The sequence below is a fragment of the Terrapene carolina genome, unplaced genomic scaffold (assembly GCF_002925995.2).
Source record: "Terrapene carolina triunguis isolate 2854851 unplaced genomic scaffold, T_m_triunguis-2.0 Scaffold31, whole genome shotgun sequence".
NCBI lineage: Eukaryota > Metazoa > Chordata > Testudines > Emydidae > Terrapene > Terrapene triunguis.
In genome coordinates, this window is record NW_020664382.1 from 10,249,644 (window position 1) to 10,366,567 (window position 116,924).

Below are 116,924 nucleotides of genomic sequence, written 5' to 3' on the forward strand. Positions count from 1 at the left end.
TAGTGTAGACATACCCTAAGAAAATTTGTACTGGTGGAGCTAAATAAACGTAAGATTAGAATAAACAGATTTAGTTACACACCAGTAGTGGGGCGTAAAGCAGTTTAGTTTAATTCAGTTATTAAAATAACAAGGATAGTATGTCTTTTACAAAAGCTGTGCAGAAAGAATTTGGTTACAGAATGAAGCTTAGCTCATTTATATAACCACTGACAAATTAATTTAGAGAAGCAAAGGACTAAGAAGTTAAGGCTTACAATCTGTAAAGGCTTCCTAACCCCTGAATCTAGACTGATTATTGTTATTATTTGAATGCATCTTCCTTTTTCTCTGCACAGCTTTTGTGTATTATGAAGAACATTTATCAAGGAAGGCCTCTACACAGTTAGCGATCACATGGTCACCAAAAGCTTCAGTGGTGAGATGACAGATACAGGCATAGCTATAATGGCATAGCCCCATAGCTAGATGCAGCTTACAGCGACAGAAGGGGCTTTTCTGTTGCTGTAGGAACCTGAGTGACAGTGGGCTAGGTCAATGGAAGCATTCTTCCACTGACCTAGCTGAATCGACACTGGATCAACATAACTAAATCGCTGAGGGGTGTGTCTTTTTCACACCACTGAGCACCATAACACCATGTCCACCTACATCTGAAGTGTAGACCACAGAACACCCTGCCAGATCATCAAATCCAAATGGTCTTCTAGTAAGCCATGCAATTTCAAGATTGATCTGGGTGGTACCGGATCTGCAAGCAAGCTATGTCCCTTTTGCTTTGATGCTGATGATTAAGGCTGAGGTTTCTCATGGAGATCACAGATTCCATGAGTTTCCGTGACTTCTGCAGCAGCCGGTGTGCCTGGCTCAGGGGCAGCTCAGGCAGCCCCTGCGCCAGGCGCACCGGCTGCTGCTGTGGCAGTCCCAGGTTACAACGCCCGTCCCCCACAGCAGAGTTTGGGTGTGGGAGGGGGTAGGGGGTTGGGGCACAGGAGGGGGTGAGGCAGGCTCTGAGCAGCGCTTACCTGGGAGCTCCCTAGAAGCAGTGACATCCCCCTTGTAAGCTGCTAGGCGGAGGTATGGCTAGGTAAGTCTGTGCGCTGCCTCCACCCAGAATGCTGGCTTTGCAGCTTCCATTGGCTGGGCCCCAACCCCCTGCCACCTCCCACACCCAAACTCTGCTGCTGCTGGGGGGGAAGTGTGAAGCCAAGTAGGGAGCCTGCTGGCCCCACCCGCACACACCAGCGGGGGTCCCGGGCACCCCCCCTCAATTTTATTCACTGGTATTTTTAGTAAAAGTCATGGACAGGTCATGGGCCGTGAATTTTTGTTTTCTGCCCGTGACTTTTACTAATACCCGGGACTAAAACTTAGTCTTGCTGATGATGCATCACCATAGTCGACACTCACAGTGCATACTCTGGGGTTTCAGCCTGGGGGAAAGGGTGTCACAAACAGCTGGGCTGCAAACACCCTGCTCTTCCTCCCACATCATCTCCCACATGGGAGAGGGGGACAAGGAGCCCTTCTCTGGAAACACTGAGCCAAGTAACTAAAGCCCTGGGCACAGTAGGCATGCCTACACTGTGTTGTAAACCTGGGTCTGTGGGACCTGGACTTGGGAGTTTCCAAACCCACACTTGAGCATCCACATTACATTGCAAACCTGGGTTTACATTTGCTGGCCCCACAGTCGTGCTATGGCAGCGGAAGTGCCCGTCGCAGAGCTTCTGGCTGGGAGCTACGATTTGACCCCTGTCCACACTGCAAAATGACAGAGCTTGGGGCCTGAGTCACCTCGGGTCTGCTGAGCTACCCCCGCCCCGCGCTGGGCCCTGAGTGCCTGCTGCCCCCACTCAGCCTGACGTGTGTGCGGCCACACGGGGCTCACCAGGGCGTGTAGCGGGACCCGGTTTTACACGCAGCACAGGCTGGCTGCGCAGGCACAGGGACGAAGCCCGGCTCGCGGCTGCAGAGCGAGGCGAGGCAGCGCAGTCCGGCCGTTGGGAGAAGGCGCAAGGCGGCTGCTGTGGGCGCGCGCAACTCGTCCCCTCCGCTGTCACAGGGACTCCACCTCCTCCTTCCGCGCGTCCACGAACCAGCCTCCGTCCGCCCTCCGATCGATGTTCTCTGGGAATCATTCGCTTCTCCCTGGGAGGAAGGAGGGAGCCCGCCGCAGCCTGGCGCGGCTGTTTCCTTCTGCGCCTGCGTGCCAGGGGAGGGGCTTGTGAGTTGCGCGCGCAAGCTCCCTCCATTCTCCCGTTTGCCGTGGTTCAGCTCGTGCATCACGGCGCGTGGCCGGCCTCACTGCTCCGAGCGGACATGGCGATGCACGTGCCCAAGGCCCCGGGCTTTGCCCAGATGCTGAAAGAAGGCGCCAAGGTGAGAGCGGGACCGGGCCTGGGGTTCCCGCGCGCCCCCGGGGCCGGGCCGGAGAAGCTTCCAGAAGCGCAGCCCGGGCTGGACCCTGCGGCTCCACGCGCTGAGGAGGGCGGGGCCTGTCGTGTCCGCGGTGCCCCTCCCCCTCGGACTAGTGGGGGGCGGGGGGCTCCGGCCGCGAGATGCGGGCTCGGGGGCAGCTTCTCCCCCGTCTCTGCTCCACGGCGGGTTCGCGCGTGGCCGCCCTGGAGGCTGCCGGCGGGGCCCGTAGCTGCAACCTGGGGAGGGGCTGGGCGGGGCCGAGCCGGCTGCAGGGCCCGGGCTGGAGCGAATCTCCCCTTTTCGCCTGCCGGTGTTACCCTGCCCTGGGCTCGCGGCCCCTGTTGCCTGAGCGGTGACTGAAAACAGCTGTGCCTTGGGGTGGATAAGCAGGTGAACAGGAGCTCCCAGGGCGATGCTGTGACCGAAAGAGCTACTGTAATCCTGGGATGCATCAATAGGGGAGACTTGAGTAGGAGCAGTGGGGTTATTGTAGCGCTGTATTTGGCTCTGGCGTGATCGCCACTGGAATCTGTGCCGGATTCTAGTGTCCATAAATCAAGAAGGATGTTGACAGATTGGAGAGGGTTGACAGAAGAGCCACGAGAAGGATTAAAGGGTTAGAAAAACATGCCTTATAGTGGTAGATTGAAAGAGCTCAGTCTTTTTAGTTTAACAAAGAGAAAGTGAAGGAGTGACTTTTTACAATCTAAAAGTACCTACATGGAGAACAAATATTTAATAATGGGCTCCTCAGGTTAGCAGTGAAAGATATAAAATGATCCAATGGCTGGAAATTGAAACTAGACAAATTCAGATTGAAAGATGTACGTTTTTAAGGGTTAGAGTAATTAACCAGCGGAACAATTTGCCAAGGTTTGTGGTGACTTTTTTCCGTCACTGGCCATTTTAAAATCAAGATTGGATGTTTTTGTAAAATATATGATCTAGGAACTATTGTGGGGAAATTATATGGCCTATAATATACAGGTCAGACTAGATCACAGGAGTCCTTTCTGGCCTTGGAGTCTATGAAAGTATTAACAGTAATGCCCCCAAAGCTTTAGGCAACTGACAGTGGGTAATTTTGAGCAGCTGTCGGGCCGTTCAACCACAACTCTGTTTTTATTGAGACTCTGATCCCTCACCCTGTGTAGGTTGCTTGGCTTTCGATATTGCAAGCTGTTTGGGCAAGGAATTGTTTTGATATATAGCAACACAGTGCTTAGCACAAATGAGCCCCAGCTGTGAAATGCAAATGCTAATAAATTAACTCACTCCTGTTACCAATGAATGCCCTTATATCAGTCTATTCCAGGGGTCGGCAACGTTCGGCATGCGGCTCGCCAGGGTAAGCACGCTAGCGGGCCGAGCCAGTTTATTTACCTGCTGACGCGGCAGGTTCGGCCGATCGTGGCCCCCACTGGCCGCGGTTCGCCGTCCCGGGCCTATGGGGGCGGCGGGAAGCCGCGGCCAGCACATCCCTCGGCCCGTGTCGCTTCCCGGCGCCCCCATTGGCCCGGGACGGCAAACCGCGGCGAGTAGGGGCCGCGATCGGCCGAACCTGCCACGTCAGCAGGTAAATAAACTGGCCCGGCCAGCTAGGGTGCTCACTCTGGCGAGCCGCGTGCCGAACGTTGCCGACCCCTGGTCTATTCTTACTATACTGTTTACAAACAAAATTCCAGAGAAGCAAAATGCTTAGTACAGTGCTACACTCAACATTGAATTAATAGACACCTCTACCTCGATATAATGCTGTCCTCGGGAGCCAAAATTTTTTACCGCGTTGTAGGTGAAACAGTGTTATATTGAACTTGCTTTGATCCACCAGAGTGCAGCGCCCCCCCCCCAGCACTTTTTTCCCGTGTTATATCCGAATTTGCGTTATATCGGGTCGCGTTATATCGAGGTAGAGGTGTATTTAACATGTATTTTGGTAGGAGTTGACAAACCTGCCTAGGAGAATAGAAACTTTGCTCAAATAAATGGACAGAGAGGGATTAGGTATGGGGTTGCCAACCTGTGGCTCCAGAGCCATATGCGGCTCTTCAGAAGTTAATATGCGGCTCCTTAGATAGGCACCAACTCCGGGGCTGGAGCTACAGGCGCCAACTTTCCAATGTGCTGGGGGGTGCTCACTGCTCAACCCGTGGCTCTGCCACAGGCCCTGCCCCCACTCCACCCCTTCCCAGCCCTCCCCTGAGCCTGCCTTGCCCTCGCTTTCACACACCTCCCCCCCCCCCCCCAGCCTCCTGCATGCCCCGAAACAGCTGATCAGGCGTGCTGGGAGACGGGGGGGTCTGCTGACATATTACTGTGGCGTGCTGGGAGACGGGGGGGTCTGCTGACATATTACTGTGGCTCTTTGGCAACGTACATTGGTAAATTCTGGCTCCTTCTCAGGCTGGCCACCCCTGGACTAGGTTATTGCTGACTCCTCCTCTGGAAGGGAGAAGAAAGCAACAGAGGTTTCTGAGTACTGCTGCTTAACAGGATGGAGAATGGGAGACGCAAGCAGCTCAGGGAACTTTATGCTTTTCTTTATTCACGAGAGTAGTTGGAGGTAGGGAATAGTTGCAGGAGCTGCTGAACTCTTGTAGAAAGGAGAGGGGAACAGGGGAAGCAAAATGGCACAGATGCTGGTTCTTCTTTAACAAGAAGAGACAGAGGAACAGAACAGCTGGAGCTGCTTCTACCTTTCCTGAAGTTGTGAGGGAGCTTGGTAAACAGAGCTTTCTCTGGGACTTTTAGAGGGCACCCAGATGAGCTTTGCAGAGGTGTGTGAGAGAGGAGACATGATTTATTAACTGATAGGAGCTCTAAATTTACAAATGGATGTATGTACACATCTACCCCGATATAACGAAACCCGATATAACATGAATTCAGATACAACGCGGTAAAGCAGTGCTCCAGGGGGGGCTGCGCATTCCGGCGGATTAAAGCAAGTTCAATATAACGTGGTTTCACCTATAACATGGTAAGATTTTTTGGCTCCCGAGGACAGTGTTATATTGGGGTAGAGGTGTATGTGGGAGGGAGTTTGAAATTATTTATCTTGTGGGGCATAGTTGACTTACTGATGTGGGAGTGGTGTAAATGGTATAACTTTGGGGGTGTGATCTTGATGGGAATGATGGTGCATACATTTTTCTCAGGCAAGTAGGTGTGGAGGACATTTGTCATGCCCTCCGTAAGCCAATATCCTCACCAGAAGTCCCTGATTTACTTGGACAGACTTATGAGGTTCAATCTGTTGAGTGTTGACCCAACTTTCCTCTTTCATATTCATAAATTTGCTTTAGTTGCTAAACTCTGCAGTTGACAGCCAGTGTATGTTAGCTTCTTTGTCACTGTTTTTGAAAGAGGAGGATTGAATTTTTGTTTAAACTTTTGTGTAGCCAGGATTTCACTCCAAAATAACTCAGTGGGAGATTTGCTATTGACTTTAGTGAAGCCAGCATTTCATCCTGGCTGTCAAATGACAAGTGACTGTAATTCTTCCAGAATTTTTTTGTTAGAACCTCTGATTCTAAGCAATAAACTTTTTTTTTTTTTTTTTTTTTTTGGACAGCATTTTTCAGGATTAGAAGAAGCTGTATTTAGGAACATACAGGCATGTAAGGAGCTTGCCCAAACAACCCGTACAGCTCTTGGACCAAATGGTAACCTTCTCTAATTTTATACCTTTTATTGTAATATTTATGTACAAAGAAGCTATATTTGTTTTTCTTGAAGGATGACCATTCCATTGTTTGTGGTAAAACTTCAGTTATAAATGTCTTTAGTCACATGATTTCAATAAAGGAGCATTTTCAGTCTGGTCAATTTTTAAAAAAAAGTTTTATATCCCATATCTGCCTCTGAGTCCTCAAGTCTGTTTTTGTAGAATTATCATCATTGTCCTAATTTAATTTTTTTTTTGCCCCATTTGCTGCTATGTGAAAGATCCACTGAAGTTGAAGAAACATTGACTGTATAGGGGATATGGTTAAACTGACTACACACTGCACTATCAAATGCACAAAATAAACTGAAAAACATATTGTGCTGGTACATTTTTGTTAGTAATCTTAAATTATGTAATAGGATTACAAAACACTAATTTTGTTTAAATTGTTAGTATCCCCTTAATGTAACTTCAAAACTTTATTTCAGAAGAGAGAGGTCTCACAGATTCCTCAATCCAAATTTACAAATGTTTATAGGGCTAAAAATTATGAAGGTCAAAATATCCCAAACCACTTCTTTACAGGGGAAACTGATTATGGTAAACTTCTTTGTTATAAATACTTTTATATGAAGAACAAAAATAGTCCGTTGATTGCGTGAGATGAGAGGAATTAACCAAATAACACCAATTCAAACTGTGAAGTATTTACAGTTGTGTAAAATAAGAATTGATGAGCTTTTTATCATTTAGGAATGAACAAAATGGTTATCAATCATCTTGAGAAGCTTTTCGTGACAAACGATGCTGCAACTATCTTAAGGGAGTTGGAGGTAAGTGCTTTTTCATGTTAAAAGATTTTTACTTACTTACTTACCAACTAGCTAAAGTTTATTTCAACAACTAAGACTTTTACTCAGTTTTATTAATAAGGGTAAGTTTGTAGGATCAGGGCCACAGTTTCTAAATGATCAAATTCATAATTGGATCCTGAGAGGAGTGTAGCGAATATACACACAACAGAAAAAAATAGAAGGGCTTTTCAGAGCTCTAGTAGTGACAGAAAGGCCCTGCTGCAAAGACACTTGAATTATTGAATATCATTATTGGTATTTGCCTCTCTTCCTCCTCAAAATAGGAGTAGAGTTTAGGAATGAAAGAGACATGGATTGTAATTGCTGACATCTTGTGTGGAAGACTCTTGTTTAAGAGAAATAAGTGCAACGTTAATTTCTTGTTGGTGCCAATTTTCACATGTCCCTCTACCTGCGTAGAATTCTCGCTTTTGGTTTTAGGGACGTTGGGGATGTGACATTATCCTGCAATGAGAAAGTTAATAGAATTGTGCAGAAGCTGAGGTGACATGTCATTTGCTGCAACAGTTAAATAGAAACTCAATTGCGTGATGCCTCTGTGTCAACCCATGAATAATGTTGTGTGTATGCTATTGAATAGTGATACTCAGACTGAGGTTCCTGAGCCACAAGTGGCTCTTCAGTTTGTCTTCTGCGGCTCTTTGCAGCACATGATATTAAACCACAGTGTTTTAATATCCTTAACCAATCAGGTTATTTTACTATGTTATTAACCAATTGTAGTTGATAAAATAATAATATTTGGTCAGTTATTTTGCTATGAGAATAATATATAAAAAATAGTAAATAAACAATGCATTCACACTACTATGGCTCTTTTGGGTGATGTTGATTGCTAATTTGGCTCCTGAACCACTGAGGTCTGAGTATCACTGCTATAGAACTTTCTTAATTTACTTTAAATAGGGGACTATTATAAATGATTGAATTCTAAAATTAGCAAGTGAACAAACACACAGCGAAAATGTTTAAGAAAATGTATTTACTGCTTTTTTAATTTGATATTTTTAAATCTATATTTACATGCACGGTTAGACTTGTTTTTCCAGTATTCTCAGTACTGTAAAATTTCAGTAGAGTGCTTAAATACAGGAGTCTTAATTGCTTATTATAATCAATCTTGCATGTCACCATGGCTTAGACACCGTAATTGTAGCTATAAATATATCCAAGAATAGATAAAGCACTTTTCTATTAAATTGTTTATTGGAAGGGGGAAGAGCTGCCATTTTTGTGCAGATTGCAAAGTATAGCTTAGAGCTGATCAACTGTGTATATATGCATACACAAAACTCAGTGTTGCTTGAAGTTTATCTTAAATTGAAAGTCTAAGGTAATCTACATGTGTGATTGTAAGGCCACACTGGTATCCCTTAAAAATAATGCAGCTGTCAATTAGAAATGGGGAAGAAAGGAAGTGCCTTTTTTCTATTGTCTTAACCCCACAGCAGTATTCCAGAGTCTTGCAATTTTCATATCTTATACTCTTGCTTATTGTGTAATTTGCTGTTTAACTTGCTTTTTCCCCATCTAGTTCTTAATCCTGATTAATTTTAGATCAGATTTTTAATCAAAAAGGAGCTTATATTTGATACATACAAAGAACTTTAGGGCTATATACTTTTAAAGTTGACTAACCGGGATATTAACAGTTAAATTAATATGTCTAACTCCTTTAACAGGTCCAACACCCTGCTGCAAAAATGATTGTAATGGCTTCCCATATGCAAGAGCAAGAAGTTGGAGATGGAACAAACTTTGTCCTTGTTTTTGCTGGAACCCTTCTTGAGCTAGCAGAGGAACTTCTGAGGATGGGACTTTCAGTTTCAGAGGCATGTAGTTAATTTAATATTCATGCTGCATGAAAACTGGTAGATGATAACTAATATGGGTTAATCAGTGACCTTGGGTTGTGTTTTACTTAATCACATCTGTAATATTCTTGAATACTTGCTATGTATTACTTGATGATCTCCATCCCTTTTGAGCTGCTCCCTTTAGTCAACTTTCAAATGACAGTATATACATAATGTATGCATTGATACTTTGTGACTCTTTCAGAAGGAAACATAGTGAACATGAATGTACAGTTAGGTGGAGGAGGTTAGAATGTCAGTGAACTTTGTCATTTGCATTACAGGTGATAGAAGGTTATGAAAAAGCTTGCAAGAAAGCCCTAGAAATTCTTCCTGACTTAGTATGCTGTTCTGCAAAGAATCTGCATGATGTTGAAGAAGTGGCATCTTTGCTGCACACCTCAGTAATGAGTAAACAATATGGCAATGAAATCTTCCTGGCAAAGCTTATTGCTCAGGCATGTGGTAAGTAAACAAGTTTGCATCTTGTATGTATCTAAACTGAATACAGGCTTGTTTTTAATCTTTGTTATGTTATTCAAGTGCTCACGTCATAGGTGAAAGGCATTGCCAGCTATTCATGTATTAGGCTAAATGAGCTGAATATATTAGGTCTCATGCCTTTGGGGGCAAGGGAGAGAGGGAGGTGGTATTTCTTTTCCTCTTACCCACTGAATTCTCTTCATGCTCATTGTGGCCCAGCTGTGGTTAGTCCAAATGGCTTTCTAGTAAGCCATACATTTTCAAGATGAAAATCTATTTTCATCTTTGCAGTTGCACTCATGCTCTTAAATGCACGACTTAATCTAAGTGTGATGTTGGTGAGTTTTGTTATATAGAGCTCTCCATCTTGTAGAGCTCAAGAATACAACTCTCATCATTAGAGCAAATTTTTCCTCAAAATACTCTGGGCCAAATTCAGCCTCAGTGTAAGTGGGCACAGGCTAAACTTGGCCTGCTGGCTTCATTGATTTGTGTTCTCTTGCTGGCCAGATACTGCCATTTCATAGTGAAGAGTTCCGCTTTCTCAGCATTGCAGTACCTATACTTATCTGTAACTGATCATCGAGGAGGGTAACTGTTTCCTGCTAACGTAAAATTTGGCAGTTCATTTCTTGATCTCTTTATTTGTTTAAAGGCTTTTGAAACCAAATATCTTAATACAGTATTTTCTATATAAATGATGCATATGATTTTCTAGTGTCACATTTGTACTTTGCACTTAAATTATATAATACATGTTTCTTTTCTCAAACAGTATCTATTCTTCCTAATTCTGGTCATTTCAATGTTGACAGCATCAGAGTATGCAAAATTTTGGTAAGCTCTGAACTTTTTTCACTAAAGCATGACTAATTCTTACTCCTGGGGGAATTCTGCGCCAAAAAATTAAAAATTCTGCACACAATATTTAAAAATTCTTCAAAATTCTGCATATTTTATTTGTCAGAATAACACAATATAACCACGCCAGTTTCAATTATTTTGGTAATTTTATTTCACAATACTTGTCAGCAAGTATGTCTGGAACAGACAACAAAAAAAATTCAGGAAATATTTTTCGACAAATAGATTCCTTTCTAGGCATATTAAATATGGAACTTTGAGTAGTAATTCATTTAAACTACAATTCAGAAACATATTTGCCACACACTTAGAAGCAGTGTGAAAGCTTGGGGGAGTCAGTGGCAACGGAGGAGCTGAGCGGGAGGGAAGTAATTGCTGGGAAGGAGCCCTGGGAGTGAACCTGGAAGGTTGTTAGGTGTGGGCGGGACAGTTTTTTTTGTGGGGGGTGGGAGGGATTGTTAGGGAGTTGGGGAGCATCCCCCATTCAGACACAGACTGACTCCCTTTCAGTCAGGCACATCTTCTCTGCACGCCCACTCCCCATTCAGCCAGGCATATCCCCATGTGGCCCTGTACCCTCACTCCCATTCAGCCCTTGGCTTAATGTTGTTACCCCACTAACTCCTGTACCTTCACTAGCCCTTCTGAACCCCAGTTTGTGACTCCCCAGCAGCTCCATGTGCCCCACTCTGTTTGTCCCCCCATATCTCGTGCCTCCTAACCTGGTCCCGCGGCCATGGCACTTTGAGGAAGGCAGCCTCTGCCTCCTCTGTCTCCGCAGCAGGCTGCCCTCTCTTCTGGCACCATATCAGCCCCTGGTTGGCAAAAGGTGTAATTGCAGTGTCACCCCTCTCATGGCTTCCCTTTGCCTCCCTGTCAGAATCAATTATTTTGTGGCGGGGGAGGGGGAGAAATATCTGCAGGGGATATTAATTCTGCGCTTTGCGCAGAATTCCCCCAGGAATAAATTCTGGTATTCCTGTTATTGTATTAGATAACTCTGTAATGAAAATAGCTAACTTTTGGATCATAAAATGTTACATTTCTGTTGTCCTTCACCCAGCCTAGACTTTAAGATTGTCTTTATTTTTGATAGATTGAGGCACGGCTTCAATAATGTAGATATATTGTTATAGCACATTCAATTAAATTATTTTTACCAAACTCTGGCATTCCTAGTTTCAAGATATTTTCTGTGCAATACTTGTCTTAGAGCGGAATTGCCTGTAGACTTCAGGGGCAGAACTCCAAGTGTTTGGTCCTTAAACAAATCAGTTTCATGAGCTAAAAGCTCAACCAATATGTTTTTCAGTAATTGTACCTTCAATTAAAATGCAACCCAGATGTTCAGGCTGGGGTGGGGGAGGATGCAGAATGTTACGGGCCTGATCCTGTTGTTCTTACTCTGTCAGTGGGATATTAGACCTCAGTAAGGATGACAGGATGGGCTAAACTTGTGCTTCCCATCAACTTCTTTCTTGCTAATCCTTCTTCCTGACTGGGAGCAGAAAAAGGATCACTATAAATTTCTAATTGTTACTGCCATGGAATAAATCTTCAACTGTGTATTTCTAGAGAAGAATATTCAGTATTCCCAAATCAGCATAGTGTTTTCTCCTCATCCTGGAATAGAAACATGTCTAAGCATGTTCAAACATGAGACTTCCTTTTTTAAAAGAGCAAGTGTAGCTTTATTGTGGTGGATTGGTGTACTGAAATGTGATCTTTATCTGTCCCCTTTATTCTCTTTAGGGCTCTGGTATCTCTGCTTCTTCAGTCCTGCATGGTATGGTTTTTAAAAAAGAAACTGAAGGAGATGTTACTTCTGTCAAAGATGCCAAAATAGCTGTGTATTCCTGTCCTTTTGATGGCATGATAACTGAAACTAAGGTATGTAGGTGCCCAAAAGAGGTCCCATAGCAATTTATGTACATATGCAGTACTTGGTCTGTATTATTCTCAGATTAATATTAACTTTAAATATCCTTGACAATTGACTTTTTTTAATAGGGGACTTGAGCTTCTATGTTTAAAATGAAGTTCAGGGTTTTCTATCATAGCTGTCTAAACCATATTTTTCTCTAACTTTAATATGAAGTGTTCCTTTGAGCAGATGCATTTTCAAACTTTTCCTGAGACCACTGACAGATAATATATAACACAAAATGTTAGCATACAAATATAATTTGAGTCAAAATAGAGTTTAAGATATTCTTAAGATATTCTTGTGTGCCCAACACACAGTAGTTTTGCTCTACTAGGTTGTTTAATATGACATTTAAGTGCAAATTAATTAATTGACTTAATTGCAGATACCTATATTACATCATGGTGGTCGACAAAATTACCTGAAAAGTTATAGACTCTGGTAGGGGTGAATAGAGCTGCATTGCAGTGACTCAATTCTTTTCCTTTGAAAAGTCCTAGATGATAGTGTTGGGCAAAAATATAGCTCCCCTGACAACTCATGTCAGGTGTGTGAAGTGGTGTTATTCATTACACCCTTCTGTCCAATGTAAGGCTGTCAAAAGAAGTAAATGGTTTAGGCTGCACTGGCATGAGCATGTGGATGACGGCAATCTATCTTTTTGTTCAAAATGGGACATTTACTATTTCTTTGCCTCTGTAAAGCCTTCCTTAGATTTTAAAGATAACAGTGGTAGCTGGAAAAAATCTTTCCACCTGTGTCTGGATAGGATGGTTGTGACTTTCCTCTTGCCAGAGCGATACAAGCCTACTTGACATCTAAAGTAAATTAGTATGATATGTTCTGGCGCTACCCTGGAAGACCATTTAGAAGCTTCTGCTGATATAAAATGTGGCTGCTCACTTGGTGCTAGCCATGTGGAGGATATTACACCTCATTCTCCATAAATCACACTGAACTCTAGAAGTAAACTGGTAGCCAGGATGGTTTGTGTGTATGTAAAATTCTATATGGTTAGTATTCTGTTTTAGGAAGCACTGTCTTGACACTTGAGCAGCTACAGGGACAGATATGAACAGTTCCTGTATCTGAACTCTGGACTAGAAACTAAGGCATTCCTGAGATAGGATCTTCAACTGTGAAATTTCTCTCCTGGTGGTCCAGAACTGAACCTTGCTGACCTGCAATTTAGTATCTGACATGTTTCACTCATGCTTTTACTTGAGGAATAGTGATAAAGTAGCATGAGTTTAAGTGGTGAACAGGAAAGGGGCAAGTTCATTTTGGTTTGTCAAAATGTCATGTAAAACCTCTAGGCACAATACACATGTGTTTTGTAAATTGAAAAATGTTTCCTTTTGATAGGGCACTGTACTGATAAAAACTGCTGACGAACTTAGGAATTTCAGCAAGGGAGAAGAAAATCTAATGGATCTGCAAGTCAAGGCAATTGCTGATGCTGGTGCAAATGTTGTAGTAACCGGTGGCAAAGTGGCAGACATGGCACTTCATTATGCCAATAAATACAATCTTATGTTAGTCAGGTAAGGATTAAAATGGTACAAACAATTTAAATGTCAATACCTATACATACCATACTTGCTGTTGTCTCCCCAAAGTCCTCAGAATACAAAGGTATATGTAATGTAAACGTTCTTACCTAATGTGGATGATTATTTTTCCTCCAGTAGAGGGTGAAATTGAGTGTCTATTAAGTTAGTTACAGTTAGGGTGTGTCTGTTACCGAACGTAGCTTGGAGCTTCCTGACAATGGATTGCACCTTGCAAAATATGGAGTTTTGGTGTAATGGTTGCATTGTCTGTATATTGTAGTTATTCATTATTTGAAAATAATTTTCCAGTCAACAAAATCAAATATTCTAAAAAGACATATTAGTGATTTTAGTAAAGTGGTTAAATGGGCATAGAGGTAGGGCTATCACAATGGTGGTTCCTCCAAGTCAGAGTATGCAGTGGTGTGCGGAAGTATAAACAATATAGGTAGTGCATAAATGGAAGAACTCTGCCCTAGGACCTTTGATAAGCATTTTCCATGGGCACTAAAATTCACTTTATAAAAATGAGTGGACAGTTTTGAGTATAGGTATAATTATTAAATGTAGGACAGCCCCATGAAAAAGACATAACAGCTAGTGTTATATTTTCATATTTTGATCCTCTCAGAAAAGTCTTGTGCATGTAAAAGCTATTCTTATGTTTACAAAACAGGATCAGTGACACTTCAAAAGAGTTGTAACATGTTCAGAGAAACAGCATTTTGATCCCATGAGATTATTTGTGATGAAACATGGTCTAATACAGCAGACCAGATGTTGGCCTAGTACCCTTGAGCGTTAAACTTATTAAACTTCATTTTCCCCATTAGTAAAATGGAGATAATAGCTATTCCTCTCACAAAGATGTTGAGGATTAATAGTTAAACTTTCAAAATGCTAGACAGATATTAAGTAAAAAAAATTTGATTCCAAGTGAACAGTGCTTAAAAATAAAGCATTACTACTTCAATTTCTGTAATATTAGCATGGAATTCCTGTAACCATAGAGTAGCAACTGCAGAAATGCACTAGAGGAGTTGATGCCATGGTAGTGTTGTAGTGGATACCAATAAACTAATTCTGATAATATTACATAGAACTGCCAAATTATGGAGGAAACCTTTATTTTTCCTTGCAAACTAAAGTAAACTTCAAATTGTTCTTGGAAACATGGTAGTAAAAGGAACTCTTTTTTATTTATTTATTTAAGGTTGAACTCAAAATGGGATCTCAGGAGGCTGTGTAAAACTCTTGGCGCTACCGCTCTTCCCAAATTGGTATGCCGTTTGCAAATGAGTATCATCAGTGGAGATATTTATTTTGTATGAACAGAATCTTTTTCTGACTTGTGCTTCTTTTTTCCAGATTCCACCTACACTAGAAGAAATGGGTCATTGCAACAGTGTTTATTTGTCAGAGGTTGGGGATACACAAGTAGTTGTGTTTAAGCATGGTATGTTTCTATTCGTAGGAGATCATGGTTCTATGTCATGACTAGAACTTTATTTATAAATGTTCTACATCTTAATATGTTTTCTAGAGAATTAAGTCTGTCTTTCCTTAACAGAAAAGGAAGATGGTGCCATTTCTACCATAGTAATCCGTGGATCTACAGATAATCTAATGGATGACATAGAGAGAGCTATAGATGATGGTGTTAATACTTTCAAAGTATTCACTAGGGTGAGTAAAATGAATATACTTCTCTATTAAAACAGAGCTGTAGACCAAGATATTTGTGCCAAGACTTTACGGCATGCTTTGCTCCCTTCTGTTGCTTGGAATGCGGAAACTACTTGCATCTCCTCAGCACGGGGGAAATCTCCAGTGGGCAAAGAGCGGGTGTGTAACTGATTCCTATGCCACTCGTGCAGCCCTGGAGTTAGGAGATGGGTTGTAGCCAGAGTGCACTGTGCTTAGTCCATCTTGAGTGACAAGATGATCTGTTTGAGACCAATACAAGCTGGCAGAGCTAAATCTGGATCTTGGTATCTATCATTGGTGATAAGGGTGTTAAATATGCTTAGATACTGTACAAAAATATTTAGTTCATAAATTAGGACAGCTTAGTCTGTTACAAAAGTTTTGTCTTTAAACTGTGCAATTAAGATACTGATTTTAAAATAAGATGGGGAGTCCTCAATGTGAATACAGGCTGAAAAACTATGTAGAAAACATGAAGCTTTTTGAAAGCTTAACATCTGATAGTTTCCACTTTGCCACCGTTTGAATCCAAGTCTGAGTCCCTTGCAGTTCTTATTCTGCCTCTTCCATAATGACTCCCCAGAATAGATGATCGGCTGAGGAGCAGTATTAATATACAGTGCCTTTCCTATTTTTCCCAACAAGTCATGTTGTCTGTTGAGATAAAAACAAATTTACTCTTACCACTTCCATTTCATTGTTTTATTATAGTAATGAACTTTTTCCAAAGACATTTAGAAATAATAGATGCTAGATTTTTACCTTTAGCCATACTAATAAAATGCCTCACTTTTTGAAGTTGGTGCCATTTCTGCACTTGTGTAATATTCTACCAAGAAAAATATCTGTTTATGAAGGCAGAAATTAGTTCTAGAAACTAAAAATCTATTCAGGTTACTTTAAAACAAAACTACCTCAAACCACTTTGCATTTATAATTATGTATCTTGTGGGGTTTTGTTCACAGGATAAACGTCTTGTTCCTGGTGGTGGTGCAACAGAGATTGAGTTGGCCAAGCAGATCGCATCTTACGGAGAGGTAAATAATGCATTTTCCTCTCACTTCATCCATTTCTTTTCCTTTACAATATTAAACAGTTTTCAAACTTTGCTTTAGACATGTCCTGGGCTTGACCAGTATGCTATCAAGAAATTTGCTGAGGCATTTGAAGCCATTCCTCGAGCACTAGCAGAAAATTCGGGAGTAAAGGCCAATGAGGTTCTCTCCAAACTTTATGCAGTGCACCAAGAAGGCAACAAAAATGTTGGATTTGATATTGAGGTAAATGGTGTCATACGTTATGCCTGCCAAAATACTTGGTTCTGTGCAAAAGAATACTCCACATAAAATACCTAAGGATATAAATTATGTTCTAGATTTTAGGTGTTCAGCTTTAAAGTAATTGGAGCAGTATATTAATCAGTGAGCTAGACAAACAGCTTAGAGAATGGATGTTTTGTTCTTCAGCAGACAAATTAGTTACATTACTACATACACAATGGTTGTATGTGAGACGTGAGGATATGTTCTTGAACAATTGCTCAGATAATTCCACTTATGATTCAGTTCGCATTTCTAAAAGTTGCTCAAATGAATGTTTTATTTGGAGGAAAGGGGATAAAATCAGGAAAGTGTCATTTTGTTACCACTTGGTGGGTGTGGCTGTTGTTGTTTAGGATTACAAAGGTAGAACAGTTTGAAATAAGGTAGGAAAATCTGGTGCTATGAAACTTTGAACAATGTTCATATTTTTTTCTGACAGGCTGAAACTGCAGCTGTGAAGGATATGTTGGAAACTGGTGTGTTAGACACATATCTTGGAAAACACTGGGGTATTAAACTGGCTACAAATGCTGCAGTGACTGTGCTCAGAGTAGATCAGGTGAGTTGAAGAAATGACTTTGGGAGATAGTGATTTCAAACTTCCGAGTTAACTTGAGACATCTTTGTACATGTCAGGAATACATGCTATAAAAATTAAACTGATAACCTTAAATCAGTTTATTTTTGTGAAACCAAGATATATTATTGCTGACCATATTGCTAGATTCAGATCTTGGAAAGGTGAGGCAAGGTGCCATGTCACATCCAATACATGTTGGATTTACATCCTGACCCATAGTTGGTAGCTCTTAATTTCACAGGTATGAGCACGTAACTGTCTCAAAGAAAATGTGTAGTATGTATTTCAAAAAAGAAAACCTTCCACATCTATATTTTAAATGCATCTTGTACAATAAAATGGAAGGAATGCGTTGAAGGCTTTTCTGGATAGTTTAATGACTTGGTATTTTATGGAACTTTAGCAGAAATGTGTGTGATGCATGTAAAATTTCTGTAGATTATTATGGCAAAACCAGCAGGCAGTCCAAAAGCCCCTAAACAACAAGGACACTGGGATAAGGATGAATGGAAAGATTAACCTGAAAAATAGCGAGCTGTAAAATCGGTGGCACTTGTTATATTGAGTTGAGACACACATCTGTTGCATGAATGTATCCACACTCAGCACAGAGCTAATATGTATTGTTGGCTTTCAAGGGCACATGTGCGAGCAGTTTCACCTTTTTAACAACCTATTTGAAATACGATTTGTGGCAGATTGCTGTGCTGTAGTGAATTCATCTTATTTACTGAAACTAAATTGTGCAGTGCTACTTGAGAGAGGTGTAGCTGGCATTTTTGGAAGTCTACCTATGCCAGGAAATCCTGATGTCAGGGATTTAAAATAGATTTTCAGTTTATTCAGATTTTGGGCATTACAGATTATCTTTAAACTCTTCCTGTAATATATTGCATGTGTTCAGTAACCCAGTCACTCTGACAAACTAGCTAGATATTAAACAGATCTTTCTTAGATGTGAAAGTGTACAGCTTGAATCCCCCTCTCCCTTTTAAAAAAGGTAACCGAGGGAATACTGAAATTGTATTGGGGAAAACAGCACCTTATGATGTGCCAACTTGCTACATATTTGCAGAAATATGGGACACACCCAATGGCAAAAGCTTGTCTGTTCAAATGTACAAAAGTAACAGATCTGCATAAGTTTAGTGAATGCTGCTCAAACTGTATGTCAAGCTATAGAAAGGAAAAATCCAAAGTGAGTGTTACTTAATCTAATTTTTTTTCCCCAAGATCATCATGGCAAAACCAGCTGGTGGGCCCAAACCTCCATCAGGAAAGAAAGATTGGGATGATGACCAAAGCGAATGAACACCTTCACTGTACTTTGAGTGAACTAGGATTGTATGCATCTTGTAATACTCCTGTTGGGACCTGACATGTTTTCTCCCTCACCTTAAGTTATGAAACTGTAATCCAGTAAAGAGTGCAGTACTGCTACTATTTCAATAAATGAACTTGCAATATAAAAAGACTGAATTTGTTAACTTGTCCTATTAGACTTGTAGCCTTAAAATTAACTTTCACACATGTTGCTTTTGAGTGTTAATTATCTATAGTGATTAAAGGAACAAGTTGTTTTGAATCTCTCTACAGCTTCTGTTTCCCTTTATATGAAAACAAATAAACCCTAAACACCATTAACAATGAATCTTTAATCACAATTTAGGGAAATTATAGTTAAACATGTACCACTTTACCCATGTCATAGAATCATAAGTGTAGAACTAGAAGGGACCTCCCTAGGTTTTCTAGTCCTGTCGCCTGCACTCAGGGCAGGACTAAGAAATAACTAGACCATTCCTGATGGGTGTTTGTCACACCTATTAAAAACCTCCAACGATGGAGATTCCATCACCTCCCTAGATAATTTGTTCTGGTGCTTAACTCCCCTGACAGGAAGTTTTTCTTAATGTCCAATTTAAATGTCTCTTGCTGCAATTTAAGCCCATTGCCCTAGCCTGAGAACAATTTTTCACCCTCTTCCCTGTGACAACCTTCTATGTCCCCCTCAGTCTTCTTGTTTCCAGACTAAACAACCCCATTTTTTTCAGTCTTTCCTCATAGGTCATGTTTTCTAGACCTTTAATCATTTTTGTTGCTCTTCTCTGCACTTTTTCCAATTTGTCCACATCTTTCCTGAAATGTAGCACCCAGAATTGGACTCCAGCTGAGGCCTTATCTGCATAGAGTGGAAGAATTACTTGTCTCTCACAATACTCCTGATATATCTCATAATGATTGCTTTTTTAGCAACAGTGTTACAGTTGACTCATATTTAGCTTGTGATCCGCTATAGCCCTCAGCTATCCTTTTCTGCAGTATTTCTTCATAGGCAGTCATTTCCCATTTTGTATGTGTATCATTGATTGTTCCTTCCTAAATGGAATACTTTGCATTTTCATTCGGTTTACTTCATTTGGTTTGTCCAGATCATTTTGAATTGTAATTCTGTCCTCCAAAGCACTTGCATCCTCTCCCAGGTTGGTATCATCTGCAAACTTTGTGTATGCTCTGCTATTATCTAAATTTATGAAGGTATTGAACAGAACTGGACCTAGAACTGATCCCTGCAGGACCCTACTCAATATCCCTTCCAGCTTAATTGTGAGCCACTGATGATTACTCTGAGAATGGTTTTCCAACAGTTATGCACCCACCTTATAGTAGCTCCAACTAGATTATATTTCCCTAGTTTATGAGGTCATTGGGACAGTATCAAAAAGCCTTACTAAAATCAAGATATACCACATCTACTGCTCTCATCCTCCCCCGCCCCCACAAACCACAAGGCTTGTAACCCTGTCAAAGAAAGCTATTAGGTTGGTGTGACATTTGTTCTTGACAAATCCATGTTAACTGTTACTTAACGAATTGTCTTCTAGGTGTTTACAGACTGACTGGTTATTTGCTCCATTATCTTTCCAGATACTGAAGTTAAGCTGACTGGTCTGTAAAATGGAAACATTGGTAGTCTCAGGTCTTGTGAAAGTCTCCTTTAACTACAATCTTAAGAGCCACATCTTCACTTGAGGCCACCTATTTTTTCTCTGAAAACCTTTACACTCCTTAGTATGTAAGAATGATCTTTTGCAACATGACTTTGCCATAATACAAAATACTATATAGAAATTTGCTATTCAGCACGGAATTGACTCCATGATGCACTGTATTTGCAAGTTTTCCCAAGGTTGGCTGTCTTTGCTTATAAAAATTAGGAGGCTGAACAGGTGAAGCAGAACACAAGGGAAGTGTTCTACCTATAACCCCTTTTCCCCAACATCTTTAGACCAGTTCGGGGGGGGGGGGATACACTTTTGCAAAATGTGTTCTACATCTTTTCTGTCAAAAAATACCACAGAACTGTACCTCCCAGGCCCTACTGGTCAGGCAGGGGGGTGCAGCTGGGTGAGGGGGAGCGAGCTTGCTCACATAGTCCTGCAGGATCCCTCCTGCCAGCAGGAAAGGCAAAGTGGCTCCCTGGGACTTGGAAGCCTGCTGCTTCCACTTCCTCCGGGCTGTGTCTCCCTGCGCTGCAGGAACACACTGCCAGGTATCTGGTTAAAACTGGTGACTGGACACTAAAAATTATTTAAAGGAGTCAAATAAATGGTTCAGACCTGAAGTTATGTTATGGAAAAAGACAAAATAGCTTTTTATTTAAAAGCAATGGAACTATTGGAAAAGTATAAGTTAATATTTCATCTGCCAGTATTTCTAGGAAGCATGAGATTTCTGCAGTAGACAGTTTCAAGTCTAATTGAACATGATTTACAAGTCATTTTTCTCTGATTTAACATTTCTTTATTTTAAGATGTTTAAAAACCATAAAGTATTGTGTGAGGAACACATCCCAGGTTAATTATAGCAGTCGTTCGTAGAACAGGAGATAAGCTTGTGAGTTCAGCACTTTAGATACAGCTACAGGTTGCACATGGGTATCACTGATGTGAAACCACTGTCCCGCTGATTCAGTTTCTAAAGCTGTTAACAAAAATTTAAAAAAATCTTAAAAGTAATGCTGAAGCAGAAATGTCACAAGTTACTACCAGTTTAGAGAAATTCCATTTAAGATTGGACTGTTGTGAAAATACTGGTGACACTTACCTTGGGGAATTTCTCCACCGAGGACAAGATCAGAAAGATGGTTTTTCAGAGTTCTCATCTTGGCATAGGCAGTGTAGTGTCCAGACCTCATTGTGCCACTATGTTCAACCACCCCATATAGAGAGTACAATACTCTTTTATTCCCTTCAGCAACGTTCTGTGAAGTGACAATTTTGTTATAGTGCCAGTGTAGTACAGATATTGAGATTCAACCTAGCTGAAATGTCAGCCTTTCAGACCAGTGTGTTTTGATTCCATTGTTCTGTACTGAGTCAGTTCTGATTCCGCTTGTCAGCGTAGAAGCAATGTGTTAATGACTGACTTAACATAAGAGCTTAACTATACGTTAAATGACGATGTCAGTGAAGTTTTGGGATATGGTATGGGGAGATTGATTAATGGCTGACTGTTTTGAGAACATGCCCAACAGTTTTCAAAAACAAACACACACCTCTTGCTGTAAGGGTTGACCGGTCCAACTATTTGAAAAAGAATTAAAGGATTTTTTTACTTGCCTTGCATTTAATTGCACAGAAAGGAGCCAAGTCTATCACTTCTGGAAACTTTATGTGTTTGTTAACTTTACGTAGATTAAATCCTGCCTAGAAATAAAGATAGAAATGAAGAAACACAAACAGGACTTTAAATCTTGACATATATAAACAGGTGATAGAAGTCTGTTCTGAAAAGGTTACAAGTTTAGTTATTTTAAAAAATTCCAACAAGACTTCAAAGATTCATTTAGAGCACAACCAACCTTTGGATGGAAAATAAAGTTGGGAGGTAGGGAAGAGACAAGACAGACTATTACTTCCAACAGTCATGCTTTTCGGTTCTTTATGGCCATGTTTCAAATTTCCTCCTGTCTATGGTTTCTCTACACATTTCTCTGGAGCATAGGGCTACATGGCTGTTTAATTTACAGATTTAGCATGTATTGGCATTAATGACAATAGCAGTACAGTTATAAGAAGAGTATACTTTTAAAAGTTCTAGTTGGAGGACACCTCTGATCCATTGCTAAAGACAGTGCAGAAAGGTTGTCTATACTAATTCTCCAGCCTGGTTTTAAAAGTCTGAAGTGATGAGCCTTCTATCACTTCCATTCAAATGCTATTCTACAGCTCAATAGGTACTAATGTTGAACATCAAGAAAAGCTTCCCCAGCTTCCTTCCTTTAATTTAATCACAAATATACCCCACTGGATCATTTTACACAATTCTGCTCACTCCCTGGAGTTTCAGATACTTAGACAGTTATATCCCTACTCGATTGTTTTGCCATGGTGCATTATATAATTATTAATTTTAAACTTTTAAGTCAATCCTTTCTGATATTCATTTCCCCCTTCTCATTTCTCTCTAGTTTATCGCTGTTATTGAAGAGCCCCAAACTGAAAGCCATAATTTGGTACAGAGGGAATATAACCTCTGTAGTTAATATGATGCTCTGTATATTCACACCCTTTCAAAATACATGATCACATTGCAAGCTTGCATCTAATTTACTGCCCACCACCAGCATTTAGATGTCTTTTAGCTGTACTGCCTTCTATTTATGTATTTCTTAGAGTGGATCTCTGTTGCGGATCATCCTTCTCCATATTTAGTAAGTTTGTTTTTCAACATGAGTCAATTTATTTTTTGTCTATATTTCTTAATTCTACATTTCTGGTAGTTAAATTGTTTTAATAAATGTCTCTTTGCTAGAAGAACTCAAGAATTCTAAGAACTATTACAGAAAGCAAGAGTAACAGGAATAAATGCATCAGGAATATTTCTCACATTACCTATATATTACTTCTAAAGTTGTAGAAAGAATAGTAGTTAATGGAACAAGTTTATACGGAAGTCAAGATCCATTAACTTCCATGGGTTATTACTAAATAAAATTTTAAAATACGAGAGTTAACCAGTTAATAATACCTGTTGAAATCTCTTTAAGTGAAGTGTTAAAATTGGAGGAGCAAGAGAAATTAACATTTGCTTTTTGGCATTAGTGTAAACATGCTTCTTCTCACCTAAAGGAAAGAGAGAGCACCATTGGTTAGATAGTCAAGAATAATGCAATAATAACATGTAAAATCACGTACTAGGACTGGAAACAATTTATTTCATCCATCATTATAATATGTTTAAGAGTGATGATTTCCCTTCAAAATTATAAATGTTTACAAGCTGCCATCTTCATGATGGTCCTAGTTCAAGAGATTAACTAGTGTATATCACATCACCACATTATCTGCTTGAATAGGGTGAGTTCTAACACTCATTTCTAGGACTTCTATAGAATTACATGCTGAATGGTGCTTTTATTAGTCTGCTGGGCAAATTTCTGCATGTTCTCCATCTATGGCTCATGTGCTATAGTAATTTTAAAAGTTTAACATTTAAAGAGTTTAAAAAATAGCTTCATGTTCCATCCTACTATAGAGCCAGAGGGTGAGCCCCCTTGCTCTATACTGATGGTAACTTACAAGTAGTTCCATTGAAGACAATGGGGCTACTCATGAGTAAGTGCTCACTAATAGGAGTAAGGGGTTCAGTCTGGCCCTTAAATACTGAGTATCAATAGATCCAAGAGAAACTACTCATGCAAACCTGTTTAAAAACAAGCACAAAGAGAATGAAGATAGCAGATATGGACAGATTTAGAGTTGGTTTTCTAGTTTGTAAGTAAAACTTAATTGGCATACTTTTTCCACTAGTCTTTGGTCCATAATGTCTTTGTGTACACACATCACAGAGCAATTTATTAATCTCACTGAGTTTCTCATTACGAGTGAACTGATATAAACAATGAAGGATTGAACCTTCTTCTATGTTTAGGTCTTCCCTGTTTGCAAGAGTACGAAATGCTGTTTCTGGGTCCTCATTCACCACCTCATATGTCTTTAACTCAGCCATATGAAGGTCATCCAAAATATCCATATCAGAGTCAGTAGCAACATCTAAGTGTAATTTTTCTAAGTTAGTAGCAAGTTCCTCCTCTTCCCCATGATAATCTTCTTTAACAGATAGATTGTCAAGTCCACTAATACACTCAGTAGTAGAAACTAAACCTTTCATAGCAACATCCATATTGGTTTCATTATCTTCATATTCTTGTTCTGGATTTTTTATACTTTCCTGGGCACTATGTACATCTGTACTATTCTCTTGATCATTTACATCTTTCTGATTTAAGCAAAGTTCTTCACACTGACTGGAAGATTCCTCCTCTTTTTTCAGGTCAGTGACTTCAGAGTTTATTTCTCCCTTTGTTTCTTTATCTTCCTTCACATTTTCTTCAGATTGTTCCATAGAACTGGTTATCTGAAGCACCTTTCCTTGAATTTTTTGCTGCCGACGCTGGTTCTACAAATAAAAATATGCAGTGTACTGTACAATACTGTATAAAAGCAGAGAAAAAGTTGCTGTATTTTTATCTGCTATGCACCATTTATTTTGGAAATACCTTATTACTTCAAGCAACAGGAGTTGCCATTTAAAAAGGGAATGATCTAATTTAGCAATCATAACAATTAGAGAGCATCAGTTCAAAATGATTATGGCCAGTGTCACTCTCACTCAATGTCTCAGATGCAGTCCTCCCACACTTCCAATTAGAATACCCATCCTGCAATCCAAATCTGAATTTCTTTTATGTCCCCAAAATGTTTTTTCTTGCCTATATTCCTCCAGAACCATCTAAGTGCTTCTCTTGCAGTCACTGACAAGAGAAAAGCCTTCTGGTGTATGTTAATGCTGTTTTAGTCAGGCAGCACATGACTAACTAGTTCAGCAGTTCTGGGCATATTAACTGGTGCTGCATTAGGAAAGCAGGCAATAGAAAATAAATACAACTTCACAACAGGTAAAATAAGATATTTGTTCCTGTAAGCTTTGCACTTGAATGGGGAGAAATTATTAGTTGTCCCCTTGCAAATTATCATCCTACACATAAAGTGGACTAAACAAAAAGTCTAGCATTTTATCTTATGCCCAGGGTGAAAGTGCTTAATATTTATTTTTGCATCATAACCAACCTTGGCTTGCTTTTTGGCCTGTTTCTTTGCTTTCTTCTGCAGGTGCTTACTTGCACCAGGATTATCACCCCTTTCCTTCATATAACTGTCATTGTCTTCATCCTCTTCATCATCTTCATCCTCCTTTTCTTTCATCTTTTTAACATTTTTCTCATTTGAACTTTTCTTAACACTCTAAAAATCAAAACAGATTTGATCAAACAAACATGGTGCCACCATCATAGTTTCAAGGACAAAGACTTCAGATTAAAGATTTAATTTAATATCAGTTATGTTATTTTGAAAAAAAAAAAACAACAAAAACAATATCGCTCCCCCCCCCCCCCCGCCCCTAAAAATTGCAGAGAGACTGGCATATTACTAAGAATTTTAAAATTAAGCTGCTGATTTTTTCGGTATTGTAACAAAACATTCTCTCTCACACACACACACACACACACTCTAAGAGCCTGATTCCGCTGCTCTTACTCTTACTGAGTAGTACCTTACTCCACAAGCAATCCCACTGAAATCTATGCTTGCAGAGTACACTACTACTCATTGCGAGTCAGGATGGCAGAACCAAGCCAAACACATTTAAAGATGGAACTTAACATTCAGGTTTACTGATATGAATCTCACTGAATCCACAAAAGATACTAAATATTTTAGATAGTTTAGAATAACTTCAATAAATAGGTAGTAAGTGTTTGCAGGATCAGGCGCTCTATTTGCTTCTATTAATATGAAAAAAAAAAAGGCCAGTCAATGCAGGAGCATTTTATCCAAACATCCTTTGGATGAAATATGTATTTTTAAAGTTTCTTCCCTTAGTGTTTTTTGGTTGTTTTTTTTTGTTAAGTGTAGTACTACTTTCATATGTTTTGAAGATGAAAGGAGATATAATGTGTGTGCTGATGGCAAAAATGAAACAGACAGATATAAATCTAAAACAGAAACTATTTTTAGATTGATCAGTTAAATAAGTGCTCTAACCATATGTTTCTTCACCTTGATAGTATATGATAAGGCTCTGAGTATCAGTATTAGATAGGAAGCCTCCATTACTGTCCCCAGTGCAGTAAATAGACAGGAACTTAATATTTGAAGAGCCATCTAATTTGCCTCAGGAAAGTATGGCTATTGACACATTAATATCATGAGATCTATTTAAATTTTAGACTCATGACACTGAAGAATGCCTAAATGCTTACCTGAGATAACGTTCTTTACAAGTCAGCCAGCCTTTCAGCGTGGCAGATTTTTTCTAACCAAGGTACTAACTAATGATAGAAAGATTAGCAGACATGGCAGTAAAATCACCAATGCCCTGCCTACAGTAGCATTCCCAAGCATCAGATAATTTTCAAAGAGGGCTTGTGTAGCCACAACCTGTAGAACTTACTTTAAGGAAATGCATTGTTATTCTCTATCATTTTATTGTGCGACTTTATTAGGTAAGATTATTGAAGATAAGCACCTTTTGAAATTACGTACTTTTTAAAAATTTCCTCTCTAAGATCCAGCTAACAGAACTGCACACCAAAACGAATATAAAAAAAATACCTCTGATTCTTACCTGATCATCTAACACAGGCAGTGACAAATCAAGGAAAGACTCATGGACCAAGGACACCTTAAGCAAACAGATTTTACTTAATATAATTAGAGAAACTTTGTTTTTATTAGTTAGAAGTCTAAACACAAATTAGAAGCTAGCACTCCGCTATGGATGTAATGGGGGCAGGGGAGAATGGCTCACCATTTCTTGAAGTCTAGTCATTTATTTACACGCCTACCTATGGACTTAAGCTCTTAACTTTAGGCACTTAAAAAAAAAAAAAAAAAGGTCCTGGCTTAGAGTTTTTTGAATGTAGCATCTTTGCCATTTGTTTCCCTTCTCTTTTGCCTGTTTCTGGGATAGCACCCAATGCATGCTCTTACTTGCACATACAAATTATGATTGTTTATATTTATATACCTCTACGTCGATATAATGCTGTCCTCGGGAGCCAAAAAATCGTACTGCGTTATAGGTGAAATCGCGTTATATCGAACTTGCTTTGATCCTCCAGAGTGCGCAGCCCCCCCCGGAGCACTGCTTTACCGCATTATATCCAAATGTGTGTTATATTGGGGTAGAGGTGTATTTACAAAACAGGAACCCATGAACCAGAACCAACATCCCTACTAAATCTCATAACTCAAGATCCCTGCAGTTTTTCGGAATTAAGAGAAGCTTCCACGCAATCCTCTCCAAGCATTCAGTTCTCATCCCCCCATCAAGTCCTGGGAGAACAGATGAGATTTGCAGTACAGGTGAACAGATATTTCTGTCAAATTTTACCTTTTGAGAAACTTGCAGCTCCTGCTGCCTAGTTTCCTTCATTTAATAAATTCTTATCTAATACATCTTATTTCTACGTATATTACTACTTGTTTCTTCTGTGCACAAGTCTTATACACAGTATTTTAGACTATACCAAGCAGACCGTCTACATACCGTTCTGCACTCCTCACACATGATTGTACTAGATAATTCTCCACCAAAGATTCTGTCCACAAAAGTTGGTAGTGCCTTTTTCTTTTCATACACTGAAAATCAGAGAATTCATTCAAATATATGTCAAACAATAACTTCACCTGTACATTAGTGACTGCTTTGATTGGATGTTAAGCTGTGTGTAAACAGGGAGGTTGCAGTGTAAAGTCCATGGTCTGCATTTGTTGTGCCCTTCCCGCAGCCCCCATTGGCCTGGAGTGGCGAACCGTGGCCAGTGGGAGCCGCGATCGGCCGAACCTGCGGACGCGGCAGTTAAACAAACTGGCCCGGCCTGCCAGGGGCTTTCCCTGAACAAGCGGCGGACCGGCTTCGAGAACCACTGCTCTAGACAATATGTTAATTTAGAAAATGTGTTCTAAATCCTGCAACTAAATTACATTTGAAAATATTAAAAAATGCATGAGTAATGCATTGTCCAGGTTTCAATTATCAAAAATAATTTTAAACTGTTATTTTACCTTTAATTTTCTTTTTTAGCTCTTCATTTTTTTGGTCAGAGTCATTCAATGCTTTAAATATTCCAACACTTACTCGCTGAAAGTTAGAGTAAATAAATATTCCATCATAAGACTTAACAAAACATTGTTTCCTAAATGTGTGTTCAGTTAAGCATTTCAGTTGGATAGAACTCCATCTTCACCAATTAAAAAGAATTAAGCTTAATAAACTATAACCCCCATACTAGGAAAGTAACAAGACTGTCTGCACTCTGCAGAAACATGAAATATTCCCCACATTTGGGCTTTTTTAAAGCCATTTCCAGGTGTTTCGGTTAATATATTTAATAGGAAGTCCAAGGAATAAACAGTCTCCCAACTAAGCCCTGATGCAAACAAACCATAAATCCTCCACAAGGATCCCTCACCCTACTAAAACAAAATATTTGTTTAATAAAACTCTTGTAGACAACCACCCACCTTCCAAACTAATTGCTTTTCAAGGTGCTTCTACAGCAATATGAGGCCAGCAACTTATTAATATTTACAGGACTTCAGACACCTATTTCAAGTTCTTGTTATGTTAATATTAGCCCATTGCTTTCAACATGGGCAGAACTGGGCCCACTGTTTAGTACTCTTGATTCTATTAGTACATCATCAACAAAAGATAGAAAATAACCCAAGATTCACCAGAATGCACCCCTCCAGGACCACAGTTTTATCTAGAGAATAATATTCATTGACTTGTTTTCCCTGCTAAGTATTCACAGCTATGGCCAGGTCCAAGTACAAGCAGCTGGACTCCCTTCCTCTATCATAGCAGACTGCAGATAGTACCCTAAATAGTCTCCTTTTATGGATGATTGTTTGGGAAGAGAGAGGATAAAGAAATCCTCTAACTAGCCCTCCTCAAAAATCCTAACATTGATCACACAATCATGCAAATGACAATGTGGACAAGTCAGTTCAGTATTAGCTGGAATGTGGTCTAAAAATTCTTTGCAGACCTAACAAAAAGGGCTAAAACTTAAAACAGTTAGCTCTGTTTACAATACACCTAACAATAATAAAATACATTAAGAATAAGGTTTACTCTGTCTAAGTATACTGATTTTAGTGCTTTGTTGAACACCCACACTGTTTAAGGACTTACTTGGATCTCTTCTGCCCTCATCCCATCCAGTAAATAACGAAGCAATTCCTGGCTGTCTTGCTGCTGGTAACCTTTAAACCGTATTGCTCTGTTTAAATTGAATGAGACTGATATAATATATATATATAAAATTAAAATGTGAATTATTTTCAGCTTGTCCACAGAAGACAGAAACAAATCTCAAGTGCTGATGAAACAGATACCTGTATATATACGGGAACTTCTGAAAAATAGGAAGCTGACAGGGTAGAAAGTCTCATTTTATAGGCTTCTTTCATTTCACTTTAACTCATTTCTATTTTAGACTACACCAATGTCTTTGAAAAGTTTATAGATACCATCTGAACTTCTGCTGGCACATGCATGATGAGAGATAAATGAAAACGTTTTTTGTTAATAGTAAAAACTGCTCTACTACTATATAATCCAATGTTAACATTAATTCTTTCAGTCATTATTAAAATGCATTATGTGTAGATACTCACTTTTTACAAACCTGAGCAAAGAGTTCTTTAGGAGTGACCGTTCCCTTTTTTGTCTCTTGCATCTCTGAAAGGAACTGGCACATAGCTAATGTAAGGGGCCCAGGCTGCTCAAGTTTTATCACCAGAGGTTCCTTTTTAAACAACAAAAACAAAAATCAAGTTTTGTTTTGCATTCTTATTTCAGTCAGACTTATGGATTCATTTGAAATTAGTTCAATATTAGAAAAACGGAACGCTTGTTTTAACTTCCTGAAATATGATCCATTATAAAACAACATTTAGTAAAAGCCTAATTCTCTGATTTTCTAAATGAAACGATAGGAAATAAGTTTACATAAGGCAGAAATGGTTGGAGAACATTTCCTCATTACACAGTATCCTTAGACTCAGCACACTAAGGATAATTTATTGTTTAATTTCAACTCTGAATGTTCTGGGTTTCTCATATTTATTTATTTATTTAAATGGCACCATTTTTGTGTTTGTTCCTGTTTTACAATGCACAAAATAACCCAAACATACCCTCATGTTAATGAAATGTACACTATCCAAGTTAAGTGTCCGGGGATTTCCTTAGTTTTCATTTTCATTTTTACAATTTGTAAGCTCCCGAGTCCCCAGGCTGAAGGAATAGCAGGATCACATCAAAGGGGAACGGTTCTCCTTCCTTTCCTTTAAAAATTTTAAAATTTGATTGAAAGTGGCGTCTGACCAGACTTCACCGATACCAAAGTTACAAGAATAATGTTTTTAATGTAATGGGAATTTCATTGTAATGGGAATACGTCTATGAATTTATTCAGCATATTAAATCTGCCACTTAACTGTACATCTTGGGTGAATTCCTGACTCCACTAAAGTCAATGGTAAAACTCCCATTGACTTTAACGGAGACAGGACTTACATTTTTCCCTAAAATTTCTCCAAAAAACAACAACTGACTAGTTTTTTAATGCACCTAAAAAATTACTTTATAAACTGCAGCATACATACTGTTGAAAATTCTGGTGGCTCAATGTTAACTGTTGTTCCAGGCATTTTAACCTCCTTCAACAGCTCTCTCAGAACTGGTGTCTGTGATAAATTCTGTAAGAGATCAAAAAATCAAATTAAAGTCTGGTAATTAGGAAAAGTCAACTACTGATGCAATTAATGCAGTGCGTAATGTAGTGGTTACAACATTATTTTTCAACACCTAGAAGTTGAGTGCAAACTACCACATTGGATACAACTGTAGGAAGTTTGAGAAAGTGGGGTTACTTTGAGAACTCTAAAGGTATTATAAGAATATTAATTAATAACTTCTTGTTTAAAACATTTAACATTTGAAAGAATTAGCACCAACCATTTTCAGTTATTTCCTTAATCTCTGTACCCTGAGTTACAGTCTACAGTTCATATTATTATAGGCAAAACAGATGAGTCATTATAAAAGTGTAATAAATATAACACAGCAAACAGTTTGTACCCATCACTCACAAGTATGCCTTTCCACTCCCAACGTGCTTCTGCATATCTCCTCCAAGATTTATCATCAAGCATTTTAACTTCATATGGCCAAAACTCCCTGCCCAGCTCTCCACGTCCTTCCAGCACCATCATTCTGTTTGTCACTCAGGTGTGTAAACTGGGGGGTATATTTGACTCCTGCCTCTCTCGCCTCACACATCCAGACAGTATCCAAATCCTGCCACTTCATAACAGTTCCAAATGTGGGCTAGTGAGCAAGGTAGTATAGCCTAGTGGCTAGAGCACTGGACTGGGACACAAGAGACCTGGGTTCTATTCCTCGCTGTCACTAGCCTGCTGAATGACCTTGGGTAAGTCACTTTACATCTGTGGCTCAGTTATAAAATGGGGATAATAATGCTTACTTCCCTTTTGAAAGGCACTTTGAGATATGCTAATGAAAACCATGGTATCAGAGTACCTATGGATTAAGTTATTGTTACACTGCTAGAACCGTAGTTCATGCCCTCATCTTTCATTACTACTGCTAGCTTTCTGACCTCACTGATACAAATTACACCCCTCCCCCGCCCGCCTCTCCCCCCCCCCGCCCCCCGCAGTTCATTCAAGAAGTTGTTCTGGCTGCATCCCCACCTTTCCGCGTCCCTGTTTTGGCTTCCTATTCACCATTATCAAATTCAAGCTTCTCATATTCACCATGAGGACCATTCACAATTCTGTGCCTGTTCCCCTTTAGTTATCTGCTATTATTGTGTTGTTCCTCTCTCCCAAACACTACACACTACCAGCCTTGAATGCCAATTTGTCTGCTTCTCCCACAAATGACCACTTGCTTCCAAGTGGAACAGGAATATCACCTTTCCCTCAAGACCCACTTCTGCTGGGCTGCCTACAAGTGATACCTAGGTACTATAGATTTAAGAAAAAGTAGTCTTATAATTTGAAAATCACGTTGCTCAATAGCTAACCTAAGTAACTATGTGATCTTACTTTCATTAACCATCATCCTCTGTTCTCCTCCCCGATTCCTCTACAACTGACTTGTTCTGTTTGGTCTCCAATTAGACTGCAAATTCTTTAGGCAAGGGATCATGTCTGCATGCTTGTACAGCACCTACCACATTAGGTCCTGATCTATTTTAGGTCCTTTTGGGGCTACTACAACATTAAAAATCTGAATCTGAAGTGGTTGCAACAATATTTAGTGTACCTGCATAACAGCATTAAAGAAACATGTATTCCCCAAGTTACTAAGTCCTTTCACAGTCACTGCTTCACTGGTATTTGAAGAATTGTCTTCTTTGATCACGCCCTCCTTTTTTTCCTTCTCCTGCTCATTTTGGTTTTCTTTTTCTACTTTTTTATTTTCAAATTCTTTGTTTTCTTGATCTTTTGAAACTGAAATACAAAAAAGAAAAATGTTAGGTACCTGGGGTGAGTTGGAAACAGATTATAATATTTTGTAGGAGACCTAGAAAAATGCTCCACCTTTGAAGACAGCAGTACAAAATTACAAGGGTTAAATTTTAAACCCATGCCATTCAAGAATCACATTTCAAATATAACATTTCAATGTTAGGTTTTGAGGTCACTTCTTGCACATCATAATTTAACAAGACGCAACTGTGCTGTTTAATATAATCATCAGTTGAATACTGTCATTTAACAGACATACACCTTGAAATTTAATGTGTGTTCTTGGAAATTCCAGATCTGTGGAGTCAAAAGTCATTCTACCATTGCATTTTCTATAGCACCCACCACTATAGCATCTAAGATCATGCTGCACATGAAATGGCAGCTATGTCTACACAGAAGTAGGTGGAACAGAACTGTCCTGTATGTAAGTGTTCTCATGCCAATGCTTTTATAACCTAGAAAGATGGTGTTAGAGAGCGAGCGAGCTTTTATTTAAGTGACATCTGTATCTTGAGGATCTTTTCCTGAAATTCACGTGCATCACTGAAAGATGCTCCTAGGTAGTTTCAATAGGGAGTTCCTAGGGAAGTTGAGTACAAATCCCATCAAAAACACCTGCTAAATAGCTGCCACAGTCTTCCTTTGACAGGGCTCTGACTAGCAAGACATTCAGATACGATATGACTGCATCATCTTCTTCAGCGTAACAGCAACCCTCACAATGACTCAGGTTCATGTTGAGTGCAGTGGTCCCAGATTCCCTCCATGTTTCTCACTTTTGTACACCAAGTTAGAGCTCGTGAGCCAATTCCTGATTCCATTAAAGCCAATGGCAAAGCTCCCACTGATTTCAGCAGGATCAGGATTTGGCCGCACTATTCCAGACTAGTACGGAAATTGATAAAATAATGGAGATTATTTTCCTACTTGTAAATCAGGTTTACAGGATTCCTCAAAAAATGTGGTGCCTTTCCATTCCTAGCTAACTAAGATTGGTCACTTTTTTTGTATGGCGGGTTAAGTTGGTTACGTTGGTTGAGCTGCTCACATACATCTCTCTCTCGGATCATGTTAACTCTCTTATCCACTAATTGCAGTTTTCTTAACAAATGTTAGCCTTGTTTCTTAGCAATAATTTTTATGCATCAATAATCACAATTAAGGATGTCTGTCCCAGAAGTCAGTGGAGATACCTGTCTGTTCCTCACCTACTGGAAAGATTATTTGACTCACCTCGCTGCCCAGCAAAGTGAAGAGAGGTGGAATTTAAATCTTACTAGTGTGGACTAGGGCTATAAATGTAATTTGAAACAAAGCAACTACATTAATAGGAAGACTTCAGTTATGGTTTTAGCCCCATAGTTCACAGGACAGAAAAATATGGCCCAGGCAACACACTTCATTTCTGATCTGTAGGGACCACTTTTAGAGGTGAAAGTGGAGTTCAATCATAGAGCCCACTGAATCCTCAGTTTTTCTACTAAAACTGCCAGTTGTGATGATTTTTACAACTTGTCTGCTAGGAAATGGATTGACATTACTAATTCAGAGAAAGTTGTATTCAGTTGTAATCACCTAGGGGTTACTTACCTTATAGTACCTAGTTCTTAGAGATGCTGTCATCCCATTTTAGATGTGCATGCTCCTTACACAAAATTAGAATAGCAATGCCTTTGTGCCTCCCCATCCCCCAACCATGGACATAAAGGGCAGAGCAGCCACAACCATCTCTTAGTTTCCTTGCTAATTCAAAATCTCAGGTAAAGAGGACTCTGAAAAAATATGAATAAAGGGCAGGTCTGGGATCCACATCTAGAAGAACCAGTTACTATAAGGCAAGTAATGGCTTTTTCTTCTTTGAATAGCACTCTGTGTGGATTCCACTCTAGGTGGCCGATAACCAGTGCCCTATTCTGGATTCCTAATTGCCAGTAACCAAACAGTGGCCTTCCAAATTTGGTGTATGATCTTGTGGCCAGGTCAAAGGTATAGTATTTAATACAGCAATGGGATTACTCTGCGTAGCTGCCTTGCAAATGTCAATGGGGATTCATGTAAAGCATGTAGAGAAGGGAGCCTGTGCTCTAGTAGAATGAGCTTTGATATTTGGCGGAAGGGGTGGAGCAGCATATGATAGGTTGAAATACACTAGGTAATCTATTTAGATATTCGCTGGGAAGAAATGGCTTGCCCCTTAGAAGTGCTACTTATGGCAACAAAGACAGGGAGACTGTCCAAAGGGCTTTGGCCTATCAAGATAATATAGCAAGGACCTAGAACATCCAAGGTGTAAAGTTTCTTATCCCCTGGAGAAGAATGGGATTTTGGAAAGAAAACGGGGAGATTAATAGATTTCCACTTAAAATGGAAATCTGACAACTTTGGGAATAAAATTGGGATAAGATCTCAACATCACCATCTCTCTGTAGAATACTGCATAAGGCAGGTCAGCTTCGAATCTGTCTATTTAGATTAAGGTAATGGTGCAAAGTGCTGAGAAGTTAAATTTAAAAAAAAAAAAAAAAATTAAATAAAGAAAAGGGGGAATTTGTTGGGAAATTCCCCTACCTAGAGAAAAATTGCAAGGAGGGGGAAATTCCACTAAGGGACAGGGTGCAGACACTCCTTGCTGCAATGGGCAATAAAAAAAGAATTGAGATATAGTTGCAGCCACCTTGCCCTTTATGACCTCAGGGAGGTCCCCCATGGGCACATGCACAGCACAGGCACGGATGCTACTCTTCACATAATCTCATCTCATGTGCCCCCACAGTGGAATCCACATCACACACATACTCTAGGTACAACATTCTGATTCCAGAAGGAAGTTTTTCCTGTCTCCATATTTTCCTTTTGAAAAGGTTTAGAAACATTAGGTGAAATCCTGACCCCATTTCCTAACATCTAAACCCCACAATTAATATTGTATTGTCTTGATTTACAGCAGTGCCTGCTGGGCTCAAGGCACTTTCAGTGTACTATATACCTTATAGGTACCTACCTGTACTTGGTGTGTCGACACAAGCTTGTTTTCTAACATAATCCACGAGTTGGCCCAATCGATTTGAACTATTATATGGGACTTCATTATCACACGAGTAGCACCTGTCTCCCAAAAAGAAGCCAAAGGAGTGCAATAAAAAAAGACTGAGTTAAAATTATATTTATATGGCATCAAATCACATCATCTAGAGTCATTTCTGAACTACTCCATTATACACACCTGAAAATGCTATAATTTTATAACAATCTTCTTGAATTGGGAATTTAAAAAACAATTTTGATACCGATTTACCTTCATTAAAGAAAAAGAGTGGCAGTGATATGGGAGGTGGGGATCATATAAACCTTAACTGTTGACTTTAGGGACATCCTGCAGTCCTTACTCATGCAAAACTCAAATTCATTGGGAGTTCTGCCTGAATAAAGAAAATAAAGAATCAAGCCCCAAAGGAAATGATTACAAATATTAGTGGATACAAATATAAAAGTTGAAGTTTATTCTATCCAAACATTTATTTTGTTATATTTAGTTTGAATAAGATATGGACAAGCGTATTCTGCTTGTCCTGTTAATGTATAGTTTTGTTTTATTTGCCTTTTTAATTGCTGATACAGTTGTGATTTTATTTCTAAGAGAACAAAAACCAAATAAGTGTACCACTAGATCACTTCTCTGTGTTTCACATAATTTTACTGAGAAAAGCCACACTGGTAGATGGAAATATTCTATTTATCCCCAGAGCAGATAGAGCATTGGGAGAACAATGCAATCTTCCCCACACTGTCCTGTCAACATACCTCAACCCTGACTTTGAGGAACCACCTGTCCTGTTACCTGATATAGACTTGCACTAACATATGTAACCAAACAGAACTGCTTTGACATACTGAAACATCCTAAATGAGTATATATCAAGTACACTTATTTTTAAAGTGTTAGGCACAAATGCATTTAGCAGATTTCAGGATTACAAGAAAGTGTGGATTGACTCCCATTTTTGGGAACAGAGGAAGTTTATAATGAAGCTCTTTTTTCTAACCCACTAGAATCCCCAATACAAAGCAGGGAAAGAATATGTATATATATAACCAATCTTTCATCCAACCTACTTAGGAATCTATTTTTTTTGTCAACTGTTTTGAAAACTTGGTAAATTTTTAAACAGGCTCACAGTCACCATTTTAATGGGCAACACATGACAAAAACTTAAAAAGGCACCATCCTCTTCATTGTCTCTGTATCAGCTAAAAAGTTTTGAACAGAAGACAGCGATTGCAAAGTTCTTTTTATATACTGTATAAAACATTAATCTAAGATTTTAGCATCTCCTTTGTATATTAATCACATCAAGAGATTTGAAGAACTATTTTTGGCTTTTAGTTTTAAACATCCACTTTATAGTAAAATACTGTATCGCACCAATCAGTTTTAAATTCTTCATGAAGTCAGTTGTTTTTACACCAGAAAGCCTGATGTAATAAAAACCTTTATAAACTAGGTGCAATATTTCTATGTCATACAATTTAGAATATCTTTTAAAAGAAGGACATTTACACACAAAAAATATTTAACTTAGAGTTAAGTCATTGAATAAATCACCTCAGCAACTTTATGTAAAAAGCACGACAGTATGACCATTAAAACTTTAATTTCTAACAAGACTGAAAGATTAAACATTTATCACTAATTACGTTATGTAGCCTAAGATATATGTATATTAGTAATGTTCAGACTGAAAGAGTGTCTCTTTTGAGTGACAGCATTAGAGTTGATGTGGGAATGCGAACATGAATTTTTCACATGTCAATACTATCATTAAGTGAATGTATTAAATGTTAACAATATTTACTAACTGGTCAGTGTCAGTCTTATGGTAACGCTGTAGTAAAAGATTTTATTAATTATTTCAGCAACCGTAACTCTAAGTTAAAAGTTTTTTGTATGGAAATATCCTGAAAGTTTTGAGAAGTCTACAAACAAAACACAAATAAATCACACCCCCGTCTTTATTTTCTTCCAGTTATGACTTTTAACTGTTGCCTGACAAACTCACCACACACTCCAGTTGTCCAAACTGAGAACCAAACAATGGGGTTCTGATCTTGGTGTTGTATAATGCTTTAAAGCATGCTGCTCTTGAGAATTTCTGCCACAGCCCTATAACATTGATAACCAGAAGTGTCACAAAACCCAATGGACTATCAAGTGAAAAAAAATAAATTCAGACTATAAACAAAATTTTAATAAATACCTAACAATTAGCTAAGCAAATAAAGTAATTAGTATGAATACCTCCAGAAGTTTATTTCTACAGAGAAAAGGTACTAGTTGGATAAAGGATAATTATCAAGTAGCAGGGGATTTGGGCACCTAACTCCCTTAGGTGCTTTTGAAAATCCCAACTTTAAGTCCTAAAAAATGAAAAACTATTAGGCATTACATGATTCTAAATTAAGTAAGCCATATTACTACTACAATATACCATAAGATCCTGCAACAGAAATATTAATAGAAATATTATATATTTATTACAAGCAAAATAATCTGGACTTTCAAGAAGTGGAAGTCATCACGATGGAGTCTGGTCCTTAAGTCTGCTAAATGCCTTTGTGCCAAGCTTCTAGATACATTTAGTAGCAATTCAGAGCAGACACTTTTTACCAGATTGAACTATATTAAATCATTTGTGTAGCACCACATTTGGCTACAAGTTTAACAGTAAATGAAAATTTAGTGGGCTAATTGGAAGCTCTCTTTCTTAACTGCATTATGCAACATTGAAGGGTATTAAAAAAAAAGAGAGAAATACCCTATGGCCACATTTTAGACATAACCATATTGAAGGGCTTTCATCTGCTTCCTCTTCAGATTTATCTTGTCTCTGATTGTCTGTCTTGCAGTCCTGACAAATGTTCCACTCCACATTCAGCAATGCCTTTTTCACATGGCCTTGTTCCAATCCCTTGCGAATGTGCTTGCACACAGGTTCTATGAAACAGAAAGTAGAGAGATAAAATGAGGAAGTCACATTTTTGCCAAGTAGTCAACATGGACACAGACTTCTAGATGTCATAAAAAAGGTGACAGGCTCATGAGCTCAAGTGGCCTTTTCATAGTTAGGGAAACAATGACATGTTAGGGGAAGTAACTGGACACTGTGGCAAAGATTTGACAAAGAGTGTGTGACCATCCTTCATTACAAGAGTTCACGATCTGGAGATATCGTTGGCTTGTCAGCTATTGCTCAAATATGACCAAATAGCATTACTGAATAAGACTGTCAAATTTCTTCTGGATACAGACCTAGCCATCATAATCTATGCCTTTGTCATTTCAAGACTAGATAACTGCATTGTGCTCTGTCACAATTCAAGGCAATTGCATCTGTATTTCCCCTCAGTAATTCAACAAGAGTTTCATAGAAACATAGAATATCAGGGTTGGAAGAGACCTCAGGGGGTCATCTAGTCCAACCCCCTGCTCAAAGCAGGACCAATTCCCAACTAAATCATCCCAGCCAGGACTTTGTCAAGCCTGACCTTAAAAACCTCTAAGGATGGAGGTTGGAGTTTCCACTCTCAGGCTTCCAGCTCCCCTGGCCATCACCTCTCTTGGGTGGAGACATGTGTCTTCCACTGTCCTGACCAGGATATTTCCAGACTGCACAGTTTCCTGATTATACTGTGAATTCACCAGCAAAGTCAGGCTGCCTAAGCAGACCTGCTCAGCTTCTCTCCTCAGAGACAATACACAATGTAATTGCTACAGTTATAAGTTGCCACACAACTCTTTCTATGCAAGCCTATTTATTCTTTGGGTAAAAGCATTACAGAGAAAACTTATTAAAACAATAAAAGAATGTGCATGCATGCTAATAAACATACCAGAGATCATGACAACGCTAACATGTGCTCTGGCAGGAGCAGTCCTTCAAACCCCCACAAAATGATCACAAGTTCCATGATCACAAGTTCATACTCAATAGTCCAAGTCCTTCCAATCCTACTCTAAGAATTAGGGCCTTCCATGGACCAGGGGTCTTGTCTGTTTTCTGGATCAGGAAGAAAGCCCTGAGCCAGTTTAAAACCAGGCTATTTATCCAAAAATCCTTTCTTTGTCTGTTGGTCTCTGGAGAATCCAATTTGAGCTAGTATATGCACACCTCTCCAGGGGGTTTGTGTCAAAGGGCTAATAACTGGAGGAATTACATTAGCACATACGAAGCTGCACACAACCTCAATGACACAAACAATTTGATTTTTAATACAATGGATCCTAAAGGCATTAAATTCAATTAAGTAAGATTTGTGCAGGATATTATTATTTTTGTCACATTCTCTACGTAGTGCTACATCTTAAATCCACCCAGAAACTGAAGCCGATGCAGAACGTTAGCCACTATGGACTGGTCTACACTGGAAACTTACATTGGCACATCTATGTTTCTCAGGGGGGTGAAGAATCCACACCGTTGACAGAGACAGCTATGCCAACCTAACCTCCAGTGCAGACAGCACTTGGTCGACAGAAGAATTCTTTGACCTAGGTACTGCCTCTTGGGGAGGCAGATTACCTACAGCAATAGGAGAACCGATCCTGTTGCTATAGTGAGTATCATTGATGTAGTGTTTTAAGTGTAGAAGTAACCTTAGAGGCTTCTCTCAGCAGAAGACACCAGGATCTTCACTGTTTGCCTGTTAGATTCCAGATGAAGTATAAGGTACACCTCTACCCCAATATAATGCTGTCCTTGGGAACCAAAAAAATCTTACCATGTTATACATGAAACCGCGTTATATCGAACTTGCTTTGATCCGCTGGAGTGCGCAGCCCCTCCCTCCCAGAGCGCTGCTTTACCGTGTTATATCCAAATTTGTGTTATATTGGGTCGCGTTATATCGGGGTAGAGGTGTATTGGTTTTGATCTATAAATTCCTAAAGGCTTGACAGACTGCTTATGCCATATTGCCAGAGCTACAGTCAGTGGCATGAGATGATGGTCTTTGATAGGAAGAAGTGATATAGTCATAGAACCATAGAAATGCAGGGCTGGAAGGGACCACAAAAGGTCATCTAGTCCAGAGGTAGTCAATTACTTTTTGTCAAGGTCCAAATTTCTTGGTCAAGGTATAATCAAGATCCAGACTCCAGAGAAAATAATAAAATAAACAATAATTATAATAAGTAAATAAAAAGATTTTGGGGTCAGTTCAAAAGCATCTGGCGATCCAGATTTGTCCTGCGGTCCAATTGACTACCCTGATCTAGTTCATCTCACCACAGTGATACAGGATTAAATATACCTAAGTATAGTAAATATACCAAGTGCTGTATAAGTATATAATGAATACTAGTATTTGCTAGTGAGATGGATATTGTTTGAGTTTGATTTTTTTATTTCTAGTTGGTTATTTCTGGGGTTTGAGTGAAGAGAAGCTGTTGGTTTTGCCTTTTACATGACAAGGAGTTTAATTTATGTATAAAGAGCTTATAACTAACTGTTTATGCATAACCTGTTAGTCAGTAAACTGAAGCAATGCATTCTAAGATTTTCCTAAGAGCCAAATAGAAATAGGTTTGGAAGAAATATGTGGTGGGGTTTATACAAATGTCTGTCACTAAGGTATTTAATGCTGCTTAGCATAGTTTGTTTCCCTATTTGCTCTAAATTAATATTTACAACAAATGCTTAATTTCTCTAGTATAAAAGCTAGAGTAAAAATATTTCAGTAAATCTGCTTACATGAAATAATTTAATTTACAAAGCATCTAAATCCATAGTTAATATTTATAGCGCTTTCTTTTGCTGCCATACTCTTTCAATGAATTTAAGTAACTTGTTAAAAAAATTACATAAATTTCTGTATAATTCAAACTATTTTCTAGTACCTTTCGTAAAATTGGAATTTTTTTTATTGTTCAAGTCAATTAATAATAGCTCTAAAATCTTTCTCCTTTGCCTGGAGCAGTTGGCAGGACTATAGCCCTAGACTGTAAGAACTTCATGGCAGTGACTCAGTCTTGCTAGATGTAGAGTGCTTAACACATTGGAATTATGGTATTGACTGGGGATTCAGGCTGCTACCATAATACAAATGCTAAATAATAATACAGCCTGGGATAGATGTTTGTCTGCACAGATTAAAACATTAGTAGTCTTTGGTTTGTCTACAACAAGTCTAAATTAAATACATTTTTTGTTCAAAAGTTTTGCATATTCAATGCAACTAAAAGTTAAGTTACTGACAACTTCCAGCGTTACTTATTTTCTGTAAGTTAACTTCCATTTTGGGCTATGAGACAGAAATAACACAGGTGAGCTGGCACCTTTTAGGGAGTTGGGCAACCTTACCTGTGCCTGTTTAGCCTACCTCCCTGCTCAGGGCCCAGAGATCAAGTGACAGTCATGTAACCTACAGGGCTACAATATACAAAGAGAGGCCTCCAGCTCAGTCAAGGAGAGAGATTCAAAGAAAGATGATGGCTACAAGACTTTCCCATAGATGACTTCTTCCTGGAGAGCTGACCGGGAATGTAGCTCTCCAGCAAGGGAGCTGGCCAAAGAGAGATTGCAAGGGAGACTAGATTGAGGTCACTATAGGAAGTGGCCCTGGGAAACAAACAATGTAGTTTGGAATTCCAGGCAGACAGCCTATGGCATTAGGGTCTCGGGGTGGAAACCTATAGGACAGGGAGGGAAAGTGGGCATTGGTCCCCACCTATGGCACTATTTAGAGAGGTGCATGGAAACACCCTGCACCAGTGGGGTAAACAAGGGCACTGAAAAACTATTTGAAGCCTGGTGGAAGAGTATACAAAAAGAAAAGCTACAGCTTGGGGAAAACTGACCTTTGAAGCAGGGCTGGGATCCTGTAATGAAGCTGAAAGGAAGGATTATGCTCATTTCAGAACTTCATTTTACTCTGAAAGAGGGGTGGACTTTTGACCAGAAGGTCAAAAAGTGTTATGGTAGCCTGTAAGTTCATGGAAGATAAATGGCAGTGAGGAAACTGAGGCGGCATTGACCTCCAAAGCCAGATGGAGTAAGATGCTGCTATTACAAGGAATAATAATTTCTCTGAAATGACATACACATTTATAATTGTGCATTTTAATTCATACCCTTTTACTGTTAGCATACCGATCCACCCAGAAATGAAAAAAATGTATCAAGAAACTTTCCATTACACATACAGGGCCTGGCTCTGCAGGCCCTTTATACCATGAATGTCTCATGGGATTCTGGGGCATTTCCATGTAAATTGAAATGACTATTGAGAAAAGGTTTTCAGGATTGGACCTGTATGACAGTAAACATTGAATCTCTGACATTTTATAGATTTCCTACCAAGTTTAAGAAGCAGTACTGACACTTTCTGAAGAACTTAAGTTTCAGCTGAATAAACTCATTCTTTACAATCAAATATTCAAAGAAGTAAAAGTGACTACTGTAAATGCCTTCTGGTTATTAATGGGTTTTCAATGCTCCTCACTTTCAAGACAGATGAAACATTCCTTCCACAGTACTACAGTCTTTCTATGAAAATATTTTGTTATGAAACATACCCAAAATATCTTGAAACTCATCATCAGCCTGTATATTTTTTCCCTTTGCTCGCTTCTTTCCCATATTAGTGCTTTGTAGTTTTCCTTACACAGAACCTAATGGGGAAAAAAAACATTAAAGTCAAAACTAGATTTTGATTCTGCTTGTAAGAGGTTATACAAAAGGTAGCAGCAATCAGACAAATTTTAAATTAGCTGAATTTCAAGGGGACATGAATTCATAATATTTCTGTACTTTACAGCTAATACACATTTTGACCCCACTTCTGCAACCAGATCTGAGCTCTGAGGTCTATGGGACTCCACAAGGCTCCAGAGGTCCGCAATTTGTAAGAGTGGGGTCTAAACAGTCAGCAAAATTCCCCTACACTTTTTATGGCTCACCTTAATGGAGTACGGCCACAAAAGTTTTAGGAGGCAACTGTCATATTATTAGTTTATCATATTTAAATACTGACGATACTTATTTAATGAACTCTCTACTTTTGATTTATTGGAAATTCCTTTTTTTTATGACTTGCTCAGAAACATTAAATAAATTGTTATTCTAGCAGCATTTGACAATATACTGGAGATTCAGATTTTTTGTGGCATTGATGTCTCTTCAATGCTGGGAGATTTCAGTTTTCGTATTCATAGAACTATCTAGTAAATAATGCAATTTAGAACAACTGTTTGAGTATACCCTTAGAAAGGGACCTAGAGAGGCATCAGTCTCTAACATCATGACAGAGCCTTAAGCAAACTGTGCATTTATGTTTGTCTTAAATAATAATAATAATAATTTAAAAAATCAGGTACTGTATGTATGGTTTAATGTATATAACAAGAAAAAGCACAAGAGTAGCTGAATTCAGAGGGGACACCCCCCCCAAGAAAGGTCAGATATCAGACCTTTGGCATGGAAAGAAATTCCAACCACATTCTCAAAAGGACAAGTTTACCCAGGTAGTAACAGATTTAAAGATTAAAAAAAAATTATTAAAGTTAATGTTTAAAATCAAATTTACACAAGTTAAGAAGGAAGGTACTGTACATCTGAGGTAAGGCTTGAGTTATGAGGGATTACAAGTGTCAGTTACAAGGTTCATAAGATATATACATACCGCATAACCAGCATAGACCCAGATTGGGATGCATACTACGTTCATTTATGTGAAAGATGAAGTAGCACTTTAAAGGGTGTGGCAAATTTAACACTCTGAAAATTCAGACTAAAGAAATTATAGATTTGGAAAAGAAATTAGTTACACACTCAAAAATAAAGTTGCAATTGTCAACCTTTAGTTAAATCACAGTCATGCATTTCTAGCCTTGTCCGGGTTGAACTCTATCTTGCCAACAGAATGAGAAGGCAGCTGAGAATAGGTAAGTATTAAACAAATCTATGTTGTGGCTGGGAAGATGAGTCAGACAGGATCTCCTCAACTCTACTAAGCTACAAAAATACTATTTATGTAGTATTAAAGGGTGTGATTTAGACCCAACAGTTTGTTAAGGCACCTGAAAGCCTTTAAAATACACCTGCTGTAGAATAGGAATAGGACATTGACACAGGGGCACTATTTTTAGAAGCAGTTTACCCCACTGTAACTTCACTAATATTTGCGGAGTCTGGTACACTAGGAATAGGACATACCTCTGATACCTACACAGTAGGTGGCAAATGTCCAGTGTAAGTGGTGCCCACTGTACCACGTATACAACCTCTCTATCTCTAGGCATTTCTCCCACCACCACCACCAGGCCTTCACAGGAGACGTATCCCATTGGGAAACACACACACACACACACACCCTCCTCCCCCACAGTGCAGAGTGAGTGTCACGCAGCACAACACGTGTTCTTTGGTCCACATCTGCCCAGGGACCCTGACCAACGAGACCTCGCTGCCATAGGTGCTGGAACTGGGGGTGCTACTGCACCCCGGGCTTGAAGAGGTTGTTATCATATACAGGGTTTACAGTTTGGGTCAATGGCTCTCAGCGCCCCTGCCCGCTGCTATCCCAATTCCCAGCCGCGAGGGACCCCGGGGCAAGGCTGCTCCTGCAGCTGCCCCCCTTCTCCTCCCCGCCCCAGGGCGCGGGCGCACAGGGCTGCCTACCCACGTGGAGGGATGAGCGCCGCGTCTTCCAGCTCCTGCCACCAGCGCTGCTGCTGCAGCCGGCCCCTCCTCTCACACTAACCCAAGCCTGGAGTGCCGCGCACCCCACCTCGCCCGGCAACTCGGGGGCAGCCCGCTGGCTCCGATTGGCTAGTCAGCCTCATCTGAGCCCGCCTCCCACCCGTTACGGACAGCCACCAGAACCAGTAGGAAAGCTCCACAGCCCCAGCCGCGCAGAGTCGGGCCGGGAGCGGACACGAGGCGGCTCAGGCCAGGAGCGTAAGTGACTCAGAGACTGGTGGGGGGATAAGGGAGAGTAAATAACGTGGTGGAGTCTAGAGGAACTCACTGAGCCTAAGTCCCTCACCTGCCAGTGTCGTGAAGCGAGTTGTTTTACGACACATATTTCCGGCTCAGCGTAGTTTTACGGCTCCCGCCCTCTTCCCGTGGCTGAGCTGTTAGAGGGAACGGCTCTTTATCACTTCCGGTGCATTGCATAGTGGGAAACTGGAGGGGGGTTGAGGTCAATCGCCGAGAGACCGCGAATGAGGAAGTGCAAGACCCGCAGCGCATGCGCAATAGCGGAGTGGCCTGTATACGTCCCGGCCCAGGGTGGAGGCGCAGGCGCAGTCGGAGGGGTGTGAGCTGGGGGGTCTGTGCTGGGCTGCGGCTACGTGGGAAGCTGTAGCGCTGCGCGGTGTGAGCTGCGGGGCGGGTTCCGGGCTCACCGCGGTGATTTAAAGCTCAGATTTTCAAATAATGGGGGAGGCAGCGACTCTCTCTGGAGCAGCTTCGGTTGGTGAGAGCTGAGCGCTTCTTCCGGCCCGGGGAAGGTGCCCCAGCCTGGCAGCTGCACGCGCGGCGGGACCGACTGGTCCGCCTGAGTAGTTACAGCGTCTCGCTAAGGGACCGTTCGGGGTAGAGTGGCCCACGGACACTTACCAGACGCTCTAACTACTTATGCTAAACAGTCGGTTCCCCCTTGTGTTTGGCTGTTCCCCAGACCGGAGGAAGAGCTGTGTGTGTCGCTCAGAAAGCTGGTTTCTTTCACCAACAGATGTTTGGTCCAATAAAAGATACGACCTCACCCACCTTCTCTCTTTAATATCCGGGGACTGACACAGCTACAAGTACACTGCTGTGGACTTAGCATAGACTGTGGTTCTACTTTTGAGATGTGGTGTGTGTTTTAAAATTAAAAAATGTAATTTGTTCTTCTTTCTAGAATGGGGCTGCTTCCTCCACTCCTAGGAGTGCTTATTATAACAACTGCCAGTGCTGGAAACCCCATTATGGGGTATGAAAGTCCAGAGAGATTCTTTTGGGTCATGCATCATCACTTGTAAACATTTCTCTAATTAGCATGTAGTTAACCATTTGGTAAAGTTGGAAGGCGTAATAAAATTCATCACACTCTCCCATGTCTATATTGGCTCTGCAGGGCTAATATTAGCAAAATCTTGTAGATGATTTTGTCAATACAGTAAATATGTCTTTGAATGTACAATGAGCAGATCCAATGAGCAAGAATGTCCCATTTCTACAATCACTTTTCTGACCACTTTTCTGCACTTTGATGCTTAAATTGGCACTATATGCCTAATTTCTCCACATATTATTGGAAGGACAGACCCCTAAGCATAGCTTTATCCAGCACTGCAAATACCAAAACAATGCAAATGATGAAATTCAAAACATATCACACTGTGTAAGCCAAAAACATTTGAATGAAAACACAGGGTGAAATCCTGGCCCTATTGAAATCAATGGGATGTCATGAGTGTTCCCATTGATTTAAATAGGGCCAAGATTTCAGCCACCATTTCTATATTGGCCCCATCCTGCAAACCCTTAGCTGATCAGCTCTTATGAGCAATCCCATTGATTTTGGTGGGATTTATATGAATTAATATTACTCACATAAGAGTTGCATGATTGGGCCTTAAACTTGTATTTGTATCTATTAGAATTGTCTTTTCATTTTTCCCTCTAATTTCTTTATTTAGGAAACAGCTAAAACATGGCCAAAATGACTAATTTGGAAGAAGCTGAAGTACAACTTTCTGAGTTAGACCTACTTTCTAGTATGTTTCCTGATGAAGATGAGTTTATTGTGACTGACCAGTTGGCTGTAGCAGAACTAAAACATTATATTGATAATAAGACATCAGAGATCCCATCTTCAAAAGTTCAGTTTATACTGAATGTAAAACAAGAGGTTGCTGATGCCAATATGGTAATGTAGCCATATTTTTGAAAGGAAAGAAAAAAAGACATTTAAGATCAGATTTTAATGCCCTTTTTTTTTCTTTTCTTTTTTTTTAGGTAATGCTTTCTTTATCCTGTGCTTTACCACTTAACTACCCAGCTGTTCTACCAGAAATTACTGTCAGGTACTGCATATTTCTAGACAGGGAACTAAAAGCTAAAATTTACTAGATCAATAAATAATAGCAAGAGACAGCCCCAAAGAGCACACAGTCTAAATAAACACGACAGACAAAGGGTGGGAAGGGAAACAGAGATGCAAAGTAGTGAAGTGGCTTGCTCAGGGTCATGCAGCAGGTGAGTGACAGAGCTGAGAATAGAACATAGGAGTGCTAGCTCCCAGTACAGTGAAATTATTGTGGCTCCATGCGGGCACAGTGATGGTCTTCCAGCGTTGATCATTTTACAGGACCAGTGTCCAAGTAAGGAACATAGGCTCAGATTCCCAAAGATATTTCAGTGGGAGTTAGGTTCCTAAATACCTTTGAGGATCTGGGCCATAGTCCATCGTGACAATGCTTCCAGTTGGTTCTAACTTAAGAAGTGAACGGTTGTTTAATAAATCTCATCCTTCTGCTTGGCAGAATATTGTTACTCACTGACCTGCATTATTTCTGTTTTAGTATTTTTGTTTGTTTCTGTTACATTGTATATCTCAGAACAATACTGCAGTGGCCATCATAAATTCTCATCTGGGCTTTTCCTGTTTAAAATTTACAGCTATATAGTGCTATATATAAAATCTGCAGCTAGTTCTTTAAAGGCTAAAATGGGATTTTCTTAGGAAATATTAACTTAAATGTTTTAGCCAAACAAAATGCTTTTGTACCAGTTCTAAACTAACAACATAATAGAGTTTTTAGACATTTTGATTTCCCTACCTTTTAAAAAAGATATGCTAACAAGATGTGTTAATATTTTTTCCTTAGCTCACCATCAATAAGCCGATCACAGCAGATTCAGCTGAACACAGATCTAAAAACATACTTGCAGAGAAACTGCAGTGGTGAGGTCTGTGTATTAAATGCAAGAGAATGGGTTAAAGATCATGCAGCTGCTTATATCGATAAGGAGCTTTCATCTTCCTTAGTGACGACATTGAGGACTATGCAGTCAGAAGATGTCATTTTCACTAGATTATGGATCTATAGTCATCACATCTACAACAAGCATAAAAGAAAGAATATTGTTGATTGGTCTAAGGAGCTCGCTCTGTCGGGGTTTAGCATGCCTGGGAAACCAGGTGTCATTTGTGTAGAAGGCCCACAGAGTACTTGTGAAGAATTCTGGTCAAGGTTTGCTTTTTATATACTATATTTTGCTTTTAAGTAACATTGGTGGTTAGAATATTGTGCTTGTTATGTTGTGGTTCTGTACATTTGTTCAGAAGGTGGGCAACTCGTAGTACTGGTAAAATCAACATCTTGTCTATGAAAAGTATATGTTTTATATTTTATCACAATACATTTACACCTCCCACCTTCTGCCACTTCTTATAGCCATCAGGGCCATAAATTAGCCAGCAAAGGGTTCTCTTTGACTAGTGCATGCAGTGCTTTTCTTCTTGCCTCCCCCGTCAGCTCTACGTCAGCTGTGTAGCAAGAGTATGCTGTACCACCAGTCTCGTTAATATTTTTTATATTGCTTGTATCATTTGTATTTTCGTGTAGTGTAGACCTGGTTCAGCTCTGCCCATTTAGTAATAAAGAAAAAGGGTAAGAAAATTCCTCGCACAGACAAGGTGGAGGTGTGTAGTTATATATAAATCCCAACTTTATTGACTGTTCTGTTCTGTAAAGAAACAATGCTCTGGTTCTAGGAATGTTTGCAGGTATGTATATGTTTGTTTGACTGATTGGCTAATGAGCTATAATGTGTATCCCAGGTATCTACACAATTGAAATTTGTCGATTCTCCTCCTTTCATAATCTGCTTCATAACATTTTATAAAATGTGCTACATTTTATGGATTCATATTTCCCTAATTGTTTTCAGAGTCAGAAGATTAACATGGCGGAGAATTTTAATTCGCCATAGAGAGGATATTTCTCTGGATGGGTCACATGCTGAGATGCAGAAACAAAGAAAATTCTCATCTTTTGAAGAAAAAGTATTTGATGCACATGGTACCAGAGGAAATCATATGGATCTGGGGCAGCTCTATCATTTTTTAGATGAAAAGGGTTGTGCTGATGTTTTTCAGATGTACTTTGGAGTTGAAGGATGTTAGATCAGCAAGGATCCAATCAATGAACTTGAAAAATTATGTGACAGTCTTGGATAAATTATTCTTTTCCCCTCTGAAATTGAAGTTGATCAGTGAGGGGAATGATTACTGCTCCTTTATAAGACGAATTCAGTTTTCCATGAAAATGAATATTCTTTTAAATAATGATCTATATGAATGCTTTAATATAAAGATATTTTTAAGGGAAAGATATGATGCTAATTACAAAGACAACGACAACAATAAACCAACAACAGCTTTTTGAGAGATGCTGTGTGCTATTTATAATCTGAATTATTAAAACTTCACCTTGGAGAAGTTGATTATATCTATGTAATATAGTAAAAAAGATCCAGATGTTTGTGAAAAGTGTTAGTTTTGGGCAGAGATACAGCACATCATATTATAGACATGGGATTATATGTGTGTGTGTGTAAAATATGGAATGGGAAGGGAAGAAAACATGGGTGTGTGATTTTCCAATGATTACAGTTATTTTAAGCAGGCATCTCTGGAAAGAAATGTTGTCTTTTACATTATTGAACACTGTATTTACATACACTACCAGCAGATGTTTTGATTCCAAAACATTTATTTAATATTTGCTGCTTATAATACTTGCAGTTGAACATGGTGCTTTATAAAGATAGGCTTAGATCCTCCAAAGCCTTACTCATACAAGTGGTTTTATTGACGCCAGTCGGACTAGTCACATGAATAAGGACTACTCACACAAGGAAAAGAAGGTTTGAAAGATGGGGCCCACAGAAAAGACACACTAGTTGCCCTAACAAGTTTATAATTGATGATTTCAATTCTATTATTATTTCTATTTTAGTAGTGTTTAAAAACTTTGATCAGGATTGGTGCCCCATTGAGCTAGCCACGTACATAACAAAAAGGCGGTCCTTGCCCCCAAAAGTTTACAGTTTGCAAACTCTTTTTTATATAATTACTCCCACTGACTTAAATAGAAATCATATGAATAAGAACTACACACATGAGAGAAAATTTGCAGGATCAGACTTTGTATAATTTTGCGTCAGATTTCAATAAATTAATATACATTAATTCATAAGAAAAGACTGAACTCTTTATTATTTTCCCTAAAGGTAGTATTCTACATTGTAACGAACTTTGAAAGTTGTGTACATTTAATAAGCAGTACACACTGAATGTCATGGATGGTGACATTCAAATCTCTTATGTAGGCAAAAATTGGTGAGACAGCTTTTGTGGTGGATATTTGATTTCAGCTCACAACACAATTCTGTTTCCTCTTTCGAACCCTGCTAAAGTATTGGTCTTTAATTGTACTAGAATGGATTTACTTAAGATTAAAAGAGTTATCCAAAGTGTACTAGGGAATTACAGTATTTTCAAAAATATTAGTAGAAGCTATGGTTTAAAAAGATATTTCAGTTTGGAACTATGTTAATGTAATTATCACAAAGATACAGCAGCAATTACTAAAAATGTTCATTTCCCATTTATCTGACCTCTGCAATCATTCTAATATAGATGTGTGTAACTATTTTTAAGGAATATCATATCAAGCTGTCTTGTTTTTGAAAAAAAAAAAAGCACTTCACGTACATCAAAATGTACGTTTGTGCATACTCCTGTTTTAAGTACTTTCATGCATTTATCTTCTGAAAGGCTATGTCATGACACTTTAGGAAGCTTTACAGTATGTACTTTCAGATTTCTCTCTTTGGTTGCCATTTAAATTAAAAAGAACAGGAGTACTTGTGGCACCTTAGAACAAATTTATTAGAGCATAAGCTTTCGTGGGCTACAACCCACTTCTTCAGCTTATGCTCTAATAAATTTGTTAGTCTCTAAGGTGCCACAAGTACTCCTGTTCTTTTTGCGGATACAGACTAACACGGCTGCTACTCTGAGACCTGTCATTTAAATTAAAGTGCAATAATTGGCCCATTTAAGTAAATTGAAGAACTTCCATTAATTTCAGTAGATTTTGGATCAAGCCCTATATGAAGGCTTAAATGTATTGAAGGGCAAATAGTGGATTGTAAAGTGTGCAGTTTAATGAAGTGTGACAGATATGGGAGTCTGCTGTCTGTCCACACACCGTAACATCATGGACAAGCTGCCATCTCTGGCTCGGTGGCAATCAGCCAGCCAGCACCCTGTACCTTGCATGCCAGCTGGGGAAGGTGCAGTGTTGGTGAAGGAAATTCTACATCTGTGAAAAACAGTATTACCAAATCTTGTGGCATGTGTTGTTTTTTTGTTCAAGCCCCAGTTCCTGGAATCAAGTGATTTCATGGGAATCTCAATTTTCGTAACAATAAATAAAAAATATTTCTATCCCTGGCCTCATTATTAAGGACAAAAGCAAAAACGTGTACCCAGTGTACCCTAGAGGCATGAAATCCAGACGGGACATAAAAACCTAACATTTATTATTTGTTAAAAAAAAACAACCTCGTGATTTTTAAGGCCGTTGATGATTTGGGGGGCCTGACTCCTGATTTTCCAAGTGCCGGGCATTGGCGATGGTGGTGGAAAAGCGACCAGACCATAGTAGCCTCCCCGGACGCGGGGGCGCGTTGTTGTGGCAGGGAAAGCGGGGGGTGCCCCTAGGGCTCACGGGCTCCGCGGGTCTGGGGGCACCAGCCCGAGGGGGGCTCCGGGCTCAGCGTGGGGCGGGCGGTGCAGGCAACGGAATCTCCCCTGCCATGGCACGGTCCCCACCCTCCTCCGCGCCGGGGGGAGGCTCCCTGGCCTGCAAGCGCCGCCCCCGCCGCTCCTCCCCGCCCGGCCCGGCTCGGCTCGGCTGTCTGCGGGTCCCACTCCGGCCGCTTCCTGCTGCGCCGCCGCCGCCGCCATGGGGGGGAAGAACAAGCAGCGAACCAAGGGCAACGTGCGGGTGAGTCCGCCCGGTCCGGGCGGCGGCCCCTCCAACCCCCAGGAGCAGGGGGTTGACTGGCCCCTTCCCCGGCCTGTGCGGTGGGGGACGTCTAGGCCTGGGGGGAAAGCGGCGGTGTCACCCCCTTCCCTTCCCCTGGTCTGCCCATGGGGTCCCAGCCCCACAGCCATGGGGCATGCGTGCCTGGGAGTGACACTGGGCCCGGGGTCTGCCCCACAGGGTGATCGGCCTTTGGAAGAGAAGAGCAGGGGGCTGGGACACTCCTGCTCACCTGAGACGGGAGATCTTCCTAACAGGTGTTACCCAGCCCAATCTAAGCTGCCAGGGTCAGGGCTGTGCTAGAAAAGGTTCGCCAGTGGCAAACCCGGCCCGTGGCGATGCACAGTATATGGGCAAATAAGTGCTTTTCTGGGTGTCGTTCATAACCATTACCCCCAATGAAATAAACCATACTAACAAAAACATGTTTATGCTGGGACAACCGCAGCTACACTAGGGCTTTTGGTCATATACCAATGTTGCAAAAAACCATATCCTTAGCCAACATGGCTACATCCTCAAAAATGTCTAGTGTAGTCTGGTCTAAAGAGCAATAGTGCTTGCTTACATGCTTGAGGGAATAATTCCTTCCTTTGCAGGAGTCGGTGGGTGGAATTCTGTGGCCTGTGTTAGGAGGCCAGGAGATCAGAGGTCCCTTCTGGCCATAATCTGAAATGTTACACAGGTTCACAGGCCATACTCTAAAGCAGTGGTTCTCAACCTATTTACCATTGTGGGCTGCATATGCATCTCTCTATGTGTTACATGGGCCATATAGCCACACAATATATATACTAGCTGTATGGCCCTGAGGATGTCACATGGGCCACCTCTGGTTGCTGATTGGGCTGCAAGTGGCCCACGGGCCTCATGTTGAGAACCACTGCTCTAAAGTTTGTTATCGTCCACAAGGAAATAATTGGCTACCCAAATTTGTATGCCTGCTCTCACTTTTTTGTTAATTCATATGGGGACCATGACCAGCAGCCAACCGGTGTAAAACGAAGCAGGTAGAAAACCCTTTTATATTTAAATTGGGGATGCAGCTTGCAGAGACTCAGCAAGCAATGTGACCATCCTGAAATACAGCACTGCCTTCAGGTGCCTGTCATCTCCATAGGTGGATTCTTGTCTGCTAGTAGAACTGGCAGGACTAGCATGATTGCCTGGTGTAAGATGGTGACTTTTCATTGGGGCTAGTCATATGCGAAGTTAACTATGTGCATAAACGTCTGTGGGCTCATGACCTCATTTCCTCTGTTGCTTGTGCAGGCCTTTTCAGACAGCTGTGGGTAAGAGACTTCTTTTAAGAAGAGAAAAATGTGATCACAAATTGGCATGGGTCTTGAACTAATGTAGTATCTGTAATTACACTTAATTTATTTTAAATGTACAAGTTTTCAGCTTCTGTTCTGTATAGGCTCTTCTAGTGCCACATCAGCATGGTATCTGAGGCCAAGATCCACAGAGGTATTTAGTTTCAGTGGAAGGTAGGAGCCTAGATATAGAACCCTGCAAATCTGTAGATATCCACTTTATATCTGCAGATATCGACGGACCATGTTTGTGGATTGTGAACGGATGCAGATCCAAATTTTATATGTAGAGCACTGCAAATCTGCGGATATCCGTGGACCATGTTTGCGGATCGGATGTGGATACAAATTTTGTATCTGCACAGGGCTTTACCTAAATACCTCTGTGGATCTGGACCTGAGTGCAATCCAGAAATGATGTGACATCTGTCATGTGTGGTTTGTTCATTCTCTTCCCAGGGGAAGAATTGTGTGTGCAGTGTAATGTTTAGTTTGGGTAGGTATTTTTTTTTAATATGTACACACTGCTATGTGTTTATGTTAGGGAAGACAAAGGAACGCTGGGAAATGCATCATTATGACAGATTTTAAATTCACAGAAATTACTTAGTTCAAAGTTATGGTGGCCACACAAGTGTAGCTTAGCCACCATGTCTGTAGTAATTTTATGCCTAATGATCACAACATTTCTATTATTTGTTTTTTTGTTTTTTTAAAAGAAAACACCAACAACTTGTGAAAGTTAACTGATACTTTGTTACACTTTTGCTGAACCTTAGGAACAAGGGCTGTTAATTAATTGCAGTTAACTCAAGTGATTAACTCAAAATAAACTAATTTGATTAAAAAAATTAATTGTGATTCATCACAGTTTTAAGTGTCCTGTTAAACAATAATAGAATACCAACTGAAATTTATTAAAAATATTTTTGGATGTTTTTCTACATTTTAAAATATATTGATTTCAGTTACAACACAGAATACAAAGTGTACAGTGTTCACTGATGACCCTTGTTTAAAAAAAAAAAAAAAGCCTTAATTAAATTTGTGACTGACCTCCTTGGGGGAGAATTATATGTCTCCTGCTCTATGGTTTTACCACATTCTGCCATATATTTCATGTTCTAGCAGTTTTCGATGACAACCCAGCACATGTTGTTTGATTTAAGAACACTTTCACTGCAGATTTGACAAAACACAAAGAAGGTACTAATGTGAGATTTCTAAAGATAACTACAGCACTCGACCCAAGGTTTAAGAATCTGACGTGCCTTCCAAAATCTGAGAAGGATGAGGTGTGGAACATGCTGTCAGAAGTCTTAAAAGAGCAACGCTTTGATGCAGAAACTACAGAACCGGAACCACCAAAAAAGAAAATCAACCTTCTGCTAGTGGCATCTGACTCAGATGATGAAAATAAACATGCGTCAGTCCGCACTGCTTTGGATCATTATCAAGCAGAACCCGTCATCAGTGAGGAATCATGTCCTCTGGAGTGGTGGCCGAAGCATGAAGGGGCATATGAATGTTTAGCATATCTGGCATGTAAATACCATTTAACTTCGGCTACAACCGTTCTATACAAACACGTGTTCTCACTAACAGGCGAAATTGTAAATAAGAAGTGGGCAGCATTATCTCCCATAAATATAAACAAACTTGTTTGTCTTAGTGATTGGCTGAACAAAAAGTAGGACTGAGTGGACTTGTAGGCTCCAAAGTTTTACATTGTTTTGCAGTTATGTAACCAAAAAATAATAATCTACGTTTGTAAGGTGCACTTTCATAATAGATTGCACTACAGTACTTGTATCAGGTGAATTGAAAAATACTATTTCTTTGATCTTTTTTACAGTGCAAGTATCTGTAATAAAAAATACTATAAAGTGAGCGCTGTACATTTTTTATTCTGTGTTGTAACTAAAATCAATATATTTGAAAATGTAGAAAACATCCAAAATATTTAAATAAATGGTATTCTATTATTGTTTAATAGAGCGACTAAAACTGCGACTAATCACAATTATATTTTTTAATCTCGTGATTAATCGCAATTAATTTTTTTAATCATTTGACAGTCCTATTTGGAACCTCTAGATCTGCTACGGAACACCTCAAAGCATCAATCTTTTTGGAACATCTGGTCTCAGTTCCTTAAAGAAGTGGGAGGCACTGATTAAAATAAGCACTGGATTAACTTCACTGGAACAAGTTAGAGGAGAAGCTAAACTAAAGAAAAGCAATCATTTTCAATAATAATTCAACAAGTCATGTGACATTGTGATGTACCCCATTCCCCTAAATCTTCTCTGGCCCCCTTTGTATTTGTTGCTGATTTGGGGTTTGTTTGTTTTTTGCTCTTTGGGTTAATTTTATATTGTGAAAATTAATGAAAATATTGAACCTAAGTTTGAAAAATAAAATTACCATTTCAGATTTCTCTACTTAAAGCCCTGGTAGAATTTCTTAATGATAAGGCATATAATGTGAAACTTTTTCCTTGGAGCAGCAGATCAATTATAAGACACAAACCTGCAGGGTCATTTCTTCAAGTGTGATGATTTAGATTGTGCATGAAAATGGTTTCCAAAACCAACATTTCAGTAAGAAATAAAATGGTTTAAAAGGACATGAATAATTAATTGACTTCTCATTCTTGTTTATATCAGCCCTCCAGCAGTGGCAGAGCTGCAGAGCTCCTTGCCAAGGAGCGTGGAACAGTGCCTGGGTTTATTGGCTTTGGAACATCTCAGAGTGATCTAGGATATGTACCTGCAGTCCAAGGAGCAGAAGAAATAGACAGCCTTGTAGATGCTGATTTTCGAATGGTGCTGCGAAAACTCTCCAAAAGAGATGTCATAACAAAATTAAAAGTATGTGTATCCTATATCCCTTAGTTTACTTTTTAAACATCCTTTAAGAGAAAGATAACTTGAAAGTTTATAGGGTGAAATTCTGGTTCCACTGAAGTTATTGGTAAAACTCCCATTGACTTCAGTGAGATCATGGTTTAAGCCATAGAATCTAAAAAAAAATTGTGACAAAGTTGGATGTAACAAGCGTACATTTGAGACATCTAGTTCTAATATTCATTTGTGCAAGGGTTCTTTTGATATTTTGCTTGGGAAGGGGAATATTTTTGTGTAAAGTGCTAGAAAGGAATCTACTAAAATAATCAATGTTACTTTCACGCTAGCAAACTCCATAGCATATACTGTAATTTGTTTAGCATCTTTGAAATACTTTTTGTATGCCTCAAAAGCTTGATTTTGATTGTATGCAGTTTTAAGATGTTTTGGAAGACCTTTAGAAAGGTCTGTCATCTGATTCTGATGCAAAGAGGATTTGCAAGAGTAACTCCAGTTAACTAGAGTTTTTAGACCCAATTGCAAGAAGTGAACCAATTTCTAGTTTCATGAGAATTACAGTACCAGGCAGTAGTTGGTAAATTTAGTAAATTTCAAGATATACATTCACCTGCAATTTTTCTAATCCCACGCTGTTGGTATTTTGATTTTAGGCTATGCAGGAGTTTGGGGCGATGTGTAAGGAAAGAGAATCAGAAGTTGTTAAAGGTGTTCTTCCTTACTGGCCAAGAATTTACTGTAAAATCTCACTTGTAAGTATTAAAGGACTTAGGTTATGACAGAAGTAAACCAACAAATAAAATTGCTCTGGGCAGTTTCTGTGGTAATCCACAAGGCAATCAGATCGATACACCTAATTGTATATTTTTGTGGGTTCGCTAGTTTTAAAAAAAAACCTGTTAGAACTCGGAGAAAAGCACTTGGTCCTAAGTGGTTGGGACGCATCATCAGGGCAACGTGGGGAAGCTTTCATTGCTCATGCCTGTGCTGTGCCTGCTGTATGGATAGAAGCTTTTAATCACTAGCACCTTAAATGAACATTATCCAGGTTTTTCAGCTTCAGGTTTCAACATAAGAAAGCTCTTTGACTACATAAGCATGTATGTGGACAATGAGAACATCCACAGTTCTATGAGATAGGATAAATAATTTAAAGAATATAAAGCCTCATGATTTAGGGCATAAACAATTCTCCAACAGGAGTTGGGAAGAAACTTCACCTGTGGATCGGTTACTCCATAGTTGTCCTTTATAAGAATTCTAGCATATTTCTCTGAAGCATCTGGCACTATTGGAGGTAGGATACTGGAATAGATGGATGTCTGTTCTGATGTGTTTCAGAAATTCCTATATTCTTATTAGGAGCCATGGAACATAAAAAATCTACTAATATATCAGTGCCAACAAATGCTTGAGATTTACAAATCCAATTATGCATGGTTCATGCAGACTCCCAGATGTTTTTATGCTAATGAGAAAAGTTTCTTAATTGAAGGCAGTTTCCTATTTACCTTTTCTTGTTCTAACCTTTTTTGAACATTAAGGGAAAAATCTAGACATGGATACAATATAAATACAGTCATATATTGTATATTTTATGCTATCCACAGTAGTTAATGGAATCCAAAGGGATTATAGCTCTTATGTGGTATGCTGCTTTGATGTACGGTTCATGGTTATGTTGGTAAAATAGGACCATAGTCTGCATTTAGGGATTCCAGTGTATTCATATTACATCAAAGTATTTGTAATCTTTAGGATACTCTTCAACCTTTGGGAAGGTGTGTAGTGCTGTACACTTATGGAGGTGTAACTAATGTCTCTAATGCAGCTTAATCAATAGAACTGTTCTAAGCAAAGTGTAATATAGACTTGGTGGTTAAACTAAAGAGACAAATATGCTCTGAACAAAATTACACTGAAAGTGGTTTGTCTTTCTTGTCTGTATTCCAGCATCTAAAAAAAATCACAGAAATTCTCAAACTCACTTCTCTTGTCATAGATGATTCAAAGTTGTTTTAAGATATGATTCCTCTATTTCCCATCCCCACTCTCTTTGATGACAATACTGTTAATATAGAAAGGTTATTTAAGAAATTGAAGGGCATTCCTATGATGAAGATTGGATTCTGCAATCTGTACTCAAGCTAATGGTCCCATTGAAGTCACTGAATCAACAGGATTACTTGCATGATTAACAATTAATCCTAAAAGTTAGAAGATATATGCCCCAAATCAATTATTAGTTCTTAAGACTTTACTTCTAGATATTATTAACTGAAATGTTTTGCATTGTTTATGACTAATATTGTTTCATTTCATTGATGAAAAGGATGGGGGATTAGTGAATATAAGCCTTTAGGTTTGGCATATAAGGACTCAATTTGAAACCATACAACTGAATACAGACAACTTTTTGTTTTGAGCGGGGGAAGTTGGGACATGATAGCAGAGCAAAAGAATTTGTGTTTTGGTATTCTTGGTATCAGAGAATGTATTTCTGTTAAAAAATCTTTATTTTAAAACAGGATCATGACCGCCGTGTTCGAGAAGCAACACAGCAAGCTTTTGAGCAACTTATTCTTAAAGTAAAGAAACACTTGGCTCCTTATTTAAAAAGTATCATGGGATACTGGCTGATTGCTAAGTGTGATACTTACTCCCCTGCAGCATCGGCAGCTAAAGTGGCATTTGAGACAGCTTTCCCTTCAAGTAAACAACCTGAAGCCGTAGCATTTTGTAAAGAAGAAGTTCTGAATGTGAGTTTAGAGAATACTATGTCCTTAAAGCTTTATGCAAGTAGTTGTCATCTGTTAATGAAGAGAGAAGATTTTTTTTTCTTGCAAATGTTAACTCATGCATTCTTTGCATTTGCATTCAGAAAGGTATACTCTCTTCTCAACTGAAACTCCTATTAATGCTAATGGTGATTGAGACGAGGATACAGTCCCCAATATCTCCCTTAATTTTTCATACACACTGAGGCTGCATGGGTCTGTAGAGCTATGTGGATGTATAGGAACTAATTTCTTTGCTATGCATTTGCATATGCACAGCAGATGATGCTCAGTCACCAAGTGTGTTCCAAACAGCACTTACCTGTCACTGACAACAGATGCTGGCAAAATGTTCAGCTGAACTGGTTTAACTGCAGTAGTAGTCTGGACCAATTTCCGAAAGCGTGGTTGTACCTTGTGCTGTGCAAGATGTATATACACTAGGAAATCTATGTCTGGAGCAGAGCCATTTGAAGTATGGAAAAATTAGATTATAAGATTGATGGTTTGTGATTACAAAGCCTTGATATAGAGTTTTTTAACCCCCCCCCCCCCAATTCTGGAGATATGGGACTACTTGCTGTCAGAACAGTGGCTGTATGGTCTAACTGTGGTCAGATCATGGGACTAGGAGTCAGGAAACCAAAATTCTGACCCTGGCTCTGCCATTGTCTCATATGACCTGGGTTGGTCAATTCAACTGTCTTTACCTTTGTTTCCTCATTTGTAAAATGTGCCTAATAACTAGCTGCCTGCATCAGAGGGGTGTTGAAGCTTCATTATTTAGTGCTTACTCTCACGTGACTAACTTATAGCTTGTGGTTAACTTTCACCTATGAAAAAATATGTTCTCGTGTATTTTATCTAGCTGCTACAAGATCACCTTCTGAAAGAAACACCTGATACGCTCAGTGACCCACAGTATGTTTTTCTACTTACAAATTTATAGTTTAAAAGTTCAATTTTTCTTTCAAAAATTTTATTCTGTTAATTTCAATAGATGTAAAATGTATTTCACAAGGGAACAAATGGTAGATTTTTGCAGAAAATAATAAGTACATTATACTGAAGACACATTATGCCTTATGCAATTCTATAGAAAATATTGTTTTTTCTAGGAAAGTGCCTTTTTCTATACTTCACATCAAGCCTGTACAACTAGGCTGCCACACCAGCCTGTATTTCAGTAGACTACCATGGGTGGCAATTGTGCTTGGGAATCTTGCTAGAACTGTGCTTTTGGGCTGGCAGCACACTTAACCCTGTGTCGTGGTGGGGAACAAAGCCAGGCAGCAGCAATGGTGGTGGCTAAAATTTTCAGAAGCACCTAAAAACTCAAGTATCTAAATTCTGTTGACTTTCAATGAGATTTAGGCATCAAAATTCCTAATTCACTTCTGAAAATTTTACCCATTGTCTAGTAATTCTTTCTATCTGATTCATGTGTATCATTGAGTATCTGAAGGACAGAATCGCTTGACATGAGGAGGAGACAACAAAAGAAGGGGAAAATGAACTTCTGAAAATACTGTTTTAGCTAGAATTTGGCAATGTAAATGTGTTTAGTGTTTAACACACATACACAACTTATGGAAAGTTCAGTGTAGTTATATACACACTGCTGCAATCTCTAGGAAGAATCCTAGGATTTTCTTACCAAATCATACGAGAAGCCCATTAATAAATATGAATATACACATTTTGCTAGTTTTCAATTAATGCTTTAAACTTGTTTTTGTTTTTTACCTGAGAACTGTACCGGAGGAAGAAAGGGAAGCCAAATACTTTCGAATTCTGACAAGTTCCTTGTTAGCCTTAAAGAAGTTGCTTTGCATGTTGCCAAAGAACGAGATTCATTCACTGGAAGAAAAGCTAATACCCCTTCAATCTCAGAACAAATTTTGGAAATATGGCAAGCACAGTGTACCTCAGGTATCTGAACCTTTTTATACCATCTTTATTTGTATAGGCTTTTTCTACAAAAGCAACACTTGAAAACTTAGGGCACTAAGCCATCCCCAATATTGTGGAAGAAAGAAAGAACCAGGTGCCTTGCCCAACTGTGTTTAAAACAGTCTTCCAATCACAAGACACATTGGCCCTGTTATAGGCAAACAAGTGTCCGAGCAATCTCCTCCAATATGTTCATTTGTTCCTTTGAGGTAGGCATCTCCTTATTTGGAATTTGTGGCTGAAATACAGCCCTTTAAAATTCTTGGTGAAGAAGCAAACTCCATAAACTTATGGATACATTTAGGCAAGTAATTTTCTAAATTATTTGATTGACCTTCATTCTGCCAAGAATTGTTGTTTGTGTTTATCAGTGCAGAACAACTACAGCATTGCATTACAGTGTTGCATAAAATGATTCGTTTAGTCTGGCAAAGCATTTCGGGATGCTTATGGATAAAAGGTACGCCATAAAAGGAAGATAAGCATTCTGCATAATGTTGTACTTTTAAAAACATATATAATCTTCTCTTCCAGTATATGGTCTATTAAAAAACTTTTGTCACATAATGTCCCTATTTAAAATTTTTTTTTACAGCTCTGTGCACTAACTGAAAATTTGTTGTTTTGATTTTTGAGTGTGCTAAAAGTAGTATTTTAGACATGCCTATGTTGATATACCATTTCTTTTTAAAGTAAATCACAGTATGTAATTAACAAGCATGGGGAAATTAGACCTTTGATTTGTAGAAGTGAATAAATATTGTAATCCATGGTTATTGAAATATTTTGTTTTTGTGGCTTACTTTAGGTTCGCTCAGCTTTTTTTGAGTTAGTTTCTACTTTCTGTCAGCTCCTTCCTGAATCAATGAAAGTTGAAGCACCAAGAGTTTGTCCCGCAGTTCTTCTCAGTATTGATGACAGTGATGCAGTGGTGTGTCCAGCTCTTTGGGAAGCTGTGCTTTACATCCTTGTTACCATTGAGGTAATGCAGGAAACTGAATGAGAACTTCTTTTCGTTATAAGCCAGAGGCTAGCGGTCTGTTCAAATATGTCAGACTTAACCTTTCACATCATACCAGTGCCCTCGGTTTGGGGTTAAGCAGAAGATATCATCAGTTTAAAATAAAGTAACCACTGTGCACCCCTTAGTACTGCAAAGTACACACACACACACACACAGCACTCACAGCTCCATTAAAAGTCAATAATTGTGTGTGTCCACCATCTCTGAAAAGCAGAAAGGAATTTAGCGTGTAATTAAAATGAAGTTGTGACATTTAAGAACTTCATAAGTATATAAAATAGCTTTTAAAAATACAAATATTTCTCTGTTGAATTATTTATTAGAATTTATAAAAAATGATGTGCAAGTTGTTCTTTATTCACTGTTTAGTTAGAGCCTGATACTGTAGCCACTCCACTCCTCCTATAAAATCCTGGTTTCATTGAAGTCAATGGAAAATTTCCATTGACTTCAGTGGGGCCAGAATTTCATTTAGTAATTCCATAGTGTCCTTTTTGTAATTGGTGTTTGATGTATCTTGTAATTGTTGGTATGACCTATAATCATTTATGAAAATAGCCTTCTGTTTATTCATATATTATCAGTACAAATAATAAATGTAACTTTGATGATGTTTTTTTCCCCTAGAATATTTTTTGTGCCTTTTGGCTTTCGTTCAAAATGCAGTGTTGTTGTAGCTGTTTTGGTCCCAAGTTATTAGAGAGGCAAGGTGGGTGAGGTAATATCTGTTATTGGACCAACTTCTATTGGTGAGAGAGACAAGCTTTCGAGCTTACACAGAGCTCTTCTTCAGGTCTGGGAAACTTACTCAGGGCTGGTCTACACTTCAGTGAAGATGCTACTACACCGATGGGAGAAGGAAGGCAGGGGGGAAAGCAACTGGGGGGAATTGTTAGTTGGTTATAGATTATTTTAATAAGCCAGACATACAGTCTATTCAGTCCATGATTTTTGGTGTCTAGCAAAATTATGAATTTAAGCTCCCAGGCTCATCTTTTGAAGGTGTTGTGCAGGATTTTTTTGAGGATGAGGACTGAGAGGTCAGATTTCGCTTTGTGAAAAGTGTTCATCCACAGATGATTGGGGGGGGGGCGGGGAGGGTTTGTCTTTTATCCTTTTCCTGTGTGAGCTTATTTGAGAGCGTAGTGTCTGTCTGGTTTCACCCACATAGTTGCTATTGGGGCATTTAGTGCACTGGATGAGGTACACCAATATTGTGATAGCCATATGTAGGACTCATGGATCTTTACAGGTGTGTTGTCGGGGGTGTTGATCATTGTAACAATGGAGATTTGTCTGCAGGTTTTGCATCTGTTGTTCTAGCAGGTTCTAGTGCCGCTTTGAGTTGGTGCGTCCTGGTCTGTGGGGAGCTTGGTTCTGATGACGAGCTTGGAGAGGTTGGGGGCTTGTTTGAAAGCTTGAAGAGGGGATTCAGGAAAGTATGGGTTGTAGTTGTTTGATGATACTCTGTATGGGTTCCAGTGGGGGGTGATAGGTGACAACTAGGTGTGTGCAGTTGGAGGGGGTTTTATTTCTGTATTGAACCAGGTTCTCTCAGGGTATTCCATGATGTGATCTACTTCTTCTGGCCTTCAAACAACCTTCCAACCTCTCCAAGCTCATCAGCACAAGCATGGACTGAATAAAGACACTGGATTTAGGGCTTATTACAACAATCTATAACCCACTAACAACCCGCCTGCCCCCCCCAGCTACTTCCCACTCCCTCCCTTCCTTTCCTCCCTATGACTGGAAGGGTGTTAATGGGTCACTTCACTTTGAATGGTCCATTGAAATGTGCGTTAACTACTTATGCTAAACAATCTGTTCCACCTTGTATTTAACTGTGACACTCTGAAGCCAGGTCTAAACTACAGACCTGTATCGGTATAATTTCATCACTCAGGGGTAGACCTAAAACCCTGTGTAGACAGCGCTATGTCAGTAGCAGAGCTTCTCCCATCAACATAGTTACTGCTTCTCAGGAAGGTGGATTAACTACGCCAACAGGAGAAGCGCTTCCATTGGCATAGGAGCATCTTCACTGAAGCGCCACAGCGCAGATGCAGCACTGTACATGAAGAGAAGCCCTGAGTAAGTTTCCCATACCTGAAGAAGAGCTCTGTGTAAGCTCGAAAGCTTGTCTCTCTCACCAATAGGAAGCTGGTTTAATAAAAATATATACCGTATATACTCGTTCGTTATAAGCTGACCCCCCAAGATGGATAAGTAAAAATAGCAAAAACTGTATGACCCTTTCATAAGCCAACCCTATTTCAGGGGTTGGAAACCTTTGGTTCCCAGCCCGTCAGGGTAAGCCGCTGGCGGATCAGACGTTTTGTTTACCTGGAGCGTTCGCAGGCACGGAGCCCCTCAGCGAACCATGGCCACAAGGAGCTGAAGGGCTCCATGCCTGCAGACGCTCCAGGTAAACAAAACGACAATGTATTAGATATTCAATTCAGTGATTCCATAGAGTTTAAAATCATCAAATTTTGGTGTAGACCCATTTATAAGCCGATCCCCGCTCTTTGATGCGTCACTTTTTTACCAAAAATATTCAGCTTATGAACGAGTATATACAGCACATATAGTTGATTTGTCACAGTTCATAATTTAAAACTCACTGCAAAATACTAATAGTTATAACTGTAGTGACTCTTTATGAGACCTAATACTTGTTTTTTGGAGGTGGTGAGTTAAACCTGGGACTGTCATAAAAGTAGCAATATATTATAGTAAGCTATTTTACAAAGCAATATTATGGGTCAAAAGATCACTCAAGACAAAACCTTCTTGATTTAAGTTGATTACCCAGAAGATCTCTGCTGTGTTAAAACAAGATTTTGTTCTGAAGTCTGCTAAATCTTAAAATTCACTAATTTAAACGGAAATATTTAGAGAGAAAATGAGTTTTAAAAATACTCAGGGCAATTTAGATTTGGTGATAGCTTGCTCTTACTGCAGTGTAGGGAGCTAGACTAGATGATCCACCTGAGAGCTCTTCCAAACCAACTGAGTCTGGTTTAATTTATTCCTGTAATTATTTCTTTCTGTAGGACTGTTGGAGTCACGTAAATGCCAAAAAAGGAGTTCTGCCAAAACTATGGATAGTACTTCGAGAAGGCGGACGAGGTCTAGCTACTGTTATATATCCTAATCTCTTGCCATTGATTAGCAAGGTACCTCATGGCATTACAGAACCAAAGCTGGACTTTTACAGGACTTTTTTCAGCTCAATAATTCAAGGGTATGTGCCACAAATTCATGATATTAGATGAAATATTTATTATAATAATTATTTATGTTTGGAAACAAATTAAAAGAAGGTTACGTTACTTAAAGCATTTTAAAATATATAGATATCAGAAACTGAATTCTGTAAACTGTCTGCCTGTCTACTCCTTCCTGCTATGATCCCTTGTCCCTTTCTCTCTTCAAGACTGCACACAAAAAGCATAGGTTTAAAAAGTGGCACTATATTGGGTGCATTTAAAACTTTAGATTCAATTAAATAGTAGAGGCTGCATTTGTCTGTTGAGCCACAAATGTGTTTCATCCTTAATTGTATTTTTATGAATAAGTAAACTAGGCTAAAGAGCAGCATGCTTAAATGCCCACGTTTCTAGTTGTGATTTATGTAGAACTTGTTTTCCTGAATTTTTATTTTGAGGTCACTTATAGATTTTCTTATCCCTTTTTCCTCAAATGAACAGCACCTATGGTATTACATTAAAGCACTGTAATCAGATTGTAATCAAGGAACAATGACTATTTCTTTTTATGTCTCCTGATTTCCATGTCTTTAGGTTGTCAAATGAGCGAGCCATAGCTAGCCATTCAGAATGTTCTGCAATTATATCTGCATTTATGGAGTGTTTACGATTTGCCATGCTACAGAATTTAGGTGAAGAAGATGAACAAAAACAAATTCAGCAGATGCTTATATGTGATCAGGTATATATTATGAAAATATTTTAAAAGTTTTTGTTCTCAGTTTTGCAATTTCATAATTTTAACTTGAACAAAACTGTGAAACACTTCAATGCAAATTTATTCACAAATTAAAAAAAAATCCCAGAGAATTTAAGGAAAAATAACTTTAGCTGTGTTTTTATATCCTCCTGCCCATAAAACTTAACCCTCTGACAGAGTGCGGAATTATTGTATGAAACCTCAATGTCTTTAACAATAAAGTATAAATGTAATGGATAACGGTTTGTAAATGTTTAATAGAAGAGGTTGGGTGGGTTAGATGTTTTGCTAATTCTGTTTTCAGGATTGCTGTTAAATTGATATTTAATAGATGTTAAACACTTTGTTTTGCAGAGCTTTCTGAGATTGTCAGTATTAAAACTATTGTCCAGTTGTGTAAACATTTAGTTACTAAAACTTTCTTGCATTTCTGTTTGTAGTTAATTCCTCTCATTGAAGCTGTGCTTAAAGAGACGAGGTTACAAATTGGTCCATTGTTTTACCAAATAGCAGAAACACTGAGCTCCTGGGAGACAAAGACAGAAATCTTAAATGATGATGGCACAGCTGAAACTTTCCGGAGACTCTTGTCGAATTTCTGGGACAGTCTCTCAAAAATGTATGTACTCCATGTTGATGCAGCAGATGCTGATGAGAAATCTTTGGTTGCTATATCCTGTATGCTACAAATTCTGCAGAGCCCCGAGAGCTCTATGAAACCAAGCAAAAGAAGAACCATAAAGATCAGATTTACAGATGAGAATGAATCTGAAATAAACACAGAGAATGGGAAGCCTGCTGAAGTGACAAATAATGGTGAATCTGAAATACTGACTGATCCACCACATATTTTGTTTCGAAGGAAAGAACCTTTAGAAGATTTAGTCTGTAGCCTTGCTGAACTGAGTATTGTGTATATCAGTGAACAGAAGTCTGATCGGCACTTAAAGTTTCTCTCTGCTCTGCTCAACTCCTTCCCTTCTAGCAGAGTTTTTCAAGTGCTGTTAGAGCAGGAAAATGGTATGAGTGCTGCTCAGATTGAATCCCAGGAAGATGTAAAACTTCAGCATGAAAATCCATCAGTACGGTTTTTGCATCAGAATTTAATAGCTTGGTTGAAAGAAGACTGGAGGAAAGAGACAGATTTTCTGGTTGATATTTTGTATAGTGTCCTTAGGTGTTGTAACAATAATACAGAGCGAAAAAATATTCTTGATGACTTAACTAAGGTAAGGCTTTCTTTTTTACTTCGCAAATAGAACAATTTATATAATGACTATCCTGATTTGTGGGCTACAACTGGCAGTGGGAATAATAGTTATTTTGGATCTGGAAAATGTATTCTGACTCAGAATAATTAACATATTTGTTTTGGATAAATATGACAAAGAGAAGATGGAATTAAGAGAGTTTGGAATTAGAATGCTAGGAAAGGTGTTATGACATTAATATGTTTATCCCTTTCACTTGACGTAAATATACTGTACTGAAAATAATGAATACATCTGAAGATTTTTGTTCCTAAATTGCCATCTTTTTTCTTCGTAAATATCATAAATATGATTTATAGTATTAACCTGTTCTCTTAACCACAGTTACGTCTACCCATTTTGATCTAGTTGACAGGAGAAACTTATAATTGCCCAATTTATGGCAACCTAATTTCTTTAATTGATTATTGGCTGCTAAATAATCATAATTACGAAAGTAACTTTTGCTCACTACTAAGGCTTGGCAACTTCTACACATCCTTTTCAGAAGTTAAAATTGGACAATAAATAGAGATTGCATTAAGCTTTCTTATCCTAATGGAATATATTTTATTAACTATATTTTTATTTATTTGTTTTTCCACTAGATGGATCTGAAATGGAGTATTTTCCTACAAGTAATTCAAAAGGTATCTTCTTTGGGAATTTTATTCTTATTTTGCATGCATACTTTTGGATACTTTCCAATCTTTAAGTGATAGGATTTCAGTTAGTTAAACTGGAGTAGACTACAAACTAGTCTGATTTTCACAGTTTGAAAATCTAGTAATAATTAAATCTGAAACAGTGCTGTTTTATTATAACTTAAATATAGCACCTCTCTCACAAACCCATGGTAGATAGCATTAGAAACTGAAGCATTTCTTCAGGGGTTCTCAAACTGGGGTCGCTGACAGCCCTGAGCCCCCATTAAATTAAATTATCCCCTTCCCCCTGTTTTTAATTTATATGGGAGGGGGGTCACACTCAGAAGCTTGCTGTGTGAAACGGGTCACCAATACAAAAAGTTTGAAAACCACTGATAGAGGCACTGCATTGCCTGTATTGTAAACTTCCATCTTCAGCATGTCTCATCTCTGATATAGAGGGGCTCCTTGTCCATTCATATATAGAAGTCTCATATGTGGTCAATTGGGTGGCATGTGTTATATAGATTTCCATTCCCCTGAGCCATTTATTCTCTATAAAACAGCATCACACTGTGCATATATACTTTAGAAAGCATGATGTGTAAATTCAACCACTATTTGGAAACCCCAGAAATACTGACTAATTAGGACCAAGTTATTTTACTTGATAGGCATTTGTATAGCATTTATCACCATATTATCTGAGCAACTCACAAACATTAATACATTCATTCTTGCAACATGCCTGTGAAGTAAAGTATTATTATCCCCATTTTTACAGATAGGGAACAGAAGCACAGAGGAATTTGTGTCTTGCCTGAAGTGATATGTGAAGTTGGTAGCAGAGCTGGGAACTGAACCCAGATCTCTTAATGCCCAGTATCAGTGTCATCCCTTCTCACTTATGGATGCCTCACACTTTAAAATTCCTTCCTGTTTTCTATTTTTTATTATTTATAATAATTGGCTCATCACCTAGCAGAATTTTTTCCCAGTATATAATTTGGCATTAGTTTCTGGAAAAACGCTGACATTATAACTTGGCATTAATGTATAGGAATGAAGTATTCTCTCTAAAGGCTAATACATACTAATCCTATTTCCTTAAAGTTAGTAACCTTGCAAAAATAGTTGTTTTCTTGTAATTCAGGCATGCTCAGACTCAGTGAAACATTCATTAGTCTCTGGGTGGCTGAAAGGCGACGTACTAGGGGAGAAGCTTGTAATACTAGCAGATGATCTGTGCTATAAGGGTTTGAAAACCACAACAACCTCATCGGAATTGTACTGTTCAGAAAGATGGACCCTCCTGAGCTTGGTATTATCACAACATGTTAAAAATGGTAGGTGAATTGCTACTTGGGGAGGAGGGGGAAAAGAACTTCTTGAGGTTTTTCACCATATCACATTTTGTAACATCGAGCTGCTTCTCTGTTTATATTTACCTGAGCTAGTATACTATGGCCTTTTAATTTCATTAAAACTAACCTGGAGTAGTGACTTGATATGCTTCATTTTCATGTACACCTCTACCCCGATATAACGCTACCTGATATAACACGAATTCGGATATAACGCGGTAAAGCAGTGCTCCGGGGGGGGCGGGGCGGGGCTGTGCATTCCGGCGGATCAAAGCAAGTTCGATATAACGTGGTTTCACCTATAACGCGGTAAGATTTTTTTGGCTCTCGAGGACAGCGTTATATAGGGGTAGAGGTGTACCTGTTAACAGGATTAGTGTTAATCTTCTTTCTTTTTAGATTTTTCAGTTCTCTAATTGTATAATTCTTTAATGCAAAGATTGGATTTACTAAATGATTTACTGCAGAATAGACCATACCGTCTGAAGTTTACTGTTCAAAAAGTAGTGTCAGATCAGAAGGGTTATGGATCCACATCTGAGCCCTCTGACCTCAGACAATAGAAGCAATTTATAAGTCCTAAGTCTGCTTATTTGGGGCACATACATTGAGAGATGTATGGTACACCTTTGTGAGTAACTACCTGTTCCAACTGTTGCTTCTCTTGTGTGGCAAGTGTAATATACACCTCGGTATTAATGAGTTTCGTATTCAGGTGTATTATCCAATTTTAAAGTCAATGTATTTATAATGCTATCATTTTGTTTAGCTTGCTAGTATTTATTAAAATGCTTGCCCTAATGTTCCGTAATTTATTTGAAGGCTGGGTTCTTTTTTGGTGCCCAAGAAGTGGTTCATAATTTCCCAAGAGATGCACCAGTAAGATGAATGCATACTGTAGAATAGATAGATCTTCATAATACTATTGTGTTTTGCTGCTGGGTCTCAGAGGAGGGTGCAGGAAACTTGCTTGCAGAAAAGTAGTCAGTCAGACTTGCCGGCTTAAAATTCCTAATGCAGTGCTCCAGGATTGAATGTTTGCCCTATCATGAGTCAGTGTCAGGCATTTCAGAGGATGGCTATGGAACTGGTGGTATTGCTGCACGTATACCATTCATTTTGTGCAAAGTGCTTGTGTAACAAACTACCAAGAATATGTTGGGTGTGTTCCATCAGGTGTTGATGATCTAGGACATCTTTGACTAGAGTGAAATGAATCAAGCTGTAGCACATACAAAATTAAAGCAGACTCTCCCCTTAATCTTGCTTTCAATATTAGTGAATCTGGAAAAACAGGCAGACACTGTTTATAGCATCTGATGGCTTCTGTAGGATCTTACTTGTCAAAGAGTAATCATAAAGTCTTTTTTTTTTTAAATAGAGTCCTTGATTGGTGACATTTATGTTGAAAGAATTATTGATAAACTTCAAGCAGCTCTTTCAAAAGCTAAGGATCTTTCTGAAGCTGGAAATACTGAACCATCAGTATCATTCATATGTGACGTAGCCTCTAACTTTTTCAGCTCAGTTAAAGGGTGCTTACTGATGCCATCTTCCGAAGACTTGTTGTTCACTATTTTCCAACTGTGTGCTCAGAGCCAGGATGCTACACACTTGTCAGGTAACCCAGTGCAGGAATTACTATAAACTAAAATCTGACTTTAGAACATTTATTTTTCTGATTTTATTTGCATATGTGTTTAATGTTGGTTTGTATTAAAAGTTGATCTTCAGGGCAATAGTAGAGAAAAGTCACCTCCAGAAATGTAAGGTTTTGTGCAAAAAACTCCACAACATATTACCCAAGTAATATCCACATAAAGCGGGATCAGTGTTTCTCAACTGGTCAGTTATAACTAGAGCTGTGTGCCGTTTTTCAGATGAATAGTTGCAGTTTCTGGTTGACCAAAACTATTCTCAAATTTATGTCTAATTTGCCAAATAGTTTCAACCAAATTGAAGAAGTTATAACATTTTGGTAATGTTGAAACATTTTGTTTTGATCTGAAAACTTTATTTAGACTTTCAGACATTTTGACAAAAGTGAAGGAAAGGATTCAGGAACAGGTGCTGATGGTGGTACTTCCCTTTTACACTGTGGCCCATTTGTCAGGGCACTCACTTAGGATACGGGAAACCTGGATTTAGTTCCCCCCTCTACCTGATGAGAAGGAGGGATCTGAGTCTCCCACATTGCAGGGGAGTGCCCAAGCTACTGGTCTATGGGATATTTTGATATGGGGCTTTCTCACTCTCTTCTCGTGAAGCTGTCCTACTTTTTTATAAATAATTAGTCATTAGAGCCAGAACTTGAACTTGGGTCTCCCTTCTCTCTGGTGAGTGCCCTAATCCCCAGGCTATAGAGTCATTTTTGCTTTCTTTTCCTAGTCCATGATGACAACAGATAGTCATAGAATGACTATGAATTGTTACTGAGAATGACAATGGATAGTCATTGGGCCAGGTTGCGTGTTGAAGGAGATGTTGCCTGTAGGACCCGTGCCTTATTTGTTGAAGAAATTGGAAGATGTGAAATAAATGAAGGAAGAGATTGCAGGAAAAGGAAGGAGGGTCTCATGGTTAAGGCAGTTGAATGCTGCCCTGGGGAATTGGAGTCTGTCCCTGCGTCTGCCACAGAGTTCCTGTGTGATGCTAATCAAATCGCATCATGACCACCTGTTTAAAAAAAAAAAAGGGAAAAAAGTTTGGTATAGCAGTGTGTTTTCATTTTCTGGATGCTTGATTTGAGACTACAGTATCTGATTTGCTGAGAACTAGGATCTGATTTGCTAAACTCTCACAGTTGCAACTGAAGTCAATGAGAGCTGTGCTTTGAACATTGCTGTATAATGCTTTGAACTCTGAAAAATCAGGTTTTATGCATCTCAAATTGGATACTCAAAATTAGTGAATACTTTTTACCTTAATCTCTCTGTGCTTTAGTTCCCCATCTGTAAAATGCTACACCCTTAATCTCACAGGGGTATTGTAAAAGTAAATTCATTAGTATTTGTGAAACACTCTGATAATATAGTAAAGAGCACCATAGTGAAGCCCATGAAGAAATTAATAATTCTGTTTTTTAGAACAGAGTTTGCATAGTGTGAAATAAATAAAGCCTGGGATCACATGTTGAACAACGAGGAGGAAATAAAATATTGAATCGTTGCTCATTAAGTGAGCACCTTCCATTCTGTGCACTGACTAAGGCTGGGGTCCTGTGGGAAAAAGTAGTATGTGATCATGAGGGACTTGAACTATCCAGACATCTGTTGGAAAAATAATATGGCAAAACACAAAACGTCCAATAAGTTCTTTGAGTGCTTTGGGGACAACTTTTTGTTTCAGAAAGTGGAGGAAGTAACCAGGTAGACAGCCTTTTTAGACTTGATTCTGACCAACAGAGAAGAATTGGTTAAGAATCTGAAGTTGGCTGCATAGGTCCTGGAACTAGGGGTGCGGGAGGTGCTGCAGCACCTTCTGGCTTGAAGTGGTTTCCATTATATACAGAGTTTTACAGTTTGGCTCTCAGCATCCGCACTATAAAAATTGTTCCAGCACCCCTGGTTGGATGGCAATTTGGGTGAAAGTGATCATGAAATGATAGATTTCATGGTCCTAGGGAAAGGAAGGAGTGAGAACTGCAGAATAAGAACAATGGACTTAAAAAAAGCAGACTTTAACAAAGTCAGAACTGGTAGGTAACATCCCATAGGAAGAAAATCTAAGGGATAAAGGAGTGCAGGAGAGCTGGCAGTTTCTCAAGGAGACCATATTAAACACACAACTGCCAACTATCCCAACAGGAAGAATAGGAAGTGGCCAATATGGCTGCATCAGGAGCTCTTTAGCAACCTGAAAATCAGAAAGAAATTCTACAAAAAGTGGAAATCTGGACAAATTGCTAAGAAGAAATACAGAAGAGTAGCATAAGCATGTAGGGACAAAATCAGAAAGGCTAAAGCACAAAGTGAGTTACACCTAGCAAGGGACGTAAGAGACACTAAGAAGAGGTTCTTCAAATGCACTGGGAGCTAGAGAAAGACAAAGGAAAGTGTGAGTGCGCCACTTAATGGGGAAACAGAGCTAATAACTGATGGTATCAAGAAGGCTGAGATGTCTAATACCTGTTTTGCTTCAGTCGTCACTAAAAAGGTTAGTGGTGACTAGATACTCCACACAATTAATATTAACAAGGGGGAAGGAACACAAAACAGGTATAAGAATATTTAGATAAGTGTATTCAAGTTGGCAGGGCCTGATGAAATGCAGGCTAGCGTATGTAAGGAACTAGCTGAAGCAATCTCAGAACCGTTAGCAATTAGCTTTGAGAACTCATGGAGGATGGGTGACATCCCAGAAGACTGGAGAAGGGCAAACCTACTGCCTGTCTTTAAAAGGGGCAACAAAGAGGACCCAGAGAATTATAGATGAGTCAGCCTAACTTCAATACCTGGAAAGATACTGGAACAAATTATTAAACATTCAGTTTGTAAGCACCTACAGGATAATAGAGCTATAAGGAATAGCCAGCCTGGATTTGTCAAGAACAAATAATGCCAAACCAACCTAATTTCCTTCTTTGACAAGATTACTGGCCTAGTGGATAGCGGGGAAGCAGTAGATGTTGTTTTTAATAAGGCTTTTGACATAGTCCCACATGACATTTTCATATGGTTTAGATGAAATTATTATAAAGTGAGTGCACAACTGGTTGAAAGACCGTACTCAGAGCGTATTTTATCAGGGCTTCGCTGTCAAACTGGGAAGGCGCATCTAGTGGTGTCCCGCAGGGGTCAATCCTGGGTCTATTCAATATTTTCATTAGTGACTTGGATAATGGAGTGGAGAGTATGCTTATAAAATTTGCAGATGACACCAAGCTGGGAGGTGTTGCAAGCACTTTGGAGGACAGGATTAGAATTCAAAAAAAACCTTGGCAACTTGGAGATGAAATAAGATGAAATCCAATAAAGATAAGTGCGAAGTGCTTTTCTGAAGAAGGAAAAATGAAATGCACAGCTGCAAAATGGGGAATAACTGGATAAGTGTTGGATCTGGAGGTTCTAGACGATCACAGACTGAATGAGAGTCAACAATGTGCTACAGCTGCAAAAAAATACTAATACCATTCTGGGGTTTATTAACAGCAGTGTTGTATGTAAGACACGGGAGGTAATTTTCCTGCTCTACTCGACACTGGCGAGGCCTCATCTGGAGTACTGTGTCCAGTTCTGGGAGCTATGCTTTAGGAAAGACATGGATGAATTGGAGAGAGCTTGGAAGAGAGCAACAAAAATGATAAAAGATTTAGAAAACTTGACTTATGGAGATAAGTTTTTTAAAAACTGGGCATGTTTAGTCTTGAAAAAAGAAGACTGAGAGGGGACCTGATAAGTCTTCAAATATGTTAAGGGCTGTTATAAAGAGGAAGAAGATCAGTTGTTCTCCATGTCCACTGAAGGTAAAACAAGAAATAATGGACTTAATCTACAGCAAGGGAGATTTAGGTTAGATATTAGGGAAAACTTTCCAACTCTGTAAGGGTAATTAAGCTCTGGAATAGGCTTCCAAGAGAGGTTGTGGAATTCCTGTTATACGAGGTTTTTAGGAACAGGTTGGACAAACACCTATCAGGGATGGTCTAGGTTTACTTGGCCCTGCCTCAGTGCAGAGAGCTGGACTTGATGGCCTCTTGAAGTCTCTTACATGGAATCATAGAAATGTAGGCCTGGAATTAAAAATGATATCATAATACATATGCACAAGTTGGCCAAATTAAGGTTGCTCGGGCATCCTTAATTCTGGCATTTCCTAACAACTTTTGTATGCTTGACTTTTCAAGGTGTGTGTGATAATTATATACATATTTTGCTTACTTTTATAGTAAATGTAAGAGGGTCCTGCAAATTTTTGACTTCAAATAATTGGTTACCAACCTAAAAAGTTTGAGAAACACTACTTCACATGTTAACAGAACAGTGATGTAGTGAATGTGCCCACCATTATGCAGTATGTAATTTGGCAGTTAATGTTTTAACTACCTTATTTTTTGTGTTTAGATTTACTTGTCAATAAACTAAAGCACACTTGGTTGTCTGGCCTAAATTCGCTTGTGCATCAGGTTGGCTATATGCAGAAACAGAGCACCTTCTTGCATAAATCTGCATTGTGGGTCAAGAATCAAATTCAGTCTTCCTCTTTGGATGTTAAAAGGTAACTATGTTTACTGCGTATCTGTTTGTTTCGGGATATTAAAATATGAAATAATCAATTCAAAACTAATGCTTTAACAGCATCAGCCTATACTTAAGTCCTAAATAATTAAAATGTTTATTATTCTGTCTGTGAGGTAACAGCATGAACTAAAATGCAAAGTGAAAAGCCATTGATGTGGCCTGGTACTGATGTGAAATGTCGTGTCTTGTTGTCACATGATTGTGCTTAATTTCTCAGGAAGAATTTTTTCTCCCACATTTTCAGCCTTCAGGTTTTGATCTCTGCAGTTAATGATTTGCTGACTAAGCTACTGGAAGCTGGGGAACTGTCTGGTTGTCTTCTGGGAACTTATTTTGGATGTATTACTCCAAACAACTCTGAATGGGAAAAGTTGCGAGAATCTCTACCCATTGAGGTATGAAAATGACTGCAGTCTGAAAACTACTGCACAATGAAATAGCTGATGTATCTACAACCTGGGCTGCTTTTTCTGTAATCTTTCCTGCTTAATCTCTGGAGCACTGTGGTGGGAAATGATGTGAAGTGTGCCTCTCCTTCTATTGCCTGTCTAGTTCCCACCCCCTGTGAGGTCCAGGAGCTCAATGCTGCATGGTGCTATGCTACTCTGGCCATGATCCAGCACACTTATGCACATGCTTATCTCTAAGCATAGGAATAGTCCCATTGAAGTCAGTGAATACTTACAGTTAAGCACATGTTAAGTGCTGAGCTGGATCAAGGCCAAAGAGCTCAGAAGCTTGTAGGATCAAGGTCCAGATGAGAAAGCAGTGGAGGTGGATGAGTCCCTTTCCATATTGGAGGGGAAGGTAAGGGTATGTGCATGCATCTACAGGGCCATACATGCACAGAACATTTAGGCTGATGTATCCCTAATGATGCTATACAAAATCTGTAAATATAAAAACTCCCCTCTTTTTGGATTCTACATAAAATACTGTTTAAAGGACAGTGTCAACTTGCTTTATTTTGCAATTTACTGGGTTAAAAAATGCAGTTTCTGATAGTGACCTCTTAAAAGTCAATCTTGTTTAAAAATAATCCTTTTATAAGGCTTGTATTGTTCCTCTGCAGCTGTTTATAGTCTTTTCAACTGATTTAGGGATACAGAGAGAAAACAGTAAAACTGACTGTCCTCAAAGTGCTGTCAAATAGGCAGAGTAAACTGAAAAAATCTATTTTTCCTTAACTACTGTCAGGGTATAATACTCATCGTATTACTTGCAACTATACTGTGTATACAATTTTCAGACATAAATGCAAGTTTGAAGTTACAAGTGTCTCTTTAATTTGGTTGGCAATATGATTGAAATTAGACAGAAAAGGATTTTAAATTTAAATTAGGAATCCCCCACCGATAACCTGGCTACAGCAATTAGACCTATGTTGGGAATAGTTCTCCAGTTATGATACCTTTACTGGCTATTTGTTATAAACACTTGGGAATCTCAATGTGGGAACTTTAAGTGACATTGTAAGTAATTTTGAATTTGAAAAGTTACACAAATGCCTGAGCCTTTGTATTATTCTGTAAAAATTACACGTAATTGTGGACAGCTCCTTTCTTGTGTTTGTTACAGTGGTTACACAAACCTCTTGTGGAAGGAAGACTGAGTGTGAACTGTGAGCACTCAGGAACAGAGGTTAAGCTATGCAAAACAACTAAACTTCCAAACCATCTGTGCACTGCAGCATTGTTAAGTAAAATGGCACTACTTATACAGGAACATGAGGTGGTGTTTGAAAACCACGATGCAGAAAGGAAGAAAATTGAGAATATAAGTAAGTAAGAATGGTAAAACTAAAGAGCAGTTGATTTTATATTGTAGTTGTGAACCAAATTGTATTAATTGGTGGAAGCAATTATTAATAAAAGGTTTGGAATATAGCTGACATTCTTTTACAGTTGTTGTTCTGATCCTGCTTTAAGTGCACAAGTATCTTTTAGTGTGGTGTTTATATATCTAGAACCCTTCTGGCCTTTCATTTTTTGCTTGTATTCATACTCTCTCAACTAACCTCTTAGCATACACTGAGGTAAAAATAGTTGTTCTTAAATACCGGCTATCCCAAAACACTGCCTGCTGCATGGTGAGCATACATGCAATGTAACCAGGCGTATTGGTACATACTTGAGTGTTAAGCATGAGATTGGAGACGTTATTGCAACCATTTTTCTTATCCTCATCACTCCATCCGTACCTCCCTCTCGTTCGGTCGCTTTTACTTGTGAAGTGGCTTAATTATTTTCATGTTTTTAAATCAGATCTGACCATTAACATTATGCATTTTATGAAGTAGTGATGCCACTCCATGTTCTTCTTCTGTTGCTATTGAAGAGGAATGTAACTTCTCAGTGTGGTCCTTCATAAGAGGATGAAGAAGAAACAAACACACAGTAATTTAAGAACTGGTTTCTAACTTCAGACTGGGGTTATTATCTGAAATTCGGTCTTGACTGCCTAGTTTAGGAGCAGCAGTCAGGAAAATTAGAGCCAAGAAGAGGAAGAAAATATGAAGGTGTAGGAGAGGAGTCACTAACTAGAGTCCTTTCCATGCTTTTTTGTTTGTTTTTTTTTCTTCTCATTTTAATAGTGCCTAAGCATCTAGAATGGCTTAAATTAATCGTGGATTATTACCTATTGTTAACCCCAAAGTACATTAAGTGTTGGTGCCAGGAGTCCAGCTCATTCCTCTCAGCACCTAAGTCATGTGCGAATGTTGGCTTTTTTTGTGTTGTTACCAAGATACATGGAAATGTAAGCGGAGGCTCACCGCATACACCATGCTTATATTAAAACCGATACTTTTGTTTGTTTGATTAGTTGCAGAACTGCTATACTCTTTGCAGTGGATTGAAGAACTTGATGATCCTCCTTGTCTCCTCCTTGAATTTCTCAACATGCTTCAAGTAATCAGTATTACATATGAGGACTTAAGTGCATTTGGTAATACAACCAACCTTCTGCAAATATTATTTAGCAGGTAGGTACAGATTTAGAAAATACTTGATGAAATATAACATTCCTGACTTATTCTGGCTTTGGCATTTGCACTATAGAGATTATTACTTTTACTGATATGATCTATTACAGAGATCGCTTTTACTGGTGTGATTTCATTCTGACTTCTTTCGTTAAGGTCTTTTCCTTGATATGTTCACATATGTAGGGTGTGTGTGTATGTGTACAATCTACATGTAAATTAAATAGTTCTTTTTTTCCTTTTTCTTCTGTAGATCAAAAGAGTGTGGAAGACTTTGGGCCTTAGCCATGGTTAGAGTGATCCATACAAAGAATATTGCATCCAGTGAAATAAAACAACTATATAAGATGACAGAAGGGTATTCTAATACTACAATTCATAATTCCTTGTAGTTGTGAGTGAATGTTGTTGATACTGCGTTGCTACTGGTTCTGATGAATGAAATGTAGGATGGGTACTGTTTATCATTTATATATGCAGTGTAAAATAAATGCAATTTACAGTATATAAATGGCTTGAAAGAAGCAGAATATGAAATAATCCTTCTTTGATCCATGATCCCTAGGAGCCAATTTACATTTTCCTATAATAAAACTGATCTTTGTTTCCCCGTTTCATTCTTGGCATCTTGTTTAAATGAACAGGTTTTTCCCATTAACAGAAGGCAACTTACATACAGTTCAGAGCCTGTCTCCATTTTTACCCGAAGAAGAAAAGGAAGAACTAGTTATCCAGTGTACTGCTAAACTTATGACATGCATGCAAACCGAGCTCGTCAGTACTGATGGTCAGTAACATAACTATACACTCTTCAGCCAGTTTGGTTTATTAATTTAAGATGGGACGAATTTGTAATTAATTTATTCGTAGTAATGCTTCATAGACTATTGATAAGGCAACTGTTTACTACAAACAAATTGTTGTTAATGGAATGAAAATGCATTATCTTCAATTGTCAGCATATTATGTCTTGATTACATGTTGTACCAACAGTTTTATAAACTATTAAGGACTGTTCTCATATATATATAACGAAGTATTACCCACGTGGCCCATCCAGAATGGGAAACAAATGACCCATGTCCAGATTTTTTGGTATTTAGGCATAGCACTGCTCAGTGTTGCAGTATGAATTAATGTGATTTAGACTCCTAAGTGCCCTATGTCGCTTTTGAAAAGGTGTAACTTTCTGAAAAATTACCCTTTCGAGCCTAAACTTTTTATAGTTGGTTTCTGCCCAAAGAAGAATTGTGTGGGAAAGTATAAGCAAAATCCTTTCAGGTGTTTGAGTATGGTGTAGTTAAAATAAAAAACAAAACACTCTTCCTCCCTCTTCTTCCTTGTTTTCATTCATTTTTGGCCATGCTCTTATTGACCAAGCTACCTAAAAACTTGACACTTGTCATGTCACTGTTCCTCAGTGAGGAGTATATCTCTTGCTGAATTTGAAAATCTTAGCATTGTTAAAACAAATTCATGACCATTTGGGCAAAACTGTGTTGTATCTTCAGGTGAGCACTCGCAAATAGACATATTGTAAAGGCTTTGTAAGTGTGAATTTTTAAACACTGGGTAAGGGGGAACAGTTGATCAGAATCTTGAATTTTCCTGCCCCATCAGATTTTTTATTTTCTGCATAACTAGTGTGTATTTGACTATATTATCACTGGGTTATACATTCAGTTAACATTTTCTGGGCTCTCTGTCTTTGCTTCTGAGACTGCATTTGGGCCACCAGGGCCTGACCTGGGAAATTTTAAGTAGATAACAGGGGAGTGGGTCCTCAGACTATTCCCTAGTTGTATAGGAGATCCCCATGTGTCTCTTCGGCACACTCCTCTGTGATTGAGGAGAATAGATTCCCAGTCAGCTCCGCTGGTCCACATGTCCCATTCTGCCCCATCCTATTTCTCCAAAGGGTCCTGGCCAAGGAATGTTTGCCCAGTTTCTAAACATTTGTCAAGGAACGAGTTTCCCATTGAGTCTGTACTCTACTCACTTCATGAAAGAGCTGGTAAAGTTCTTGTAAATACAGCACCAGATCTTGTGTGAGGTGTATGCTCCTTGACGTGCACATATAAATGGTGCAGTTAATGGAATGCTCACGTCATTGGTATGGTGCTTGTAAAAAATGTACCTATTCTCCAGAAGGTGTAGATGCATATTTTCTTCTTTCTTTTAAAATGGAAATTTAAATGGAAAAAAATACATTAATGCAGTAATAAGGGTTCACAGTTAACATAAGTGTCAAGTTTCTGCATGTTGCACATGTGTAATATTTTATTTTCCAAATTATCTCATTAAATATATAGTTTAACCCAGGGGTGGGCAAACTACGGCCTGCGGGCCGGATCCGTCCCACGAGCTGTTTTAAGCTGGCCTGCGAGCCACACCATGCCGCTTGGCCCCGCTCCGGCCGGAGCGCAGGGTCGGGGCTGCACCACGCGGCTCAGCCCTGCTCCGGCGCTCCAGCCGGGGCGCTGGGTCAGGGGCCATACCACGCAGCTCCTGGAAGCAGCTGCGTGGCCTGCTCCGGCTCTAGCAGGGTCGGGGGCTGCTCCACGCATAGGAGCCTGAGAAGGGACATGCCATTGCTTCCAGGAGCCGCTTGAGGTAACTGCTGCTCAGAGCCTGCACCCCTGAGCCTCTCCCCATGCCCCAACCCCCTACCCCAGCCCTGATTCCCCTCCCGCTCTTCAAACCCCTCAATCCCAGCCCGGAGCACCCTCCTGCACCCCAAACCTCTCATCCCCAGCCCACACCCCTACCCTAGCCCTGATCTCCCTCCTGCCCTCCGAACCCCTCGGTCCCAGCCCAGAGCACCCTCCTAAACCCCAACTCCTCATCCCCAGCCCCACCCCAGAGACCACACCCCCTCCCGCACCCCAACCCCAATTTTGTGAGCATTCATGGCCCACCATACAATTTCTATTCCCCGATGTGGCCCTTGGGCCAAAAAGTTTGCCCACCCTTGGTTTAACCTATTACTCTTTGTTTTGTGCTGCAAAGGATAAATGCGCTGTTGGAACCTGAGTTTGCATTTTTTAATCACTTTTATTATTAACTGTGTAAACTTATCCTAGCATTTAATTGTAATAGTGGATTAACTACCGAAAGAATAAGAGAAATCTAAATATTGTCCAGAATAAATTTTTGTATGTTTGTATATGTAAGATACAAACAAAAAGTAGTAATTGGATATGCACTTTTCCTTTCCTGTGCTGGCGTTGTCTTGTTAATAAATACATGAATATATTCAAGAGCATTCAACGTGTTATATGTGCTTTTTTATATGGTATTTTACTGTATTGTAGGAGCTTTTGGATATCTTGCCATTTTAAACTCCTGCTTACACAGTGGAAGCATTGATTGTCGAGAGCTACTGCCTGGAATATTAAAAATCATTATGTCATGGAGAAATGATAATGAGGACAGCTTCCTTTTCAGCTGGTGGGTAACTTTGCTATAACTTAACATAGCCAAATCTTACTGTGTATTTTAAAACAGCCTATTTAGAAGGACAAAGAGTTTAAAGATAAAAATCTATTTTTTAAAGTTCCCGTTCAGTAGGACTACTTGGATGCTTGAAGTTAATGACATGCATACATCTTTTCAGGATTGGGGGTTACATCCGTGATGAAGAACCTTAATAAATAGCTGGATTTTCAAAAGGGTTGAGCGTCTAGCAGCTTCTGCATACCCAGCAGTTTGATGATCAGATCACTTATTTAGATACCTAAATAAAGACTTGGGAGGTGAATTTCAGGCACCTGTATTTTAGAAATCTGGGCCTGAAAATGTGACCAAAGACTTAACATGCAGAGAAGAAATACTTTCATTTGTCTGAAGTTCATCCATCTTGGGTTTACTGAAGAGATCTGTGTAATGATGTCATGAAATGGGGACAAACTGGCAAGAGAATTTCATTGTGCCTGCATTATGCCTTTAAAGTAGGCAATCGTTGTAGGTGTTTGTGTATCAATTCGTGCATTAACTTGTGGGATTTGCGCACCCAGGTGCTCACACTTGAAACTAAACTCTGTGATTCATTCATATATTTTATTGGCTACAGGAAATCATTAAATCTTGTAAACCCATGTTTAATTGTGTCCTGGAGTATAATGCAAACTGTAGTTTCAATTACTAAACTTACTGATTTACATTAGGTTATTATTTGAGCAAATAGATAAGTATAATGTGTAGTTGGTGGCCTGTCTGGAATCACAGAACTTCTTGTTTGTTTGCATGTTGGTTTATCTTGTTCCTGTTATGTAGTTTACATAGGAACTAACCTCAAAGAAAGCAAGGGTATTTTAAGCACTTAGGCAGATTCCAGTATAGAATATGAATTTGGCCTAAGAGGATACACTAAGGCTAGAACAGAAATATTTTATTCCTCTGCATTAATGAGGTTGGTTTTAACTTCTGTACTTCTGTTTCAGCAATCTTAAAGAAGCAACGCCTCAGTTGCTTGGTTTCAATATAGAGATGATCCGTTACTTTCCACTGTTGTTAAAATATTCCACGTCTCCACTGATGGACAATGAGTGGGACTTCATAATGTGCTCCATGCTGGCTTGGTTAGAGGTAATATGATAAGCATCATTGCTAAACAGTATATTGCATCCTGAAATAGGACTCTCAGAATGGACATTCGACACCTATTCATTTGACACTAGACTCGTATTTTTTTTCTTCTGTATTTAAAATAAGGAAGCTAAAGAACAGATATTTAAGCCTTAATACCTTTCTCTGTATGTTCTTATAGCAGCTTTCATCTGAAGGGTGTGAAAGTGCTTTACATAATATAAGTACAGGGGTTGCATCATCTACTTTGGCTAGAAACATATTCATTTTACACCAATATCATTACAAACTGGAAGGATGGATGTTAATTTAAAGACAGTAGCCCAAAACATAGTGGCAGCCACATTTGTGGACTTGCTATATAGATGTATCATTTTAGAGGATTTTCAATAGTTAGTTATATTACTTTTTGTGGATCTTGACAGAATAAAAATAAAAGCAGGAGCCCAATTTGAGGGAGGGGATTGATTTTTGTCTAAGGGAGTGAGCACCATTTTAGTAATTTCTGGTTGAACGTAAGTTTTCCACAATGTGGAAATGATTTAATGAATGAAGCTTATGAAGTTTTTATATTTGGGAGGGAACAGGGGTGCTTTTTAAACTATGGTTTTGGCCTACTTGGCAGTGTAAGTTTTAGTGTTGCAGATACAGACATTACTGTTTGAATCCACTTGGTGGCAGTTTCTGCCTACCATTATGTAACGGGTTCTGTAAAAATGGAAACAATCCATTATTCTAAACCTTGATAAGAGCTGGGGAGAGTTATTGTATTTTATTTACTTTCGTTGGGATCCAGCAGAAGTTTTTAAATAACCTTGTGAGGTCAAATACCAGGAGCTTTGAAGTGGCGTGAGCACAGATTTGTCTTATTTACTAATTCTCACAGAGTATATTTTGTAGAGGTAACTGACGCTTGCTTTTCCATCAAACATCTCAAAGCACTTGATGAACTACAAATTCTATAGTGATATATAACTCTGTATAAATGTAGTATAAAACAACTGTCTTAAAGCAGAGTGAGGACTAAGAAATTACTGCCATTTTTTCCAGACAACAAGGGAAAACCATTCGCTTTATCATGTTCCACTGGTGCAAATTTTTGCCTGTGTCAGCTGTGACTTGGCTTCTGCCCTTAGTGCTTACTTCCAGGCAGCAACTCCTGAGGCTATCCAAAATCTTCCGATGAACCTGATCAGTGAATGGAAGGAATTCTTTTCTGAAGGCATTCACAACTTGCTGTTAACTTTGTTGGTAAAAGTCACAGGCAAGTATATGGCAAATGACAAGCAGGGTAGTAGCTTGATATGACAAGTGACCTGAGTAGAGGTATTTTTAAGTAGAATAGATGACAGACTAAGTTTGACTTTATTATATTGAGTGCTCTATTCATGTAGTTGTTAGACAGTATTTAACTAGCACATAGTGGATGAGCAACAATCAGTGAAAAATATTTAAGGGATATATAATTACACTTCGATTTTTAATAATATTTAGTATTGGATAATTTAGATAAGTGGAAATAGTGTGCCTTAGTTTTCTGTGATTGAACCCACTTGTAACCATAACAAACTGAGCTACAAATGTAACTTGCTGTTTTTCTCCATTCTGAACAGGGGAAAGCAAAGATGCATCTGAAAAATCCTTTCAGAACTCTATACTGAAATCCTTAGGTGAAGTTCTAACATACATTTCAAAGGACCAATTGTTGAACCACAAACTGCCAGCCAAGTTTGTTGCTGGCCAGAAAACAAACCTTCCAGATAACCTACAGACCTTGTTAAACACATTATCTCCATTGCTGCTCTTCCGAGCTAGACCTGTACAAATCACTGTCTACCACATGCTATATAAGTAAGGAATCAACCAGTGATCTTTCCCTCTCTGTTTTTAAACTCTGTAAAATTTTGCATTTTGAAATGTGAGGAGGCTAGTAAAATAGTTTTCCATTTGGAAAAATCGCTAAGTGGTAATTTATGTACATGTAGTGAACTTTGATATACATCTATTCAGTGTGAATACTGAGTAATTTTATAAATGTTTTAATTTTAGACTAATGTATTAACATAAAGGAAAAACTTTAGTAAGGAACATGAAAATGTAATTTGATTTTCTGACAGAATTGTGTATGTGCTTTAACTATAGTATCAATATTACTACAATCCAGGGTTGTCTAAGTGTTTTCAGTCTAACCCTGTGTTTTCAGATATACATAGCTTTCCAAAACTTTTGTCTGTTGAGCTGAAATTTTCCTGACTTGGTCTCTGCCTGAAGGTAAATTTTACTAGAGAGTTTGAACCAAAACTCTTCAGACATTTGTGTATGAGGAAAGTGGGGAATAATTCTTCCTTATTCTCAAGATTCTTATGAACTTTCTTTGGACAGTCCTAGTGCCAGAAATTTGAAATGTGGTACATATACTTAGCTACCTTTCATGCAATTTGTAAGGTACATATGACCTGAAACATAGGCTCCATAGCAGCTTGTGCCTCTCATTTAGAGTGCCCTCAAAGGTCTGTAAAAGCTGATGTTAGGCTTGCTCAGAAGTATAGATGTTAGGACTTCTGAGTCCTCCTAAAGTAAAGATGAGTAAAGGGAAAAACTGAGCAAGATTATGTGCCTTCTGGCACCTGTAATTTAAGCAACCAGTTTTGGATGTGTGTCTTATAGACACTGCACTATTTTTAATAAATACATTGCCAACAAATTAATGCTTTTCTTGATATAAGAGATAAATGGTGTAGGCAGTAAAAATGAAAACTGGTTCACTCCATCTTCCTCTCAACTCCACAGGTTAATGCCCGAGTTGCCTAAATTTGATGATGAGGATCTCAAATCCTATGGTGATGAAGAAGAGGAATCAGCTTTGTATGTTGTTGTTTTGTTTCTATTTTGACTTCAGTTCTGCATCTTTAAAGGGGATGGGGTGTTGCATGTCATGGGGTACAGCATCGCAAAAAGCAAACTTCAGGAGCAGTTAGTTCAGTATTACCACTTGCCTAGGTGGTAAGAATGGATTGTGCTTTCTATTGTGTTTATCCAGCACTAGCACACTGTGAGTTCTGCCCAAATGTAAGTTAAAGCAATTCAAATAAAGGCCCGAGTCCTCCGTTCAGATCCCCATAGTAGCATTCAATTTTTATATTCTGCTTTTCCTACCAGAAGTTAATGGGAGGTCTGTCTAGTTAAGGGGAGAGGAGTATTAAAATATAATACTGCTGTGCAGAACTGAGAGGAGTATTTCATTGTAAGAAGAGAGCTTTTGATGTATTTACATGTTTGGTACTGAGAGGATGCTGAGCAGGCTGTAAAAAAAAAAACCATTTTGTGATCTAAGAAAGTTTTATTTTGTAAAATTCATCACTATGGCAAATATAATGCCTTATCATTCCATAGGTCACCACCTGCAGCTCTTATGTCTGTTCTTGCCACTCAAGAACTCTTTCTAGAAAACATCCTAGATTGCATTCCAGTTGGAGAGTATGCAGTTGTTCAGCCACTGAGCGAAGAGTTCTGCTTCATTTTAGGATATCTTCTCACATGGAAATTAATATTAACTTTCTTCAAGGCAGCTTCTTCTCAAGTATGTATTTAATGAATGTTTTTTCTCCCAGTGGGTTTTCTTTACACTCTTATCTGGCCAACGTCCATTTACATCTGGTCCTGAAGTTTCCTCTTAATATTTTTCTTCCGTTTAAGTATTCAATGGCTTCAGGCCTTCAGCTGATGCAGAATTAATGGTATTCTTTTTAGAACCCATCAACACTAAATACACTGATAGAATTCACTACCGATCTCTCCTTTCCCTAGTGCTGAGCATTTCTTACACAGCACTAGTAGCTCTGCCATTAAGCTAGCAGTGGAAGTCATGTGTTTGACATGGCAGTGCAGAAAGCTGTTACTACACTGAGTAGTAAATATAATGCTTTAAGAATTTTATTAAAATATATAATTTGTAAGCAGTTTTAAGCAGCCTCATTTGCATTTTATTAATATTCTATTTATCCACCTTTTAAATGCTTACTTTACAGTATTTAGAAATCTTCCTCGACAGGAAGCAAGACATCACTGTAAAACCTGTGTATTAATGTCCGTTTAAGGAAAATAATCTTGCTGCACGAGATACGTAATTTGAATTCAAACTGTTGTTTGTAAATAGGAAGTATTTGGTGCATTTAATTAAATATACAGCTGTGGTTAACCTTACTAGCCACCAGAAAACTTCTATGATTCAATCAGTAAACAATACCTGAGTGACATGGAACAGTATTTTTAAGGTAATGTGGTTGATAGTTCACAGTACAAGGCATATTGCATACATTGCTATTCTTACAATTGATCTACTCTATGCATCAGTGACTCCTAATTTTAAATTTAGTATCATATTATAAAGTATCTAAATCCCATTTAAGAAGTTGTCCAAAATAATGTCATTTTTTACTGTTAAAGGGTGATATAAACGTTATGACATTATACATAATATATACCAAAGTGAACCATTTGGATTCCTGTTTCATTTGTGGAGTTCACATTTGTAGGTATGGATGTAATGGAAATGAATTCTGTGTTAACAGCTCATTGGAAAGAAAGCTAAAACAACATTCTAAATTTAGATTTTTCCATTTCTCTTAGCTCATCTCGCCTATTCAAGCACAAGATTGTTCCCTACAATATGTTCTTGAGTTCTTGGTTTAGTCTAATTCAATAGCTTGAACCATGAGGCTTCCATCAGTTCACTTAAAAGATAGTAATAGACTTTGGTGTCAGAATGCTTTTCCAGATAGCCTATATGTTGGACTGCCCTAATCAATTTATCTCCATATATCTTACATGTAGATGTCTGTCTATCATAGGTATTTATATAGTCCTTATCACCATTAGTAGATGAGCACCTCACCATCTTTAATGTATTTACCCTCCCAACACCCCGTTAGGTAGGGAAGTACTACCATTTCAAGATAGGAAACTGAGTTACAGACAGGCTTGCCCAGGGTCATACAGGAAGTCTGTGGTGGAGCAAAGAATTCAACCAGAGTCTCCCAGGTCTTAGGCTAGTGCCCTAATCACTGGACCAACCTTCCTCTCTACATGTACATGTTCATATCAGAACAAGCTGCTTTTTATTAGGACTCATATATACTTTATTTTTCCCCCCACCAGCTGCGGGCTTTATATTCACAGTACCTTCGAAGAACTAAGAATCTGAATAAACTTCTTTATCACCTGTTCAGGCTTATGCCAGAAAACCCTGCCTTTTCAGGGCCATCTACTGAAGTCCCAGATAAGGATACAAAAACTTTCTTTACTGAAGAACTTCATTTAGGTGTCAAAGGTTAGTAAAAATGTATATGATATTTATTCACGCAGAGTAACTTCAGCCTTAATAAGGTTAAAATATGCTTCTTAGTGAAAGAAAATGATAAATCGTAGAGAAACATATCCCTTCCTTAGTCTCATTACTGAGTTATTTCCAGAAAAAGATGTGATGGGAAATCCTTAATACCAACGTGTCTGCACATGTTCTGGGTTTAGATCCGGGGTTCTAAGACTGGGGGTCACAAGGTGTCAGCCTCTACCCCAAGCCCTGCTTCGCCTCCAGCATTTATAATTGTGTTAAATATTAAAAAATGTGTTTTTAATTTATAAGGGGGGGGGGTTGCACTGAGAGGCTTGCTGTGTGAAAGGGGTCACCAGTACAAAAGTTTGAGAACCACTGGTTTAGGTGGTTTAGGTGGTGCAAAAAAGGGGAAATATTTAAGCCTACAATACGTTAAAATCTGCATGCAGATTTCTTGTTTCATTTCTTAAATTGACACTTTTAGGTAGCTTAAGCCAACTTTTAAATTGTCTATTTAAAAATATATATGAAGTTAATAAAAATTTCTTCAAAATACTTAACTCGTATTTGCATTCACGTATCTGCAAATACAAATGTTGCAGCAGAGTGCTAATGCATGAGAAACAGAGTGTTAAATTGTCTAAAGACAAAAGTTAAGTAGATTACCGTACATACTCGATCATAAGCCGGTTCGTTTATAAGCCGACCCCCCGCAAGATGGATAAGTAAAAATGGAAAATTTTTATAACCCATTCCTAAGCCGATCCTATAATTCAGGGGTCAGCAAATTTGGCTCCCAGGCCATCAGGATAAGCCGCTGGGGGGCCGAGATGGTTTGTTTACCTCGAGCATCTGCAGACACAGAGGTAAACCTAAGTAAACAAAGTGTCCCGGCGCGCCATCTGCTTACCCTGACGGGCCGGGACAGCAACTGGTGGGGAAATTTTTTTGGGGGGGAGAAGCTGAGAGTGAGGGGAGTAACCCCGGTGACCACCCCCCACATGACCCCACCCCTAGCCCAGGACCTCCACACTCTCCCTATCCCATCCCTTCCCACCAGGGGAGGATGAACGGCCTGGTTGGAGCTGCTCCGGCAGGCTGGGCAGCGCGGCCGCAGCCTGCTCTGGTGGGCCAGACCGGGCGGTGCGGCCGCAGCACGGCCGCAGCGTGCTCTGGCGGGCCGGGCGGCACGGGCACAGCCTGCTCTGGGGGGCGGGGCCGAGTGGCACGGCTGTAGCCTGCCAGCCCCAGAGCTGCAGCTGCTTTGGAGGCTGGGGGGAGAGCAGTGTGGCCAGAAGCGGAGAGACTCTGGCCCCGCCTCTTCCCTTCTGTCTCTGCTGGCTGTGCTGCCTCTCTTTTCTCCTCTGTTGGGGGGAGGGGCTGCGTCCCACCTCTCCCTCTCTATACCCGTTCATAAGCCGAACCCCTTCTCTGGTGCTTCCCTTTTTTACTAAAAAAATTCGGCTTATGAATGAGTATATTCGGTAGTTAATTTTCATTGTTCTACCAGAGAAGTGCAAAAAGAAAATTAGACTCGAAAATTATTTTTCCAATAATCTAAAGTGATATTGGTAACAGAGGCAAGGAAATACAGTTTCAAAATTAAAATGTTTGTTTTGATTTCATCATTTTCATATTACTATATAACATAACCAAAATAAAATGAAAAGTTGTTTAGAAAGGAAATTGAAATGTTTCATTTTAAAAACAGCCAAATGGAACACTTAGACGTTGTTGGAACAATTTTCCCTTTTTTTGGTAAAATTTCAGCAAAATGAACACAACTTGGCAGAGCATTTCAGTTTAGACACAGCTGCTTTCTCCAAGGGAAGATGGTTCCGTTGAAGTTTTTCTGACCAGCTCTAAATCTGAATGTTCATAAGGATAGCATTTATGGACAAGAGGGGTTGGGAATTTTTGGCATGCTTTCCATCGCCGGCAACAGGCTCTGTCATATAATCAAATTATTAAAATAATGCTCCTATAGGGATGGGGCAGAAACAATGCTATGTCACCTATATGATATTTGACAAAATGTTTTTGATTTTTCCCCCCCCCCAGATACAGCAGTGCTGTCATCTCAGATTCCACACTTGGCCTGCTCGGTGTATCATATGACATTGAAGGACTTGCCAGCCATGGTTAGGCTTTGGTGGAATAGCTGTGAGAAACGGGTCTTCAATGTAGTAGATAAATTTACAAGCAAATATGTCAGCAATGTACTTTCTTTACAAGAAATATCTTCTGTGCAGACTAGCACACAGTTATTTAATGGCATGACGGTTAGTAAGGCCTTTATCTTCTCAAAAAGTTGCTTGTGAATTGTCTTGGAAAAATTGTCTTGTAAAAACTCTCCAATGTTTCTAAACCAGGCATTAAATACAATAAGGTGTGTTAAGTGCCAGCTAGATAAAGATCACTGAGAGAATATCAGTGGACTGGAACTATCACAGGATAGTGCTCTCTTGCAGTTGTGATTGGATTGAAATCCTGACCCTGTAGAAGTCAACAGTTTTGCCATTAACTTCAGTGGAGCCAGGATTTTACCCTAGACCTTTATCAAAATGCTGTAATGGTCAAAGCAGAGATGTTGCTTTTTCAGAATCTGACTGATCCTCTGACAGTGAATAAAACAACTTTATTTCTATTATCATAAATGATTGATAGTATAATTTCATTTGTTATTGGTTTAGTAGGATGACATTTGTTCGCTATATAATTGCTGTCTTCCTGTATTTGGAATAGTGTAGAAAATCTTGGTGCATGTACTTCAGTCAGAGAGGTTATCCATATAAGTGCTGTTTTCTGCAAGACCACTATCAATATGGTACCTTCTGGCTAGTGTGATTTTTTTTTTTTTAAATTTATCAGTGATTGTCAGCCATCTTTCAATCTGATTGGCTGATACCAGTTCTGTTTAGTTTGGCATGACAAAGGTTGGCATTTTTCTTTAATGAAAAGATTTGTCAGTCACTTGTTTTCCTGGTCCAAGCATATGCTGTAAATTATGGATCTTTCATGTAATATAAAAAGACTTGAGAAAGTGTATGTTTAACGTAAAGTGAGATCTCACCAGTCTTTTGAATGTTTCTGTTTTTCTATAGGTAAAAGCTCGGTCTGCTACTCGGGAAGTGATTGCTACCTATTCAGTTGATGATATATTTATTGAACTGATAATACAGCTTCCGCCAAATTACCCACTGGGCTCAATAACAGTTGAGAGTGGAAAGAGGGTTGGTGTGGCTGTTCAGCAGTGGCGCAATTGGATGCTACAGTTAAGCACGTACCTCACTCACCAGGTGAAGTTTTAGGCCAAGCCCTTGGTTTTGGCAATTTAGGACATACAAACAGTGACACAGAAATGATAGAACAATCTTAGCAATATAGTGTTGACTGAAATGTAACACCAGGATCTACATCTATGGATGATGAACTATTACAGTCTCAAAACTTCCCCTAACATGAGACCCTCTAAAATTGGGTTGGTTGGTAATTATAGATGTCACTCTACACTTGTGATTATAAGAAACTAACAAAATGATTAATGCAAATAGCTTTATAAATGCTCTTAAATGCACACTGTCCACTACGCGTTCTGTAGAGAGGAACATGTCTGAAATCTGAAGGATCCGTTATAGGATACTGTCCATTGTAGTTGAAATACATGGCTTTATTTGATTATATACATTAAAATTGTACGTTTAATCCCTGTACCACACCCTTCATAAATAGCATGTCATCTTAGATTAATTTTTCAGGATAGGGTCCAAGTCCCACTATGTATGTATACAACACCTAGTACAAAGGAGCCCCGATCCTGCTTGGGGCTTCTGCGTGTTACTAGAATAGAAATAAGCGATGTTCTAAAATGTTAACACATCACTGATTACTGTTGTGACTCTTTCCCTCTCTTAGAATGGAAGTATTATGGAAGGCTTGGCTTTGTGGAAAAATAACGTGGATAAACGGTTTGAGGGCATTGAAGATTGCATGATCTGTTTTTCAGTCATACATGGTTCCAATTATTCTCTTCCCAAAAAAGCCTGTAGAACATGCAAGAAAAAATTCCATTCAGCCTGTTTGGTAAGTACCCAGAGTTGGTCTTGTGTACATGTTTGTATTTTGCCTAAATTTAAAATCTGGTTCAAATTGCAGTATGTAAGCTATATTAAAGCTGACAAAATGGTAATCATGAGTATATCAGAAAAGGTTGATGTCTGTATTGCCATACAAAAGAAAATTACTGCTTCTCTAACAATATAATTCCAAGAGAGTTCTCACTTGTGGATCCTACCTTCTTAAAATGAGACCAGACAACAGAGAGAATCCTGGATGGTATCTTTCAGAAACTAATGTTTTGTTTTATATTTGTATTTCATATGACTTTGCTTCTGCTAGGGGAAGTTGCTTATCACAGCTTATTGGAAAAATAACTTTTACTAGCCTTTTAGTATTTGGTAGCCATCTTCACTGGCAAGTTATATGTCACTATATCTGATAAAACCTTACACCTGTCAAACAAAACTGAATGAAAGTGTTCAAGTGTAAAGCACTTTTAAAATTCATCATATGTTCACATTTTAAATGTTTCTATTTCTCTTTCAGTACAAATGGTTCACATCTAGCAACAAATCCACCTGCCCACTTTGTCGAGAGACCTTTTTTTGAAATATAATGTTCTTCTCCCTCTTCAATAAAATGAACAATGTAGTAAATGAAGAGGAGGCACTGGTCCTGTCAAGAACTATACATTGAAGGAAGCCAACTTACTTTTTGGAAATAATATCAGAATTATCTTAAATTGCTTGACTGAAGGGATGATCCATGTTGATCTCTGGACTGTGTTATTGTAAAGGGTTCTGAAACACTTCTTTGATATAAAAGAACATATATGTAAGAATAGTTTATTTTAATTTGTATATTTTTTAAAATGTTAAAGTATTCTAAAAATTCAGAGGTGATTTCAATAGTTATGTTTGCACCAAAGTAGTGTTCAGCTACAACTCAGTCAATTAATCCAACATACTGTTATGCACTTAAGCAGGATGGTGCCTCTAATTTTACAGGTGAATTTAGTGTAAGTGGCGTGAAGATCTGAATTTCTGGAACCATTAAATTTGAATTTATAAATCATCTCATATTTGAATTATTAGCTGCAGCTGCTATTGCATTAAAGTTAATTTAAAGCATATGATAAAACATCAGTGGTAATTTAATGTTAAAGCCTGATCTGAAATACAAGGTAATCTAAAGTATTTTATAAACTGAACGTTAATAGTGTAACCTGATTTTTTGATTTCTAAGATTGAAAAGTTCAGCAGGTAAAGTCAGAGAGAGAAGTTAGAGAAGAGGAAGGATGCCAACCAGCTGTTGTGCTCTCATTCTTGCTGCTTTCTTTATCTGCAGTTGGTGAAAACCTTAACATGTTAATGAAACTTTATGCTCCACTGACATTCTCCAGTGATCATAGGGATTTAGCTTTATAACTGAATTTAAAATTGTTTCACTAGTAACTTCCGTTCATATAAGTTGTTTTTCCAGAGAAACATGCACAGAACATATAGCCCATTTCAACTGTGAAGCCATGTTGCTTCGTGTGTTAAATATTTGGATCAGTAAAGTCACACAGTGCAAAGGGAGAAATAGGCCTATTATGTCAGTGTTTCTAAGCCTTTGGGATTGTGCTGTTTTTCTTTGTCTTTTGGCCAATGGATTTTCTGAAAAAAAAAATACCCTAAATTTTAAGTGACTTGTGCTTTAGGTATCCAGTTAGATGGACCTTTTAAAGGGGCCTGATTTTCAGAGAGAGTGCTCAGCCTTGTCTCAAAACCAGGCCCTTTCAAGGTGGGCACCCAGATTCACTTGTAGCTTTTGAAAAGACATGCCTACATGTATTGTAGGTGCAATAGATCAGTAGTGCCAGCACTAAGCTGCTGATGGAGAACTTCTGCATTTTAATTATCTTTTATTAAAGAAAGCAAAAGGTGGTATTTTAACATCAATCTGAAAAAACGTATTAAAGGGAAACAATTTGTTTCCATAATTTTGATACTTTAGCAGAAAGGCTTCTCAAATGTTTATAGTAATTTATTAAATATTAATCATTTAGTCTAAATGATTATTTATTGCAGATTAGGAGACAACTACTGCTGGATAAATGAAACAGCTGGACAACTTCATTAGTTAGCTGCCCATATCTTGTGAATTGCATCTTCCATAGAAAGCTTTAAGTGGCTTGCAAGTTGGTTCTGTTAGGTATCCTGTAGTCCAGACTTCGGTAGTGGGAAGCAGTGCCTTTCTTCTCCAAAACATCTGGATGTGGCAACTCTTTTTTTTTTCTAGCCAGTGCCTGCCCTTAGGTGATCCACAATTGTTTAATCTCTTGCACTAACAATTTTTGAAAGAGGATTAACCTTAAGCCATTGGCAGAATAACTAGAGCAGAATATGAAATGTAGGGTCTTGATCTTCAAGTCACTGCTACCTCTAAGGGTGAAGTCCTGGCCCCACTGAACTCAATGGCAAAACTCATTGGCTTCAGTGGGGCTAGGATTTCACCCCAATTTATACCAGTTGCCTACATAGTGTATGCTCTGCCATGTTTTACTACACATGCTTGAGTCACAAAATATGAATATGAGTAACATCCATTGTCCTAGTTATAACAACATCTAGCAGTTCTAATCCCATTTTATCAAAATATCTCAAGGACTGAGAACAGTCTGTTGTTAAGCTGGACCCTCATAGTTTTTTCTAACTTTAAATGCATTATTGTCAATTGTTGTAGTTCAGCGTCAGTCACAATTGAGAGATGGGATATTTCTTCATCAGGTATATAGTGATGTGGTGTCACTCACCTGGAATTGCAACTGCAGGCCTCCCTCTCACCCCAAAAATATGGCAGAAATGACCTATAAATAAGGCCCTACCAAATTCACGGCCATGAAAAACGCATTACAGACCATGAAATCTGGTTTCCCCCTGTGAAATCTGGTCTTTGTGCCTTTACCCTATACTATACAGATTTCACAGGGGAGACCAGTGTTTCTCAAATTGGGGGTCCTGAGCCAAAAGGGAGTTGTGGGGGGGGGTCACAAGGTTATTTTAGAGGAGTCATGGTATTGCCACCCTTACTCCGGTGGTGCCTTCAGAGCTGGGCAGCAAGAGGGCAGCAGCTGTTGGCCAGGCACCTAGGTCTGAAGGCAGCGCTCCGCCAGCAGCAGCGCAGAAGTAAGGGTGGCAATTCCATACCATGCCATCCTTACTTCTGCACTGCTGCTTTCAGAGCTAGGCAGCCAGACAGTGGCAGCTGCTGACTGAGGGCCCAACTCTGCAGGCAGCAGCGCAGAAGTAAGGGTGGCAATACCATACCATGCCATTCTTACTTCTACGCTGCTGCTGGTGGTGGCTCTGCCTTCAGAGCTGGGCTCCTGGCCAGCAGCCGTCGCTCTCCAGCTGCTTAGCTCTAAAGGCAGCGCTGCCACCAGCAGCAGTAAGAGGAGCAGTACCACAATCTCCCCTACAATAATCTTGCGACCCCCGCCCCCCCAAACCTCCTTTTTGGGTCAGGACCGCTACTTTTACAACACCGTGAAATTTCAGATTTAAATAGCTGAAATCATGAAATTTATGATTTTTAAAATCCTATGACCCTGAAATTGACCAAAATGGACCATGAATTTGGTAGGGCCCTACCTATAAACACTAGGCCACATCAAAGCGGTGTTCTATAGGTGATGCAGCATTTATAGGCTCTTCAGAGGGTGAATTATGCCCTGCCTGTTCACAGCTAGCCAATCCTTGCAGTGCCACAGTAAGCAGACAGTAAGGTTAGGTCCTCACCTTGGCCCAGAGAGCTGCAACTCCAACACAGGAAAACTGAGCAGAGGCGATGGAATATATTTGGGAGAGAATCCAAAGATGAGCAATTCACCATCTGGCCAGCTCGGGGGGTAAATGTCAGGGTAGACATGATGCAGCAGGGCTCCTACCCAGCTTCCCTTCTCTCCAATATGAATCAGAGGATTGTCACAATGAGACCCCATCCAATGAGGATTGGGGGGAGAACAGGGAGACATATCTAGAGGGCGGAAGGCACTAAATAGCTGCAAGTTACCACTATCTCTGTTGTGTAGCAATTCCTGCAAAGCAGACACACAGGGCCAAAAGGGTAAGAAAAAATGTAAATCTTACCCAGGTATTCATCCTCTGATTTCACTATCTCTACTGTGGAAAGAGCGCTCTCAGATTCAGGCTCTGAGAAGGGCTTAGAAAAAAGCAGCAAAGGTTTTTTTTTCCCTTGATAAGTTTGACAACATGTGCAGAAAGGTTGCATATGCCATCCAGATCCAACTCTGGAACAAGCACCTGAGGACAAGTCTGAGGACAAATATCTTCTTTCCAAATCACTGCCTTAAACAACAATCCTACGGCACTCATCCTTAGAAGATGTGATCAAGGAGGAATAGGAAACCCTTGACAAGGGTAAGCGCATAAGCGGGTATGTACTTAGATACTATAAGTTGCAAGAACCAAAAACTGCCATCACAGATATACCAACGATCAATGCTGTGCTAGCATCATTAGCAAAAGTATATGATAATCCCATCCAAAAGGGATTTCTTTCCTGAAGATAGAAAGGCAGAAGTCAGCCACAGAAGGTATTCCAAGGCTTCTTGGTAGACTTTGGAGTGTCCTAGGCCACTGCCTGTTTTGTAAGAGCCATGCTGTCCTGGCTGTATAACTATAAGGCCAGGGAAGACAAAGGACCATTTTGACTTCCAGCTTACTGTTAGAAAAGAACCCTAGATCCAGTCTTTGTGGCAGATGCATCAATGGATGCAATGAGATTCTCAGCCAATGTCATGGCAGCAAGCTTAACAGCTGGGTGCTATATCTGTCTATGCCCATAGATGCACCTTCCAAACAAATCCTGTGCTCATCTAAATTCAGAGACTCTGCTGTTTGGGGAAAAATTGGATAACGTTGTGGTAGAAAACACTACCAAAAAGGACCAGTTCCACCCTTCCACTTCCCACATAGTGCCTTGAGAAGGGACAACAAGCCCAGCAACAGACAGAAATTCTCCTGTTTTGTCCATACTCACAAAAATACCAGGGGAAAGACAGCAGTTCACCAGGAGAAAACCCTGGAACTGCAGACCAAGTGCTAGCCACCTCTCAGGGTTTGGTATGACAATGAATGAATGTGCCTCTGCCCAGATCTGAGTCTAGGAAGCAGAATTTCCCCACAACTCAGGGGTCTCTATCGAACACAGATAAGTGGGTGATATGAGAGAGGTAGTGAGTTGCAGCTGCTCACTGGAACTAAGGGCCTCACCTCTTCCCTTCTTCATCCAATCCCTCATCTCAAGCAACCATCAAATGTGAACTGGTGTGAAGTGAAATCTCACACCACCTAGCCCTAGGAGCAATGTAAAAGGTACCCTGAGAAGAGAGGTTCTTAAGGCTATACTCCATATACTTCATCATCCAGAAGCATACAGAGCATGGCAGAGGATTTCAGAACTGTCCTGGACCTCAAACATCTCAACAAATAGATGAAGAAAACAAGATTCCAAATGGAAACCCTAACTTTGGCAGAACTTCCTTGCCTCAGAGGACCTAGCAGATGATCTACACATAGCTATATGTACGTGCTATTGCCATCTACTGAGATTTGCATATGGCACAAACAAAAAACGGAATACTCTGTGATACTTCACTGAGAGGAACAACGAAAAACCAGTAAAATTAGATGGTATAGAGAAAGTCTGTACAACAATTCAAATACCTCCATTCAGTATTGAGCCGTTATGGGAATGTGGATACAGATGTTAGGAGCTGCATGAAGAGTATTTGCTGTAAATGGATGGAGCTGATGCAATTTGCTCTGATCAGAATATCCCAAGTAAATGAAATAGCAATGTGTATAAGATCACGATTAGGCCATCCATGATTAAGGATATGTTTTAGTCACTGGTATTTTTAGTAAAGGTCATGGACAGGTCACGAGCAGTAAACAAAAATTCACAGCCCTTGACCTGTCCATGACTTATACTATATATCCCTAACTAAAATGTGGGCGGCGGGAACGGGGGAGGGTGATCTGGGGGCGCTGCTGGGGGGTGGTGGCCCAGGACCCCCGCTGGTGCTGGAGAGGAGATGGGTGGGCAGCATGTGGCCCAGGACCCCTACTAGTACTGGGGGGGGAGGGTTGGCGGGGCTGCCAGACTCCCTACCCGGCTCCGCGTGTCCCTGCAGCTCCTAGGAGGAGAGAAGGCCAGGGGGCGCCGCTCACTGCCCCCGCCATGAGCTCCAGCTCCATATCTCCCCTTGGCCGGGAACCACAGCCAATGGGAGCTGTGGGGGCAGCACCTATGCGGTGGGGGCAGCATGGAGAGCCCCCTGGCCCATCTACCTAGGAGCTGCAGAGACATGCTGGCCACTTCTGGGGAGCCCCCCAAGGTAAGCACCACCCCGCACCCCAGCCCTGAGCTCCCTTCCACACCCAAACTACCCCAGCAGCCACTGGTGCGGCTGGCCCAGGGGCTGCCTGATCTGCTCAGGCAGCCCCGGAGCCAACCACACTGGCTGCTGCAGAAGTCATGGAAAGTCACAGAATCCGTGACCGACATGCAGCCTTATCCATGATGTATGGGTGGGAATGTTGGCCAATGCAGAGAGAAGCAAAAACTACTTCACATTGCCAAAATGAGAATGCTCAGTTGCATGCTGGGTAAAAGGAGAGCTGATAGGCTATGCAATGAAACAGCATGAGGCATGATTCAGGTAGCCCCCATCACAGAAAAGCTGAGGGAGTATCAACTGAGATCTCTGGGTCATTTGAGACTAGATCTGAGATATGTTGGCCAGAGAGTACAAGACCACGTAGTCACAGGAGAAAGACCACAAGGAAGACCTAGAAAAACGTGGTTTGAGACGTTGAAGGAGGACAGGAAGGCTGGCATCAGGTTGGAAGATGCACTTGACAAAAGTGCTAGCAAAGAACAAGAGCTGCTGTCCCCAATTGATGGGGCAAGGTAAAGACGAAAAAGAAGACAACAGACTACTACCAACACAAAACTCTGCCATTTGTCCTTGTCTTTACCAAGGTGCTGCTGGTGGGCATAGCTAGACTTGGGGCACTCACTTGATTCCGTTCCTGGATGACGTTTTGATCAAAGCTCTGTCCAAAGTAGCCGCTCACAGGACCACAATCCAGACACAGACTGCTTTAAGAACAGTTTCATGATAAACATCAATGAAATACCACAAGGATAGCTCAACTGGGAGTGGACACAGGCACTTCTATGGCAAAAGTCTACACATCAGTGGACAGATTCCAGAAAATACAGAACTTAACATGTACAGTATGTTGATAAGAAACACAAGGTCAGCTATAGCTCAGTGTCTGCATATACTGGGCCTGCTGTTTTCACATATAGTAATTACTCCTTGGGCAAGATCCCACATCAGGTGTCTCCTGGCAGTATGGAACCATTCACTGGAATGCAGGATCAGGTGCGGGTCCCAAGCCAGGTACTGGACTCCCTCAGATGGTGGGTAATCCCAAGGAACATCTGAAAGAGTTTACCCACGTACCTTCCAGACCCATGGGTACTCATGCCAAATGAGGGAGGAGGGATAGCTCAGTGGTTTGAGCATTGGCCTGCTAAACCCAGGGTTGTGAGTTCAATCCTTGAGGGGGCCACTTAGGGATCTGGGGCAAAAATCAGTACTTGGTCCTGCTAGTGAAGGCAGGGGGCTGGACTTGATGACCTTTTGGGGTCCCTTCCAGTTCTATGAGATAGGTATATCTCCATATATTATTATAAGTCCATCTGGAACACAGAACAGCACAAGGCACTTGGAGCCCCATAGAAAGGAATCAGAGCATCAATTTCCAGGAGCTCAGAGATGTCAAGCTAGCCCTATAAAGTTTTCAGAGCCACCTCAAGGGCATCTACATTTTGATCTAGTCAGATGACACTATCACCGTGGCATATCTTAACAACCAAGGGAGAAGTTGGAGCTCAATTCTACTCATATATGCAATGGAGATAATGGAAGGGGCAGAAAAAAACCTCTTTTCCATAAGAGCAATATACACAAAGGGACAATTGAACCTGGAGGCAGACTGGCTCAGCAGATGCACAGTCAACAACTCAGAACGTGGTTTCAACCAGGAAAACTTCAATCTGAACTGACAAACGCAGCATCCAAGCAGTTGACCTGTTTCCCAGTTGCAAAAACAGAAAGCTGTTGAAGTACTTCACCAAAGGAAGCAAATGCCAGGTTGCTGGGGATGGATACTCTCTCACAGATGGCTACAAAACCTGCTTTACGCATTCCCGCCACTTCCCACTACTTGGAAAGGTGATTCAGAAGATAAAGTGAGCAGAAGCAATGGTGACAGTTTTAGCTCCACACTGGCCAAGGAAACCATGGTTTTCAGATCTGGTAGACTTGGCATTAGGATCCCCACACTGCATTCATCAGAGAGACCGGATATCCTTCATTAAGGTCCTCATCTCTATCCAGATGCAGACAGTTCACAACTGACAGCATGGCTATTGAGAAGGAAACAATCATGTTTGGACTACCCACCAAAGTGATTGCGAGACTCCTCTCCTCCACACATATTTCAATACTAAAGGCTTACTCCTCCATCTGTACAGGAGGTAGTAGTGTCAGGAAAACAACAAAACCCCCAGGGACCTAATGTCCCAGCTATTCTGGACTTTCTTCAGGACAGCATAGACAAGGGATTCCAGCCCAGCACCATAGCACGCCAGGTGTCAACCATAAGTAGGATCTTACACGCAGTGTCCTTGGGTTCCTTGGCAGACAATCCTCAAGTATCCAGATTTCTCCGAGCAGTCAACTGGCCAGTGCTGCGATCAGACCAATATTTCCTAAACAGGACCGACCACTAGTGCTGAAAGCCCTGACTACTCAACCTTTTGAACCATTGACACTGGTCACACCATTGTACCTGTATTTGGTTGCTATCACGTCTGCGAGATGAGCCTCGGAGTTAGCAACATTATCCATGAATGAACATTGGTGTATGTTCCATGATGATGAGGTGGTGTTCAGGACCCCAGAGCCTTTCTTGCCAAAAGTAAACTTACCTTCCCGTGACTCACAGGAGGCTGACCTCCCATCCAAACCCACAGCAGCCTACAGAAAATCTGTGGCATAATTTGGATATTTGCAGAGCACAAAAGAACTATCTTGAGTGCTATGAATCAACAAGATCAGGCCCCTTGGTTGTCTAAAGTCCAAAGGGCTACAGGTCTCCAAACTGTCTTTAGACAGAAGGATCAAGTTATGCATTGTAGAGGCATACAAGGCATCAGGTAAACCTGTTCCTGATGGAATCAAGGCACATTCCACAGGATCTTCATGCGCACAGAGAGACTGTGCTTCCACTCAGGGTATCTGCTGAGCAACAACATAGTCTTCAATTAAAACCTTGATTAGACATTATAAGGTGGCCTCTTTTACTATATGCAGTGATCCAGAAATAATTTGCCATTTTTATAATTAATTTTGGGGGAGGACTTTCTCTCTCTCTCTCTCTCATTCTACTACCTTACCCCTTCCTTTCTTACCCAATAATTTCATTTCTGCTAGTAGTGTCTCCCATAATTATACCCTCTCTGGATGGCTTTGTAGCAAAGGGACAAAATTAAATTTTTATATCTACAGTTTGTCGGCCACTTAGCCTACTGTTCATAGGTTTACTGGCTGGCATTGAAACTGTTGTTACTCATCATTCTATGAGTTTTTATACACATTTGGAATAAATAGTTTGATAGTAAGAGCAGCATTATAGCATTGAACTGCAGGCAGGAGAGGAATAGTTTTTATTTTATTTAATTTTTCCTGGCAACTAAGTATTACCACAACAACACAAGCAAGTGAAAATCAGTGCAAAAAACTATTAATAACTTTTCTGGGTAAATAATGGGGTTTATTGTGGTGGACAGAAAGTCAGGGGAAAAAGTATTCAGTAGATTACTGCTTTGAATTTCGTTCATCAATGTGGTTTGCGGCAGAACTAAAACAGAACTCAAAACACCTGTGAGTTTAAGAAAACAATAAAACTTTTCATTTGAATAAACAGTTTACTGTTGTAGACGTGGAATTATTAGCCTATAAATATTTACTTTTAATAACTGGGCCACACCATTTGCAGCGCATACCCTCAATTTCATCCTTTTCTCCTGTTTTTGTTTTTTTAAAAACTTTCAAATACTTCCTTGTGTTCTGAAATGTATTCTGATATAGATTTTTTTCTTCCCATTTTAGTGTGTCAAATCTTTAAACCGTTATCTGCTAACAGCTTGCAATGTGTATGTGGTGGACGTGAGATTCATCAGTATGTTCAGATGCACACACACTTCAGAGCTTGCGTGTGTGCCTGTTTGTTTATATCTTCTTGACTAATACATAGCCTTACTTCAACAGGCAGCTTTGCATATACACACAGACTAATGTATTTTCATAATACAATACATTGCATGAGATATATGTATTTTCCAATAAAGCAAGTTATTTTTTATATATTTGAATGATACAAAAATAGGGTGAAAATCAGAAAAAAAATGAATAATACTTTTCGTAAAACCCAGGAATTTTTCCATAAAAAAATCGGTTTAAACTGAAAACGAAGAAGCTTAAATATAGGGAGATAATCAGACCATACAAGTCTCCATCCCATACATTTTATGGTGCGGTAGTATAAGAATGGTATCATACCATAGTCATATATGGACGTGCTTCATAAAGAACTGTCACTTGTTAGTTTTCTATACTGTGACAGCTAGGCTCTACTGAAAATACTTTTTAACTAAACCTTCCTTTTTATAGTCTAAAAAAAGTCTCTACCCTAAAAGAATTTTGTAAAATTGATTAAATTGAACTGAACTTTTTACATGGTTTATTAACCCATAGCATTTAGCTTAAAGACTCTGGATGACATATTGGGTACATCTGTTGGAATATTCATAGCAATAATACAGTAGCAAGATAAGATCAAGAGTTTTCCGACTATGGGAGCAAAATTAGTTTCGATGCACTAGGCTTTTGGTGATTCTGCAACAAATGCAAAATATAAGACTGAGGCCACTAACCTCAAGATCAGTGGCTTCTTAAGTACTAATTTAAACCAGATATCTCTACAGAATAAGTACCATAAGACAAGACAAAGTACTAAAGCAAGAACACTGTTTTGAGAACCCATAATGAATGACAAAGGTTAACAATTATTAAATGTATGATCACATAAAAATATTCCAGTTATAAAACAAAATACATACCAGTGAATTTCCTCATTTTAAAGTGTGACCGTCCATTTTAAAGTTTACATTTCAGCTACAGTTCCACTATGCTACATAGAAAACCAAGTCCAGAAACAACTGCCCCCTCACTCATTACAGATCACAGTGGGTTGATGGCCAGGTTAAGGGAACAACAATGAAAGTTTTGCTAATTTTCCTGTAAAGATCAGGAGACAGGATAATTTTTTTTTTCAAAATCTGTTGTTATAGTTTATAGTCACAAAATAGCCTGACCATTGTAACACCATTTGTGTTTAACTTCCATGGCTGAAGACGTTTAAAGATTTAAGAGCAGTCATCAGGACTTGCTGAATTTAAGAATTGTGAGAGTTTCTCTTCCTGCTTGTCTAGAAAGTACTCTAGTACCTCTTAAACCGTATTTCTTCATTGTTTCCAAAATGTCATCTGTAATTAAAAATGTACAGCATTACAGTTCAGTTTGTGTTAATCACCACTTAAAAAGCCCATCCTGTCTTAAACTGATTTATTTGCTAAAAGCAAATTACAAAACAAAAGATTACATAGGCTCATAAAATATCCATCATGCTCCTTCAGGTGATTAGAACAATTTTTAAAGCAGTCATCCAACAAAACCAAATGAACTTGGCTTTCTACTAGTGGAAATGTTGGATTTTAATGTCTTTGAAAAATATACTAAGTACTTAATTGAATTGGTAAATAAGTTTAAGATTAAAAAGTGTGCTCAAAGTTTAAGTGCGTGTATGCTTTTAATATTCTATATATTAACACAAAATCCAAAATGAGTTAAGTGCAGTTATACTGAAACTGCAAATTAGTTAGAATCATAGTATAATGATTTAATATTCCTATCTTAACTAACTGCTTCAATTAAAAAAAGTTTCAGCACTATACTCAGGTTTCAAGTACTTAATAAAAAGGACGAGGAGTACTTGTGGCACCTTAGAGACTAACAAATTTATTTGGGCATAAGCTTTCGTGGGCTAAAACCCACTTCATGGGATGCATGCAGTGGAAAATACAGTAGGAAGATTATATATAAACAGAGAACATGAAAAAATGGGCGTTGCTATACCAGCTATAATGAGACTAATCAATTAAGGTGGGCTATTATCAGCAGGAGAAAAAAAACTTTTGTAGTGATAATCAGGATGGCCCATTTCAAACAGCTGACAAGAAGGTGTGAGTAACAGTAGGGGGAAAATTTGGGGGTTTTTTGGTAAAATTCCAGCAGAGTACAATTGCAAATCTGATATTTGAGCCCTGTCTGAAAATGTTCAAACGCGGGAGTGCCCTGGAGTAATTCTACACTTCAGTGTTAGTTTCACTTTAGCAGGTGAAACCCATATTTCCCATACTACTTGGGTCAGTGTTGTAATGGACAGTATTTTTTCCTGTATATACTAAGTAAGTAGTGGCTTGAACAAAGAAGGTTTTATAAAAGGTTTTATAAAGGCAGAAGCTATGATAGAAGGATGTGTATACAGCACACAAATTAATTTGAAAACCCTAGAGTAAAAACCGCCAGAAAGGGTAGGATTCACAAGTGGAGCTGTCATGTAAAGTGTCTAAGCACAAATTTAGAACCTGATACCCTGGCTCAGCTGCCACCTAACCTTGTAGTAGCCTAAAGTCCCTAGGCACCTCAGTGTTCACTAGTGAAGTCCCCAAGGTGCCTAAATTTCAGCCAATGGGCACATACTCAGCTGCCTCAGCCCTGACACCACCAAGCAGCTTGGCACCTAACTCATGCCTAAGCCGGAGCAGGATTCACAAAGAAAGCATTCCCTCACTTAGCTCGCCTGCAGAGCGCAATCCAGTACACATGCTCAGAGGCTGCCATAGAGCACATCTACTTGATTGGGCTCTGCACAAGACACAGTTGAAGAGGCAGTGCTGCCCTTCCCACACACTTTTCTCCCAATAGTTAGAGTACTCACACAGGATGTGGGAAACCTGGGTTCAAATCCCCACTCTGCCTACAGCGGAATAGGGAATTGAATGTGGGTTTCCCACATCAGTCCCTTAACTGTTGGGCAATGGGCTAGTCTGGGGTGGGCTTCTCTCAGTCTCTCCTCCTCTCCACTTTGTATAAAATAGTTAACTATTAATTGAAAAAGAGAGAATCTCTAAAGTCCAGTGGTTAGGGCACTCAGCTGGGAAGTGAGAGACCCATGTTCAAGTCCCTGCTCCCAATCCAGCAGAGTGGGGATTTGAACCAGTGCCTCCAACATCCTGGGTGATACTCTAACCACTCGACTATTGGGCATGCAAGGAGGCACTACCACCATCACCTTGTTTTTTCTTCAAAAAGGGATGACCTGGCTTAGGTACCCAACTCCAGGAGAGGGTTCACTACTATGAATTCCAAGTAGAGGGAGATGCCTCCATCAAGGCCAGAGTCAGGCACGTAACTCCTTTGAGAGACAGGGCTTAGGCCACACCCCTCTCCTTGTCATTTCCTATTGGCTGGTTTAGCATGCTGACTTCTGAGAATCTTTTTTAGGCACCTAAGTCTCACGGTGCATTGTATTGGGAACCTGACTGCCTAACTTGGGATCATGAATCCAACTTAGCAGAAGGGTGCCTAAAAGTTGGGTGCTGCAATGCTCAACTAAGTCCTCCCTGTGAATCTAGCCCAAAGTGCTTCCACACTAATAAATGTTATTAACCAAGTGTGACTTGCTACTGCCATGTACAGGCCATCTCATTTCTCTGAGATATTACTCAATTCAAAGTTTCCCATTCTTGCGTACCAGTGGCAATGTCTGATTAGTTATAGCACCTTAGTCTTGTGCTCATAGTTTTCATGTATGCATTAGTAACATATCGTTTAGCAAACAGAAGGATTCTATTACCTGGGTTGTTCTCTTTAATTGTAACTAAATAGAATAATCCTCCTGTTGAAAGCAGGTCTGGCACTAAAGGAAAAAGTCTATCCATTACTTCTCTGCCATTTTTGCCTCCAGCCCAGGCTGCCTCTATTCCATGGCTTTCTACCTAGGAGAAATTAAAGGAAGATGAATTTTTTTACTAATGGTTTACATACGACTATAGAGTGCTATATATGTTCATGACACTTTAGGAAGAGCATCACCATAGTCCCTATCCTAAGGAGCTTATTTAATTAAAATAATTTCAATCATAAAATTGCTACATGGCAGTTTAGTTCATGCAGCATACAAGTCAAATTTCAGACTTATCCTCCAAATAGATGAGCTCTGTTTGGATTTAAAGAAGGTCTTTGTTGATGCTGTTTGGAAATAGACACGTTTTGTAACATTCAAAGCATATACTTTCCTCTAGATGCATACGGAAAGTATTCACATAAATTCCACCAAGGATATGTCTACATTGCAATAAAACATTTGCGGCTGGCCCATGTCCGCTGGCTTGGGCTCGGGGGGCTCAGGATGCAGGGCTATAAAACTGCAGTGTAGATGTTTGGATTCAGGCAGGAGCCTGGGCTCTTGGAACCTCCCCCTTCTCCGTTTTATACACTCCAGTTTACAGCCCTGCAGCTTGACCCCTCCGACCCAAGTCAGCTGACATGGGCCACCTGTTCATGTTTTATTGCAGTGTAGACATGCCTCGAGAGTCCTGAAGAATACAAATGAAAGATGAAAATTAGAGCAGTCCAGAAAAAGGAATTTCTGTCCCATAGAAAATGTTGAGGCTTTGGAAAAAATTAGTCCCAATTTTGGACAAAAAAGTAAATCGCTCAAGATTTTTCACAAGCCAGAAATTCTGAAAAATTCCAATTGGGGAGAACCACAATAGAATTTTTCAGCTTGCCAACTGCCCATCTGGATGGCTCTTGTCAATTTCTGTTTCTCCGTGCAGGCAGAAAGAGCCTTTGGGCAAGCTCCCATGGGAGGGGCGAGCCAAGACACTCATCCCTGAAAATTCTGATTTTGTGAAAAAGGCATTTTTCACCAGAAAATCATTCCAATGGGAAATATCTGACAGATCTAAATGAAAATCTCTTAGGGCTTGTCTACATGCAGATAATCAGGAAAGTTAAGGCAAATCATAAAGGTGTAAAGTCAATGCACATAATTTAAAGCATGGTTAAACCTCTAAGTGGACCTCTCATTCAGGAATGAAGTGGAATTAGTTCATTGTAACTTTGTCTACACTAGCAATTTATGTCAGTATAACTATGTCGCTCAAGGGGCGTGGAAAATCCACACACCTGAGCGATGTAGTTATACTGACCTAACCCCCGGGATAGACAGCGCTATGTCGGTGGGAGTGCTTCTCCTGTTGACATAGCTACCGCCTCTTGGGGTACCTATGGTGTAGGTAGCATCTTCACTGAAGTGCTACAGCAGTGCACTTGCATCGGTGCAGCTACCCCACTGCAGTATTTTAAGTGTAGACAAACCCTTAATCAAAGTTAGAGAACTAAAACCACTTTACTCCTGAATAAGAGCATTGACATGGGGGATTAAGATGCTTTAATTTATGCGCCCTGACTTCATACCTTTAGTGATTCCTAAGTATCCCTGTGTAGACATGGATTTACAGAATTGCCCCGGCAAGGATGGAGCAATATTTTGTGGAACAGTGGTCACTAGTGTCCTTTATCTCTTATGCAGAAAGTGCAGTAAGGTGAGTGATTCATATTTACTGCAAACAGTTCTGTTATCACCATTGGCTCCACATGACCCCTCACTACTTTTTCAAAGAACTACAATTCAGGACACGGTAGTCTGACAACTGAACATTACAAACCAATTTATCATATCAGAAATTAATAATTTTTCATATCTACTGAGCTGCATAAGTTTTTTTTTTTTAATTGCATCTCCTCAAATCTCAGTGATCCCTACCTCTTCAGAAGGGGTTACCACATACGGTGGATTAAATAGTAGTAGATCAACTTTCCCATTTAATCTTGGTAACAATCCTGTGACCTAGAGATGAAATTGAGGTAGGAAACAAGTTAGTTTTACTTAGGCAGTTCTTTTATTAGCTACATTTTTTTATTTACAGCAGGAACACACATTTCCACTTCTCATTATACAATAGGTATTGAGAGACTGCAGATTTGTCATATATGGGACTAAAATGAGAGATTAAGCTTTGAATATAATCAATCATTATCAAGACAGGAAGAAAATTAATAGGTTTACAAACAGTTATACACTATTGAGATATAAAGAACAGAAGTACTTGTTGCACCTTAGAGACTAACAAATTTATTTGAGCATAAGCTTTCGTGAGTTTATGCTCAAATAAATTTGTTAGTCTCTAAGGTGCCACCAGTACTCCTGTTCTTTTTGAGGATACAGACTAACATAGCTGCTACTACTGAGATACAGAAAGTGTCCTGTACTTAGCTATGGAAACCTGACTTATTTAAAATGACTTAAGCCAAAACAGACTGTTAACTAAGATACTTCTTTGTTATTTTCTGTATGACAGGAGTACAAGGTAAACATTTAGTAAAACACAAATCTGTGCAATTTCCCATAAATTTAGCCAGCCAACCAAAAGGTGACCATGTTGCCACCATCTATTTTTCTTATCTTTTTAGTTACCAAAACCAAAAGTCAGTAATGGACAATATGAAAAAGTACATTTCAAGGACACTTACTAAGCAAAATGTTTTAAATACATGCTAATTACAGGTGCTTTATTTGGGAATCACAGAATATCAGAGTTGGAAGGGACCTTAGGAGATCATCTAGTCCAACCCCCTGCTCAAAGCAGGACCAATCCCCAGACCGATTTTTACCCCCGTTCCCTAAATGGCCCCCTCAAGGATTGAACGCACAACCCTGGGTTTAGTAGGCCAATGCTCAAACCACTGAGCTATCCCTCAGTAGATAATAATAAAAACGTCCTGATTGTGAGATAATAATCCGTTTCATAAGTGGGTAAATTACAAGGTTGAGTAACTTATCTCAATAAGGGAACTAGATTATTTCTCTATCAAATCAAGCATCCCTTCCTCTAGGATGACTATACTGCAAGTGATTCCTCATAGGAAGGGTTAGATTATTTCATGTTTTTATAAATTAAAATAAGTAGAGTTGGGACCATTCCTGTTTCACCTTCCATTCACAGCAATGCATTAAATTGTCCTCTTTGGTTCTGAATAGCTCAGCCTCTATGCCTGGTTCAAGTGCACTAAACCAGTCTTCAGTGTGCAAGGGCAGCGCACAGAATGGGACAAGTAAAAATATAAGTTTATTGCATGATGACAAACACAACAGGGTCCCAAAACATGAACTAGAGATACAGAATAGTAAGAGGATGAAAGAAAAACCTATACTAATTAAAAGAGCTAGCTTACAGATTCATATCCATCCCAGTTCAGAAGTGATTAAAAGTTTATCATCTGTTAGCTGTTCATCAACTACTTCATATAGGTCTCTGTGTACAGTCCAATTCCCAAATGAAGTGTTCATTTATTTCAGCTGTTTCTAATTATTGGCAATCTGTCACCTTTCATTAAATTTAAATTCTCAACCTTTTTTACAAATTAAAAGAGCTTACTGAGGAAAAGATGAAACTTAGTTTCCCATAAGGCACTGCTTGGAAGTTTGTTTGTTTTTAAATCATTAGCAAACAGAATTTATAACAAAAAAACATTTAGACTTGTGCATTGACAAAGCATTACTGTCATGGGTACAACATTAATAAGAAAGCTCCAGGTGTTCACAGTTTCAAATCCATTCCCTGATTATATAGTATTTGCTCTATATTTGTACTGATTTAGAGTCTCATTTGAAGTATATTTTCTTTTCAGATTCAGTTTGGTCCCTTATCAGCTGTTTTGTCCCTCTCTTTTCATCAGCCTTTCTATTTGGTTTTTTTTTGCATGAGTTTTTGAGAGAACAGTGAACGCTGTGATCAGTTTTTACTTAGTTTTCTGTAAGCTTGCAACAGTGTCTAAGCTACTGCCATCCACCAGAGTACTTTACAAATTTAATAAAACAAATACTTATATATTGTGGCATAAAAGACTGTTGTACCTTACTAACATATGGCAGTAAATTGCACCTGAGTGCACTGGGTTCTTTGTCTGGCTGGCTGGAAGGGTTGTTGCCCCTATTTGGGCCCCCTTTGCAACAGGGTGGAAGAGTGGGGAGGAAGGGGAAATTTACCAGGACAGAGCAGGGAACAACAGGAAGTGGCTGGACCAGGTTAGAAGGGGAACACTGTCCTTTCATGTGCCAGGGGGCAACTATACCCTGAACAGTTCCAGAGAAACATACTCTCACTGCAATCAGGCTGGCAACACCCACCCTCCCAGTGATGGGCTCCGAGTAGGACTTGGTTTCTTCATGATCTGCTGTGAGCATGACTCTACTCAACTTCTTCTTCTGGAGCTGGAAAGGAATTTTCTCCTCACCACCAGATTGGACGAGGTGGGGCAGGTTTTTTCATCTTCTCCACAGCAGATAAGGGACCCAGTGGGGTAGGCGAGGAAGTTAAGTCAAAATGTCACCACTTAGTAACAGATGTGTCCAGTGCTCGTTACAGAGGGAATATGGTTCTCGGATTAAATGGATTTGGAAGTGGATTTAGAGGAAAGCATCCCCTAAGGTAGCTGGGGAAGGAAGGCTGGGGCTCCTAACATGAGGTACAGCAGGGAGCCAATCCATTCCCTGTTTTCCACCCCCCTTAACCCCTCATACGAGGGGAGGGTAATGGGATCCCAGCAACAGGCTAGCTAGGACCAGGTTGAGAAAGGGGGAGGACTGACAGCAGCCCTCCCGAGTAGGAGGAAACAATTAAGTAAATAATGATGACCTGCTGTACAATTTATTGTTGGGTAATCCCAGATATGTTAACTGAATAAAACTGTGGCCTAATTAAAACACATCCATTGCCCCTTGTCTTTCTTTCAGCGTGAAGGGACAGTACCTGAATAGTTACAGGCAAACCTCCCACTGTACATTGTAAGAATTGCAAAACTATCAGAAGGTCCAGTTATAGGAACTTGTATCTTACCAAGTCAGTAATTACTGGGTGAATGTGAACTTTGTTAAGTACAGCTGTCTCCAAGGTACAAGAAGCTGCTATAGGATTGATATCTGTACATCTGAAAGCAAAACATTGTCACATCAACATTACAAGATATACTTAAAAAATGAACGTAAGAATGTGAATGCTATTATGTGCTGTGACGTCAAGTCTTGTGTATGAATGAATGTGATTCCCCTGCTCACGCACACATACTCACACTAGCTCTCATCCAGTTAGCACAAGTATAAATAGCAGCATAACTGCGGTAGCGGTAGCAGCAGAGGTACGGCTGAGCTATGCTGAGTACATACCCACTGTTTTCACCCCTATCTTGCAGTGTACACATAGCCTTACTAAATAATCATCATCCAAGCTTTGAAAAGAACATACAATTCTTGTTACTCATACTGTGACTATAACACGTATGAAATTTCATACAATAACACTATGCTAAGGAAACTTTAAGGTTGCCTAAGTACTCAAAAGTTAAGGAAATGCTAAAGTTAAGGTTGCATGCTCAGACATAACTATAACTTTGTCCTCATCTGTGGATGCATTACAATGGTCTTGAATTAAATTATCACATACTATTTCTCAAGCAATGCAACATACTATAATATCAAAGTGTTCTACATTTTGTGCTCAGATAACTCATAAAAGGCCAAGAGAATTTTACCAGACTTTCAAACAAAATTTGGGCTCAGAACAGACATTAGAAATTCAGCCTAAACTGATTTTGTCTGTGAAAACAAGTGTTTATAATGAGACTGCCTTTCCAACTATGGCATTGCATAATAGTTACTCAGTGAGGCCCAGCACTGCAAACTCTTGTGTATTTGCTTAATGTTACACATGTGAGTATTCCCACTCAGCTCAACAGAACAACTCACATGAGTAAAGTTAGACAAGTGTTTGCAGGATCAAGTTATGAGTAAACATGGTAGAGACAACATGACTACAGATTGAGCTCAAGCTGGGAAGAAGGAATTTCAGAACTCTAGTCCTGGCTCTACTACCAAACCAATAGGTGGTCTTGAGCAAGTAATTTAGGGCCAGATTTTCTAAGCTATTTAGGTGTCTAACCTCTCACTGAAATCAATGAGGGATAGGAATCTACATGTCTTTAGAAATCCATTTGTAAAATGGAGATAATACTTCTCTACATAGTTGGTAACTGTAAAACATTTTGAAATGAAAAGCACTATATATTGTAAGAGCAAAGTATTCTTATATTATTAGCTGCAACAATCTAAAAAAAGGTAGTATAATACTTACATGTACAATGCACTGGGTCCAACAATGGAAGCCAGAAATGTTGAAACCACACCTGATCCAGCTCCTACTTCAAGGGAGATCTCAACTCTAAATTTAAATAAAAATAATTAGTACAAAGTGATTAAAATACCCGCTTCACAAGAGTATCTAGGACGGACATATGCAGGCCTGAATCAGGCAATGCTGTCAAACCTGCAGCCACTGGAGACCTCACTAATAATGAAGTTTACTGGTCATATTGCCCTCAAGCTCAAGATGAGTGGTGTGCCATATGATCTGCGCTGTGCTGACTGACAGCTCTCTGGTGAGAACTTGTGTCCCCTGGGGAATCAAAATATTTCCTACTTATCACAGCCCCCGCTGGGGGACATTGTAGGTTTCCTTCCCTCTGTTAACAGGAAGCATCCATTGACAACACAAAAACAACAGTTCTAGACACATCTCCACCTCCTCCACCAAGCAGCCACAGCATAAGAGTTTGGAGCAGGTCACATTGAAACTGGGATCCCAAGGATATGTCTACACAATGCACTTGGTGACAAACTTGCACTAGCTGGGCTCAAGTGAGCACTGTAAAAATAGCAGTGTGGATGTTGTGGTTCCCGTGGAGACTCAGGCTAGCCACCCAAGCTCAGATCTAGGGGATCAGGTGGGCTTGAGCGCACAAGCTGCTGCCCAAGGTGCAATGTCCATGTTATTTTTAGTGCACTAGCTCAAGCTCCACTAGCCTGAGTCCAGAGGCTCACTCCCAGCTGCAGTGTAGACATATCCCAGTGACTATTCTAAAGGGTCCATATTTGTTTGAGCTGGCTCTGGACATGTATAAATAATAGAAATTTCAAGACAAGCAACAAGATTATTTCATTGTATGGATCCCATTCAACTTAAATTATATTTGCAATGCACTTTACTTTGAGATATTTTGAGTATGAAAAGGAGCAACACAGAACCAAGTTCTAGCCGATTCTATATTCCAATAAATTAAAAACATTCCACTCCTCAGAGTAAAACTGGTTTAATGATGTTTGGGGCACATCATTCCTGGAAAAACTGACCATCACGCCAAAGACTAAGTTACCACACAGTAATCTGAAACCTGGCACATGTTTACATTATTTACTGAAACTACTTGGAGCTATGAGCAGGGTGACCACCCATCCCAAATTGAGCGGGACAGTCCCCAAATGTAAATTTCAAGTCCCAGTGCCAGGCTAAATTACTCCCGGACAACATTTATCCTGGGTTCCCTGTGACATCACTCTGTGCCTGCCCAAGGCTCGGGGCAGCACCAGCCTCTTTCCAGTATGTGTGTGTGGGTGTCTCTCAAGTGGGCCTTAGCCCCCCACTCACAAGGCCCCACCCCCTGCTCCTCCTCTTTCCCCTGAGGCCCTGGCCAGGCTGTAGTAAGAGCTATCCTGGAAGCCTAGTCTGCTGTGGGGAGCCCTGGACCCTCCACCTGCCCTTGGTAGTGCACCACAGTGGGGGCAGGGACACAGGCCAAGGACTGCTTTTGGGTACCCCAGCCCCCACCGAGGACAGGTGGAGGGTCCAGGGCTCCCCACCGCAGCCCAGGCTCCCTGGAGGGCTCTTACCAGCACTGGGCTCTGGCATGGCCTGGGGGGGGAGGGGTGTCTCAGGGGAAGAGGAGGCTCAGGGCTTCTGCGTGTGTCCCAGTTTTGCATTTTGAAAAGGCGGGTCACCCTAACCAGGGCAATCCGATCCTCTTCTTTTTCTGCCACTGCAGCAGATCTAGCTGTGGATAAACCAATCTTCACTCCAGCTGGCCGTTGTGTACTACAGCACGACTCTGCCGCAGCAGGACAGCACCCACTAGCACTGCGGCTGGGGTCCTTCTGGGATTCTTCATCCGAGGCTCACACAGCACTGCGCGCACCGCCCAGCACGTGGGACGTCTCTGGCCAGGGCACACGCAGGGGTCGATGGCGCAGGCGCTGATGGGATGCGAGGCAGAGGCGGATCCCGGCGCAAGGACGCGAAGGGGGGACATTTCGCCCAGGCGACGGCAGCAGCCGGTGGGTGAAATCCCGGCTCTGGTGAAGCCAGTGGGAGTTTTGCTGTCGCCCGCGCCAGGATTGTACCAACTAGGGTGACCAGACAGCAAGTGTGAACAATCAGGACGGGGGGGGGGTAATAGGAGCCTATATAAGAAAAAGACCCAAAAATCAGGACTGTCCCTGTAAAATCAGGACAGCTGGTCACCCTAGTACCAAGGGAGAGCCAGCCAATAGCCCCGCCCCCACCCCCAAAGACCCCGCCCCCCAGCAGCCACCGCCTGTCCCCGCCCCCTGCACGTGCTCACGGCGCCCCCTGACTCCTCCCACCCCCCCCACCAGCGGCTGCTCCCATTGGCTGCTGACCGGCCTCTCGCTGGTTCTTTCCCTCCCCCCAGCTCGCACCCTGCCTCTCTGATCTGGGCCGCGTCCCGCTCCAGCGCGTCCAGCAGCAGGTAGGTGTCCTCGGCCGGCTCGTACACGTCGCTGAAGGGCCCGTGCGAGCCCACGTGCTGGTGCCGCGGGGTGGGGATCATGGTCCAGGACCGCCCCCTTCCTTCCGCGAGAGAGTGCGCATGTGTGGAGTCTCCACCGACTCACGGTGCCGCGAGGGGAGAGGGACACACGCATACGCAGACTGCTGCGCACGCGCAGCTGCCGCTGCCGTCGCTACTGTCGCAAGGACCAGCCTCGGTCCCCCTCTCGTCCTCCAGCATCCGGCGACTCGGCGGTCGACTGAGGTTCTTTAGGGGCGAGCGCAGAGCAATGGATCCCGCCTTGTTCCGTTGGAATGCTCGGGCTGCGCCGCGCAGGGCTCGGTGCCAGCAGGGACTTGCCATTAGGCTTCCGGGCGGCGCGTTCCATTGGGACCTGCCCCAGAGACGCCTTTAACCCGGCCGGGCGGTTCACTGACTGTCGGAGCAGAAATGCCGAATGTCTTTGTACAAAGTTTTCTCTAGCTTCCTTTCTCCCCCCAATCTCCTCTGAAAACTGCCTCCCCCCC

General features: G+C 39.8%; 6 protein-coding genes across 7 annotated transcripts in view; 3 read left to right on the forward strand and 3 right to left on the reverse strand.

The window, feature by feature from the left end:
* The window catches only part of LOC113405077 (MAP3K7 C-terminal-like protein), a 73,212-nt gene extending 71,218 nt beyond the window's left edge, over positions 1-1,994 (reverse strand). For both annotated transcript variants that reach the window (XM_026652284.2, XM_026652279.2), the window contains exon 1: positions 1,892-1,994. The gene's annotated coding sequence lies outside the window, so the exon portion shown is untranslated. The remainder of the gene's footprint in view (positions 1-1,891) is intronic.
* Positions 1,995-2,222: 228 nt separating this feature from the next.
* LOC113406612 (T-complex protein 1 subunit theta) lies at positions 2,223-18,848 on the forward strand. Its single transcript, XM_026652295.2, has 15 exons — positions 2,223-2,382; positions 5,996-6,086; positions 6,845-6,924; positions 8,649-8,798; positions 9,107-9,287; positions 10,081-10,142; positions 11,922-12,059; positions 13,462-13,640; positions 14,863-14,929; positions 15,018-15,105; positions 15,220-15,335; positions 16,323-16,394; positions 16,473-16,637; positions 17,119-17,238; positions 18,493-18,848. The coding sequence occupies exons 1-15, from the start codon at positions 2,323-2,325 to the stop codon at positions 18,568-18,570; spliced, it is 1,647 nt and encodes a 548-aa protein (XP_026508080.1). The 5' UTR covers positions 2,223-2,322; the 3' UTR covers positions 18,571-18,848.
* Positions 18,849-20,885: 2,037 nt separating this feature from the next.
* Positions 20,886-46,049, reverse strand: LOC112105894 (ubiquitin carboxyl-terminal hydrolase 16). The gene is made up of 18 exons (XM_024198891.2): positions 45,945-46,049; positions 43,474-43,569; positions 38,717-38,895; positions 37,961-38,064; positions 35,905-36,008; positions 32,695-32,882; positions 31,008-31,100; positions 30,015-30,145; positions 29,530-29,617; positions 28,395-28,470; positions 27,877-27,968; positions 26,953-27,009; positions 25,395-25,568; positions 24,063-24,723; positions 23,293-23,387; positions 21,882-21,968; positions 21,367-21,523; positions 20,886-21,243 (listed from the first exon to the last, which is right to left on the reverse strand). The coding sequence occupies exons 2-18, from the start codon at positions 43,535-43,537 to the stop codon at positions 21,122-21,124; spliced, it is 2,472 nt and encodes an 823-aa protein (XP_024054659.2). The 5' UTR covers positions 43,538-43,569; positions 45,945-46,049; the 3' UTR covers positions 20,886-21,121.
* Positions 46,050-47,421: 1,372 nt separating this feature from the next.
* LOC113406474 (RWD domain-containing protein 2B-like) lies at positions 47,422-50,135 on the forward strand. Its single transcript, XM_026651617.1, has 4 exons — positions 47,422-47,813; positions 47,903-47,970; positions 48,775-49,140; positions 49,841-50,135. Exons 1-4 carry the CDS (start codon positions 47,598-47,600, stop codon positions 50,073-50,075), a joined length of 885 nt encoding a protein of 294 aa, XP_026507402.1. The 5' UTR covers positions 47,422-47,597; the 3' UTR covers positions 50,076-50,135.
* A 2,752-nt stretch (positions 50,136-52,887) lies between these two features.
* LOC113406615 (E3 ubiquitin-protein ligase listerin-like) lies at positions 52,888-94,063 on the forward strand. Its single transcript, XM_026652304.1, has 30 exons — positions 52,888-52,968; positions 56,993-57,196; positions 57,844-57,942; positions 59,719-59,949; positions 60,836-60,888; positions 61,719-61,899; positions 62,729-62,902; positions 66,004-66,194; positions 66,754-66,901; positions 67,360-68,148; positions 68,778-68,819; positions 69,970-70,162; positions 71,562-71,801; positions 76,243-76,396; positions 76,664-76,814; positions 77,998-78,199; positions 79,243-79,402; positions 79,656-79,760; positions 80,047-80,189; positions 82,717-82,852; positions 83,845-83,989; positions 85,040-85,253; positions 85,603-85,840; positions 86,780-86,854; positions 87,383-87,569; positions 89,147-89,318; positions 91,386-91,606; positions 92,429-92,623; positions 93,240-93,407; positions 93,930-94,063. The coding sequence occupies exons 1-30, from the start codon at positions 52,927-52,929 to the stop codon at positions 93,990-93,992; spliced, it is 5,316 nt and encodes a 1,771-aa protein (XP_026508089.1). The 5' UTR covers positions 52,888-52,926; the 3' UTR covers positions 93,993-94,063.
* Positions 94,064-104,970: 10,907 nt separating this feature from the next.
* On the reverse strand, positions 104,971-116,532 carry LOC113406488 (methyltransferase N6AMT1-like). Its single transcript, XM_026651719.1, has 6 exons — positions 116,327-116,532; positions 113,910-113,996; positions 112,620-112,710; positions 109,487-109,570; positions 107,510-107,651; positions 104,971-105,077 (listed from the first exon to the last, which is right to left on the reverse strand). Exons 1-6 carry the CDS (start codon positions 116,455-116,457, stop codon positions 104,971-104,973), a joined length of 642 nt encoding a protein of 213 aa, XP_026507504.1. The 5' UTR covers positions 116,458-116,532.
* Positions 116,533-116,924: the final 392 nt, after the last annotated feature.

Bases quoted from the DNA above. Each gene is read 5' to 3' on its own strand.
- LOC113406474 (XM_026651617.1), top strand. From the start codon at position 47,598: ATGGCCAAAATGACTAATTTGGAAGAAGCTGAAGTACAACTTTCTGAG. The intron at 47,971-48,774 runs GTACTGCATATT...TTTTTTCCTTAG, and splicing joins CTACCAGAAATTACTGTCAG to CTCACCATCAATAAGCCGAT. The intron at 49,141-49,840 runs GTTTGCTTTTTA...AATTGTTTTCAG, and splicing joins TGTGAAGAATTCTGGTCAAG to AGTCAGAAGATTAACATGGC.
- LOC112105894 (XM_024198891.2), bottom strand. From the start codon at position 43,537: ATGGGAAAGAAGCGAGCAAAGGGAAAAAATATACAGGCTGATGATGAG. The intron at 38,065-38,716 runs GTATTTCTCTCT...TCAATGTTATAG, and splicing joins GTCTAAAATGTGGCCATAGG to GGCTGTGGCAGAAATTCTCA. The intron at 36,009-37,960 runs GTGAGTTTGTCA...TTTGGGAGACAG, and splicing joins TTGGACAACTGGAGTGTGTG to GTGCTACTCGTGTGATAATG.
- LOC113406488 (XM_026651719.1), bottom strand. From the start codon at position 116,457: ATGATCCCCACCCCGCGGCACCAGCACGTGGGCTCGCACGGGCCCTTC. The intron at 113,997-116,326 runs GTGCGAGCTGGG...ATTTAAATTTAG, and splicing joins GCCCAGATCAGAGAGGCAGG to AGTTGAGATCTCCCTTGAAG. The intron at 105,078-107,509 runs GTAATAGAATCC...TTTTAATTACAG, and splicing joins AATTAAAGAGAACAACCCAG to ATGACATTTTGGAAACAATG.
- LOC113406615 (XM_026652304.1), top strand. From the start codon at position 52,927: ATGGGGGGGAAGAACAAGCAGCGAACCAAGGGCAACGTGCGG. The intron at 87,570-89,146 runs GTATGTATTTAA...TCCCCCCACCAG, and splicing joins TCAAGGCAGCTTCTTCTCAA to CTGCGGGCTTTATATTCACA. The intron at 91,607-92,428 runs GTTAGTAAGGCC...GTTTTTCTATAG, and splicing joins AGTTATTTAATGGCATGACG to GTAAAAGCTCGGTCTGCTAC.
- LOC113406612 (XM_026652295.2), top strand. From the start codon at position 2,323: ATGGCGATGCACGTGCCCAAGGCCCCGGGCTTTGCCCAGATGCTGAAA. The intron at 6,087-6,844 runs GTAACCTTCTCT...TTTATCATTTAG, and splicing joins TACAGCTCTTGGACCAAATG to GAATGAACAAAATGGTTATC. The intron at 14,930-15,017 runs GTATGCCGTTTG...TCTTTTTTCCAG, and splicing joins CTACCGCTCTTCCCAAATTG to ATTCCACCTACACTAGAAGA.